The sequence below is a fragment of the Diabrotica virgifera genome, chromosome 4 (assembly GCF_917563875.1).
Source record: "Diabrotica virgifera virgifera chromosome 4, PGI_DIABVI_V3a".
NCBI lineage: Eukaryota > Metazoa > Arthropoda > Insecta > Coleoptera > Chrysomelidae > Diabrotica > Diabrotica virgifera.
The window spans coordinates 51,832,361-51,976,539 of record NC_065446.1 but is presented as its reverse complement, the minus strand read 5'-3'; the positions used below and the strand labels follow the sequence as shown (position 1 = coordinate 51,976,539).

Genomic DNA, 144,179 nt, shown 5'->3' with positions numbered 1-144,179 from the left:
TAAAAATCGATGGGAAAATTTTTCTTTTTGCTGATGATACCAGTATCACTTGGAGCAACTCAACTATTGCATCTCTTCATGAAACTATAACTTCGGTTCTACTGAAGATAAAGACCTGGACTGACTCTAATTTACTCTCTTTTAATATAGACAAAACAGTAGTATTATCCTATAAAGGAGCTCTTCAACCTTTGCCTCTTAATAACAGCCAGATTAGTACCGTTGATTCTGTAAAATTTCTTGGTATTTTTTTAGACAGCAACCTCAAACGGTCCCTTCATATCGATTCGTTAAGTAAGAAACTCGCTATGCAATAAGACCTGTCTCAAGGGAACCCAATTTAGCATCTTCTAAAATAACATATTTCTCGTTGTTCGAGTCTCATCTTCGATATGGTCTTCCTTGTTGGAATTCTAGTACAGCTGCTCAATTTGATGTTTTTTTAAATTGTAAAAAAGAGCAATAAGATATCTGTTTGGCCTCAGAAGATCTACACATTGCAGAAGTTACTTCAGAAATCACGAAATTTTAACAATTCCATCTTTATATATTCTAGAAACGGTTTGTTTAATTCGTAAACACCTTCATGTCTTTCCAGCAAGGCCCAGTCATATTTACTCCACCAAAAATTCAATCATTGATATTTATTTACCGATCCCATCCACTGAGTTAGTAAAGAATTCTATATTATATTCCGCAAAAAAGCTTTACAACCATCTCCCTTTACAACTTAAATCTGCAACATCTTTCCCAAAGTTCCGTAAAATGACCAAAGCCTATCTATCTAAAAGACCATATTATTCAATAGAAGAATTTCTTAATAATTAACTAAGAAAATTGGGTTTCATACGCAGTAGCTTAACTGTCAATTCCAAATGTTGTATTTTATTTGTTGTAAGTATTAGTCCAAGTAATGAAGCTTAAAATAGGACAAAACCTCGCAATTTTTACAGAATGGATCGATTTGCTTGAAAATTTGAGAATAAGTAGTGGATAGTCCAAGGATCAAAATCTATATGATGCCAAAAGGCGCTTTTACCATGGGGGTGGTTGCCACCCCATGTCAGGGGTGAAAATTTTTTATTATATTTTGACCGCAAAAGTTGGTAAAAACATTCATTCTAAGCAAAAAATGTTCTATACATTTTTTTGATAAAATTAATAGTTTTCTATTTATTCGCTATCGAAAGTGTTAGTTTTATATTAAAAAACATTAATGTTTTTAATCAGTTTTCTGCAAATAACTCAAAAAGTTTTTGTTTTATCAAAACCACTTTGCTTAAAAAAATGTACCTTTTGAAAAAATCAACAAAACCGTGTTTTTAAATTTTCTTTAAGACCAATAGTAATCGAGCTATACTTTATTATATGTTATGTCTTCTTGGGCAAATGCTAAATACTGTAGTTTCAAAGTCAAAAGACGGGAAAACTATGCATTTTTCGAGGATCACTTGTTTAAACTAATTTGAATTATTTAAAAATATCCATCTTCAAAAATAAAAAAAAGTCTTTAGCTCAAAAATTAGGTGGCTTATAATGAAAAGAATGTCAGACCCTATATTTTTCAGCGAAAAAGTGATCGAAAGCAAACCCATAATCACCACCCTGATTAAAATTAGTCATTGACCTTATTTCGTCTTCTTTATTTATGTATTATTAATATGTTCTAGAAGTTTAACTGGTTTAGAATGATTAGTTTTAAAAAAATGGAGTCAAAAGCAAATATCGAATTTTTGAAGTTTGGTAAAAAATTCCCTTTTCTTCAGAATAGAAAGATTATCATCAGAGATACAAAAAAATATTTAATACAAAAATTGTAGCTTATTTAATTCCTAAGAATTTGGTTTGCAAAAATTTTCCCTACGGTAAAAATTGAGTGAGCTATTGACAATTAAAACTTGTAATTACATGCAAAAATCACCTTTACCAACCCTTTCAAAGTCACCACTTTTTGCGACTGTGGATTTTAAAAGGATTTGGTATTAACAGTCTTATAGACCTTGTAAAAACCTACCAAATTATTTTTTAACAAACATTCTAAGATAAAAATTAAAAAGGCTACGGTTAAAAAATCAATATATTTTTTTCAAAACAAAAAAAAGAAATGTAATTGGAAGCATAATAATATAAGTTAGCTTTGCTTTTAGTCATTGCCCTTATTAATTCTTCTTTATTTATGTATTATTAATAGATTTTCAAAGTTTGACTGGCTTAGAATGATCAGTTTTTAAAAAACTAGAGTTAAAAGCGAATAACGACTTTTTGTAGTTTGGTAAAAAATGCCATTTTCTTCAAAATAGAAAGATTAGCATCAGATATACGAAAAAATATTTTAATATGAAATTGTAGGTTATTTAATTCCCAAGAACTCGGTTTGAAAAAATTTTTTCTACGGCAAAAATTGAGTGATTGGTAAATGAGTATATATCGAAAAACATTGATTTTTTCTATATAAAACTAACACTTTCGATAGCGAATAAATCGAAAAGTATTAATTTTATCAAAAAAATGTATAGAACATTTTTTGCTTAGAATGAATGTTTTTATCAACTTTTGTTGTCAAAATATAATAAAAAATTTCCACCTTTAAGATGGGGTGGCAACCGACCCCATGGTAAAAGCGCCTTTCGGCATCATATAGATTTTGATCCTTGAACTATCCACTACTTATTCTCAAATTTTCAAGCAAATCGATCCATTCTGTAAAAATTGCGAGGTGAAATGCTTCGGTTCCTGGACTATATGTTCAATTTGCAATTTATATAAATTTTGCAATTAATTGTTTTTGTCTTTGGTTTTATATCATATTTACTGTATATTGACGATTTATCTAATTTTAGTAAATTGTAGTTGTTATTTGTTATTTGTTCTTGATATTATTTTTCTTTTGACTGTATGTAAGCTTTGTCCAAAAAATTGTAAAAATTTTCAGTGACAATAAACCATATTTCTATTCTATTCTATTCTAATTCTGCATGAAAAATAATGACCGTTTGCTTGATAAATATATGTCCGCAAATGCTTCGTTTCCGAGATACGGGATGCTGAATTTTTTCTTACAAACTGACGATTTATTGGTTGCTCTAAAACCGGTTGAGATATGCAAATGAAATTTGGTAGGTTTTAAAAGGTAGTTATTGCGCATTTTTTGACAAACAATTCGGAATTTTATATTCACCATTGGCGTGCATACGGGAATTATCTAAAAAGTTTATACCCATATATCTATTTATATACTTTAAATATTTAAACAGTTTATTTGTATTTTATTTAAATATTAAACTAATTTTAATACTTAGGTACTACTTTCTAAAATTTTTTAAAACAATACCAAAAATTAAGAAACGTAAAGCAAGGCAACAACATGAGGTGTTCCTAAAGTGGTCACCCATCTATAACATAACCCTAGTAAACAATGCTTGACTACGGTTATCGGGCGACAAACGTGTACGTCAGTATGCTATGGCCGTAAAATTGATATCAATATATGAACTGTTTTGACAGATTGTACAAATAATGTTAAGATCGTTTTTTAATCTCCTTTTCATCATATTTTAATACTTATCGGAAGACAAGTTCAAAGACATACAACTTATAATGAATATATTTACTAAAATCACCAATATATTTTTTTCACACTTTATTTGCACTGATACATACATAACTTGAAATATTTAACATCTAATTTCATACAGTCTCTGTGCGCGTAGTTTATACTGTCGTGTTCATAAAAATTCACTCTCAACATTTTCCCCAATCGTGCCTAGAGAAGTGTAACTTGAATAATTATTATTAAATCTGTTGGTTTACCAACTACTTTCTAAAAGTAATTTCATCCATCTTACAATAACGATCTGTTCTATTCATTGCCCCTGTCCAGTTCCATCCGACGTTTATGCTATCTGCCCTGGGGAAATTCACCGGGTTCAAAAAATCGTATTAAAATGCTTTACCATCACCTTCGCGAAAAGGTTACACACCCCAACTTTTCCCTAAATATCTTTTTCTATTCTAGAAAGGAGGATACGGATATTTTCCGGTGCGGTGGTATTTGCTTTTTAAATTTTCTCTGCCTTGCTCTGATTACTGCGTCCCGGCTTCGGTAAATGGCTCTTCTATACTTTCGGATAAACTGGAAGGTCGGGAAAACAATACCTTTACTTTACTCACATGCCGGTTACGGTTCAGAAACGGAAAGCAATCGCTATTAGAAAATTTCCTAACAGAAAGGTCACAGTTTATCGCACCGAGTCTCGTCTTTTATACTTCAGTTATATAAAAGTTTGAAGTTTGCGGCACATACACGAAAACGTTTTTGAACTAAAAACAATAGACACCTGTTATATTTGTCATTTTATTAAATGTATTGTCACCATACACTTTAAAGCCTGCGTTACTTTTTTACAAGTAAATTTAATGAAACGTTTTTTCTTGATAAAAGGTATTTTTATTTAAAAACCCTTAAAAGGGCCACAAATATCACAACAAAACGTTTTCGCTCTCTAAAAAGGGCATCATCAGTGTTACAAGCCTAACATGCTGAGCCACCTAAAAATACAAAAGTAAAAACCTTTGAAAAGTTGACAAAATATCTTACCTGATTAAATAAATTGTGGAGTCCAAAGGATGGATATAATTAAAGACTGGATTATATGCAAAATGCATATGCATATATATGCTGCATATTTCTCATGTTTTTCATAAATGCATATGCCTTGCATATTTGGAGATTTAAGAGCATATAAATGCATATTTTGATGGGAATTTACTCTACCCCATTTAAAAATAAGGTATATATTAGTAACATCAACATCCATTAAAATAAAATGTGAAAGTAAATATTTTGCTGTTAAGCTCCTTTGTTGTTGTACCCATAAACATAATGGGCGTTATTTATAGCTGCAGGTATCATTATCCGGATATTTAAGATTTATAGACTTCTCAGAATTTACAAATTACCTAAGTAAATACCGATTATATTTTGAATAACATTACAAATATTACCTGTACTTTCTGCTGGTGTCGGCCAACTATGAATTATTCTGGGAAAACCAACCAAAACGAAATTTTAAGCATTTTAAGGGTAGGATAGATTATTTTATTTTATGAATGGTTAGTCTTAAATCAATCGCCGATTATTCAACTTTTGTGATTGCAAGTTATTGACTATACTGTGTAAAAAAATCATTTTATTATTATTGTGAAAATGCCTAAAGTAGCAAGGGAAAAATCAAGTCTTCTCAGAAGTTGGATTGGAAGTAACAATCATCTAAAAGTTATCGACAGTGAAAGTATGTTTTGCACCATTTGTGATAAAAAGGTAAGTTCTCCACTTCAATAGATTTTTAAACTTATCAAACTTCTTTGCACATCTATGTGTCTGTCTATTCTAAAATGACAAACCGTCCCATTTCTTCAAAAACTGTTTTTTAAAGTTCGCAACGGTTTGGCTTATACAGAGCGAGGTGTTGAGAGTGGCCCACCCTGTATACTACGGTACACTGACTGTACTTTATTGTTTGACGATTTCAATTTCACTTTGAGAAATAAAAAAAAATTGGGGGAGGTTTAAAAAGTTTGATCATTTTAATGTAGGTATCTATTTACGAAAACATCTAAAACATCATTATCATTATATTCCAGATTCCATGTCAAAAGAAATTCCAAGTAGTTCAACACATAAAAACTTCACTTCACCAAACTAAGCTATCAAAAAATGATAATAAACCTCGCCAGCAGATTCTACAGAACAGTTTGCAGATTCAGAATACGTCAGTTGGGCAAGAAACCTTTGCAAAGGATTTATGCCATTTTTTTTTTAACTGCAATATCCCTCTGCACAAGTTAGAACATAAATCGTGTCAAAACTTTTTAAAAACTTATTGCAAGATTAAAGATAAACCAGCTCAAATACCAAGTTCTTCAACTCTTCGGAAAAAATATGTCAGTGCATGTTACAAAGATGTGATGACGAGTATTAAAAATCAGTTAAAAGCCGATTATCTTTGGATTTCCGTCGACGAAACAACGGATACAAAGGGTCGACAAATTGCGAATCTAATTGTTGGAGTTCTTAACGACTCTGGCGATTTTAAAAACTCATACTTAATTAGTGTAAAATGTTTGGAAAAAACAAACTATGCTACAATAGCTAGATTTGTTAACGAATCCCTAACAAATTTTTTTTTACCTGATCAAGTACCATTTGAAAAAATATTATTAATGCTTAGTGATGCCGCCTCATATATGATGAAAGCTGCATCCAATCTTAAAATCTTTTTCCCTAATTTAATTCACTGTACATGTTTGGCGCACGGCCTAAACAGAGTTGCAGAGAAAGTTAGAATTGAATTTCCCAATGTAAACACCTTAATAAATAATGTAAAAAAAGTATTTCTGAAAGCACCACTACGTGTACAGGTATATAGGGAGATGCTTCCCGATATTCCTTTACCACCAGAACCAGTATTAACCAGATGGGGAACTTGGCTTAAAAGTGCTATATTTTTATCTGAACACTACGACGACATCAAAAGCGTTATTTCAAGTTTTGATCCGACTTGTACCGCTATTGATAACTGTCAAAATATTTTTAAAGAAAAGTCTATTAAAAATCAATTGTTGTATATAAAATCGAATTTCGATATCATTGAAAGTTCAATTACAAAATTAGAGGCTCAAAATTTATGTCTTCACAATAGTATGTCTATTGTTGATTCGGTTAAACAGAAAATAACAAATCTGAATGGGGAAATTGGAGTAAAAATTAAAGATAAACTTGATGACGTTTTAAACAAAAATGAGGGTTTCACTTTATTGCGTTCAATAAATAATATAATCAATTTTGGAAACTTCGATGAAAATATTAATATGGATCCGTCTCTAATAGCAAAGTTTTAATATGCCCCAATTACATCTTGTGACGTTGAGAGATCTTTTTCTGCCTATAAACAAATATTAACAGATAGAAGACATAATATTAGTTTAGAAAATATGAATCAATATATGATTATTTATTGTAACAATAAAAATATGTAAATTTGTTTTATTGTACTCTTTTTATAATATTAGTTTAGAAAATATGAATCAATATTGTAACAATAAAAATATGTACATTTATTTTATTGTACTCTTATTTATCTTGTGGTCAAAATAAAATATTTTGCCGTTTTATTTGTCACAAAACCTGAAGTTAAAAAAATATATTAAGAAATAATAATACAATTTGGTTTAAATTCAAACCTATTTATTTATTTTTATTATTTTTTATTTATTTATGTATTTAACGTAAACCATAAAATTATTCATATAAAAATAAGTGCATATATAAATGCATATTTGCATGTTAATTGTGCATATTCAGCTTGTTTTAAAATGCATATTGCATGCATATTTTAGACATTTTTTAGTGCATATTTTCCAGTCTCTAGATATAATCCATATGGATATGGCCCTAGGGCAAAATATGACTCACACGTGGTATGTGGGTTGCTAGGTAATAATTGGGTCACCAGATTGAGAGAGGTGAAAGGCAACTATCAGGTCTCAACCTGGGTTATATTACCGTGGGTTGCTAGGTAATAATTAGGTCATCACATTGAGAGCATTAGCATTAGCAACCCACGTACCACATGGGAGTCATATGTTGCCCTAGGGCCTTATCCATATGGATTATATCCATCCTTTGGATTCCACATTTTATTTAATCATATAAGACATTTTGTCAACTTTTAAAAGGTTTTTACCTTTGTATTTTTGGGTGGCTCAGCATGTTAGGCTTGTAACACTGTCGATGCTCTTTTTAGAGAACGGGAACGTTTTGTTGTGATATTTGTGGCCCTTTTAAGGGTTCTTAAATAAATATACCTCTTACCAAGAAAAATTTTTCATTAAATTTACTTGTAATTAATGGTATACAGCCAGCTAGAGGAAATTCCTTCCTTCTGGATTCTTTTTTACACTTTCTGGTCCGCATTCAGGCGTAAAGACACAAAAAAACTATTTTTAATTTATGATAAATTTCTTTTTAGTCCTTTTACTACAGTACTCCCAGGATAGAAATAAACTTGAGCTGCGCGCAAACCAGTGAAGGGATTCAGATCTCAACTGTAACTCTTTGTGCGTTCTGATATGATATTTACATGAATCATTGTTTTGAAAAATACTGATTTTATAACAGTACTCATGTGGTCGTTCCATTCTACTCTTCTGGTTTTTACCCAGTTATTAATGTTGTCCACCTTGCATCTCCGTCATATATCTGCACTTCTATCTCTGACCCATAGTGTCTTACCATCAGTTTTTGAAGGGTTTTATAGCACTCTTTTTGCCCTCTTTTCATTTTTTCCGATATTTTTCTTTGTCCATATTGTTTCATTCAGGCAACCTGCTGATCTGTTTGCTTTATTCGATTGATCTTCCACTTTTGTTTCGAGCTTTCCGTAGCTACAGTTGAGTCCCCGAGTCTTTACCCGTGCGTCATCATTTAAAGCATACGAAATAAGTCGGAAATTTACTAAACGCATCAGTAAGTGACAGAAAGTGGGTATTATTCTTATCACGGTTTATATTATGAAATTTGACGTTATCAAATAAAAATATAATGTCAAATGTAAGTTTTGCTTTAAAATTTTGGTGCATAATTACAACTACATTTGAAGTAGCTTAATAAATTCTTTTATTATCATTGATTAATAAATAAATAAAGAATTGATAAAAAAATTCGATAACATATTTTCTTTTTGTTATTTTATTCACTTTGGCGGAACATTAAACACAAGCATTCCTTAAATGTGTCAACAATGAGGTTATTTGTACGTTGTCAAAATTTATCGTAAAATAACATAAACTTATCATAAAATTTCAATAAAACTCCAATACAAAATTAGTTGTGAAAACGACTGTTTGTCTACTAGAAAAAACTTCAAAATGCAAAAATTCGACAAAATAACAGCAAAAAATTCAACAAACTGACAGTCACAAAAGTAAACAAACCAAAACGTCAGGAATTGTACTTAAAATATGTGAAAACATCCCCAATCGTATTTCTTTGTACCTATCTCTTTTCAATGCACTGAGTCTAAATCGTTCATAAAAATAACATGTATTTTTACTTAATAACAGACGGCAGCTGGTTTGTGTTTAGTTTCATGCGTGGAAGAGAATGATGCTAGATAAAAAGTATGCGTTTTATCTCGCCAGGTATTACTGACGCAAGGGTAAAGACTCGCGGACTCAACTGTAGATAGTGTAATTCCTAGATATTTAAATTCCATGACTTATTCTATTATCTGATCCTCCAGTTCAAATTTACATCGTAGTAGATTTGCTGTTATAACCAAGCATTTGGTATTTTTTGGCTAAAATAACACGATACATTTTCTGGCGGTTATATTAAAACATACGTTTTAAATCATCTTCACTTTGAGAAATTAATATTGCATTGTCTGCATAGCAGATTATTTTAAGTTGTTTTTCTCCCATTTGGTATCCTTTTTTAGTTTTTATTTTTTTATTATTTCATTCATGATTGCGGAAACAGCAGAAAAACTGAAATACAACTTAGAGAAATGGAATCTAGAAGCAAGCAAATACAACTTAAACGTAAACAAAGAAAAGACTCAGATAATGAAAATATCAAGGAAACAAGGGACGGAAGATCAAATAGAAGTAATGATAGACCAACAGCAAATAATACAGACAAATTCATACAAATACTTAGGAACAGTAATCAACAACAAAGGAGACATAGAGGACGATCTTAACAACAGAATGGAAAACACAGGAAAACAATTCCAAGCATTAAATAGACTATTCCTTAATAACAAAGAAATATCAACAAAGACCAAGATGACAATATAGAAAACAATATACAGTGAGCACGTAAAGGTTGGAATAAATTCATTTTCTCGAGAATGGACGATTTTGGAAAAAAATCCCAAAATAGGTCTATTTTTATTTTAAAATTACGACTTACTGGCATATATATCATACTAGTGACGTCACCCATCTGGGCTTGATGGCGTCATCGATGATTTTTTTAAATAAGAATAGGGGTCGTGGGAGAGCTCATTTGAAAGGTAATTCAATTCTCTATTCAGTAATATAAACATTAACTTAATTATTTATACAGGGTGTCCAAAATTTTTTTTTGAATTTAGTTTATTTACATAAAAAGGAGGGACCGTTCAAGTATTACGTAACGCAGGTGGGGGGGGGGGTCAAAAATTGCGTTACGCAATGGTTAAACTCCCATAAGAGTGCGTTACGTAGGGGGAGGGGGGGTTAAAAATCTTCAAAAAATCGCGTTACGTAATACTTGAACGCTCCAAAAGAAGAATGTGTGTAATTTATTTAAGTCAAAATACATTTTACTGCTATCAGAAAACAGGAAAAAATGTTCATTTGGCAAATAAATAGGTATTGTTTTTTGCTTAAATTCAATATTAAAGCCGCCATCCACCAGCCTCGTGACAGTTTGAACATTTAATTTAAGCGAAAAGCAATGATTATTTTTCAAAATAAACATTTTTTTCAGTTTGCTGAGAGCAGTAAAATGTATTTTGAACTGAATAAATTACATACATTCTTCTTTTTATGTCAATAAATTTAATCCAAAAAATTTTTTTGGACTCGCTGTATAAATAATTATGCTTATGTTTTACTGAATAGAGAATTGAATTACCTTTCAAATGAGCTATCACACGACCCCTATTCTCATTTGAAAAAATCACTGATGACATCATCGCGCCCAGATGGATAACGTCACTATATATGCCAAAAAGTCGTAATTTAAAAATAAAAATTGACTTGTTTCGGAATTTTTTTCCAAAATCATCCATTCTCGAGAAAACGAATTTATTCCAACCTTTACGTGCTCACTGTATCGACCTACGGTGACATATGGAGCAGAAAATTGGATATTAAACAAAAGACATCAGAGCAGAATACAGGCAGCAGAGATGAAATACCTCAGAAGAACGATCGGAGTAAAAAGAACTGATAGAATCAGAAATGAAGAAATAAGAGAAATACTCAAAATCAAACCGATACTCGACTTAATCAAGGAGAAAAAATTGGCATGGTTCGGACATCTAACCCGGATGGACAATAATAGACAAGTGAAAAGAGTGTGGGACACCAAACCAGTAGGTAAGAATAGAAGAGGAAGACCCATTAAAGAATGGAACAGTGACATTTCGCAGATACTGCAGAGTAAGGGTAAGACTTGGCAGGAAGCAACACAGATAGCATCCAATAGGAAGGAATGGAAAAAGTTCGTTAAGAGCTAGGACAATTCAGAAGAATGTAAAATATTGTAATTTAATGAATTGTATTATAAATGGCCCAACACCGAAAGGTACAAATGGGTCTACTGATTAAGTAAAGTAAAGTAAAGTCATCCATGATCAGGTTGAACCTTAGACAAGGAAAGAGAGAGGACGAGTAATCCTTGACCAAAAGTGAAGCCAAACTGACACCAGAGATTTTGATCATCGACGTATCTTTGGGGTATTGTTATGCATTGAGTATTTAAAATAAAAAAATGAAATGTATTTAAAATGAAGAATTTGTGTACGGTAAATGTTTTATTAAGTTGCTCATATTACGTACATATGTTTCAATACATACATATGTTTTTATTACGAATTTTAGATGATGATTTAATTTATTTTTTATGAAATTTTAACCTTCAACGAACACCCACCACTGGCAACCCATTGTTATTTTTGACGTGACCGCCATGTTTCTGGTGACAAACAAACCAAAAACTGGCTTCACTTTTGGAACGTGTGTTTTAAATGAGTGTTACCCGTCCTCTTTTTTTTCCTTGTCTAAGGGTTGAACGCAGTAGAGCACTCAGGGATAATTCTTCTTCTACTTTTACTTTTATTGGGTTGTTCTGGTATAAAGTTTTATTTAATGTGTTTATCCAATTAAAAATGACTTACCTTGACCGATCTGTTGTTGTGTTCTAAAAAACCTTTCTATTTATTGTTGTACACGACAGGGGTGAAATTTTTAGGTCTCCTTCATTAATAGTGTAGGAAACAAAGGTTGAACCTTGCAAAATGGACACAAGTCCGGTTTTATTTTTTTTCTGGTATATCAAGGGGTGCTTATTATAAGACTAACTTTTTCTGAAAAAATTTCGCCCCGGAACCTCCCTTTTCACCCCTTTAAAGGGGGTAATTTGTGGTTTTTGCGGAACGTAGCCCTTCCTGTAACTTTTACAAAAAATTTCTTTTATAGAAATATGAAGAGGACTATATTTTCTACGATCTATTTCCAACACCATCTCTCTATCATCCACCGTTTAGCGGGGGTGGCGCCCTAAAGTTGACAAGTTTTTAAAAAAGATGTTTTAAAAAAATATATATTTTTCCCTAACTGTAACGGAAATTAAGAAGAAATCCTGCGGCAATTATTCACAAATAATTGACTGATTTTTTGGTATAGGCTTTACTTAAGGGTAATTGCTCTTTTTTTAATTACAGGGTGTTACATTTTAAAAAACCTCTTTTTATACCATCTGAACCGTTTATGCTAGAGTAAAAAGACTTTCAGTGATTACCCATGTACTGGTACTATTTACAAATTTGCATAATGCACCCCCATTTTTTCCCCGGAACCACCCCAAAAAAAAGAAGAATTAATAAATAAATTGATTTTCTTGGAATCCTCCACACACAATGCCCTTTACTAATATGCTTCATGCATTATTTTGTGGACGTTATTATTACCCATGCATGGACACCAAAAGCATTTTCCTAGTGCAACCCCTGAAGCAAAAAAAAATAAATAAAATGGGGGGTTGAAAATTTTTTTTCGTTTTTTTCTTTTTGATCCATATGGGCATATGCTTCATCAATAGTGCTTTTCAAAAATATATATGGTTATTGCAACATCTCTGCGAAAACCGCCCCTATCCTTGAAAATATACTGCAGAAACTACCCCTATCCCTTGGCGAGCATGTTTTTACGATTTTCTCATTACCTATGTATTCTTTTTAAACAAAACTTATACAAAGTTAAAGACCACTATTTACTCTAAAAATTATGTCCTATTCATTTTTTCGTATAAGCAACCGTTACGGCACAGTGGCGCCGTAAACCTCATATATGCTTTGGCGGGCTCCAGGTTTTGTTTTTTTTTTCGTCATCTGTTCGTTTTATTGATAAAGTACTTATGCAAAATAAAACAACCTACAAATTATGACTTATGCACATTTTACATTCTTTGCTCCCCAAAGCCACAGTGGTGGCCCAAAATAAATTTTTGCATATTTTCGCCACCTACATGCATTTTATTGCATTAATGCTACCTTAACAGCACAATATTTACCCTTAGGTGGTCGCTACGCAGTGGCGGATCCAGGGAGGGGTGATGGGGGTAATCACCTCCCCCCTCTTAAACCAAGTAATATTATATTCAAAGATTATTATAGAAATTTAACCAATTGGCACCCCCCTCTTAACGATGCTGGATCCGCCACTGTCGCTAAAGCATAAAAAGTCATTCTTATAAAAATAATATTAATATAATATAAGTATTTCTATAAAAATAAATAAATATTTTTATAATCTTCAAATATAATATCACTTGGTTTGAGAGGGGTGGGGGGTGATCGCCCCCATCACCCCTCCCTGGATCCGCCACTGCTTAGCGACCACTTAGGGGTGAATATTGTGCTATTAAGGTAGCATTAACGCAATAAAATGCGTGTAGGTGGCGAAAATATGAAAAAAATTATTTTGGGCCACCACTGTAGCTTTGGGGAGCAAAGAATGTAAAATGTGCATAGGTCATGATTTGTAGGTTACACTGTGTTCTTTTATTTTACATAAGTACTTTATCAATAAAACAGATGACGAAAAAATAAACAAAAACTGGAGTTCGTTAAAGCATATATGAGGTTTACGGCGCCACTGTGCCGTAACGGTTGCTTAAACGAAAAAAATGAATAGGACCTAATTTTTAGAGTAAATAGTGGTATTTAACCTTGTATAAGTTTTGTTTAAAAAAAATGAATAGGTAATGAGAAAATCGTAAAAACATGCTGGATAAGGTATAGGGGTAGTTTCTGCAGTATATTTTCAAGGATAGGGGTGGTTTGCGCAGGGACGTTGCAATAACCATATATATTTTTGAAAAGCACTATTGATGAAGCATATGCCCATATGGATCAAAAAGCAAAAAACAAAAAAAAAATTTCAACCCCCCATTTTATTTATTGTTTTTGGCTACAGGGGTTGCACTAGAAAATCGCTTTTAGTGTCCATGTATGGGTAATAATAACTTGCACAAAATGATATATGAAGCATATTAATGAAGGGCATTGTGTGTGAAGGATTCCAAGAAAATCACTTTATTTATTAATTCTTCTTTTTTTTGGGTGGTTCCGGGGAAAAAATGGGGGTGCATTATACAAATTTGTAAATAACATCAATACATGGGTAATCGCTGAAAGTCTTTTTACTCTAGCATAAATGGTTCAGATGGCATAAAAAGGGGTTTTTTAAAATGTAACACCCTGTAATTAAAAAAAGGGCAATTACCCTTAAGTGAAACCTATACCAAAAAATCAATCATCTATTTGTGAATAATCTTCGCAGCATTTATTTTTAATTTCCGTCACAGTTAGGGAAAAATATATTTTTTTTAAAAACATCTTTTTTAAAAACTTGTCAATTTTGGGGCGCCACCCTTGCTAAACGGTGGATGATAGAGAGATGCTGTCAGAAATAAATTGTAGAAAATATAGTCCTCTTCATATTTCTATAAAAGAAATTTTTTGTGAAAGGTACAGGAAGGGCTACGTTCTGCAAAAACCATAAATTACCCCCTTTAAAGGGGTGAAAAGGGGGGTTCCGGGGCGAAATTTTTTCAGAAAAAGTTAGTATTATAATAAGCACCCCTTGATATGCCAGAAAAAAAATAAAACCGGACTTGTGTCCATTTTGCAAGGTTCAACCTCTGTTTCCTATACTATAAGATTACAATACAAAGTGATCATACTTTTACTTTACAAGTGAGTTTAAATCTTACTTTTAAATTTATAAAAAACAGAGGGGACACTCACGGGATTTTTTTCTAAGCAGTCTCTTAATACATAGTTATTTATGATATAAGTGTTAAAAGTACAATTTTAAGGCACGCATGTGAAAGTTTGCAGAATGAGCGAAACGAATTCTGCAATTCACGGGAGTGTCTTAAAAATGTACTTTTTAACACGTATATCATACAATATTTTTTCTACAAACGTTATAAATTTATAAAATACAATATTTTTGTTAATTGCTGAAACCATGAAACCTATGACTAGGGTTACCATAATTTATTAAGGCCAAATTCGGACAGGGGTAGTCCAAGGGGTTATAGAAAATGTGAATTTGACTGTGTTGCTACCTCTATATTGTACATGTATGCGAAATGCTTATGGCACAATTAAAAGTACAGCTGTTTCGCTACAATATGCAACTAACATCGAAAATCTCTGACAGTTTAAAATACATATACACCTACGTTTTAACATACTTTAGACTTAAGTTGCTGCGCAGAATGAAATTTCCCACCGTTGGGCCTAGTATTTTCCATTTTTTTTTTAGTAAAGAAAAAAATCCGGACATTTCTCATATCCGGACCCCAATCCGGACATGTCTTTCAAATCCGGACTGTCCGGACGAAATCCGGACAAATGGTAACCCTACCTATGACCAATGAACTGTCAATACGGATGGAATAGGCACGAAGACAATTAATGCAGCCACGATACAAGAGAGAGGTCCTAGAGAGAGACAGACAAGGTGCTGGAAACTTTGACAGGCCGTGTAATTTGAGTTGCCTATATCAACTTAAATCGGGGAAATATAAAAGTAAAATTCGAAATATAAAAAAAAGTAACATAAAAACATAATCAAGGACTTCTTCACTTTATATAAAACAGTCACTAATTTAGTATTTAAATAGTTTTAAAATTATTTAACTCCCAAATACTTTAGGAAAGTAGGTATTTGTTTTGATAAATACAAATAACAATTCTGAAAAGTATTTAAACTGATTTAAACACCAAGTATGGTACTCTGTACTCTATTTACTCTGTAAATCCAAAAAAGTATTTAAATTTTGAAATTTGTACTGCCAATCAGCCCTGAAAGTTAAAATATGAGGATGAGGTACATTCAACGAACTGTCAATACTGATTCAATCGGGTCCATTTATATAGGCAACTCAAATTACACGGCCTGTCAAATTCTCCAGCACCTTGTCTGTCTCTCTCTAGAACCTCTTTCTTGTATGTTGGTGGCAATCTCGCTTCACTATTTGAATGGGACAGGGCCATTCCATCCGTATTGACAGTTCATTGCCTATGACCCGTAAAAGGTAGAACTGGTTGTCTACACTCGAGGGGAATGTCTAAAAATTTTTAGCGAAAATATTATACCGTTACATAAAATTGTTTTTTTTTTCTACAAACGTTTTAAAAATGCAATAATACAGTTTAAATTAAATTTTAAAAAACCTTTTAAACCACCTTTTTCAAATTGCGCAAGTTGTACTATTAATATTAATATTAATAAATGAAATATAAATATTTTGACGTTTCACAATTTGACAATTCACTTTTGGGAGTAAACAGTAGCGATCAACAGGTAGCAACAAAATATAACTTCGGGAGATAGTATCATAAACTTTGGCAACAGTGGTAATCTTTGACATTATCTAAGATTAATATTTTGACAATATCATAGTCGCGCTAAATGGAAGTAATAGAAAACGATTTTATTATTAATAAATAGATATTTATAAAAATAAACCAATAAGGGTGAAAATTTTATGTTAAGATAAGTATTCTGATAGGTAGGATATTCTGAGCATTTTACGGTAACACCAGTGTTACAATGCTTGGATTCATTTTTGTGTTGCTTCTGCCATTGTCCAGGTCTCAATACTATAGAGCAAGGTGGAGAAAACGTAGCACTTATGTATTCTAGTTCGCAATGAGATACCCAGCTGGCGGTTGCATAGAACTTTTTGCATTTTGTAAAACACTGTACATGCCTTTTCCAGACGTGTTGTTATCTCTAGTGAGTGGTCCCAAGTTTCGTCAAGATTACTTCCAAGGTACGTTATTCTTGTTACCTTCACCCTTCTGTTTTGGTGCTTGCTGATGACCATCGTTTTTGTCTTCTTTGTATTCAATTTCATTCCAAATTCTCTACAGTCTTTCGTTACTTGGTCCATAAAGCGTTGCAGTGCTTCAGCATTATCTGCCAGAATGACCGTGTCATAAGCGTATCGTAGGTTATTTACACATTGCCGTAAATAATTATACCATCCGAGGAGCCTGCCAAAGCTTTCTTAAATATTTTCTCATAGTAAACGTTGGACATCAAAGGTGACAGGACAAATTCCTGTCTTACTCCCTTCTCGATATTGATTTTTCCAGATGTTTCGCTTTTTATTCTGATTTTAGCTTTTTGTCCTTGGTACAGGTACAGGTTTGAAATGATCCTTAAGTCTTTATCGTCAATATTACGTGACCTTAAAATATCTATTAGTTAATCTGACACTAAAAACCAAAAATTCGTACATGATATTTTGTTATTTTCTATTATCTATCGATTGGGTTAAGGGTGCGCCTATGACGGATATCGGCTTTCGGTGTACGGCCAAGGTGAGTACGTCGGGGGTTTCTACTCCCCGGGCAACAACGAAAACTGCAAAAAGAAACGAAGAATCGTTCTCTAATGAAAACGAATGGAAGCCTCGGCGTTAGTTTCAAAGACAATATTGCCACCGAGAAGTTAATATCCACGTAGCTTCAACGTTTCCGAGGGTTGAGAACGGAAGAGTGGAGGGGAGACTTCAACTAGAAGCATTAATTGAGGAGGCTTTTGCTGATTATATTTATCGATGCTTTTTGATAAGGATCCGCAGCTTTTTTTTAACGGTCAAGCAACAAGTTATAAAATAAACATGATTCGTAATATGCTGAAGAAAGAAAAATACAGAGCCACTTTGACCATTAATTTTAAATGGGACCTTATGGCAAGTGATGTATCATTTGAAAAGTCTTGAAAATACCTATTCAATCATACTAATTTTGTTTGAGTCTAAGTTGATCTTGGAGAATAAATTAAATAAATATAAAATTGTAGTTTCGAATTTAATTACTAAAAATTCAAACGTCCCCATATGGTTGCTTGTCAAAGAAGTTTACATTACCGTAAAAGCAACTAGAGAATTGAAAAAGTCAAGTTTTTTGACAAGTAACCATAGCCGAACGTTTGAAGTTCTATTAATTAAATGCGAAACCACAATTTTATATTTATTTAATTTATTCATCAAGATCAACCAAACCCAAACAACAATAGTATGATTGAATTGAAAAGGTATTTTCAATACCTTTCAAACGAGATATCACTTGCCATAAGGTTCCATTAAAATTATCGGTTAACCGGGCTTTGTAACGTCATCTGTCACTACTATGTCACCTTTTATGACTATTAATTTGAGAAGCCTACGTCCGTTTATTTTCTGCCTCCAAATTTCACTATATTAAGAAGTATATAACGGATAAAGATATCGAGAAGAAAATAGAGAAGAAAAAACAACTTCACCTACAACGTCTACAAAATCAGGAAAACGTTGAGATTCAACAACAATACAGGGACCTAAATAAAGAAGTAAAAAGAGAAGTGATTAAACGAAAAAACGCAACCTGGATAAAAAAATGTGAATACATAGATCAACAATTAGGAGGAACTAGGAGTTCAGAAGCATCGAAGATGATAAAGAATGTCAGAACATCACATAAAGGTGGGCACACAATTAAGAGTATATCTGATGCCGAGTGGAAACAATATTTTAAGGAATTATTGGTAGAAAAACGACCACAATACATAACAAGAATACAAGAAAAAGAGAATGATATACAGAGTGAACACGAAATAGAACTGGATAAAACCAAAGTGGAAGAAGCTATTAAAACTATGAAATCCCGGAAAGCACCCGGAGCTGGAGGAATTAATCCTGAATTAATAAAATATGGACCACCCAAACTATGGGATATGCTTAAAAATATTTTCGAAAGATGCCTGAATGGAGAAAAAGTACCAGATGAATGGCTAACATCACATATTACTCCCATACATAAGAAGGGACCTAAAAATAACCGCAAAAACTATAGGGGAATCGCAGTCATCAGCACCATTGGAAGAATCTATACTCCAGGCTATTAAGAAATGAAATTGAACAAGAAATTCAAGGAAAGCAAGCTGAAGAACAAGCTGGTTTTCGTGCGGGACGTTCAACGGTAGACAATCTCTTCACTTTAAAAATAGCACTAGAAAAAAGAATACAAAGAAATCAGGAAACCCACATCGCTCTTATCGACCTAGAAAAAGCCTCTGATAGTGTCCCCATAATAGAACTATGGAATTCAATGAAAGGCATAGGTATCGATGGAAAACTCATACAAGCAACTAGAATGTTGTATGAGACCACTAACACCAGAATCAAAAACGGCAAAAATTTCACTGAGGCATTTAATACTTTAAAAGGCCTTCGACAAGGATGTTGTCTATCTCCCACTCTCTTTAAAATATACCTTGACCAATCCTTACAGAGGTGGACAAAAGCAGTAAAACCGATGGGACTGAAAGTGGAAGACGACTCCCTATTTACATTATACTTTGCGGACGACCAAGTTGTTATAGCCCAAGATCAAGAGGACTTAAGCTACATGATACGGAAGCTAAATGAGCATTACCAACAGGCAGGATTAGTAATAAATATGGATAAGTCAGAATACTTCATAGTGGGAAACGAAGACATTGAAAGCCTACCATTGGAACAAGGACATATTGTTGGTGTGAAACAATGCAAATATTTGGGAACTATATTTAACCAACGAGGAAATAGTGAAGATGAAATACAACACAGGATCAATAAAGGTAGAAGCATCACTAGATCCCTCACTTCAATTTCATGGGACAAAGATATCAGGAAGGAAACAAAGAGAAGAATATATGAAAGTATAATGAAGAGCGCTACAATCTACGGTGACGTAAGTTTGGGACGTAAGTGCAAGAAATAGAAAGAAGCTACTTAGTACAGAAATGGACTTTTTGAGGAGAAGTTGTCAGGTTTCGAGATTAGAACATGTAAGAAATGAAACAATTAGAGAACGTATGAAGGTGGAAAAAACTATAATAGACGATATTGAAAAGAGACAGCTGACATGGTTCGGTCACGTTAAAAGAATGAATGAGACTCGCTGGCCGAGAAAAATATTAGAATGGGTCCCACCGGAGAGAATAAGAAGAGGACGACCACGGAGAAGCTGGAGGGACAATATTCAGGAGGCAGTGGATTCGAGGCAATTAGATGAAGATATGTGTTACGATAGAAAAAATTGGAAGCTGGGTATGGAGAGGCGGCGACAGCCGTAGAAATCCATTATATATATAAATAAGAAGTATAACCGTTCAAAAGATACGAGGGGTGTATGAGACTTTTGACTAGCACTGTATATGCCGCATCATCTAAAAGCGTTACAAGTAGTTTATTCACTGGTATAAGATTTGTGGAACAAAAAAAAAAGAGAAATCTAAATTGTGAAGACACTCCTATGGACACAACTGAAGAACCGTCTACTAAGACTGCTAAGATATACGCCACTACCTTGTAAGGATAAAAGATTTGATAGATTTGATTACTGGCGAGTAGATGTAGATCGGAAAAATCCTGACACTTGAACACTTGAATATAATTCTGCCATAACGGATCAAGGATGATTAATAATTAATTAATAATTAATAATCCAATGCATTAAGTACAACAAATACTTATTTTTGCAGAAAAATCAAAATTTTAATTACCGAGTATTAATTCAATTGATTGAAATATACATGTATTTTATACAAGTAAATTCAAATTCCTGGCCTATATGATCGCTGGAGTCTAATGCTCCGTCAAGACTCAATTTGTATTTGAAGGATTCTGCACTAACAGGTATATTAATAGAGCAATCCGAACTATTTGAGTAAATATTTGTTTTTCAGCTTTGAATAACTTTCGGGATTAAGATCCTCTCAATTCCTAATTGGCTCGAAAGCAATATAGGTCTGGATCCCGCGTATGAAAAAAAAGTTGATTAATAGCAAGCTGAAAATTTGTTATTAGCTTAAGGGTGTCTAGTTGGACAAACATTAATATATGGGAACACTGGAACAGGGGAAGTTTTAACTGTGGAACAGGTTAAAAATTTGGAACGGTCAGACCACGAAAACGGCACATGTATTTTGTCCGACAGAACAGACTTAAACTCTCCGAACAGAGATTAAACTCTCATGCAAAAATCAGAATGCTATTTATCACCAAATTGGCGTTTTAATGAGTGGAACATGTAGAATATGTCAAATGACAGGAATTTTGACAGGTGATAAATAAGAGTCTGATTTATGCATGAGAGTTTAATCTCTGTTCGGAGAGTTTATGTCTGTTCTGTCGGACAAAATAAATGTGCCATTTTCGTGTTCTGACCGTTCCAAATTTTTAACCTGTTCCACAATTAAAACTGCCTCTGTTACAGTGTTCCCATATATCAAAGTTTATCCGACTAGACACCCTTAAGCTATTAACAAATTTTCAGCTTGCTATTAATCAACTTTTTTTTCATACGCGGGATCCAGACCTAATAAGTCGACTGTTAGCGAAAAGAGGAGGCAAATGAAGCTTATCAACTAAGAACGTAATGTTTGCTCCAAGTATTACCAAATTTATTTTTATCAGTACTCTAAATATATATACATACAGTGAGGACGTTTGAGTTGGAATAAATTCATTATCTTGAGAAGGGACGAATTTGGAGAGAAATCCTGAGACAGGTCGATTTTTATTTTTAAATTATGTCTTTGTGGCATTTATGTCATACTAGTGACATCATCCATCTGGGCGTGATGACGTAATCGATGATTTTTTTAAATGAGAGCAGGGGTCGTATGACAGCTCATTTGAAAGATTATTTAATTGTCTATTCAGTAATATACACTCTAACATAATTATTTATACAGGGAGTCCAAAAGAATTTTTTTAATTAAATTAATTGAGATAAACAGAAGAATGTTTGTAATTCATTTATTTCAAAATACATTTGAGTGCTGTCAGAAAACAGAATGAAATGTTTGTTTGACAAATAAACATTGTATTTTGCTTAAATTCAATGTTAAAACTCCACCCACCTGTCTCTTAGCGGCTTGAACATTGAATTTAAGCGAAAAGCAATGTTTATTTGTGAAATAAACAATATTACCTGTTTTTATGACAGCAGTAAAATGTATTTTGAATTAAATAAATTGCTTACATTCTTCTTTTTGTGTAAATTAATTTAATAAAATAAATTTTTTTGTACATCCTGTATAAATAATTATTTCAGTGTTTATATTAGTGAATAGAGAACTGAATAACCTTTCAAATGAGCTATCACACAAACCCAACTCTCATTTAAAAAAATCATCGATTACGTCATCACGCCCAGATGGATGACGTCACTAGTACCTATGATATACAGGGTGTTAGTAAATAAGTATGAAAAATTTTAAGGGCTAATTCTACATGAAAAATTAATACCAGTTTGTTCTATAAACATATGTCCGCAAATGCTTAGTTTCGGAGATACGGGGTGTTGAAACTTTTATTTCAAACTGCCAATTTATTTATTGCTCTAAGACCAGTTGAGCTATGAAAATGAAATTTGGTGAGTTTTAGGAGGTAGTTCTTACGAATTTTTGACATACAATTTAGAATTTTGTATTCATTATTGGCGCGCCTACGGGCAATGGTCTGAATTTTTTTAAAGAAAAAAATAGTACGCCACTGAGATATTTCGAACTAAAAATTATTTTTAAATTTTACGTTTAATTTATGATAAAAAACCTTTCTTGCCTTTTTTTCATATGATGCACCGTTTTTATGCAGAAAAATAAAACATCTTGGCGCGTATTTTTCATTTCTTAATACATCATCAAGAACTATCCAATATAATAATACTAAACTAGAACAATAACAGAAAATATTAGTAATATGATTTCAACTAGGTGCAAAGCTGCAAAAAATGTTTAAAATGATCTCCTTTACAGATAACAGAAGAATTTTATATTCATCATTGGCGCGCGTACGGGTAATGGTCTGAATTTTTTGAAGATAAAAATAGTATTCCACTGAGATATGTCAAACTAAAAATAATTTTTGAATTCCACGTTCAATTTACGACAAAAAATCTTTCTTTCCTTTTTTTCATACGAGGCGCCGTTTTTATACAAAAAAAAAAATAAAACATCTTAACGCTTACCAAGTATTTGAGGTAGTTTCCATATGCATAGAAACTTAGTTCAAATACTTTGTAAACGTTAAGATGTTTAATTTTTTTGCATAAAAACGGCGCCGCATATGAAAAAAAGGCAAGCAAGATTTTTTGTCATAAATTGAACGAGGAATTCAAAAATGATTTTTAGTTTGACATATCTCAGTGGCGTACTATTTTTTTCTTAAAAAAATTCAGACCATTACCCGTACGCGCGCCAATGATGAATATAAAATTCTTCTGTTACCTGTAAAGGAGATCATTTTAAATATTTCTTGCAGCTTTGCACCTAGTTGAAATGGTATTAGTAATATTTTCTGTTATTGTTCTAGTTTAGTATTATTATATTGGATAGTTCTTGATGATGTATTAAGAAATGAAAAATATCCGCCAAGATGTTTTATTTTTCTGCATAAAAACGGTGCATCATATGAAAAAGAGGCAAGAAAGGTTTTTTATCATCAATTAGACGTGGAATTTAAAAATAATTTCTAATTCGACATATCTCAGTGGCGTAATATTTTTTTCTTTAAAATAATTCAGACCATTGCATGTAGGCGCGCCAATGAAGAATACAAAATTCTTATTTGTATGTCATAAAATTCGTAATAACTACCTCTAGACCAGGAGATGGACGTTGAGGGGTGACTCAAATTTTTTTGCAGAAATTGCTTGAAAATAACTCAAATAATAATATTTGAGTTATCCTCCCACGCAAAATGGTCCGGAACATTGTTTAAATAATCAAAATGTCAAAATATGAAGGAAAAATTCGATTTTTTTATTGGTTTTTTGATTATAACTTTAAAACTGTTCATTTCTGAGAAAAGTTGTACCGACATAAAAGTTGCGTAATTCAATTTCCTACAATAAAGAATTGGTTAAAAATTTAAAAAATAATCACCCTTGTTGCAAAATAGCAATAATTGCGAAAAAAAAACATACACAAACAAGTATTTGCATTTTACGTTTTTTAACCATTTATGCTAGACTTAGGACCTTCATATTTTACTCAGAAAAACGTTATGATATAGTAAAACAACATTGTAAATTTTATTAATATCGGTTTAATAGATTTTGCAAAATAAATTTTGAAATCCAGCTCTCGCAAAAAAAATAATTTTTAAAAATGTTGCAGGACTAAAAATAAAGCAGATAGCAAGTTGAATTTTTTTTGTTTACAGAAATGTACTGTACCTTTCATTTCCAATTTGCAAAATTAAAATCGATTAATTACCACGGCGTCAGGAAATTTTTTAAATAAACATTAATTTTTGGTGCTACGCGCAGGACAGCGGTGTTCGATTCACACAAGTTGATTTCCACTAAAATTTCTTCCAATCCTTATCTAATATATTATTTTCTTACTCTATATTTTGTTGTATTTTAATATTTTAATTCCACAAAAATCAAACTAATTTTATTATTGTTTGTGAAATATTGTTTAAACAATTGCATATGTTTAAAAATAATAACCTTTTATTCTCTAAGTTAAAATGTATGAACAAAGATTTTGCTAAAAAAAAGTGTTATTTCAAAGGATAGAGTATGTGTTTTTATTTTGCAAGAAACAAATTTATTTATTTATGTCGAAATGTAATAAAAATTAAAATGTATCAATCATTATCAAAGGTCATTGTAATGCCCAATCAGAGCAAACTATCCGCTGTCTTGCGCGTGGCACCAATAATTAATGTTTATTTAAAAAAATTCCTGACGCCGTGGTAGTCAATAGATTTTAATGTTGCAAATTGCAAATGAAAGGTACAGTACACTTATATAAGCAAAAAAAATTCAACTTACTATCTGCTTTATTTTGAGTCCTGTAACATTTTGAAAAAATGAATTTTTTTTGCGAAAGCTGGATTGCAAAATTTATTTTGCACAATCTATTGAACCTATCGTAGTGAAATTTACAGTATTGTTTAAGTGTATCATAAAATTTCTCTGGGTAAAATATGAAGGTCCTAAGTGTAGCATAAATGGTTGAAAAACGTAAAATGCGAATACTTGTTTTTGTATGTTTTTTTTGCAATTATTGCTATTTTGCAACAGGGTTGATTAGTTTTTAAATTTTTAACCAATTCTATATTGTAGGAAATTTAATTACGCAACTTTTATGTCAGTACAACTTTTCTCAAAAGTGAATAGTTTTAAAGTTATAATCAAAAAACCAAGAAAAAAATCGAATTTTTCCTTCATTTTTTGACATTTTGATTATTTAAACAATGTTCCGGACCTTTTTGAGAGGGAGGATAGCTCAAATATTATTATTTGAGTTATTTTCAAGCAATTTCTGTAAAAAAATTTGAGTCACCTCTCAACGTCCAAATGTATTAATTTTTACCAATGCGCCTAAAACTCACCAAATTTCATTTTCATAGCTCAACTGGTCTTAGAGCAATAAATAAATTGGCAGTTTGAAATAAAAATTTCAACACCCCGTATCTTCGAAACTAAGCATTTGCGGATATATGTTTATAGAGCAAACTAGCATTAATTTTTCATGTAGAATTAGCCATTACAATTTTTCATACTTATTTACTAACACCCTGTATATGTCAAAAAGTCATAATTTAAAAATAAAAATCGACGTGTCTCAGGATTTCCCTTCAAATTCGTCCATTCTCGAGATAATGAATTTATTCCAACTCAAACGTCCTCACTGTATAAGTACATGCACAGTTACATCCAGAAGGAATAACTTCTTGAACTTAGTTTTTTGGCAACAGTATTTATATCAATGTCAGTGTTTTACCTTTTATAGTTTTTGTAAAAATAAAGTTTTATCTTTAAATTTTTTTCTGAAGAGACCAATTTATGAAGACCGGTTGGTACAGAAATTTTTAGTTATTATTCCTCAGTCTAATTGTATTCAGTGCAAGAAAATGCCTCGAGTTAGAAGACACCAAAATTACCACCATATTAGCGATTTTGACAAGGGTAGAATTGTTGCCTATAGAGCTATGAGTTTGTCGTATCGCGAAATTGACCGTCGTGTTTATTGTACGACAATGACGATTATGCGTGTGTCGTGTGTGGACAAACGGAGGTAAAGGAACACGACGAAGACCAACTGGTCAACCCAGGCATACCACAGGGCGTCAAGATAGGTGCATTAGTCTACTGATTCTGCGAAACCGTTTTGCTACTACGCGCCAAATCTCTAACCATTGGTTTGGAGTAAAAGGTAGAGCCATTACTATACCGTCACATTTGAGCCTTTGTACTGGTTTCATTCCACTCACGACTAGTGTTTCCTTTGTCTTGTGTGTTGTCTAGTGTTTCCTACAGTCATCAACATTTGAATTGGTGCAGATAACGGCAGAATTGGGTGGCATAATGGCGCATTCATTGTAATGCAATGTAGCATTCAGCGATAAATCGCGATTTTGTTTAGGAATGCATGATGGTCGTAGGATAATAAGATGCCGCCATGGAGAGCGACGAAATATCGGGTTTGCCGTTGAGAAGCATGTACACAGAACAGTTGGAGTAATGGTTTGGGCGGCTATTGTTTATGATAGCCTCTCACCAATTGTGTTTATTCTAGCCAGTATGACAGTTGCGCGTTATGTTGATGACATCTTACAAACCACTTTACTGCCTTATCTAGACGGTCCTCGACATGTCCTTTTTCAACAAGACAACGCGAGTCCCCATATTTCTCGTTGTACTATGGACTTTCTTCAAGAAGCTGCAATTAATGGTGGGCTTGCTGGTGGGATATGATGGGAAGGAGACTCTCCAGTTTGCACCATACTCCACAGACTCTGGCACAGTTTGTAATGCACGAGTCATTCTGAATGTAAACAATGTATCGGATGTAAGCGTGTATTATTGTCAGTAGATAAATGCATTATGTAAATTATGTTTTAGTGTAAAGATAAAAACTAAATAAAAACGTGTTAAAATTTATTAATAAATTAAAAGACCATTAAAAGCAATATACCACTCTAAAATTTTCTGTTTTTTTTTCGTTACCTTTTGGGTTTTTCTGGTAAGTATCTTACTATAGAGATAATGTCATTATGGTTATAGAAAACTGACATATATCAAACAGCAAAAAACCAAAAATGCATATTATGATATTCATAGTTCCATAGCGTCATCATTAAAGCTCGGTTTCCAAAATGTGATTTCCATACGACTCTAAATCCATTCGAAAATTTTGTATTTTTGACAAACGTTGCGAAAGCTTTTGTTTTAAACATTTTAAGCTTACTTAAACGAAATATACGCAACATGATTGATGTAAACTACACAAAAAATTCGTAAAACAGGAAAACACACTTTTCATCGCATCGATATTTCCGACAAATAATGATGAACAAATGAACAGAGTAAAACACCGATTTAAAATTATAACATCATATTTATCGTATGAATGGAATGATCACGATAAATCTGCCATAACTATTCAAAACATTCGTACTGCTGATGTAAAGCTAAAAGTTTTCAATAAAGGGAATATTTTTGCATAATTTAGCTTGTATTTGCTAATAAAATATCTATGTATGCAGCTATCGCATTTTTGCTCTATACAAATCAGACGCTTTTGCATTTTGTTACTACATGTGTTACTGGGAAATCAGTCATCACCGGATTAAATGGATAGAACGAGTTTATTTGTTGGTTTGACCTTACTAATACCCAGCCAATTTTAAAACACCTATACTAAATTTACAATCAAGATGCAGTAGAAATAAACAAACCAAGACACGTTAAATGCTCCCGAATCATAATTTACAATGTATGTATATGTTACAGTTCAAGTTGATTCTCAGTTAGAGTTGACTCCAACTAGTTGGAGTCAACTCCAACTGAAACGAGCAGTAAAAGTTGATTTTAAAAATTTAAATCAACTTTTACTAGTTGGAGTTGACTCTTCGTGGATCGATTCAGTAAATGTTGATTATACGAGAATCTCAAGTGCATTTTTGATGAGTGTGCGTTTCTTTGTTTTGACCGTTTCAACTACTTATTAGTAGAGTGTGTAACGTCACCCCCGGTAGGTAAATTATTCTGATTCGATTTTTTGCACAAACTTACTCAAGGAAATACATCCGTATAACAACGTGGAATGAAGTAAACACTTCTCTTGTACGTAGGCATATATGAATTTATTAAAAAATCCTTAAAATTGATTCACGAAGGAGTGGAAGTACAAAACGTTTTCGATCAAACGACCATCATCAGTGTAAACCTGGAAATAAGTAAACCACTAAGATTAAAAATGAAAAGGGTGAAATTTTGACAGTTAAAAATTTTTTAAAGAAAATGTGGTTACTTACGTCCAGTGTACAAGTAATTGAAACTAGCCACTTCAATAGGTATAAAAACCTCAAAAATATATTATTGTTACATTCTATAATGAAAAGTGGTCGACATTAAGTCGATGTCTTAAGATTTAAAGACCACCTGTGAATGTATTTCATCCTTGCTCGAAAATTGCAGGTGAAAATTACCTGTGTTCAGGTGAGAGGTTACGAACCAACTGATTAGACAGTTTGGTGCCAGAAATGAATGACAAGATGTCAAAGGCAGTTAGGTGGATTTTTCATCTGTCAACCAAAAAAAATTTTTAACAAAGAGATTAATATTTAGTTTTAATTAGTATAATGAAAAATGCAGATATTACAAAGTTTAATGTGAGTTCTAATTTAAAATTGAGGTAATACATTCCTTAGTACTAACTGAACTTAAAAAAAAAACAAAAATCTGCTCCGTATAACAATTCTTATAACAAATACACAGGGTTTAACGCGGTACCATCTCTTTAGCACTCACCATTGACGGCCGCCTAATACACACTTAGCGCTCATTGTTAATAATTAAAGATAAAGCTTAGTAATAAAATAGTGACAAAAATTTCTGCTGGATCTTGTAGAGGGGGTTATAAACTTTGATTTTGTCACTTTCTGACTTTCAAAATAATGGATTTTAACCGAGTTATTAAGCCTTGAAAATGGCTATTTTCGCATTTTTCAAATTTTAAATCGCGTATAACTCGACAACAACCAATTTTAGAAAAAAATCACAAAATACCTTTTTTTGTTCAGAATAACGCACAGGATCTAAAAAAAAATTGTTCGAAGTGAAAAAATTATTTTTGTGAATTTATCTAAAAAAAAATTGTTTAAACAATTTATCGATCAAGGTACTGCCTGGCACCCAGTAGATTTATTATGAGGACCTCTTTTTGAGTAAGTTTGTGCAAACAATTCGAATCGGAGTAATTTACCTAACGGGGGCGACGATACAGCCTAGACTAATTTGAACATATTCAGTAACATTTAATTTCTAGAATCGGCTGTTTGTGTGAATCAGAATCAACTTTTACTAAATGGCATTGGGAAGAGTATACTTTTCCTAGTTGGAGTCTACTTTTACTAGTAAATGTTGAATATAAATCTTCATTTTATATTTATAATCAACTTGTACTGAAACCAGCCGTTAGAGTTGACTCCAACTAGTTGGTGTCAACTCCAACTGGATAATCAACTTGAACTGTAACATATATACATACATTGTAAATCCCAAATCATGATTTCCAAAGTTTATACATTGTAAATTATGATTCTGTAGTGCTCCTAGTAGCATTGAACGTGTCTTGGTTTGTTTATTTCTACCGCATCTTGATTTTAAATTTAGTGTTTTTCTTCTTAGGCCAGGAAATGAAGCATTTTAGCTCGCAATAGAGAATAGACCAAGGATACATTATTAGGATGAAATATTATGATATTTTATCCTAAAGCATAAAACAATCATTATTTAACCAATCAAAACCAAAGTTACCCATATTAAAGTTTAATATGTTGTTATATAATTTTTTACAATAAGGGGTAGTTTACACCCCCAAAAATAATCAACGCCCTTGAGCATGATATAGAATATGAAGTACATGGTAAGATGATCCTAATCCCTTTTTATGTAAATCGATGCAAGACGAAATCATTATTTTAGGATAGATAAATTTTTTATATACAGCTCCAACAAGGGTGGTTTTAAGGGTTGAAATATTATAATATTATATCCTAAAGCAGTAGTACTTTTATGTCTAGCGACCTATCTTTTGATGCTTTTTCATATTCGCGACCCATCGCTCACCCATGATAATAGGAAAAAATAAGCAACACGGTCACTGTACGCTAAATAGCTACTGTAAGAGTCACGCAGCGACCCACCTTAAATCCGCCTGCGACCCACTAGTTGGTCGCGACCCACCCGTTGGGAAACGCTGTCCTAAAGCCTAAAACAATAATTATTTAACTAATAAAAACCAAATGTTGATCATATTATAGTTTAAAATGCAATTTTATAATTTTTTTACAATTAGGGGTAGTTGTCACCCCTAAAAAACCAAAAGCGTACAACGGCTCAATTTAGAAAATAAACTAGAGGGTGAAATGAGCCTAGTCCCAATTTTTTGTACAAATCGATGCTGGACGAAGAAATTGCAGGTTTTGCCATTTTGTCAGCTTCATTTCCTGGCCTATTTGTATATTTTTGCACAATAATTGTTGGATGAACAAGCACATTATAGGACAGAAAATTTCTATCTATATCCAGTCTTCTCCTATCACCACTTCCTTAACTTGAAATAACTTGATTTAAATCGGCTGACAATATATGTATATAAGGAAAAGTACCTACTTACAACTTACAATAACTTTGAGCTGTAGACATATAAAGCTGGTTGTTGAACTTCTGTGTAGCCAGCTCTTGAATATACAGAGGGCTCCATACTAAGCTGAGGCGAAACGTGATTGCCATTATTGCCAATATGGACAAAACGTGAGACATACTGGCAACGTTTGGAGCTAACTTAAGATTAACGTTAAAATTAACTCTGGATTAAGCTAGGACTAACTTAGGAATTAACTCTGGACCACGATTAGATTATACTTGGACCATAATTAAATGGAGATGAAAAAAAAGTAAACATAGACGAAGGGAACAAAAAATAAAAATATAAAGAAATAGGAGAGGTACCAAAAATAACTTTCCCTTTGACAGGGATCTTGAAGACACAAGTGAAATGTTCACTATATAAACTCCTGGACAAAATTAAAGCACCACTTTAATTAATCTAAATATTTATACTATGAACACAAAATAAAACTAAGTTACATTGAAATAATAATAAACACCTACAAATAAGTCCAACATGACTTTATTATGACCCTAATTTGCCATATTGTTTCTTTAAAAATTTATTATTGCCGGAAATGCGTAAATAAACTAGCATAACTCCAAATTGCAAAAAGAAAAAAAATCAGTAAAGTAACACAATAGAATGCATCTGGGTCAACAATAATACCGTGTAGGTCCTCCTTTACTTCTTATGACTGCATTTATACGTCGAGGCATGCTTGATATCAAATGTTCAACAAAAACTTGCGGAATATTCTCCCATTCTTCAATAACGGCCTCAATGAATTGGTTGTGATTGGCAATAGGGGGTCTACGACTTCGAGTCTTTTTTTTTAGATAATCCCATAGACGCTCTATAGGATTCATGTCCGGACTGTTAGGTGGCCACTCTAATAATGGAATATCAACATCATTTAGGTAGCCAATAACCTGCCGAGCCACATGAGGACGAACGTTGTCATGCATGAATAAAAAATTAGGTCCAAGAAACGGAGCAAAAGGCATTACATGTTCGACAATAATGTTGTCTAAGTAATAATGGGCATTCATAGACCTCGTACGTATAGGGACCAACTCCGTACGAGCTTCAAAACAAATTCCCCCCCAAAACATTTTAGAGCCACCATCAAAAGGTACTTTAGGAGAGATATTGCAGCTGGCAAACCTTTCTCCTCGCCTTCGCCAGACACGCTCACGACCATCTGGAGCTTTTAGGCTTACTCTAGTCTCATCGGAGAAAAGAACTCGTTTCCAATCATCGATTGTCCAATTTTGATGCAATCTTGCAAAATTTAATCTCTGAACCCTGTGTTCTCTGGTAAGCAAGGGTTTTTTGGCCGGTTTCCTGTTGCTTAATTCTGCTTCATGTAAACGTCTTCTAACTGTTCGAGACGATATCGCGACATTTCGAACATCTGCTAGTTCATTTTTTAGCAAATTGCTCTTGACTCTCCTATCTCTGAGAGCACGTTGTCTCAAAAAACGATTATCAATTTGATTAGTGCAACGTTTTCGCCCTTGCCCTGGTCTTCGATGGTACGACCCTGTTTCATTATATCGTCTCACCTTGCGTCTAATATTGGAATGATGTCTTCCTAACAAACCTGCAATGTATCGCATTGAATATCCTTTATGTAGGAGAGTCGATGCTCGCACTGCCTCATCCATTGACAAATTTCTTTGGTGGTTCATTTTTTTATTTGATTTTTATGCAAATGAACTTCCAAACATGCATGTGATGAAAAATATCACAATAAAAAGCTAGTTTCTCACAAGCACTTTGCTTTAATCGGCACTTTTTATGAAAAGTTTAACTCACTTGTAGTCTAAAACGAAGTTTAGTAGAAATAATTGTTAAAACAAGACTATTATTAGTTTACATAATAACTGTCACTGTCAAAAAAGGTCCATAGGCAACTTGTCGTACAGTAAATTATTAATAAATAAAGATTATTGAGAAAAATATTAGTGGTGCGTTAATTTTGTCCAGGAGTTTATATACCTACTGCTCAGCTGAAAATAAATTTAAATTAAGAAGATATTTCTTTTTATCGAAAAATATTTACAGGGGGAAATACCGTTAACTATCCTGGATGTCAAAAGTACACTTCACCTAACGGGATAATAATATTCAGTGGCGGCTCGTGGTAATTTAAGGAGGGTGTTCAATTAAAGAATGTAATTATACAAACGGTGAATAAGCGCCGCAGGCGAAAAATTTTTGGGGCCTCGCCAAAAGATGTTCTGTAAAATGAAACCTATCTTTGACCCGATTAGTCAGGATGTCACACACTTTTTTTGTTTTGTGCAGAATATGATACCTACTGAATGATGGCGCTTCTTCGGTGGTGAAGGTGGAGGCAGAAGTTACGAATAATGAAATGGCTTTGTCAAAACTGGTTAAAAATCCATTTATTTTAACGGCATCCAAAGACCGAGATTGAAATTATAGTTTTATTCTTTGAAAATACTAAACATGGAAAACAAAATAAAGAATGTAGTTTATCACACCCACATAATCACTAAGTTTTTCTATATTGTTCAACTTTAAAACAATGTTTAAACTTTTTGTTTCTCATTGCACATTCTTGTAGCAAGTTTATCTCCGGCCAAGTTAGTCCATTCTTTTTATAAGAAGTCGATTTTCAAAACTATTTGCATTTTCTTTTATAAACTTCACGGAATAAGGCTCCACCATCCTAAAAAAACTACCTACCAATATTGTATTTAATAAAATCCCACAACAGAAAATGCCAAACTGTGAATCGAAACGCTTCGCCCCGGTCTCTGTGTGCAGTGCACAAATGGTCAATGTTTTAAGATATGAGAATACCTGGTTCACGGATTTAAGAACTCTCGTTCTTCTATAGGGTTACTGTATAGTGGCTGGGTTCAATTTGAATTCTGCACTTACCGCGTGCATCTAGCGTAGCGGTGTTGTGCAAACAAATTATGTGATTAATAAATACAGTTATATTTTAATGATACTATGATATTTATGAGATTTAAGAAAAAATATTTTAATGATATTTATGAGATTTTTAAAAATATGTATTTTAATGAAATTTGATTGGGTGTTCACTGCACAAGTGAACCAATGGAGAAACCGCCCCTGATAATATTATAGATTCAATATTATAGATTCAAACGTACCGTTCGGCATAATGAAGTATTACAGCGGTAAATTCATAAAAAGGTTTATTACGGATATTAAAGTAAGTACTGATGAACTTAACTGTAAGACAAATAGACAAATGGGTGGTCTATAGCAAAATTATTTAGTGGAAAAATATTTATAGGAATTAAAATGTAAAGTCAGGGATCCGAGGCCTATTTTCACCATTTACTACTAACAGGCTAATTTTTCGTGAGTAGCTTCATTTTGACGAGACGTCCAACTCTTTTCCTTACAACAATTTCCGTATGTGGTAGAAAACAAAGATAGCAGGGATAGTCCAGTCGGGTTAGATGAATAACAGGCCTAACCTTGCATGCCCCAAAATTTATTTTTCTAATCTTTAGGGAGGGTTAATAGTAGTGTAAATTTAAAATCTCGACTGAATTCGCCGTCGCATTAGCCGTCATTTTGATTTTAAACGGGAACCGTTTTTGCTCAATATCTCCGCCATTTTCAACTTCCCGGACAAAAAGTATAACAACTAAAATTGTTGAAAATGTGATTATCTATCATTTCTTTCATTACAATTTTTTTCGTGCGGTCGATATTTTCAGAGTTATGGGGAAATAGGTGTGGATCCCGCGTATGAAAAAAAAGTTGATTAATAGCAAGCTGAAAATTTGTTAATAGCTTAAGGGTGTCTAGTCGGATAAACTTTGATATATGGGAAAACTGGAACAGGGGCAGTTTTAATTGTGGAACAGGTTAAAAATTTGGAACGGTCAAATTACGAAAACGGCACATTTATTTTGCCCGACAGAATAGACTTAAACTCTCCGAACATAGATTAAACTCTCATGCAAAAATCAGACTGCTATTTATCACCAAATGGGCGTTTTAATGAGTAGAACATGTAGAATATGTCAAATGACAGGAACTATGACAGGCGATAAATAGCAGTCTGATTTTTGCATCAGAGTTTAATCTCTGTTCGGAGAGTTTAAGTCTGTTCTGTCTGTCTAACCATTCCAGATTTTTAACCTGTTCCACAATTAAAACTTCCCCTGTTCCAGTGTTCCCATATATCAAAGTTTGTCCGACTAGATACCCTTAAGCTATTAACAAATTTTCAGCTTGCTATTAATCAACTTTTTTTTCATACGCGGGATCCAGACCTAAAAATAATGACAGTTATTATTAAAATTAAATAAAATGTGAGTCCATCAATCTCTTCAATAAAATAAAAAAGATTAAACACTTCAATAAAATAACTTTATAGAATACGTCCACGGGATAATAGCCATTTCCTGATTATTACCACTGACAGTACGTATCAATGATACTACACATCGACGTACGTTGCTCTCTATGTTTTGATTTAACTTGTTTGAAAATTAATCATGACGCATGGGCAAAGATAAAATGTAACAACTATATTACACTACTACATGGAATCACGTTCAGAAATATTTATCAAAAAACTCGCTATATTAATAATTAAAACATTCAATGATACATTTTTTCAAATTGCCAGTATATAGAAGACTAGACAGTTCCTGAGCAAGAATAAAAATCTCAAATTAAAAACTTAAAAAATATCTAAAATCTCGAGACTTGGCGGAGGTATTGCAGAGGAACGAGTGGTAAGCGTTAGAAACGCTTAGCTAAATTTTTCACAAATGGAACATACTTGCCAAAGAAACGGAATACTATATACTTACCTCTTGTAACATATCAGGGACCATTTCTGTTGCACTACTGGATATAGAGACATCAAACAAAGTGGCGTGAACGATAATACCCGAGGATAGCGCATAAACCTTTGCAGACATGGAATCGCAAAATAAAACGTTTGTAGCTGACATACTAGTAGCATAATTCTAACGTTCTCAACTTCCATCTTCGCATTTTTACCTTTGCACAAATCCACAAACAAAATATGTAAATGAAAAAGTCCTCAGTTCAAAATCGAAAAAAGAAAGCCGCTCCCTGATACATAGCCGGCCCCGCGGTAGCTTTTATGTGTGTTTAATGAATCGCGACCGAGTAGTGAAGTAGACTCAGAAAAAAATAAATTCAGACGGTGAATCAGCTATCCAGGCTCTGATGACAGAATAATGGACTCCAATATCTATTCAAATTAGACGAAAAACTAACGTATACAGGGTGTCCCGAAAAGATTGGTCATAAATTATACTACAGATTCTGGGGTCAAAAATAGGTTGATTGAACCTCACTTACCTATATACAATAGTGCACACAAAAAAAGTTACAGCCCTTTGAAGTTACAAAATGAAAATCGATTTTTTTTTATATATCGAAAACTCTCAGAGATTTTTTATTGAAAATTGATATGTGGCATTTTTACGACAGCAATATCTTAAAAAAAAAATTAAGTAAAATTTGTGCATCCCATACAAATTTTATGGGGGTTTTGTTCCCTTAAACCCCCCCAAACTTTTGTGTACGTTCCAATTAAATTATTATTGTGGCACTATTAGTTAAACACATCATTTTTAAAACTTTTTTGCCTCTTAGTACTTTTGCGATAAGCCAGTGTTTATCGAGATATTTTGAATATTTGTCGAATCCACCACATATTTGTATATGGTTAATTACGGTTATAGAGACCTGTTAATAATCTGAAAATTTATTTATAATTTACATTTTTAGGTATATTTTGAAAAAGAAGCTACATCTCGATAAAAGGTGACTTATGAACAAAAGACTAAGAGATAAAAGTTTTGAAAACACTGTGTTTAACTAATGGTACCACAATAATAGTTTAATTGGAACATACACAAACATGAGGGGGGTTTAAAGGAACAAAACCCCCATAAAATTTTTACGTAAATATATTGAAAAAGAAGCCGCATCTCAATAAAAACTTGCTTATCGAAAAAATACTAAGAGGCAAAAAAGTTTTAAAAACGTTGTGTTTAACTAATGGTACCACAATAATTAATTAATTGGAACGTACACAAAAGTTTGGGGGGGTTTAAGGGAACAAAATCCCCATAAATTTTTTATGAGGTTGACAAATTTCACTATAATTTTGTTTTAAGATGTTCCTGACATAAGAATTATACATGTCCATTTTCAATAAAAAATCTCTAATAGTTTTCGATATATTGAAAAAAATCGATTTTCATTTTGTAATTCAAAGGGCTGTAACTTTTTTTGTGAGCACATTTGTACTAAGGTAAGTTAGGTTCAATCGAACTATTTTTGACCCCAGAATGTGTGGTATAATTTATGACCATTCTTTTCGGGACACCCTGTATATTAAAGCAAAAACCTTTATCTTCCTCCCTGTTTCTGTCTCTATAAAACTCATATTCATTTTACGGCCGCAGATTATTTATCGAAAACATTTATGTGACGTAGATCCTTGTTCTCTTTATTGCGTAGGGGAAAGTGTTGTATTCTGGGATATTTTTTTAAATACGTACAAAACTATTACTTTTTATCTGATAAAATTATGGTCTAATTTTTTATTGTAAACTTTTTCTTAACGTGCCCTATCAAGTCCCCTTGACGTTGGCGATTAACATGGCGAAACTGTCTCTGTCTCGAGCTATTCTAAATGGTTGCTCTGCTTTCTCTATTCCTGTCCACTCCCTGATATTCTTTAACTACGAGGCCTGTTTTCTACCAATTCCTCTGCGTCCTTCGATTTTACCCATCATGATAAGTTGAAGAATATTATATCGGTCTCCTCTTACTACGTGTCCAAAATAGGCCAAGTGTGGCTTATAAGTCTTATCATACTATAATCGCTACAGGTTTTAAGACGCTGTTTTTTTGGTAGGGTTATGAATTCGGACTTAAACCAATCTTCAGGGCTATCACCAGTCGAATAAACATCATTGAAAAGTTTGACCAGTATTCCAATGCTTTCCTTATTTATGGGCTTTAACATTTCTGTAGGTATGTTGTCAGGGCCAACAGGCCAGGGTTATTGTATACACTAATCGTAAAAAGTAACTAAAAAGTAAGAAAACCCCATAATGAAACACCATACATCACCATGTTTCATAGTGGGATTAGTGAACCTATGTTTATCGAGTCATTTTAACATAATGAACGACAAAATTCAGCAGAAAAAGAGTGCACACTACGTAAAACCCAAAAGAACAAACAGTGGATGTCAGGGGAAACCCTATAATTAGAGGGAAAAAAGTTATGCAAAAACATACCATACAGACAGAAAACGACACTTAATACATAGCAGAGCTAAACAAAAATTAGTGTTGCCCAAATGCAAGACCAAGACGAGACTTGGACAGTCTTGGTCTTGGTCTTGCACCAGTACACCTGGTCTTGGTCTTGGTCTTGGTATTGCACTCCCAGTCTTGGTCTTGGTCTTGGTCTTGCAGCAAGAGTCTTGCAAGTCTCGCAGTTACCCAGTAGCATATTGCTATTTATTAATAAACAACTCACATTAGGTGGGTTTGAACCCACGATCTAAACTATCCCTGCCTATACTCTAACTAACTGGGCTATATACCATGTCCCACGGGAGTTAGTCTGTTTTTTAATAAACGTTTGCATTTAATAACCTGACATGTGCTAAAACATGGTGAAAACACAAAAAAAAACCAATAAATGACATAAAATTGACTGTATTTTAAAGAACATCATCTGTCTAGAAAGGGATTGATGGACTCTCACATTAGGTATATGAAATGAAATGGAATAAAAGAGTTCTACAATTTGCCATTTATTCAAATAAAAAATAAAAAAAAATACAAATTAAATTATTGCACAGTACGCAATAGCTTTGACACTATTATTAGTTGATAATTTTTGTTTGCTATTAGTTGAAAATTTTAAGATTGACTTTTTTTTAATAAGAATTAATACAAAGTAATACACGAAGTTTAATTAAATAACATTTATACAGAGTGAGTTTTATGTATGGAACGCCTCAAATATCTCGGAAACGACTTGAACGATTTTTATAGAATTTGGTGGGTAAAGGTCTTCTAATGCGGCCGAAATTATAGTGGTAATTACACATTGTTGTCAGATCTTTCGTTTTTTTGAAAATATAATGAACTTTCGTATTTCGAATAGAACACCCTGTATATTTTTGCATTTTCAACCATAATAACTACTAACTAATTTTCATGTAATATTTCCTATACCGAAATGCCGTAATTTCTGAGTTATTTCTATATTTATTTAAAAAATAATTTAAACAAATTATAAAAATCAATTGTTTCAGCCCTGACAGACTTATTTTAGGTTCTTTGAATCATATGGAACAAAAAAGGTTTTATGTTGATTTTGTCTAAAGTTATTTGTTTCCGAGTTATAAACAATTTAAAACTGAAAAAAATCGAAAAATGACGATTTTCAAGGCTAAAAAACACAAGTAAAAAATATTATTTTCGAAATCTCGAAGTGCCTAAACTGAAGTTTAAACTTTATTTATCAGTTGTCGATAAGTAATTTGTTTGTTTCATTTTAAAAAAACATTGTTTTTTAGTTTTTAATGCAGCCCGATCGCCCATCCTCTCATAAGTTCTTCATTAACAATAAAAAAAAATGGCAAAATCACACATCGGCCAATATCTGTTTTTATATAATAATATCTCTTTTTTTGAAATTTGAAGGTTTTGTATTTAACATTTTACCGTGCGTGAATGGACTATACAGGGTAGCCAGGCATTATCTTATCTAGTGCTTTTTCAGCAAAAAATTTTGTTTGGCCGATTGATCTAATATCTAATTGCACACCCTGCAAACAGTAGGACGTTTAGTCTTTACGATATGGATAAGGAAAAACAATTGAGTGGCTGTCCGTAGTAACACTGGATATGCTATTCGTATTATATTTCTATCACTTTAGGCGACATACTTCTTTAAAAGTTTCAATGCGTTATTATTATACTGTCGTGTCGGTATCACACAACACAAGACGATTATTTTATGAAAGGTTGCTATTCTCAAAATCTAGACAATTGCTCAATTGTAATTAATTTCGGAGCGAAGGCGTCGTCTGATATTAGGAAAGAATGAAATATTTTATTTCTACATTGTATAATAATTTATTATGACCTCTGAGTACGTATCCAATAAATAAGTATTTATATTTTTAATTCGGTATGTATGTTCATCGTATTGTTCATAATGCGGATAAATCCAATTTTCCAAATTTTTGTTACATATTTTTTTGTATCTCATAGTCTCTAAGCATACCTATATCCGAACTAATATACAGGGTGTAACAAAAATACAGGTCATAAAGTAAATCACCTATTCTAGGACCAAAAATAGTTCGAATGAACCTAACTTACCTTGGTACAAATATGCACATAAAAAGAGTTACAGCCCTTTGAAGTTACAAAATGAAAATCGATTTTTTCCAATACATATATCGAAAACTATTAGAGATTTTTTATTGAAAATGGACATGTGGCATTTTTACGGCAGGAATATCTTAAAGAAAAATTATAGTGAAATTTGTGCACCCCATAAAAATGTTATAGGGGTTTTGTTCCCTTTTGTGCCAAACTTTTGTGTACGTTCCAATTAAATTATTATTGTGATACTATTAGTTAAATTCAATATTTTAAAAACTTTTTTGGTTCTTAGTATTTTTTCGACAAGGCAGTTTTTATCGAGTTGCGGCTTCTTTTCTAATATATTTACGTAGCGATTTTATGGGGGTTTTGTTCCTTTAAACCTCCCAAATGGTTGTGTACGTTCCAATTAAAGGTACAGTACATTAGGATCTAATCTGGAATAATATGGGAGTACCTAACCACTTAGTTAACCTAAATTATTAAATACGAAATCTGTATGATAAAAACTCTCTATTTACTACATACTATCAAAATGCTGTATGTAACAGTGTTTCCTCAATATCCCTAATCGTTTCCTCCTAATCATGCTATTCCTCAATATGGAAACAAAATATTAATAACTACACACTCATTGCAATTTAAAACACAATGAAATTGTAGATAAACTAGCAAAGAGTGCACTAGAACATTTTATAAATCAAATTCATATTAAACAACACATAAGAAAACCTTTTAATTTACAAACATTGATTGCTACAAAAGATAAAAGTATCTATGAGATCCTAATTAAACACATTAATAAAATCAAACTAAAATTGTGAAATTATATATATAAGTTACCTTTGTTTACCCCATTTGTTGACCCTCCTTTCCGTGGTCTGGTCTTGTTTGATTTTGCTCTGAAAGACCCCTGAGCACTTATGTATCCCAGTTAATAATCCTTAGAGTTAAGGAAAAAAACATAATAAATAAATAAAAATAAAAAAAATAAATAAATTAAAAAAAAAAAAATTTAAAAAAAAATTGAAAGAAGTTATCATTAAAATAGATAAGTACTTATATTTGTAAATCATTATTATCAAATAGGTCATTCATATTCAAAAATATAATGAGAGTATAACAGATATCTCATAAGATTTTAGTTAGTAAGCAAATTTAGTTCGGCTAATGGATTAAGTCCACAGTCAAGAAATCCGATAGCACACATACACACAATAACTACACACAGACTCGCAATCACGATATTCCTCAATACGGAATCAAAATATTAATAACTATGCACATACTCAGAATCACGCTATTCCTGAATACGGAATCAAAATATTGATAACTACACATAGTAGATCACCAACGAAGCAATCCTTCAATGCAGAATCGCTCCGTGGCAATCGCGTCTGACTCAATACGTCGCAGCCCAATTGGCTCACTAACTCAATGCGTTAGTTAGCCAGGGAGTCTAGAAGCTCAATGCGCTGCAAGACTCCGGTTGTTCCTAACTCAATTCATTGAGAACCGGGTGGTCACCGGCTGGTGGCCCAACGAGTTCGTTTCAGCTCAGTGCGCTGGGTAGAACTGATTTTATGTTGATTCGATCTCTATTAAATACAATTTCAGCGGCCCATCACCTGGCATTCATCGGTAGTGGTGGAAGCTTACTGGGACTGCGTGTGTTTCTATGTACGCTCGGTTCCTGCCGGCAAGATGAATGCGTAGCTAGGGAGACCAATCGTTACAGTAGGAAGAAGACTAAAATTTCGGGTTACGAAATCTTAGGGCCGGTATTTCAATAGCTACTTAAGCTTTTGCTTAGCTAAGCCTGTGTCAAAAGTTAAGGAGAAGCTTAAGCTGAGTGCCGTATTTCCATCATTCTCTTAACTAAACTGATGCTCAGCTGTAAAGTTAATTGGTTTGGTACCTCTGAATACGTCAAAGTGCCAGAGCTAACTGTTCTGAGGTAAAAACCACTACTGTTGACATTTAATTTTATCTTGTCATCTGTATCAATGTTATTTTTACTTCACTTAATTTTGTGTACATAGTACATGTGTTTTTAGTTTATTGTCTATATTTTCTCTGGTTATATTTTTATTGTTATTTTGCATAAGCAATAGATCCGTTGTTGTAATTTTGTTTATTGGATATACTCCTTAAAATGTCAAATTGGAATGTAAGTTTATTTTTGTAAAATAAATATACCTACCAAGCATTGTAGAAATAAACAATTTTCATGTGCCTACACCTTCCAAAAGTAGTAAGAATTTTAATAATCGTTATTACGATTAATAAATTAATAGATTATTATTTAATAATCCAATAATAACATAACGTTATTACTTAAAAGTTGTTTTTCAAAACAACTATATAATTAATAATCTATAGAAATAATCTCAAAAAACAGAAAACAAATTTTAAGCAAAGGCTTAAACCAACTCCCGCGCGAGCTTAAAATTATTTGGTTTAAGCCTAGGCTTAAGCCTCAAATTGAAGTGGAAATACAGGCATCTAAGCTTAAGCAAAGGCTTAAAGTAATCTTTGGCTTAAGTGAGGTTGGAAATACCGGCCCTAAGGGAGTGGTTTAGTCTGAGCTCTAACCAACTATTTAGACCTGCTGTAAGTAAAATAATAATTTAATTTGCGTCTCAAAAGGTGGAAACATTGCATCACGATGTTTTCCCTTAAATAGGCAGGATTGTTGATATTCGTTTCAGAGTTGTGACTGCATAGATTCACTGAGGGTGCATAGATGCTGAAATAGCTATATGGAGATGGTGGTCCAACTCTGAATTAAATGAAAACAAAAACTGCCTTTATTTTTTTAATAATTGCCATGTTGATATCCAACCTTCGATAAAAGATGGTAGCTTAAGAAAAATAAGACAGATTTGTACACTTGGGCTCCCTGATAACCAACAATGATGATTTCTCCTCTGAAGCATAGACTAGCAATGGCTCAAACCGCAGAAAAAAATGGAAACATCCAATAGTAATAAAAATTATTAATCTCAGGTTGGTCAATACCCTTATATTTCCCATTGCTACACACGCAGCTGAAAAAGCGATAGAAGTCAGATCGAAGCCTTCGAAATCTGGGTCTGCAGAAGAATTCTACACGTATCCTGTACAGAACACAAGTAACCAAAAGAACCAACCTGTCATTTCTGGAAGAACTTCATATAAAAGACAGGCTATTAAAAAAAGTAAACCGAGCATGCCTATATTACTTCGGCCACATAGCCAGAAGAACGGGGATCACGGAACTATTCGTAGTAGAAGGAAAGTAGAAAGCCGCACACCAAGGGAAAATCCCTACATGAAGACGTTGATCTGGCACATAATCGCAACCAATCGCAGTCACTGAAGGTTTTCACCTCCGATTTTTTTAACCTCAATCGATTTTAATAAAAATTGGTGACTAGTTAGAAAATACCTCAAGGAACAAAGGTGACATGATGAAAACTTTTGCTTTTACCCTGGGGGTGGATGCTACCCTTTCTCGGGGATGAAAATTATTTTATTAAAAATAATACTATAAATCGACAGAGGGACAAATTCTAAGCAAAATTTGTTATATCAAGTTATTAACATAAATAGTATGATAAGATTGATCCAAAAAATGGCATAACCCAGACATCCAAAGTGAAAGTTCTCCTCCAACACCAAATTGTTCTGTATGGTTCACATAATGTTCAGAAAAAAGTCACACCATTTTGAGCGTCAGGTTTGGGGGGGAGAGGGGGAGAAATTGGTAAATTCGTAGTTTTTTGCGTTTTTCGTCAGTATTTCTAAAACTATGCGGTTTAGCATGAACAACCTTCTATACAAAAATGTTCTACATTAAATTTGAAATAAAAAAGGTCCAATGCATAATCCTTCTAAAATGAACGGTTCCAAAGTTACAGAGGTAGTATAGTATAATTGGTCCAAAAAAAGGCCCAACCCAGACATCAAAAATAAAAGTTTTCCTCCAACACCAAATTGTTCTATATGGTCCACATATGGTTCAGTAAAAAGTTACACGATTTTGAGCGTCCGGTTTGGGGGGAAGATGGGGGAGAAGTCGGTAAATTAGTAGTTTTTTTAAGTTTTTCGTCAATATTTCTAAAACTATGCTTTAGCGTAAACAATATTCTATACAAAAATGTTCTGCATAAAATTTAAAACAAAAAAGGTCCTATACATAATTGTTATAAAATCAACGGTTCCAGAGTTACGGAGGGTAAAAACTGGAAGTTTTCGATACTTTTTATATTTTTTGGGCAATTGATGAGGATTTTGGGTGGTGAAGTTGACGTTTCTTCAGGGGCTTATCACTAACATACCATCGGCCACTGAAATAGCAAATTTGATTTATAAATCCCAATCCTGTTAAAGAAAATCAGTAGGAAATTTCCCAACAAATATAAAAAGTATCGAAAACTTCCACTTTTCACCCTCCGTAACTCTGGAACCGTTAATTTTATAACAATTATGTATAGGACTTTTTTGATATAAATTTTATGTAGAACATTTTTGTATAGAAAATTGTTTACGCTAAAGCATAGTTTTAGAAATATTGACGTAAAACGTAAAAAAACTACTAATTTACCGACTTCTCCCCCATTTCCCCCCCAAACCGGAAGCTCAAAATGGTGTAACTTTTTATTGAACAATATGTGGATCGTATACAACAATTTGGTGTTGGAGGAAAACTTTTACTTTGGATGTTTAGGTTAGGCCTTTTTTTGGACCAATTATACTATTTATACTACCTCCGTAACTTTGAAACCGTTCATTTTAGAAGGATTATGCATAGGAACTTTTTTATTTCAAATTAAATGTAGAACATTTTTGTATAGGAGCTTGTTTATGCTAAATCGTATAGTTTTAGAAATATTTACGAAAAACTTAAAAATCTACGAATTTACCGATTTCTCCCCCCTCTCCCCCCAAACCCGACGCTCAAAATGGTGTGACTTTTTTCTGAACATTATGTGGACCATATAGAACAATTTGGTGTTGGAGGATAACTTTCACTTTGGACGTCTGGGTTTGTGTCTAGTTATACCATACTAAAATCAGTACTTTTTGAGTCATTAAAGTATCAAATCTTTTACTTGTTTTACGATTTCTGTAGGGCAAAAAATAACCGAGATAGAAACGTTTAAAGCTTAAATTTTGCTGCGAGAACCATGTAACCGGGGCCATTTAACCTTTTATTTTTAAAAAAGTAAGGGGTTTAAAAGATTAAATTCAACGTATTTAATAGCCCTTCGAATCAAATTTCTGATAGTTTTTAGGCGAACCTGATATCGTAAAAATTAACGGAGTTATTTAAAAGAAAACAATAACACTTTTTGGAAAAAATTTTAAAAGATAAATTTTGAAAAATCTTTGGAGCATAAATTTTAATGCTATCAACTTGTTCAGGGGATCATTTGATAGATAATTTTGAGTGCTTTGACAAATGTTTTATAAGTTTATGTTATAAAATTCATCATTTTCCGTTTTTTACCCTTGGATACTTAGATTTGGGTCCTCGCCGAAAAAAAATATACATTAAATTAACTTTAACTCACCTTTTGTTAATACTAAAAGGTTTTTCTAGTAAGAAGTTTATTTCATTTTTTATTAGCTTCAATTTTGGTAATAATAACTTTTTTGTAAAAACTTATAGTTTTTGAGTTATTTTGCATAAAATAATTTTCACCCTCGAGAGGGGGTGGCATCCGCCCCCAGGGTAAAAGCGCAAGTTGGTACCATGTCACTTTTGCTCCTTGAGATATCTTCGAATCACTCACCAATTTTCACGCAAATCGATGGAGGTTCAACGAAATCGGAGGTAATATCTCATATCCACCTTCAGTTACTGCACTAGAAGGAAGATTTAACTAATTGGATATCCAGACCGTTAGTATATACAAAAGAAATACTACATAACATTGTAATACTTTTGTACATTATCTGTATCTGTACTAGCATATTTATTAAAATGAGTCCATCCCTGTGTGAAGCAATTTAATTATCAGTAGTAATTACACAAGAGCTCTAAAATTATCGATTTGTTTCCCGAGTGACACTTTGGCAGTTTTAATTTCACTGCCCGAAGGGGGCGAAATTATGTCAAAGTGTCACGAGAGCAACAAGTCGATAATAACTTTGGAGATAGAGTGTAGTTTTAGAGGTCGAGTCTTTCTAAATCATTTTAACCAGTGTTTTATTGATATCTTCACCTGAATATTTGCTAAACCTGTTTCTTTGTGTTCTCTGTGACAAGTTGTAAAGCATTAATTATCATTAATGTCACTGAATGTTCATTTTTGCGTAGTAACGAAGGACATCTGACGTAATGCTTGACGACGGGATATTATCAAAAATTATCAGTAGTAATTGCACAAGAGCTCTAAAATTATTGAATTTTTCCCGAGTGACACTTTGACAGTTTTAATTTCACGACCCGAAGGGGAGTGAAATTATGTCAAAGTGTCACGAGGGCAACAATTCGATAATAATTTTAGCGATCGAGTGCAATTTGCTGCGATTATTTCATGAATAAAACCGTTCAAAACCACAATTTTATTGTAATTTATTTATGTAAGTACAAATTATTACAATAATAATTAAATACACAGTTGTTATAAATATTTGACGGTTGAAAGTCATCACTTTTATAACTTTTAAAAACATTAATTGTCATTAATGTCACTGAATGTATTTTTTCGTAGCAACGAAGGGCATCTGACGTAGTATACTTGACGACGGGATATTATCAGTAGTAATTGCACAAGAGCTCTGAAATTATTGAATTTTTCCCGAGTGACACTTTGACAGTTTTAATTTCACGAGCAGAAGGCGAGTGAAATTATGTCAAAGTGTCACGAAAGCAAAAATTCTATATTAATTTCAGAGGTCGAGTGCAATTTGTTGCGATTATTTCATGAATAAAACTGTTCAAAACCAAAATTTATTGTAATTTATTTATGTAAGTACCATTAAACACACTGTTTTCATAAATATTTGATGATTGAAAGTCATCACTTTTATAATTTTTAAAACATTAATTGTGATTAATGTCACTGAATGTATTATTTCGTAGCAACGAAGGATATCTGACGTAATATACTTGACGACGGGAAATTATCAAAAATTATCGATTTAATTTAGATTTCTGTACCTTTCTATTGGTCAGAATCTCCTATGAATGAAATAATCAGCAGTAATTGCACAAGAGCTCTAAAATTCTATATTAATTTTAGAGATCGAGTGCAATTTGTTGCGATTAGTTCATGAATAAAACTGTTCAAAACCAAAACTTTATTGTAATTTATTTATCTAAGTACAAATTAGTACTGTTAAACACACAGTTGATATAAAATATTTTACGGTTGAAAGTCATCACTTTTATAACTTTTAAAACATTAATTGTCATTAATGTCACTGAATGTATTTTTTCGTAGCAACGAAGGGCACCTGACATAGTATACTTGACGACAGGATATTATCAAAAATTATCACCTTAATTTGCATTTCTGTAGCTTTGTATTGGTCAGAATCTCCTATGAATGCAATAATCACTTTAATTTTTATTTCTGTAGCTTTCTATTGGCCAAAAACTCCTATCAATGAAATAATCAAATAAACTTTTTATCTCGTTATTTAATTTTTTATGCAGAAAAAATATACGCATATTTTCATGTGTATGAATTTTATTCACGATTAATTTGATTTATAATGAAATAATAAATATGTAATGATTAAATGTGTACATGTACAGGGTTATTCCCTATATTTTGACCCCCCTGTAAACTGCTTTATTTACAGAATTAGAAAAAAATGTAAAATACAAAAGTTATTCGATTTTTAAATTATGATTTTTTGACATATATATCGTACTAGTGACGTTATCCATTTGGACGTGATGACGGAATCGACTATTTTTTTAAATGGCAGTAGGGGTCGAGTGCTAGCTCATTAGAAAAGTAATTCAATTCTCTATTCAGTAATATAAACATTAAGATAATTATTCATACAGGGTGTCCAATAAAAATTTTTTAATTAAATTAATTGACACAAAAAGAAGAATGTATGTAATTTATTTAATTCAAAATACATTCTACTGGTGTCAGAAAACAGAAATAAATGTTTATTAAACAAATATACATTACTTTTCACTTAAATTCAATGTTCAAGCTGCCACCCATCTGCCTCTTGGCAGTTTGAACATTGAATTTAAGCAAAAATCAATGTTTATTTGTGCAATAAACTTTTATTTCTGTTTTCTAACAGCAGTAAAATGTATTTTAAATTAAATAAATTACATGCATTTTTCTTTTTGTGTCAATTAATTTAATTAAAAAAATTTTTTTGGACATCCTGTATAAATAATTATCTTAATGTTTATATTACTGAATAGAGAATTAAATTACTTTTCAAATGAGCTAGCACACGACCCCTATTCTCATTTAAAAAAATAGTCGATTGCGTCATCTCGCCCAGATAGATGACGTCACTAGTATGTTATACAGGGTGTCCAGAAACTCTACCGACAAACGAAGACAGGAGATTCCTCAGATAATTTTAAGACAATTTAACTCAATTCACCTAGTCCGAAAATGCTTCTTAAGGGAGCTAGAGCTATTTGAAGATGGCGTCATGAAATTAGTTTTTCTTAAATACCTCCAGAACGCTTCTATTTAGAAAAACAAAAATTGCTATGCATATTTACTTTTCAGAGATGAATCGATTCCATCCATTGCAAAATTTCTAGTACCGGTCATAGGCGTGCGTTTTGGGTAGAGCAACGGGTATTTTATCGCATAACTTTTTTGTCCTTAACTTTTATGCATTTTTGACATCGGATTATTAAATTGTGAGGTATTCTAGTACTAAAAGGTATCCTTGATTTAAGTCGGTAGGACACACTGTTTTCTAGAAAAATCGATTTGAAAGTTTTTCGTTTTTGGAATTTGAAAAAAAAAAAATTGAAAGAACTTTTCAACAAAAAATGAAGTATTTTACCAACATAAAGTAAGAGTAACTTTTAGTACTAGAATACCTCATAATCATAATTTAATAATCTAGTGTCAAAAATGCTCAAAAATTCAAGACAAAAAAGTTATGATATAAAATAATTGTTGACCTAACCAAAACGGACGCCTATGACCAGTACTAGAAATTAGCAATTAATGAAATCGATTTATCTCTGGAATATAAATAAATGTACCAGTTTTCGTCTTTCTAAACAGTTTTTTTTTGAAATTTTTTTTTAATTCAAAAAGCGAAAAGTTTTCAAATCGATTTTTCTAGAAAACGGTGTGTCCAACCGATTTAAAACAAGAGTAGCTTTTAGTACTAAAATACTTCCCAATTTAATAATCCAGTATCAGAAATGCATAAAAGTTAAAGATAAAAAAGTTATGCGATAAAATAACCGTTGCCCTTCCCAAAACGGACGCCTATGATCGGTACTAGAAATTTGCAATGGATGGATTAGATTTATATCTTGAAGATAAATACGAGTAACAATTTTTGTTTTTCTAAATAGAAGCGTTCTGGAGGTATTTAAGAAAAACTAGTTACAAGACGCCATCTTCAAAGAGCTCTGGCTCCCTTAGGAAGGAAGCATTTTCGGACTAAGTGAATTGGGTTAAATTATCTTAAAATCATCTGAAGAATCTCCTGTCTTCGTTTGTCGGTAGAGTTTCTGGACACCCTGTATATGTCAAAAAACATATTTTAAAAATCGAATAACTTTTGGTAGGGGAGCAAAGTATGCTAAATGTGCAGTCACTCGAGCGCTTTGGGGACCTATTGGGTTGTGATTATTAGGTCCTAAAACCAAAAAAAGTTAAGTAAAATTTTCCATTTTAGCGGGCGCTTGCCATTTTTTAATTTAATTTTCCATTTCCATTAATCGTTTTTTCCGAATATAGCGCCATCTATCCATAATTCGAAAAAATGTTTCGAATAAAAGTTGCTTATTTTTATGCAGAGAATTCAAATCTGCAATAAAAAATGGGGGCTCCCATTTAAGATTTTAAAGTAACCCCCCACCCCACCTCCGTGGGGGGTCGCGTTTGGTACCATTCGATATATTTTTAAAAAATATTAAATAAGTGTATTTTGCAGTTTTTCGATCTGATGTTTATTTTACTAAATATCGCGGGATTTGTATTTAAAATTTAAAATTTACCCCCCACCCCTCTCTGCGAGGGGTCGTGTTTGGTATCTATAGATAGATTTTTGAAAAATATTGAACGTGTAGTTTTTAGTTTTTCGATCTGACTTTCATTTCGCGAAATATTCGCCTTTTTCTTGTGAAACTTTGTGACTCACCAATTCCCTTACGCCCCGCTCAAATCGTCAGAGTTTTTAAATATACACTGTTTTGCATGTACTTAACTTACCTTATCTTAATCTGACAATTTCGAGTATTTTTAAGGATAGATTTTTTTTTTTTCGGGCCCCCCTAAACGAACTCCCCTGTGTTAAGAGCCAATATATGGCAGAGGTACATCTGCAGGGTACCACGTTTCTCCCCATATGATAATCTGACGCGCTCGAGTAACTGCAAAAATCCCCGCTTGGGCTCCCCTACCATTTTGTATTTTACATTTTTTTCTAATTCTGTAAATAAAGCAGTTAACAGGGGGGTCAAAATATAGTGAATAACCCTGTAAGTACAATAAATTATTTTATGATCATGAATAACAAAACTCATTATAACTACAAAAATAAAGCGAAAACTAAAAGCTACTCAAACATGTATTAAATCTCTTTATATAATATATCAAAAGGGTACCGAACATCGGAAATTCTAGAAAACAACAAATGAATAATACACTTGCTGCGAAAACAATCGCATACCGAGAGCAGGGAAGATTTATAGTCTTTATTATTTGTTCAGGATGAAGTAATATAATACTCCAGCGAAAAGGACATTTTTTACAGCCATTGTAACGTTACTAGACGTTTTGTGTTACGGAATTTTTCTTCATTATCAGAATGAAGTTGGATACGAACAAGGGCATTTTGTAACTTGACGTTATGGGAACGATATGACGGTTTCCTTTTTGAAGGTAATCCGCCGATAAAAAATTACCCTTGTTTGCGGAATTAAAGACCGGTGATAAAAGTATGAGCCGAGCAATGTAATGTACTTATGATTGCTACATTATTTAGCATAATTTTAATATCAATCAAATTCAATTTAGACCACGACATTTAGAAATAAAAACACCGGAATAAATCGATTTTTAAATATAGTCCAGAGCGCATCTGTTTTGAGATGGACGTTGAGAGGTGACTCAAATTTTTTTGCAGAAATTGCTTGAAAATATATCAAATAATAATATTTGAGTTATCCTCCCTCTCAAAATGGTCCGGAACATTGTTTAAATAATCATAATGTCGAAATATGAAGGAAAAATTCGATTTTTTTATTGGTTTTTTGATTATAGCTTTAAAACTATTCATTTCTGAGAAAAGTTGTACTGACATAAAAGTTGTATAATTAACTTTTGTACAGTAAAGAATTAGTTAAATATTTAAAAAATAGTCACCCTTGTTGCAAAATAGCAATAATTGCGAAAAAAACCATACAAAAACAAGTATTCGCATTTTACGTTTTTCAACCATTTATGCTACACTTAGGGCCTTCATATTTTACCCAGAAAAACTCTATGACATAGTAAAACAACACTGTAAATTTCATTAAGATCGGTTTAATAGATTTTGCAAAATAAATTTTGCAATCCAGCTTTCGCAAAAAAAAAATTCAATTTTTTAAAATGTTGCTGGACTAAAAATACAGCAGATAGCAAGTTGAATTTTTTTTTTCCTATAGAAGTGTACTGTACCTTTCATTTGCAATTTGCAAAATTAAAATCGATTAATTACCACGGGGTCAGAAATTTTTTTAAGTAAACATTAATTTTTGGTGCTACGCGCAGGACAGCGGTGTTCGATTCACACAAGTTGATTTCCACCAAAATTTCTTCGAATCTTTATCTAATATATTATTTTCTTACTCTATATTTTGTTGTATTTTAATATTTTAATTCTACAAAAATCAAACTAATTTTATTATTGTTTGTGAAATATTGTTTAAACAATTGTATATGTTTAAAAATAATAAACTTTTATTCTCTAAGTTAAAATATATGAACAAAGAAAGTTTTTGCTAAAAAAAGTGTTATTTCAAAGGATAGAGTATGTGTTTTTATTTTGCAATAAACAAACTTATTTATTTATATCGAAATGTAATAAAAATTAAAATGTATCAATCATTATCAAACGTCATTGGAATGCCCAATCAGAGCAAACTATCCGCTGTCTTGCGCGTAGCACCAATAATTAATGTTTATTTAAAAAAATTCCTGACGCCGTGGTGGTTAATCGATTTTAGTTATACAAATTGCAAATGAAAGGTACAGTACACTTCTATAAATAAAAAAAAATTCAACTTGCTATCTGCTTTATTTTTAGTCCTGTAACATTTTGAAAAAATGAATTTTCTTTGCGAAAGCTGGATTGCAAAATTAATTTTGCAAAATCTATTGAACCGATCTTAATAAAATTTACAGTATTGTTTTACTGTATCATATAGTTTTTCTGAGTGAAATATGAACGTCCTAGGTTTAGCATAAATGGTTGAGAAACGTGAAATGCGAATACTTGTTTTTGTATGGGTTTTTCGCAATTATTGCTATTTTGCAACAAGGGTGACTATTTTTTAAATTTTGGACTAATTCTGTATTGTAGGAAATTTAATTACGCAACTTTTATGTTGGTACAACTTTTCTCGGAAATGAATATTTTTAAAGTTATAATCAAAAAACGAAGAAAAAAATTGAATTTGTCCTTCATTTTTTGACATTTTGATTATTTAAACAATGCTCCGGACCTTTTTGAGAGGGAGGATAACTCAAATATTACTATTTGAGTTATTTTATGCTCTATCATATGCTTTTGCATTATGTTCGAGATGACGCAGGGAAAAAGTCTACAATAGAAAAATGGATCGAAATGCAAAAGTGTATATCAAAATCAGTAAATACACTGCGCGTCAGAGAAAACGGGCACCCAAAAAATGGGTCATTTTTGATGTCTCTTATCTCCTAAACCTGTTTTCCGATTTAAGTAATTATTTTAATATGTTATAGTCTTATTATTTAGCAATATCGCTGTAATAATATTGTTGCTAAACAGGTATTTTTTTTTATTATATACCGCGTGTACGAATCAAACTGTGTTTTTTTTTCAAAGTTCGCAACACCCTGTGGAATATTCTAGCATTTTTATAAAATACTGAAATTAAAACCCAACTATAGCCTCAGGTTTTCTTAATATTCTGTTGATTCAGTCACTTGTGTTTGATAATACAAAAGTTAGATACTTTAACAACTAGCCATGTTCTTCATCAATACCATGTTTCTAAATAAGTGCGACAAACTTTAAAGGGCTACTTTTGCATGAAAAAATAATGACAGTTTGCTTTACTAACATGTCCGCAAACGCTTTGTTTTCGAAATACGGAATATTAAATTTTTTCTTACATTTATTTATTGCTCTAAAACCGGTTGAGCTATGCACATGAAATGTAGGTTTTAAGAAATAATTATTGCGCATAGTCGCACTTATTTAGAAACATCCTGTACTCATTAAGAACATGGCTAGATGTTAAAGTACCTATCTTTTGTATTATCCAGCAGAAGCGAATGAATCGAAAAACAGAATGTAAAGAAAACCTGAGGCTATAGTTGGGTTTTAATTTCAGTATTTAATAAATGCTGGAATATTCCACAGGATGTTGACAACTTTGAGAAAAAACAGAGTTTGATTGGTCCACCCGGTATACAATGAAAGTTTACCTGTTTATCGATAATATTATTATAGCGATATTGCTAAAGAATAAGGCTATAACACATTAAAAAAAAGGACTTAAATCGGACAACAGGTTTAGGAGATATGAGACATCAAAAAGAACCCATTTTTTGGGGTGCCCGCTTGCTCTGACGCGCAGTGTATATTAAGGACCAGATTTTGTTACTCTAGGGTTTTTGAAGTCGCTAAATATAACCACGCCATCAGAGCCGATCCCCGGACAACCTTGTGCCCAGGAACGGACAAGTTTACAGTTTCCAAAGTTAAAATACATCTTTTGGAAACAGCGAGTATTCTAGTGCACTTTATTTATAGTGCAATATTTCCCAAGAATAAGGCAAAAGAATGCACGTACTATACATACATGTGCGAAAAGGGCAAACACATCAAATTTAAATTGTCCGCATCGTTATTCCTCTCACACACGTGATCAGAAACTAGAAGGCCAGGAGAGACGGAGATAAAACAAGACGGTAAATACAATTTACAGTCTCCAATTATTATTAATGGCATCACATTAGACTATTTCAAAGAAGTAAAATATCTTGGAGTAACCCTAGATCAAAAACTCACCTGGAATAGTCATATTGAAAAATTTTTATCCAGAGCCTTGGTGGCAAGTTGGACCTGTTGCCATTTGATATTTGGAAAGACTTAAGGCCTAAAACCGAAAATGACCCTCTGGTATTATAAAACGATTATTACTCCCATGGTCACATACGCATCACTTGCATGGTGCCCAAAAACACAACAAACAACGCCAAGCTGCAAAAAGTGCAGAGGCTAGCTTGTCTGGGAATCACAGGGGCAATGCCAACATGCCTCAGGAGGGAGACAAGTAATGAAACGTGGAGATCTAGTGACCCACCTAAAAATGTTTGAAGAAATTCCATTGGATTTTAAGGCTGACAGATGTTATGCTAGTCAAATTCGACTTCGAAACACCCTTTGAAGTGGTCATTAAAATCACAAAATGGGCGAAGAAGTTGAATCTAAACTGGAAGAAGGTTCACTCATATGGTATACGGATGGATCTACGTTAGATGAAAGGACAGGAGCGGGAGTTACTGGGATTAATTTCAGGCTATCCAAATCTCTTGGAAATGTCCCAACTATCTTTCAGGCAGAAATACATGCTATAGACATTAAAGCTAAAGAATGTCTCAACCGAGATAATCGTAGGGCAAATATCTTTATTTTATCATACAGCCAAGGTGCCTTAAAGGCTCTAAAGTCATTTACTTGTGAGTCAAAGTTGTTTTGGGACTGAAAACAATCTCTGTGGGTGCCAGGTCACAAGGGTATTGCAGGAAATGAGGAATCTGATAGCCTCGCAAAAGAAGGGGCTAATATCCCTTTCCAAGGTCCATAACCCTTCTGCGTACTATCGAAAATCCACATCAGAAAGGATTCCGTACCTGGGAACTCAATCAACTAAAACTATATTGGTCTAAAACACCAGGACAAAGGCAAGCAAACCGCTCATAAAAGTGTCGCCTATAAACTACCTTCTCAAAATGAGTACAGCAAATATAAAAATGGTCACTGTCTTTCTCACTGGTCACTGCCCTCTGAGATATCATCTCAAAAAATTGGGCAAATCAGATAGTGCAAACTATCGTTTCTATGACAGCGAAAAAGAAACGGCAGAACAGATACTATGCAACTGCGTAGCAATGTTCCGTAAACGATTAAAATTACTAGAAGAGGCCAGTCTAGTGCCCTTTGACAGAGAAAACAAGTCATCTAAAAGGCTGATTAACTTCAGCAGAAGTATTGGCATCATAGAGTTTAACTAGATTAAGAACTTAATATAGATTAAGGTATATACAAAAGATATGTATAGAACAAAGTGCGGAGAGGCTTCATGGCCTTAACGACCTTAAATACTCTAAATTGATTTTCAGATTTTCGTATCGCGTGTTCATCTCAAACTTAGCCTCTCGCTCAGTTTTACATAATGAATGTGTGTATATAACCGCAAAATTAAAACAAAACTAAATTAAAACCAAAACAAATTAAATTTCACTATTATAAAATTAAACTGGCACAAATATAAACAACTCGAATAAATCTTTGGAATACGATCGGTACATTTCTGTCGGAATTTTGTAATTTATTGATAAATGAATTTAAAATTCCGAAATTTCGTTTATTCATCTCCTGGTAGGTCGGACACGTTTACAGTTTCCAAAGTTAAAATACATCTTTTGGAAACAGCGAGTATTCCGTGCACTTTATTTATAGTGCAATATTTCCCAAGAATGAGGCAAAAGAATGCACGTACTATGCATACATGTGCGAAAAGAGCGAACACATCAAATTCAAATTGTCCGCATCGTTATTCCTCTCACACACTTGATCAGAAACTAGAAGGCCAGGAGAGAGCAGAGATAGAACGAGACGGTGAGATGGAAAGAGGGAGAAACTCTTAAGAGTTATTCAAATGGTGAAAATACAATTTTTCACATGTAAATTCTTGATGGTATCTCGACACGCATCGATATATCAAAAGGCGCTAGCTGCTGCGTGCCCTATTATATAAGTCGAGGGATGAAAAGTCGTCCAATGTTGTGTTAGTTATATGTATGGAAGAAGTCTAATGCAAAGATTTACTGAAAAATGTGCGATTGAAATTGCTGTAATCCGAAAGTGAAATTGAATGAAAAAATGCCATTAAGTCAAACCATTTTAAATATATTTAAATTTTACAGGACAGTTAAAATATATAACTTAAATAGTCGAGGAAATGAAGCATTTTGGCTCGCAATTTTTTCGTCCAGCATGGATTTACTTGAAATTTTCACAGAGGGTAGGGAATAGTCCAAGGATCATTTTCTATATCATGCCGCTGTACGCTAAAACCTTGGGTGTGGTTGCCACCCCATCTGGGGGGTGGGAATTTTTTATTACATTGTAACCATGTAAATCGATGTAAAAAGTAATTCTAAGAAACAAATGTTTTTTACATTTTCTTCGTAAAACTAATATTTTTTGAGTTATTCGCGCTTGAAAGTAACGGTTTTTCGTCGAAAAAATCGACTTCTTAGAGGGTTTTTTGAGAATACCGCGAAAAATATGAATTTAATCAAAAAAACTGCAGATAACAAAATTGTGTCTTTTAGTAGCACAAACTAAATTCCTTTTTTATAATATCTTTAAGATCAACACAAACCGAGATACGGCATGTTAAAGGTTAGCTTTTCTCGTCAAATGCATAATTTGAAATATTCAAAGCCAAATAACGGGAAAACTTTGCATTTCCGAGGAAAACTTAAAGTATCTATTTTCAAGTATATAATTAATCCTTTCAAAGAATAATAATAAAAAATTTCTAACATGAAAATAGAGCGATTTACGATAAAAAATAAGTCGGAACATGCTTTTCTCTACGAAAAAATCAGTGAAAATAACCCCCTAACTACCCTCCTAATTAAAAATTGGTCTTCACCTTTCTGTAATTCCTTGTATATTTGTATTGTAAATACACCCAAGAAGTTTGATCTATTTAAAAGGCCATATTTTATAGATAAATTGGAGTTTAAAGAAAAATGAATTTTTTGCACTTTCGTATTTTTCACGATTTACTTCCAACTATCTCCGAAAATACTGGAGATACGAAAAAAATGATAGACTACTAAATTATATCTTTTTTAATATCTAAAACTATATTGTGCATAGCTTTTCATTGCAGTAAATAGTTAGCGAGATATAGCTGTTTAAAACCTCTATTTACGAGCAAACACCTCCTTATTCGAGCCCTTTAAACCCAACCCAATTAAAAAGTAAGGGGTCTAACGGAATTTAATTTACACGGTCTTATAGCTCTACAAAAATCCTACAAAACCGTTTTTGAAAAAACTTTTTATCGCCAAAAATGAAAGAGCTATGTTTATAGAACGCGTTTTTCTTTCGAAATATTCAAATAGTCCGCTTGTGAAACATTTTCAATGCATGTATATAGTATTTTTACTACAAAAACGTTATTACGTAGGTCAAAATTTTTGACGTAAGAGAACTGTCAAAACATTAGAATGTGACTTTTCATTATTGCCGTGTTTATAATAAACATAGCAATAATGAAAAGTCACATTCTAATGTTTTGACAGTTCTCTTACGTCAAAAATGTTGACCTACGTAATAACGTTTTTGTAGTAAAAATACTATAATACCACAGAACTGGTTCGTATACTGGAAGATGACTTAAAAACAATGTGTGTTTGTACTTCTACATACTTGTAAATTCGTATTTTTGTGTAAATAAATGTTTTTGTAATTCTTTAATTCTACTTTTTTTCTGTATAGATCTATTAAATTATCTACTTATAAAAATTATAATGTTCTTAAGGGTGGATTTTAAGGGTTGAAATATTATGATAATATATCCTAAAGCATAAAACAATCATTACTTTTAGCCAATCAAAAACAAATTTTACCCATATTAAAGTTTACAATGTTTTATATAATTTTTGAAAATAAGGGGTAGTTTACACCCCTAAAAAAAATCGACGCCCTTGAGCATGTTATAGAATATGAAGTACAGGGTGAGATGATCCTAATCCCAAATTTTAATGTAAATCGATGGAAGCCAAAATTATTCTTTTAGGATAAGTAATTTTTTATATGTAGCTCCAACAAGGGTGGTTTTAAGGGTTCAAATACTATGATAGTATATCTTAAAGCATAAAACAATCATTATGTAACTAATAAGAACAAAATGTTGACAATATTAAAGTTTAAAATTTTGTTTTATAATTTTTTACAAGTAGTTTTTTTAGGGGTTGTTTTCACCCTTAAAAAGCCAAAAGCGTACAACGGCTCAATATAGAAAATGAACTAGAGGATGAATTGAGCCTAATCCCAAATTTTTGTACGAATCGATGCTGGACGAAAAAATTGCGAGGTTTTGCCATTTTTCCAGCTTCATTTCCTCGACTAAAAGCCTTTCTCCATGTTCCGTTTGTGTTTATAAATTTAGATATATTTTGAACTTACTGTTTTGAGAGGTGAAAAGGGCTCAATTAATGATGAGGAGGAGGAATCATATTAATTCTTCTTCTTTTGAGCAAACGGGTCTGTCTCCTCTATTCTTCTTATGTGGTTATTCCATTTTTTTTCTAGTTAGTGTCCATTTGTTTATACATTGTACGTTACATTTTCTACTAATATCTTCACTCCTCTTTCGATCTCCACGCGTTTTTTCTGTAATTCTTCTCAGTACTCTCATCTCTGCTGTGCCCAATAGTATTTATGTTATGGCTGTGTAGATTCTTGTTTCTGATGCTTATGTCATTATTATGGCAGGAAGTTTATTCTGCCATAACACAGCTAAAGGATGGCAAAGCAGCAGGTACCGATAATGTACAAGCAGATCTACTTAAACTGATGGACAACGAATCAATAGAAATAATCACAAAGATATTCAACAACATATACGACTCTGGAGAAATACCAACAGAATGGCTGAAGTCTGAGTTTATTGCACTTCCAAAAAAACCAGGAGCAAAAAAATGCGAAGAATACCGTACGATAAGCCTGATGAGTCCTCTCCTAAAATTGTTCCTAAAGGTAATCTATACGAGAATTTACAAGCTATGTGAAAGTCAAATTTCGCCCAACCAGTTCGGGTTCATAAATGCTGTTGGTACGAGAGAGGCTTTGTCTTCAATACAAGTCTTACTCCAGAGATGCAGAGACGTCAATTGCGACGTACACGCATGTCTGGTTGATTACGAGAAGGCGTTTGATCGAGTACAATACGCCAAAATGATGAAAATACTAAAAGAAGCAGGAATTAACAACCAAGATCTGGAAATAATTAGAAACCTTTACTGGAATCAGACAGTAAACTTCAGAGTTGACGGTGAACACACCGAATATGTGAAAATCATGCATGGAGTGAGGCAGGGCTGCATTTTGTCACCCCCTAATTTTCAATCTTTACTCTGAAAGAATATTTATCGAAGCTTTGCACGAACTGAAAAAGGTATTCAACTAAACGGGTACCGGCTAAATAATATCAGGATGCAGATGGCACCATAGTATTTGCGGACAGCCTAGAAGACCTACAAGTTGTCATGAACAAAATCACGTATAATAGTCAACAATATGGACTCAATATAAACGTAAAGAAAACAAAGCTTATGATCGTCAGCAAGAAAAAGATAATAGAAGGTCAAATCTATATCACCCAAACCCCCGTAGAAAGAGTGAGGCACTACAACTACCTCGGCACCATAATAAATGAAGAATGGACCAACAACCAAGAGATAAGAGCGCGCATCGGAAAAGTTAGATCAATCTTCAACCGTATGGGCCCGTTTCTGAAGAGCCACAACCTTTCTCTTCGTATAAAGGTAAGAATGTTGAGATGCTACGCCTTTTCTGTCCTTTTTTATGGTGTTGAATCATGTACCTTGAACGAGGATATGTGCGGAAAGTTGGAAACATTTGAGATGTGCTAATATCAGAGAATTCTTAAAATCCCATGGACTGATCGGGTCACAAATGAGGAGGTCCTTAGAAGAATGGGGAAGAACCGAGAGGTACTGACCACCATCAAATCTCGAAAGTTGGAATACTTTGGACACATTATGCGAAATGAATCCAGATATGCCCTCCTATAAGCCATCCTACAAGGAAAATATTTGGAAAGCGAGGTCCAGGAAGTAGAAGAACATCCTGGTTAAAGAACCTCAGAACCTGGTTCAACACATCTGTGCAGCTTTTCCGCGTTGCTGCAGATAAGGTGAAGATTGCCATGATGAATGGTAAACATTCGTCACGGGTAAGCACATCAAGGAGATGTCATTATTGGTATTATACTAGCTTTATCAATTCTTTACTTCATCTCAGAGTTAATATATCGGTTTCGCCACGCAGTGTTATTGAGGAACACTGCCAGTATATTTGCTTTTTGAAATTGATCTCTCACTATGTCCAGGTCTCCATAAGTCTAGTTCCACGGAATTTTATTTCCATACTTGTTCAGTACTGATACCGTCAAGTTCTATTTTACATCTGATTGGATATTTGCTAATTATAGGCCTGGATCCTGCGTACCAAAAAAAGTTTATTAATAGCAAGCTGCAAATTTGTTAATAGCTTAACGGTGTCTAGTCGGACAAACTTTGATGCACTGGAACAGGGGAAGTTTTAATTGTGGAACGTGATTTTAATTGCGGAACGTGTCATCCTGACAAGTTTATGATTATGAAATCTAGCAGGCTGTTTTTAAGTTTATTCAATAGCAAACTTTATATAATACAGAAGAACCCCGCAAATCCGAACGTTCGGCAAATCCAAACCAACGAAAAGTGAAAAAAATTAAAAAATTTAAGACAAAAACTTAAAAACATGTTTATTATACAGAGTAAAACCAGAAAATTGAACAACGTTGGATTAATAGAACTTTGACATTTAAAATGTCTTAAAAATGAAGACGTACTTTAATATGTAGTGCTTATAAAGGTTTTTTTTTATTTATAATTGGCTTTGGCATAAACCAATTAGCCAGACTTACTTATAAAGGTTAAACATAAACTTACTTCGATTCTCTCGTAGTCAACATGAGTCCAAAAATATTGTCCAGTCTTACGAGAACGTTTTGCGACTCAAAATCAAAGACAATGAAAGCTTTGAATTACTAGTTAGGCTAACTTTCGGATTATCCGAACTTTTCGGAATCCGAACAGGCTGTCCCCCCAATTAGTTCGGATTTTCGGGGTTCTACTGTATATAAAAAAATGTTTGTTCGACAAATATGTTGGGTATTTTAATACCCACACCAGTCCGACAAGTAGAACATGTCAAATGACAGGAATTATGTTGGTAGTAAAAAGTCTGATTTTTACGTGAGAGTTTAACGAAAGGGTAACAAATCAATTGGAAGTTCTGTCCGACAAAATACATAGTACGTTTTCGTAGTCTGACGTTCGAAACCTGCAACTTCTTTCACAATTAAAACTTCCCCTGTTCCAGTGTTCCCGTACATCAAAATTTGTCCGACTAGACAACGTTAAGCTATTAATAAATTTTCAGCTTGCCATTAATAACCTTTTTTGGTACGCAGGATCCAGGCCTATTACTATTGTTTTAGTTTTTTGAGTTGAGTTTTCAAATTAAATTATTTTGCTCTTATGTTAAGTTTGTAGACTAGTCTTTGCAGAATAACTTCATCTTCGATTTTCAAAATTGTGTCGTCTGCGTAACAAAGTATTTTTACTTCTTTTTTTTTTCCATTTTGTCTTCTTCCTTTGTTGACATTTTTGATGATTTCATCCGTGATTAAATTGATCCATGCTACATGAGTCCTCCATTTTATTTCGCTGGTTATGTCTATAGGTTCTGTAAGTTGTCCATCTAATCTGACTTCCATTTTGTTGTTTTGGTAGATATTTTTCTTTAAGTTAATCAGCTACAGAAATGCAGATCTATTGTACTCTAGTGATTTCTCAGTAATTTGATTTACATATTACGAATATTGCACCTGTACACGATCTTTCAGTACGAAAACCCTATTGTTCATCTGGTAAATTCTGTGATACTCTGATTCATTAGTTCTTGTAACCAGTGACGGCTCGTGGTAATTTAAGGAGGGTGTTCAATTAAAGAATGTAATTATACAAACGTTGAATAAGCGCCGCAGGCGAAAAATTTTTGGGGCCTCGCCAAAAGATGTTCTGTAAAATGAAACCTATCTTTGACCCGATTAGTCAGGATGTCACACACTTTTTTTGTTTTGTGCAGAATATGATACCTACTGAATGATGGCTCTTCTTCGGTGGTGAAGGTGGAGGCAGAAGTTACGAATAATGAAATGGCTTTGTCAAAATTGTTTAAAAATCCGTTTATTTTAACGGCATCCAAAGACCGAGATTGAAATTATAGTTTTATTCTTTGAAAATACTAAACATGGAAAACAAAATAAAGAATGTAGTTTATCACACCCACATAATCACTAAGTTTTTCTCTATTGTTCAACTTTAAAACAATGTTTAAACTTTTTGTTTCTTATTGCACATTCTTGTACCAAGTTTATCTCCGGCCAAGTTAGTCCATTCTTTTTATAAGAAGTCGATTTTCAAAACTATTTGCATTTTCTTTTATAAACTTCACGAAATAAGGCTCCACCATCCTAAAAAAACTACCTACCAATATTGTATTTAATAAAATCCCACAACAGAAAATGCCAAACTGTGAATCGAAACGCTTCGCCCCGGTCTCTGTGTGCAGTGCACAAATGGTCAATGTTTTAAGATATGAGAATCCCTGGTTCACGGATTTAAGAACTCTCGTTCTTCTATAGGGTTACTGTATAGTGGCTGGGTTCAATTTGAATTCTGCACTTACCACGTGCATCTAGCGTAGCGGTGTTATGCAAACAAATTATGTGATTAATAAATACAGTTATATTGTAATGATACTATGATATTTATGAGATTTAAGAAAAAATATTTTAATGATATTTATGAGATTTTTAAAAATATGTATTTTAATGAAATTTGATTGGGTGTTCACTGCACAAGTGAACCAATGGAGAAACCGCCCCTGCTTGTAACCTTTTAGTTGTATGTTATAAAGTAGTGTTTAATGAATTTATACCTCTGTAGTTTTCTGGCTGTTTTTATCTCTTTTTTGAATAGTAGAATTATTTCGCTTGTTCTCCATTCTTCCGGTATTTTATTGTGTTTTTTAATTTTATTAATTAATGTTGTTAAATTATTCTATCATTGCTTTTCCACAATACTTCAATAATTCGTTTGTTATTCCGTCTTTACCTGCACAAATTCATCATTTTTTGGTAATTTTGTGGTGTTTCCTGTGCTAGCGTCATTTGTTCTTCCTCTACATAGAACTTTTTTAGATAGTCAATCCATGTATCCTCTTCTATGTGTTTTGGTTCTATTAGTTTAGCACTCTACTGATCAACTTTAAAAGCCTGCAGCTCACAGAAACAGGAATATGCCTGGTAACAGAAATTATTTCATTACGACAACCAACGGGAAAAAAAGTACAACGAACTTATGGAACGCGAGAAATATTTTTCGCATCGGCACTTGGAACGTGAAGTCTATAAAACACAAGACAGCAGGAAATTAAAAAATATATTGTAGAAAAAAATATAGACATACGTGCCCCACAAAAGACTAAGAAAAAAGGAAAGGGTAAAATTATACGAGATGACTATCTGATGATATATGTATAGTGGTGTTGCTAAAGAAACCAGAGCCAAAAAATGACTAAGCTAAACCAATATAGACATACGTGCCCCACAAAAGACTAAGAAAAAAGGAAAGGGTAAAATTATACTAGATGACTATCTGATGATATATGTATAGTGGTATTGCTAAAGAAACCAGAGCCAAAAAATGAGTTGCCCTGTTGCTACACTATTACACTGTTAGTGGTAAAGTCAAACTATATATGTCCAAAATATTTACAATAATGTCATAGCAATCTATTCACTTGAAAACAACAAAGATACCACCACAACAGAAAACGTCTATGAACATCTTCAGACTCTAATAAACGAGACCCCAAATGACGAATAATCTAATCATTATGGCTGATTTTATCGCCCGTGTTGGCAATGATATAGTTTCAGGAATAAAACAGCGATAATGAAAGTAATAATAACTCTTCTTCTTCTGCTTCTTCTTTTTATATAGACATGACTCAGTCTGTTTTTTCAATGTGCCTCCCGTAAGTTGTGGTTCCATCGTTTTCGTGGTCGTTCCACTCTCGCTCTTCTTACGACTCTATTTGTTGTTATTCGACTTATGTGGTCATTACATTCTACTCTTCTGTTTCTTACCCAGTCATTAATGTTCTCCACCTTGCATCTCCGTCGTATATCTGTACTTCTAGCTCTGTCCCATAGTGTCTTACCATCGATTTTTCGAAGGGTTTTCATCTCCGCTGTTTCGAGAAGTTTTTTGTCCTCTCTGTGTCAGGTCATGCTTCTGCCGTCTATGTCATTATTGGTCTGATGACTGTTTTGTAAGTTCTACATTTCATATCTTTCCCGATATTTTTATTTCTCCATATTTTGTCGTTCAGGCAACCTGCGGTCCTGTTTGCTCTATTAACTTGATCTTCGACTTTTGTGTGGAGCTTTCTGTAGCTGGATAGTGTGATGCCTAGATATTTACACTCCATCACTTGTTCTATTATCTCACCATCCAGCTCCAATTTACACCTTATTGGATTTGCTGTTATAACTATGCATTTTGTCTTTTTTGGTGAAATTAGCATGTTAAATTTTCTGGCGGTTATATTAAATTGGTGCAGCATACGTTGTAAATCATCTTCACTTTGAGAGATTAGTATTGCATCGTCTGCATAGCAGATTACTTAAGTTGATTTTCCCATTTGGTACCCTTTTTAATTCTTATTTTTTTATTATCCATGATCATGTCATCCATGATCATGTTGAACAATAAAAGATTCAAGGAATCCCCTTGTCTTATCCCATTGCCAGCTTCAATTGGGTCAGTTAGTTAATCTTCTACTTTTACATTTATTTTGTTGTTCTAGTAGATGTTTTTGATCGTTTTAATTATTCCTAGAGGTACCTCTCTTGAGTATAACAAATGAATAACGTCCTTTAATTTGACCCTATCAAATGCTTTCTTAAGGTCCACGAAAAATAAATATACCGGTTTGTTGTGTTCAAACGATTTCTCTTGAGCTTGCCTCATTATAAATATAGCGTCGGTGTATGATCTTCCCGACCTAAAACATTGTTGATCTTCCGCTAATGTTATAATTTCGTTCAGTTTGTTTGAACTTTATCACTTTAGTTGTTAATTTTAATGTTGTTTTTAATAAGTTAATTCCTCTGTAATCCTCGTAATGTAATTTTTTAATTATCTGGCGACCGCAACGGCGTAACCAGGATGGCCCTAAGGGGGGGTTACAAGGACCTAGTTAAGGGGGGGTTACAACTACTGGAAGGTCTCTAACGGGTATGGTGTTAAGCGTATAGAGCTCAAAGTACATCCCAATGGGGGGGGGGAGTTATAACCCCCAAAACCTCCCCTGGTTACGCCTATGGGCGACCGCACCGATTGTATACTTCAAATTTTGCTGGTAGTACGTTCTTTAAAGGTAAAATATTGCAAAACCTCTAAATTTTAAAGAACCATTTGGATTGACATGAAATTTGGCATACACATAGCTAACAAGTCAAAGAAAAAAAGTGATATTGTGCCGATGTGTGCTTTTGCCCCAGGGGTGAGTTTCACCCGCTTTTGGGGGTGAAAAATATATGTTCGAAGTAAGTCTGGAAATGGATATAATGCCTAATTCTAAGCAGTGTTTGTTCTATAAAGTTTTTTCACCAAGTTAATACTATTCGAGTTATTTGCGAGTGAATATGTTAATTTTTCTATAGAATAACCACGTTTTCAGACGGTTTTTCGCAAATAACTCAAAATGTAAGTATTTGGTCGAAAAAAAAAATTCTTATTAAAAATATCGCATGTAAAAAAGTAAAAAACATCATGTATATATTAGGTCACTATAAATAGTAGAAGCAGAGTTATAGCTAATGAAAAATAGGGTCATATTCGTCAAATTTCAAATCGAATATTTTAACGTACCATAACCAAAAAACGAAGCACTTTTTTGGGGAAAACTCATTTTAACTTTATTAAAAGTGTTTAAAGAATGCTTATTTTTGTCTTTAAAAAAAATTTAGCATCAAAAGTAAACAAGTTACACTCAAAATAAAGTTGGTCCCTTTTTTTGGTAAGAAATCGGGAAAATCACCCCCTAATTAGTATTTCAAATGAACTTAATTGTTACCACTTCATAAGGTTTTTACTCGCGTATGTATTGATCATATGATCTGTAAGTTTCATCGACTCAAAGTCCTTATTTTTGAAAGAACTGTAGTTAAATATGCTTGAACTAGTCACTCATCACCAGTGTATGCAAATTTAGAAACACCGAATCTTAACCAATTGTTGTCTTACAGAAAAACAAAAAAATACAAAATATTCAGAAAAGTAAAGCCGACTTTTTTTATTGTTTAAGATTTTTGGTATCTCTAACAATATTTAAGTTATTTTGAAAAAAGCATTTTTTTCAAAATTAAAATTTTTAAAATTTTTACTTTAAAACCAATTTTTTTCAAAAATAAGAACTTTGAATCGGTGAAACTTACAGATCATATAAACACAACATAAGGAAAGTAACTTTTGAAGCGGTAACGATTAATTTTCATTTAAGTTGCTAATTGGGGTAATTTTCCTGATTTTTTTTTGCCAAAACAAAAGGGACCAACTTTATTTTGAGCGTAACTTGCTTACGTTTGATACTAGAATTTTTTTTATAGAAACAGAATTAAAGCTTTTTTAAAACACTTTAAAAAAGTGGTAATGTGTTTTCTCCAAGAATGCTTCATTATTTGAATATTTCACATTGAATTATTCTATTTGGAATTTTTCGAATATGAACCTATTTTTCCTTAGCTATAACTCTGCTTTTGCTAAGTATAGAGACCTAATATATACACCGTTTTTTTCACTTTTTTATAGGCTATAGTTTTTCTAAGAATATTTTTTCTAAAAAATACTTACGTTTTGAGTTATTTGCGAAAAACCGTCTAAAAACGTGGTTATTTTGTTGACAAATGAAACACATTCCCTTGCAAATAACTAGAAAAGTATTGATTTGGTGAAAAACTCTATAGAACAAAAGTTGCTTAAAATTAGTCAGTTTATCCATTTCGGGACTTATCTTGGACATATATTTTTTCACCCCCGAGATGGGGTGAAACTCACCCCCAGGGCAAAAGCACACATCGGCACCATATCACTTTTTTTCTTTGACATGTTAGCTATGCGTGTGCCCATGTCAATCCAAGCGGTTCTTTAAAATTTACAGCAAAAACCGTGAAAGAATGTACTATGGGGCGATATTACGGACTTGTAATAATATTTATCTGATAATAGAAAGCACACACTTTGTTAAACCCGTGAGGGATTTATTTATCTACAATAAATTATTATCGTACTGTTTCGCAGTTTAGTTAGCAAGCTACGATCGTTCACAATGGTTCGACGTCACAGACGATGTCCACTCCGGCTCATACTAATTTATTTTACCAACGTATTGTTGTAAACATGTTAACCCACAAAATTATTAAACAGTTTCACTGTCCTTTATTTCTCAATTTGTGTAGATTGACACGATGTAACTACACGGTCACTAACTGGTGAAACTATTCTAATATTAATTAAAGCCCATTCGAAATGTATGTATTCCAGGCGTATAGAATTTAGTTTAACTCTTAGGGCTAGTTATGACAAGCTCGGCCATTAGGATTCGAATTAGCGGATTTTATTCACTATGAAGATCCGTATCAACGTATCTGTTGAACTATAGTCCAGGGTAATAAGGTTTTTTCCATGACACTCGAGCAGCCAGGGTACTGAAGCGTTTTTTCGACAGGTAATACCTATAAGAGCAAATTGTAACTATTTCCTGCGTAGGATCTGGCGGCCATTTTTATTAATAAACAATTAAGTGTCAAAAAATGGCATTTTTCCCTTTTTTTCAAATCAATGGAAAACAGTGAAACTTACGGTTTTCTTAGTACAATTATCTTTGAGATTATGGAAAAAGCTTTAAAATGACGTATTACAAAGTTTGATATACACATTTATTGTTAATATAATTGCGAAAAAAAGGTCGGAATTGCAAAAAAAATTAATTTCGCAATATCTATTGTAAAAATTAGTGTAGGGGAGCCTGGGTACGGTTGTAACAGGGTACGGTTGTAACAACTCGAATATTATCGAAACTGTGTATGGTAGGCGAGGGGCACAAGGGAAGGAATACGCAGACAACGTGTCCCGACACGATTGTCAGTGTTGCATCACCTTTCGCGCGGTAATTACACTTACAGTGAGACCTATTGTGTTTTGTCAACGAAAAGTAAGTATTTTTGACGAATTTCTTTCTGTTATAACTTAAATATTAATATTGTCACGTATTTCAAAATATGCTTATATAATCGTCGCAGTTTAGAGATTATAATAAGCATATATGTTTTTGTATAGAGTATGCTACTTCGTGCTTGCGACAGTATTATTATCAAAATGGGGGGGTGGGGACGGTTGTAACGATTTTCATGGGGACGGTTGTAACAGTAATTTTAATTGTAAACCGGCGTTACTACAGTACATAAGCCTGACAGGGTTGTTGCAAGACGTGGCACAAGGCAGGTGGGCGCAATTACTTCTGCTGAACGAGGCTCTTTGGTCACACTAGCATTTGCAGCTAACGCATTAGGCAACGCCATTCCACCTATGTTCGTGTTTCGTCGAATTAGATATCAAGAGCATTTCATTAGAGACGGACCAGTGGGATCAATCGGTGCCGGTAATCCATCAGGGTGGATGCAAGAAAAGTCATTCATTATATTTCTTAAACATTTTCAAAAACATACGAATGCCTCTTTGTCGCATAAGATATTATTAGTGCTAGACAATCATTCGCCCCATATACATATCAACTCCTTAGATTTTTGCAAAGATAATGGGATAGTATTACTGTCATTTCCGCCCCACTGCTCTCACAAGCTACAGCCCTTAGATAGATCCGTTTATGGGCCTTTCAAAAAAGCCATTAATACTGCCTGTGATGCGTGGATGCGAAATCACCCAGGAAAAGTCATGACTATTTACGACATACCGGGTATTGTAACTATCGCAATGCCACTTGTTTTCACTCAGGTGAATATCCAGGCCGGATTTCGAAAGAGAGGGATCTTCCATTCAACCGCGATTTGTTTCAAGTAATTGATTCTGCGCCATCGTTCGCGACAGACAGGCCTAATCCAAATGCTACTGAAGAGGTGGGCATTTCTAATCAACATAGCATTAGACTTGCACCTGATGACGAACCACTATCACCTTTGTTACTGAAGGAGGATTCACCTTCATCCAGCGCAGTAAGCCCCACTGAGCCCGAAACTAGAGCTTCAACTAAAGAATTTACTAACAGTGATCCTAAAAAGGAAACATCCATTGACCATCAAATGCTCACACTAATTGAAATATCCGAGCTCGAAGCAACAATAACACCGCCTAGACAAACATCTCTAGAACCTAGCCAAGAATGGCAAGCTGGTACAGTGAATCTGGAATCAGACATCTCTCCTCGTGATGCTGTTTTGTGTCAGCCATCAGAACCGTCTACAAGCAAGCAGTCTGTCTTCTCGCCTGAGACTTTACGGCCTTACCCTAAAGCTCCACCTAGAAAACTAGGAAACAGAGGTCGAAAAACCAAAAAGTCTGCTATCTACACAGATACTCCAGAAAGGGAAGCTGCTAGAAAGGAGTATGAAGAGCGACAAAAACGGTTGAAAAATAGACGAACAAAGAAAAAAGTACTCGAATCATCTACTGGAAAGGTAATCAAAAACAAAGGGAAAGGAAAAGCGAAGAAAATGAAGATTAATACACCATCAGAAGAAGAATATTATTGTCTTATTTGCTTTAGAGACATATTCAGAGAGTCGATCTGGAGACAGTTGGATTCAGTGCCAAGGTAGCTGCAAACAATGGTCTCACGTGGCCTGTATACTGATGGAAGTAGATATTATATATGCCACAACTGTGATGAGTCTGATTAAATATAGGAAATTATAATTTGTTTAAACTCAGATTTTGTTTGATATTTTTTATTAATAAATTTGATTTTGATCTTGTTTGGTATTTTTGATTAATAAATATGATTAAAAATAATAAAACGGATTTTATATGTGTGATTTATGTATTATTTTTGATTGTTACAACTGTCCCCTATTCGTGTTACAACCGCCCCTGGTATGGGGTCGGTTGTAACAATTGCACACACTTATTTAAATGACATATTCCCTCCGTACTATTTTACTTGAGCTATAGGTTTTGACATTAATTTAAAGACAAATGAATATTACTTCACATCAAAGACTTTGATCGTTGCTTACAGCTATAATAGCTGTGCTATGAAGCACTAAAGAAAAATTGCTACAACCGTACCCAGTCTACCCTACAGCTTTGAAATTTTTGTCATATAAGGGTTCTTTGGTGCTTAATATGTGATAAAAATTTCAAAGCGATTCATTCAATTGTTTAAATTTTATTCAAATTGTTTATCCCAGAGAGCATTTTTTTTACAATAACATAAGTCAGAAAAAAATGACGTTAAAACCATTTCACAGGTGTCAAATGAAAGAGCATGAGCTATATTTTCAACTTGGTTTAAAAAAAGCGAATAAAAAATGCATTTATTAGTAATAAATAATTATGCAAAAGTATCGTAAACCTTTCCTTATAAACTTTTTACTTTGTTATATAAGTAATTATATATATTTATTACAATTTTTTATCAATTATGATATAAATAACATTACTTGGTAGTTGTGCACTTAAAACAGGGTAAAAAAGTTAATTTTTTTGGAAAAAGTTATTCAAAAAGTTTATAAGGAAAGATTTACGATACTTTTGCACAATTATTTGTTACTAATAAATGCATTTTTTATTCGCTTTTTTTAAACCAAGTTGAAAACATAGTTCATGCTCTTCCATTTGACACCTGTGGAATGGTTCTAACGTCATTTTTTTCTGACTTATGTTATTGTAAAAAAAATGCTCACTGAGATAAACAATTCGAATAAAATTTAAACAATTGAATGAATCGCTTTGAAATTTTTATCACATATTAAGCACCAAAGAACCCTCATTTGACAAAAATTTCAAACCTGTATACTAATTTTTACAGCAGTTATTGCGAAAATAATTTTGTTTGCAATTCCGACCTTTTTTCGCAATTATATTAACAATAAATGAGTATACCAAACTTTGTAATATGTCATTTTAAAGCTTTTCCATAATCTCAAAAATATTTGTACTAAAAAAATCATAAGTTTTACTGTTTTCCATTGATTTGAAAAAAAAAGGGAAAAATGCCATTTTTTGACAGTTAAGTGTTTATAAATAAAAATGGCCGCCAGATTCTACGCAGGTAATAGTTACAATTTGTTCCTATAGGTATTACTTGTCGAAAAAACGCTTCAGTACCCTGGCTGCTCGAGTGTCACGAACAGGGTATATTTTTGTCTTATTACCCTGGCCTACTAATGATGAGAGCCGAAATACTCGGGAAGTGTAAGTTATTAATAATGTAATATTATTTTATTTTAATTATATTTTTTAACATTTATATTTAAATAAAAACACTTTTTTTTTTTTTTTTGTAAGCATTTATTAGCAATCATAATTACATATTATATAAGCTAATTTGATAACAAGTACAATAACATATATCAATGTATTATTGTACACTAAAATGGCGTTATGAGGTACATCACCCAGCGGTTTCACCTCAGTTTCAGCGAAGATCTATGGGCCATAATCTTCGCAATCTTCTGTTGTTTAGTGGCTGCAGTAATGGTAATATTAATTGGTTGGGGTGGTCTTCCAATTTCTCGTGATGTCTGTTGGCTCTTTCTTGAATTACTGTGCTGACTAACGGGATGTTTAGGTCTGTATGAAGGGTTTGGTTGGAAATGTACCACGGGGCATTTGCGATGGTGCGTAGAATTTTTGATTGAGTTCTTTGGATAATTTTTGTGTTTGATTTGCTGGCACAACTCCATAGTTCTATACCGTACGTCCATATAGGTTTGATGACTGTTTTATAAATCAGCAGTTTGTTCTCAATTGAGAGTCGAGATTTTCTACCTATAAGCCAATTTATTTCTTTCACTCTCAACTCAATTTGTTTCTTCTTCTTTAAAATGTGTTGTTTCCAGTTTAATTTAGAATCAAGATGAAGCCCCAGGTATTTGACGATGTTCTGTTGTGGTATGTTGACTTGATTAAGGCTAATATTTGGGCATTGGTCTTTCCTTAGTGTGAAAGTTGTATGTGTTGACTTAGTTTCGTTAGCTTTTATCTTCCATTTCTTTAACCACTGTCCAATTTGGTCTAGGTGTTCTTGAAGTTTTAATACTGCAGCTCTTGGATCCTCTTCAGTTGCAAATATTGCTGTGTCATCAGCGAAAGTTCCAATGGTGGTTTGTGGAGAGGTTGGTAAATCGGATGTGTACAGTACATAAAGAAGTGGACCCAATATACTACCTTGTGGGACTCCTGATTGAATTTTGTTACGGTTTGATAGTTCATCCTCCACTTTAGTTTCAAATTCTCTGTGATTTAGATATGATTTTAATAAGTCAAAGTATTTGTTGGGTAGGGATTTTTTGATTTTATAAAGTAATCCTGGGTGCCATACCTTATCAAATGCTTGGCTAATGTCCAGAAAGGCTGCTGTGCAATACTGTTTATTGTCCAAAGCTCTATTAATTACATTTGATATGCGATGGCATTGTTGCACTGTAGAATGACCTTGCCGGAATCCAAATTGGTGTTCTGGGATCCAGTTTTGGAATTCTAGGTCGCTCATAATTCTTTTAAGTAACAGCTTTTCAAGAAGTTTTGACATTATTGGCAGTAGACTTATTGGGCGGTATGATGAAACATCCGTTAAAGCTTTACCAGGTTTCGGTATCATAATTACTTGGGCAATTTTTAGTGATATAGGCCAATAATTAAGTCTTAAGATTGCATTTAATATGTACAATAACTTCATGATACCTTTTTTAGGAAGTTGTTTTAGCATTGTTGCTGTTATGAGATCAGTGCCTGGTGCCTTCTTTTCATTCAAATGATTAATTTCATCTTTGATCTCCTTCGGTGTAATTAAAGTTAGTCGCTCTCGTTGATTAATTGGTAAGGCTAGTTCCTGCTCTACTTCTTGTACTTGGTCATTGTCGTGTGGCTTGAAGACTTCAGTTAGATGTTCAGCAAATAAATCAGCTTTTTCTTTGTTGCTTTTTGCCCATGGTCCTGGTGGTAATGAGTTTTTCCGAATTGGAGGTGAAGTATTTATTGGTTTATTTTTGTTTTTGATTGGTTTCCAGATAGAGTTATCTTGACGCGAAAGGTTTGATACATAGTTTTCAAATGAGTTGTTTCTCATCTGTTCTAGAGCTGTTTTTAAGTTTCTTGTTTTGTTATTATAAACTGTCCTGTCGTCTGGTCTGTGAGTTCTTTGCCAAATTGATCTGGCTTTTCGTTTTTCTGCTACTAGTCTTTTTATTTCAAGAGGAATGTTGGTTGAAAATTTTTTTTGTCCAGGTTGAGGGGTAGACTGTTTGGCAGCATTTTGAAGTAAGTTGATTAGATTATTAGTTTCTGTTTCTATTTGTTCGGGAGTTTGCAATCTCACTAGTAGATTTACTTCCTGTTCTATGATTAGCCGGTATGTGTCCCAGTTTGTTTTGAAGTTATGCAGTCGAGGTGTTGGTTTTTTGATTATCACCGTTGTGCTAATTGTGGCAATTATGGGACTATGATCTGATGATAAATCAAAACTTGGTACTACATCTGTATATGATTGAGATATTCCGTTTGTAATAAAGAAATCCAATAGGTCTGGTGTTTTATTTGGATCGGTTGGCCAATATGTCGGTGATCCCGTCGATAGGAATGAGTAGCTTTTATCCTGGATAACTTTTGCTAGCTCTCTGCCTTTGGTGGTTGTTAGGCGTGAACCCCATAGCGTATGTTTACAGTTGTAATCTCCACCTGCTATAAATTTTGGCCCTAGAGTTTCGAAAAAGGGTAGAAGATCTTCTTTTGTAAGTCTATGCCTGGGCGGACAATAAATTGCTGTGACAGTTATATCATATGGAAGAGTTTGTATTTTTATCGATGTTGCTTGAATGTGATTTGTTTCGTATTTTAGCATTTCATAATGTTTTATAGTTTCTCTTATCAATATGGCTGAACCTCCGTGGGCTGTACCATCTGGGTGATTTGTGTAATATAATTTATACTTAGGTATCTTGAAGTAGGTTCTGTCTGTAAAATGGGTTTCACTTACTAGTAGTATGTCAATGAAATTTTGTTCCAGAAATAGTTTTATATCTTCTTTATGATTAGGAAGACCATTGGCATTCCATTGGGCAATTCTTATGAACTTTGACATTGTTAGTTTACTTTATTTACTAGCATGGAAATCATGTTGAGCACCATACTGTTTTGTTGCATTAGCTGGTTAAATAAATTTTTAAACTCTTCTAGAAATTTGGTAAGTATACTCGCTGTATCTTCGTTATTGTTCTGATTATTTGCTGCAGCTTGAGCGTAACTTTCATACTGATTCTGAATCCTGGGTTGTGTATATATTCTGGGTTGTGTATGTATTTGATTTATTGCTGGATTTAATACGTTTCCTCTGTTATGATACCTGTTATTAATATTATAAATTTTTTGGTAATGTTCACATCCTTTATAATTTGCGGGGTGATCCCCACCACATAATGCACATTTTGCTGGAGTTTCTCTAGTCTTCTTACAAGTTGTGGTATTGTGGGCTCCTCCGCATTTGACGCATACAAATGGTTTATTGCAATATGACTTGGAGTGACCGTACGATTGGCATCTCATGCATTGTATTATGCGATTTTTGGTTGTTCGGGGAGGTTCAATTTCAATAACTCTATTCTGTAGCCCCCTTAAGTTATAAATATCTTTGTTATTTGCTGCCGGTTCGAGATCCACGAAGAACAAATTAAGTGGCTCTTTAGTAATTCTGTGTTGTGCATTTATTATATTTCGAACTTTATGACCCAGTTTTAGGAGTTCGTTTTTTATATCCTCGGTGTTTGTAGAGTGGTGAAGGTATTTTATTACAACTCTATAGGCTCGATCCTGTTTTAACTGATATGTATGGTGATAAATGTTATGTTCATTAAAATATCTAACCATTTTTCTATATGTATCTGGCGTGCCACAACTTAATTTTACGACATTGTTAGTTAAACTTTTTGTATGATATTCTTCCCTTTCTGCTACATCCTTAATTTTTTGTACCATTTTTTGATAGTCTTGTACACCGTGTATGAAAATTGGTGGAGGGTTTGCTGTGTTGTTCTCCTTGGGAGGGATTACTTCATTTTCTAGCGCTTCAAATCTATTTTCTGTTACAATAATATTTGTACTGTTTGAATTGTCTGTTGTTTTTCTGATTTTTCTTCTTTTTGAGCTTCTAATTTCTTGCCAATCGTTGCTGCTAGCTGGTTCGTTGTTTTCTTCCTCTTCTTCACTGGTGGATGGCAATCGTTGTAATTGATAATTTGAAGCAGAACTATGATATGTGATCGGCACTAATGGAATTTGTGTCTGTGGTAGTGGAGGGTACAAGTTAGGTGGCATTGGTTTAGTTGGTGCTGGTTGCGACATCGATATTAGATATGGCGTGGTTTGTACATTCATGGCTAGTTGCCCTTGTGTGTTGACTTGTTGATACATTTGTGGGTTGGTTATTGAATTATTACTAAACTCTGTATTTATCCCGGATGGAAACATATTTTGAAAAATATATTTATCATCATTTGCGTACCTGTGTATTAGTTTTCCTGGACTGGGCTTGTCACAGTCCCGAACAGGGTGTTTTTTTTTGCTGTACTAAATTACTTCGATATGTCGATACAAGAATGGACTGAACAAATTTTATCTACGTTAAATAATCTGTGGTTAAATCACAAAATTCGAAGAGAAACTTTGAATTATGTATTTAAACTTTGACAGTTATTTTGACAATTCCAGAAAAGTAAAGCCGACAAAAACACTTAATTTAGATTCTTTTAATTACACACACTGGGGACACCCTGTATATTTATGGAAGCCTGTATATTAAATGGGACACCCTGTATATTTTTGCAGATTTTAAAAGAACTTGTTATTTTTAATTCATATATACCAAGTTTGGAAGAAAAAACTATTAAAATAAGAAATAAATCTCTTTACAGTTAAACAATAGGTTAATTTATTTACGTTAGACCAATGATATTAAAAATAAAAAAATAATTTCAAATGTTGAAGTTGTTTGCTGTTCACCTCCTGGCAACGTGCCAGCCTATAAATAAATTCGTGAGTCACTTTTTGCAAGATTTCTCCACGTATTAGTTCACATTCATCAATTATTATTCTTTGTCTCAAATCCTGCAAGCATTTTGGTCGCCTAACGTAAACACGTAATTTTAGATAACCCAAAGAAAAAAATCTAACGGGTTGAGGTCCGGAGAACGAACGGGCCACTCTATGAATCCTCTACGTCCAATCCATGGATTTGGAAAATTCACTTTCAAAAAATGAAAATTCACCATACCCTATTATCATTAATATTTCAATACGATCTTTTCCACTTAAATGAACCATTTTTAATACAACTTATTTCTGTCAATTAGTTCAGCAACAGTTTTACCTACCATACTAAATTCAAATAAGTCATGCAGTGCATGTAAACAACAATTTTAGTCTACAGTATAGATGGTACTCGTTTATTTCCTATTACGGTGTATTAATAAAAAAAAATTATCTATCAGCCTTTTTAACAAATTTTCTTTACCAAATATGGTATGTATGAATTAAAAATAACAATGTTGTTCTGAAGCTATTTTCTTGTGGCATTTTTATAATCAAGTATATTCAAATGGGAAATAAGCCACAATTTTACCTAAAAATGATTTTATTAACGTTTCGACGCCCAAGTCGGGTGTCGTTGTCAAAATACAAAATACATTTTTATTTTGTATTTTGACAACGACACCCGACTTGGGCGTCGAAACGTTAATAAAGTCATTTTTAGGTAAAATTGTGGCTTATTTCTCATTTGAATATACTTGATTATAAAAATAACAAGTTCTTTTAAAATTCGCAAAAATATATAGGGTGTCCCATTTAAATTAAATAAGTTAGGGGTATTTCCGGTGAAACCGGAAGTGAAGTAGTAACAAAAAATATGGCATCAGATGCCTTTTTCGTCACTGTACTTGCATGCAAAGTTTCATAAATATTGTTCTTTTCGTTTCAAAGATATTTGCTTGGTTCCATACTTCATCCCAACCCAGTATATGTATAAGAATTAATCAACCATTTTTAAAAATCCGATTCACCAAATCCGATCAGATTCGATCTCCCATCTCTACTTACGGCTCAAAATCCGTAACGGTGTCAAATAAAATTGCATTACGAATGTCTAATTTGACACGGTGCAAAAGTGGAAATTAATGCACTGAAACATTTGTGTTGCTAATGGAAGAGCTCAGACGTGCGTTTGTTTTGCTTCCAATTCAGCGGATTTCTGGTTGAGTAATGTCACATTTTGATTTAATAAGATGAGTAAACAATAAACGTACACTTAATGCGGTTTATGAAAGTTTGTATGTGTTGCAGAAAACGCCGTCGCTGAGATGTCATCGTACGGCAGTGTTTCATTATTAGGAATTATGACTGTTTAACGGATTAGACAACTGCAGTATATACGATACACGCTACTTACGTTCTGAGTTCTCTAGTTATGAGAAATGTACAGTCATAAAATATGAGGTTGCCACGATGTGCGGAAACTCATGGCTACAGGTTGTAGGTCAATTTTAGAATTAATGATGTCAGTCATTGAAAGATAATGTCCAATAAACGTTTTATACTATTTCACAATTCACATTTTATTTGTACTGTTTATTACATAAAGTATGACAATGTATCACTTTCGATATTTTTTGACTATTGAGCAGTTTTCTGGGCAGAAATTCCTACAGCGCAGTCACTGAAAGTGAAATTGAGCTATTACCTCCGATTTCGTTGAACCTCCATCGATTTTTATGAACATTGGTGAGTGGTTAGAGGATAGCTTAAGACGATACAGGGTGAGTCAGATAAACGGCCGATTAGAAATATCTCAGGAACTAAAGGTAACTGAATCATTAAAATTACAAGTTTTGAACAGTGAACTATTTAATGAAAATATTTTCATCTATTTGCTACTTCCGGTTATATTGGAAGTTGCTTATAAGTTCGTTTTTTTATATAATTTTTTATATAATCGAATAAAAATAATTTTTTTAACAATTTTATAATATTTAGAATGAACATTTCACTACCAAAAATTTTAACAATAATTATTTGAAATTTCAAAAGTCAATTTGAAATTATTTTTTAAATTTTTGGTAGTGAAATGTTCATTCTAAATGTTTGTACCTATGTAATAAAATTGTTAAAAAAACTATTTTTTTTTAATCCAGTTTTCTTGCTTTTATATTTATTTTTCTCATAAACTAATCACTTTAAGCTTCATGTGTTTTTGAAACATTACATTTTTGAAATTAGTACAAAGAGGAGAATCCAAATATCTTCTTCTTCTTTCTCATAATCCTAAGATGGAGGGAATTTAAAAAATATTAAGGGATACGCTTTCTGCTTTCCCGGCAAGCTTTAATATGGCATAATGTCTCCCCCTTGAAGTATTATTTGACGTGATTTTGAGATTTTTTCTAAAAATCAGTGGTTTAAAGGTTATTTAAGGTGGATAGTTTTATCTAAAAATCACTGTATATTATTAATATGGTAACATTTTTAATTTTAGTATACAGGGTTGGTTGAAACTCGGAATGTTTTGACTTTAAAGTCGGATGCCAAATATATCTACAGAATTACATCTTATCATAATTGAATCTAAACTGTTTTGAATATATCCTATTAATTCGAACGTTTCATTATCGAATTACCTACTAACCCCATACACTTTATCAAATCCAACAATAACCGCATAACCCTTACGTTAATAATTCCATTGTAAATAATGGTGCTATATTGACATAATAAGTATTTAATTTAAATCATTGCCGTTAGTTTAATTTGACTTCAACTCATATACCATCGGATTTCAATTTTTAATACCCAAATAATTCAATACGAAGCTCAACCACGATATTATCCCTTATGCCTTTTTGTGTACTGAAAATGGCATACTTTTATGAGAGAAGAAAAAAAAAACAGAAAATTTAGAGTTGAACTAGGTCCGCAGACTTAGACAGAGATTCTCTTAAGGGGAAAGGCGCAAAATGTCGCCTGTCAAAATTTTCAATGTGTTTTAAATGTATTAATTTTTTTTCGAATCCTGAGAAAACTAATAAGTATTTTTGAAAAATTTAAACGCGGACTGAAAGATTACGATATTTCCGAGGGCTAAAAGTCCCTTAGAATAAATAAAATTAGGGAAAAGGCGCAAGTCGGAAAGACAGCGATTATGGGGAAAGGCGCAAAATATCGCCTGTCATTTTTTTTAATGCTGAGAAAACTAATAAATATTTTTGAAAAATTTAAACCCATAATGAAAGATTACATTATTACTAAGGATAGAAAGTCCCAAAAAACTTCTATAATGTTTATTTGAATAAGTTGGGGTTAAAATAAAAGAGAAAATTTAGTGTGATTTTTAATTGCAAATACATATTTCATTTAAAAGACTTTCAATGGACTTTCAAAGGACATTCAAAATGGCCTTGTCTTAATTGGCAGACTTAACGTGGTTCAAAGCAGACGTAATAAAAAACTATGTAAAGGTAGAGCATTCACATGTTGCTGGAGGCAATCCATTGCGATCAACTATAAATCACACTATTTTATTGTATTTATTATCTCGTTCGAACATTCAACCCAGTAAGTGTTTGGCATTGTCGCTATTTTGCAAGGACACGGAGTTCACTGATGATGGACTGATAAGTCCGAAAACGTTCTTAACAATGCATGTAATCATTTTGGATTTTTTAGAATTTTAATCCCTTATTAAAAATTTTATACCAACTACACCAGGGAGTTTTTTACACCAAGTTATTTAACTAGATGGTATAGGTACAGCTAACTTTCGGGAACTATCCCGTTTTATTTATTTAATAAAAAATGGCTTATTTCCCATTATAAATAGTTAAAATTGTAAAAATGCCACAAGAAAATAGCTTCAGAACAACAATAAAATATTAGTTAAAATTATTTACAAATACAGTTTTATTCATGAAATAATCTTACCGAAGTAAACTCGAGCACTTAAATTTGCCGATTTGTTTTCTCCTCGTGACAATATTTTCTTAAATGTGACAGTTGTCAAAACTAGGAAACTGGTTGAAATTAAACAGAAACAATCTACTTAAAAAAATTCCCACTGTAATTTTGTACAGCAGGAAAATTACCGCTGTAATAATAATGTGATTGGACAGAATTAAACACGTGATGGAAAATCTTACTACACAATTATTGGAAGTTAAAATCATTAAAAAAATAACCGCTGTAATTTTTATTTTTGTAGCTTTCTATTGGTCAGAATCTCTATGAATGAAATAATCTGGCTAATAAGCCACCAAACTAAAATAAAAAAATTAAACCCATTTTTATTAAAATTTAATTTTCCTTATTTTTTGCAACTTTTATAAGGTAAAATTTTTGGTTTTCACGAAAATATGCCTTTTAGAGATACTTTAGCGTGCGAACTACTAAACTTTCAAGTGACATGAAGGAGAACAGCACTGACACTAATAGGCCAGGGTAATAAGAAAAAAATATACCCTGTTCGTGACACTTCAGCAGCCAGGGTACTGAAGCGTTTCTTCGACAGCTAATACCTATAGGAACAAATTGTAACTATTTCCTGCGTAGGATCTGGCGGCCATTTTTATTTATCAACAATTAACTGTCAAAAAATGGCATTTCCCCCTTTTTTTTTCAAATCAACGGAAAACAGTGAAACTTGTGATTTTTTTAGTACAAGTATCTTCGATATTATGGAAAAAGCTTTAAAATGACGTATTACAAAGTTTGATATACTCATTTATTGTTAATATAATTGCGAAAAAAGGTCGGGATTGCAAAAAAATGGTTTTCGCAGTAACTGTTGTAAAAATTAGTGTACAGCTTTGAAATTTTTGTCAAATGAGGGTTCTTTGGTGCTCAATCTGTGATAAAAATTTCAAAGTGATTCATTCAATTGTTAAAATTTTATTCAAATTGTTTATCCCAGAGAGCATTTTTTTGCAATAACATAAGTCAGAAAAAAATGACGTTAGAACCATCCCACATGTGTCAAATTAAAGAGCATGAGGTACATTTTCAACATGGTTTGAAAAAGTGAATAAAAAATGCATTTATTAGTAATAAATAATTATGCAAAGGTATCGTCAATTTTTCTTTATAAACTTTTTGAATAACTTTTTTCAAAAAAAATTAACTTTTTTACCCTCTTTTAAGTGTACAACTACCAAGTAATGTTTTTTATATCATAATTGATAGAAAATTGTAATAAATATATATAATTTCTTATATAACAAAATAAAAAGTTTATAAGGAAAGATTTACGATACTTTTGCATAATTATAAATAAATGCATTTTTTATTCACTTTCTTTAAACCAAGTTGAAAATATAGCTCATGCTCTTTCATTTGACACCTGTGGAATGGTTCTAACGTCATTTTCTTCTGACTTATGTTATTGCAAAAAAATGCTCTCTGGGATAAACAATTTGAATAAAATTTAAACCATTGAATGAATCGCTTTAAAAATTTTATCACATTTTAAGCACCAAAGAACCCTTATTTGACAAAAATTTCAAAGCTTTACACTAATTTTTACAACAGTAATTGCAAAAATATTTTTTTTTGCAATTCAGTCCTTTTTTCGCAATTATATTAACAATAAATGAGTATATCAAACTTTGTAATAGGTCATTTTAAAGCTTTTTCCATAATCTCGAAAATATTTGCACTAAAAAAACCATAAGTTTCCCGGTTTTCCATTGATTTGAAAAAAGTGAAAAATGTCATTTTTTGACACTTAATTGTTTATAAATAAAAATGGCTGCCAGATCCTAAGCAGGAAATAGTTACAATTTGCTCTTATAGGTATTACCTTTCTAAAAAACGCTTCAGTACCTTAGCTGTGCAAGTGTCATGGAAAAAACCTTATTAACCTGGACTATAACCTATTAACATTGCATGCTTAAGTCATAATAATTAACATCCTTAAGGTACCAGTAGCCATTATGTCAAAATTTTTAAAGATGGAATCAATACTCCGCTATCGATTCGTAAAATGGCATGATGGAGAGAATCGCCGCAGCACATGCGATTTTATTTACAGAAGAAAATTCAATTTCAATTTTCACGCAGACTTCTCTAGGAAACTCAACAGTATGCTTTGTTTTATTTGTGTAGCATCTTTCTCAAGAAAGTTAAAGATCCTCAAAAAAATCTTTCCGGAAACCGCCTGTTATAAAGCGGTCATCCAACATAGTCCAGGGCGCATCTGTTTTGAGATGGACGTTGAGAGGTGACTCATATTTTTTTGCAGAAATTGCTTGCAATTAACTCATATAATAATAATTAAGTTATCCTCCCACTCAAAAAGCTCCGGATCATTGTTTAATAATCAAAATGTCAAAAAATGAAGGAAAAATTCGATTATTTTCTTCGTTTTTTGATTATGACTTTAAAAGTATTCATTTCTGAGAAAAGCTGTACTAACATAAAAGTTGCGTAATTAAATTTCCCACAATACAAGATTGGTTAAATATTTAAAAAATTGTCACCTTTGTTGCAAAATAGCAAAAATTGCGAAAAAACCGTAAAAAACAAGTATTTGCATTTTACGTTTTTCAATCATTTATGCTGCACATAGGACCTTTATATTTTACCCAAAAGAACTATATGATACAATAAAACAACATTGCAAATTTCATTAAGATAGGTTTAATAGATTTTGCAAAATAAATTTTGCAATCCAGCTTTCGCAAAACAATTCATTTTTTCAAAATGTTGCAGGACTGAAAATAAAGCAGATAGCAAGTTTAAATTTTTATTATATATAGGAGAACACTGTACCTTTCATATACAATTCGCAAAATTAAAATCGGTTAACTACCACGGCGTCAGGAATTTTTTTAAATAAACATTAATTTTTGGTGCTACGTGCAGGACAGCGGTTTTCGATTCGAACAAGTTGATTTCCACCAAAATTTCTTCCAATCTTTATGAAATATATTACTTCCCTACTCTATATTTTGTTGAATTTTAATATTTTAATTCCACAAAAATTAAACTAATTTGATTATTGTTTGTGAAATATTGTATAAACAATTGCATATGTTTAAAAATAATAAGCTTTTATTCTCTAAGTTAAAGTATATAAACAAAGAAAGTTTTTGCTAAAACGATTGTAACTTCAAAGGACAGAGTATGTGTTTTTATTTTGCAATACACAAATTTATTTCTTTATACCTTAATGTACTAAAAATTTAAATTTATCAATAATTATCAAAGGTCATTGGAATGCCCAATCAGAGCAAACGTATCCGCTGTCCTGCGCGTAGCACCAAAAATTAATGTGTATTTAAAAAAATTCCTGACGCCGTAGTGGTTAGCCGATTTTAATTTTGCAAACTGCAAATGAAAAGTACAGTATTCTTCTACATCGAACCCGCTTATTAGAATACCTCTTAAAGGAATATCCCGGTTTAAGGAATAGAAGTTTAAGGTCCCGAAACATTTATATTAGCAAACCAATGATCGGTTATTAGAATATCCCGGTTATAGGAATACTTTTGCTTGGCACAAAGGCTATTCCAATAAGCGGGTTCGACTGTATATGTAAAAAAAATTCAACTTGCTGTCTCATTTATTTTCAGTCCTGCAACATTTTGAAAAAATTAATTTTTTTTGCGAAAGCTGGATTGCAAAATTTATTTTGCAAAATTAATTAAACCGATCTTAATGAAATTTACAGTATTGTTTTATTGTATCATAAAGTATTTCTGTGTAAAACATGAATGTCCTAAGTGTAGCATAAATGGTTGAAAAACGTAAAATGTGAATACTTGTTTTTTTATGGTTTTTTCGCAATTATTGCTGTTTTGCAACAAGGGTGACGATTTTTAAAATATTTAGCCAATCATTTATTGTAGGAAATTTAATTACGCAACTTTTATGTCAGTACAACTTTTCTCGGAAGTGAATTATTCTAAAGTATATATTATTATAATCAAAAAACGAAGAAAAAAATCGAATTTTTCCTTCAGTTTTTGACATTTTGATTATTTAAACAATGTTCCGGACCTATTTGAGTGGGAGGAAAACTCAATTATTATTATATGAGTTAATTCCAAGCAATTTCTGCAAAAAAATATGAGTCACCTCTCAACATCCAAAAATGTACTAATATTTTTACAGATGCGCCCTGGTCTAACAGCCCATTAAACATTTTCTGAAGCACTGCATTTATTTACTTTGAAAATCTTTAATGTTATTTGACATTGTATAAGAAGAATTTGCCAGTTGCTATTACAGTCACATTGCGAGTTGAAAATTCTTGAAACATGAAGTTTTAAATCAGCTTTTTTAATTAATTAGAAAAACTATTTTTAAGCTTTCTAAAACTAGAGCTTCATTCTTTTGAGTAATTACGAAAGTAAATACCACAGAAAAAGCTTTTAGACGAAATAATTCTTTTATCTACTTCTTCTATGTTTCATTTAGTTTTTTGACGGTAAATTTTATTTCCGATCAAAAATTTAACAGAATTAAGATTTAAAAAATAAAAGGTAACATTAGATGATAAAGACGTCGAAATCCATTTTAGCGCCATATCGAATTACAGCATTGTCAGTAATTTTCATTGGTGGAAGGTTGGCATTATTGACGCTCTGTAAACAGTTTTCACTCAGTGTGATATTCGATTTCAATTAAAAACTAGGAAATAGCCGGGAAAGAACTGAGAAACTGTCATTTTAAAGTTGATTGGAGCGGAAGAATGTACTTGCTCTACTTTTTTGTTTGTTTAAAAAATATATTATTGGATTTGTGAACTTTTACAGAAGTGTATTTAAAGAGCATTTGGCTTGAATTTCGTTTTAAATTGAGCAATTAAACTGTCTAAAACTATATAGGCCTGGATCCCGCATACAAAAAAAAGTTGATTAATAGCAAGCTGAAAATTTGTTAATAGCTTAACGGTATCTAGTCGGACAAACTTTGATGTATGGGAACACTGGAACAGGGGAAGTTTTAATTGTGCAACGTGATTTTAATTGTGGAATGTGCCATCCTGACAAGTTAATGATTGTGAAAACTAGCAGGTTGTTTTTAAGTTTATTCAATAGCAAACTTTGTTTAATATATGAAAAAATGTTTGTCCGACAAATATGTTGGGCATCTTACAAAGTCCGACACGTAGAACATGTCAAATGACAGGAGTTATATTGGTGGTAAATACCAGTCTGATTTTTGCATGAGAGTTTAATGAAATGGTAACAAATCAATTGTTCAAAGTTCTGTCCGGACGTCAAAATTGTCAAAATACATGGGACGTTTTCGTAGTCTGACGTTAGAAACCTGTAACCTTTTCTATAATTAAAGCTTCCCTGTTCCAGTGTTCCAGTACATCAAAGTTTGTCCGACTAGACACCGTTAAGCTATACATTGTTTTAAAAGTTATGCATCACCCCGCGTATTCACGATATTCACCTTTTTTAAAAAATATACCATTTTTGGTTTTTTATTTTATTGGATTACCCATTTAACTGACCTGGTTTTGCCAAAGTGTAAACATTTGAAAAATTTATTCTGGTGAAATTTTTGAAAACGTGATTAAAAATGAATCGTACTTTAATTTCTGAGTTGGACCGTATAAGAATTTTCGATTTAGTTGAAGAAGGCCATTCACAGAGGTTCGTGGCGGAAAGAGTGGGTGTTTCTCAGAGTGATGTCTCACAGATATGAAATAGGTTCCTGGAGACAAACTCGATACGGAATAGAGGTCGGTCTGGTAGACCCCGAGTTACCAATGATCCACAGAATAGGTATATCAGAATTTCCATCCGTAGAAATTCTTCGATGTCTGTACCAGCCCTCCAAAGGGAATTCAGGCATGCTACAGGAGTCAGAGTAGCGTTGGCTACAATAAGAAGAAGAATTTTAGACTCAGGTTTGAGGAGTCGTCGACCAATAAGGGTTCCTCAGCTACAACCTAGACATGCTTTGGACTGACTCCAGTGGGGTCAAGAACACATAGAGCCCCCCAACTGTTTTGAAATTTTGTCCTTTTTGCCGCCAAAATAGAGCCGACATAGAGCCAAAAAGAGCTGCACAATGTACAACTAGCCACACACGAATTCGCCGGTTATCACTATTTAAACAGATTCTAGTCTCGTCTAAAAAAAAAGCTCAAAATTCCAAAATTGTTGGGAGAACTGCACGTGTTCATAAACCCACTGGAGGCGGACCAAAACATGTCTAGGTTGTAGCTGAGGAACTCTTATTGGTCGACGACTTCTCAAACCTGAGTCTAAAATTCTTCTTCTTATTGTAGCCAATGATACTCTGACTCCTGTAGCATGCCTGAATTCTCTTTGGAGGGCTGGTACAGACACAGAAGAATTTCTACAGATGGAAATTCTGATATATCTATTCTGTCGATCACTGGTAACTCGAAGTCTACCAGACCGAGCTCTATTCCGTATCGAGTTTGTTTCCAGGAACCTATTCCATATCCGTGAGACATCACTCTGAGAAACACCCACTCTTTCCGCCACGAACCGCTGTGAATGGCCTTCTTCAACTAAATCGATAATTCTTATACGGTCCAACTCAGAAATTAAAGTACGATTCATTTTTAATCACGTTTTCGAAAATTTCACCAGAATAAATTTTCCAAATGTTTACACCTTGGCAAAACCAGGTCAATTAAATGGGTAATCAAATAAAATAAAAAACCAAAAATGGTCTATTTTTTATAAAAAAGGTCCAATAAAAATGTGATAAAGATACGGATTTATAAAAGCGTAAATATCGTGAATGCGAGGGGTGATGCATAACTTTTGAAACTATGTGTATTAACAAATTTTCAGCTTGCTATTAATCAAATTTTTTTTTGGTACGCGGGATCCAGGCCTAACAGTTTTCGATAATTTTTCAGACAATCTATTTGAAAACTTGAATATTTTATTTTGATTAGATAGCTATATTCATAGATAATAGCAGGTCACTACATTAATGACATAAATGATATTGTATTAATAGCAGATAATAATATCCAAGAACTAAATGAAATAATGTTACAACAATTAAATGACGTTTCCGGGGCGCGGCGGTAGACTTAAAAATGAACTACTGTAAAACAAAAATAATGAACCGTAAATATGTAAGAATAATGTAGAAAAATATGTAACAGTACAAATCAGTACACCAACAATACCATAGAAAATATTGAATATTATGGATATCTGGGTATTTCATCGAACTGGGAAAACCAAATCAGATACTGAAATTAAAAGAAGAACACAACTGGCATAATATGTTGCTTTCGGTAAACTAGCATATATCTTGAAAAACACCTCCATTTTTATAAACTTAAAGTTAAAGAAAAGGGTGTATGTATATTAAGGCAACACATGCATATTAGCGTTTTGTATCTACGTCTTGGAGACCGTAGCCCTTACCATAAAATCTGCTAAAAAGGTATAAATAAGGCAAAGGACAATGAAACGCAACATGCTTGGAATATCACTAATAAATAAGATTAGAAACACTAAGATAATAGGCTAGGATCCCGCGTACCAAAAAAAGTTTATTAATAGCAAGCTGAAAATTTATTAATAGCTTAACGGTATCTAGTCGGACAAACTTTGATGTACGGGAACACTGGAACAGGGGAAGTTTTAATTATGGAACAAGTTACAGTTTAATGACCAACCTCTCACTTGAACACGAGTACCTTGTGCAATTTTCGAGCAAGGATGAAGTACATCCACAGGTGATCTTTAAAATCCTATAGTATGGTATAGGTATAACTAGACCCAAACCCAGACATCCAAAGTGAAAGTTATCCTCCAACACCAAATTGTTCTATATGGTTCACATAATGTTCAGAAAAAAGTCACACCATTTTGAGCGTCGGGTTTGGGGAGAAATCGGTAAATTCGTAGTTTCTTACGTTTTTCGTAAATATTCTAAAACTATACGATTTAGCATTAACAAAATTCTATACAAAAATGTTCTACATTAAATTTGAAATAAAAAAGGCCCGATGCATAATCCTTCTAAAATAAATGGTTTCAAAGTTACTGAGGTAGTATAGTATAATAATTGGTCCAAAAAAGGCCTAACCTAAAAATCCAAAGTAAAAGTTTTTCTCCAACACCAAGGTTTGGAGGGGAGATGGGGGAGAAATCGGTAAATTAGTAGATTTTTTAAGTTTTTCGTCAATATTTCTAAAACTATGCTTTAGCGTGTACAATGTTCTATACAATAATGTTCTACATAAAATTTAAAATAAAAAAGGTCTTACAAATAATTGTTATAAAATCGACAGTTCCAGAGTTATGGAGGGTGAAAAGTGGAGGTTTTCGATATTTTTATATTTTTGGGCAATTCGCTACTGATTTTCTTTAACAGGATTGTGCTTTATGAATTAAATTTGCTATTTCAGTGACCGATGGTATGTTAGTGATAAGGCCTTGAAGAAACGTCAACCTCACTACCCAAAATTATCATCAATTGATCAAAAAAAACTATAAAAATATCGAAAACCTCCACTTTTCACCCTTCGTAACTCTGGAACCATTGATTTTATAACAATTATGTGTAGGACCTTTTTTGTTTTGAATTTTATGTAGAACATTTTTTTATAGAACATTGTTTACGATAAAGTATAGTTTTAGAAATATTGAAGAAAAACCTAAAACAAAACTACTAATTTACCGACTCTCCCCCATCTCCCCCCAAACCGGACGCTCAAAATGGTGTAACTTTTTACTGAACCATATGTGGACCATATAGAACAATTTGGTGGAGGAGAAAAACTTTTATTTTGGATGTCTGGGTTAGGCCTTTTTTGGACCAATTATATTATACTACCTCCGTAACTTTGGAACCGTTCATTTTAGAAGGATTATGCATAGGACCTTTTTTATTTCAAATTCAATGTAGAACATTGTTGTACAGAGGGTTATTCATGCTAAACCGCACAGTTTTAGAGATCTTGACGAAAAACGTAAAAAACTACGAATTTACCGATTTCTCCCCCCCAAACCCGACGCTCAAATGGTGTGACTTTTTTCTGAACATTATGTGGACCATATAGAACAATTTGGTGTAGGAGGATAACTTTCACTTTGGATGTCTGGGTTATGCCATCTTTTGGATAAATTCTATCATACTACTCTAGTAAGACATCGACTTAATGTCGAATACTTTTTAATATATAATGTAACAATAATGTAATTTAGAGGTTTTTACACCTATTGAAGTGGCTAGTTACAATTACTTGTACAGTGGACGTTTACGCTGATGATGGTCAGTTTGACCGAAAACCTTTTGTACATTTTTCACTCCCTCGTGGATAAATTTTAAGAATTTTAATAAATTCATATACCTACATGCAACAGAAGTGTTTACTTCATTCCACGTTGTGATATATTACAGTACGAGAATAGAAAAAGATAATTATAAGCATCACACTATCTAGCTACGACAAGCTAGAAACAGAAGATCAAGTGAATATAACAAACAGAACCGCAGGATGCCTGTATGAAGAAAAATATGGAGAAATATATTATATGTATCATCATCATCATCATCAACCCGTACTCGTCCACTTCTGGACATAGGTCTCCCTCAGCTCTTTCCATCTTTCTCTGTTTTGTGCGGCTTGCATCCAGTTGCTGACAATACGCTTCAGATCGTCAGCCCATCTGGTTGCTGGACGTCCTCTGCTCCGTAATGCTTCTTCTCGTGGCCTCCACTCGACAATACGTTTTGTCCATCGGTTGTCTGACAATCGGGCGACGTGTCCTGCCCAATTCCACTTGAGCGATGCGATTCTTTCGACGGCGTCCGTTGATTTTGTTCTACGACGTATTTCTTCGTTTGGGATTTGGTTTCTCAGGGAGACACCCAACATCTGGCGCTCCATAGCCCTCTAAGTTATGCGAATCTTGTTCACTATCTTTTTTGTGAGTGTTAATGTTTCCGCTCCATAAGTGAGTACTACAGGCAATACACACTGGTTAAAGATTTTCCTTTTCAGGGCATTTGGATAAGCCCGATTTAAATACATAGCTCAGTTTACCAAGCACTGCCCAGGCTAATCCTATGAGACGTGGGAACTCGCACATCTGGTTATCTCTTTCCAACCGAATTTCAGATCCCAAGTACGTAGTATATGAATATTTAGTAATATTTCATAACTTACCACTAATTCGATCAATTGGGGACGTACCTGCAACAAACATAATTTTATAATATTTATTAAATATGCGATAAAAAAATTTGGTTTATTAACGTTGATGATGTTAAATGAGATAAAATGTTGATAATACTAATCATTGGATATTGAGTTATATACATAATAGTGATGCAAATTCTGGTAAAAGAAAAAATAACTTTCCGCCATCTCAGGGTTTCAAGAGTCCCCCTAATTCAAGATAAATGTGTACGGTGAGACTTAGTACAATGTTAAATACCTGTAATAAAAATGCTAATTTTTCTAGTAAACAAAGATGTGATATTAACAGTTATAAATAGACAACAGATGTGACCATTTTTAAAAACTAATATTCAGACACCAATCTTCACCATTCTTAAATTCATAGATTAGGAGAGAGAAATCAACTTGGAGAAACAATGAGTATCTTTGCAGCTGAGCATCACCTAATCGTGCTAAACATATTTTACAAACAACCACCTAGACGCCTGTATACGTGGAAATTACCTAGAGACAAGGGAGAAGACGGTATTATAATAAACCAAATAGACTATAAACTTGTTAAAAAAAGATATCGAAATAGTTTCAACAGTATTAAAACCTACCCAGGCGCTGATATTCAATCTGATCACAATCCTTTAGTGGGCGTGTATAGAACCAGGTTAAAGCAAATACGCGGAAAAACTGTAAAAAACATGACATGAGAAAACTGAAATGTGGCGAAGTAAAAGAAATAGTCAGCAAAACATTAAATAGAGAATTCAAAGAAATCGATAATATAACGAAAACCACAGAAGAGAAAAAAGAACCCCTTAATAAAACGATAGACGACATTAAAGACAATTTTACGAAGAACGAAGAAGGTAAGAATAAGATATGGATGACGACAGAGATTCTGCAACTAATGGAAGAAATAAGGAAAAACAAGAACGATAACTCCATGTATAAAACATTACAACGAGAGATACAGAGAAAGATCAGAGAAGCCAAATAGCCAGAACTGGAGAAAAAATACCAAGAAATCGAAATTTACAAAGTAAATACGACGACTTCAACGTGCATAAGAAGGTAAGAGAAATTACAGGCAAATGTAAAAACAGAAGAATAAGTAAACTTGTTAATGACAATGGAGAGATGATTGTGGACAAAGAGAGTATCAATAATACCTGGAAATATTACATACGAAATTTATTTTTTGATGAGGGATAACCAGTCCTGAATACCTACGGAAACAAGACCACCTATTATACTAGTTGCAGAAACAAGAGCACCCAAAATATCACTAAAAGAAGGGAAAGCTTCAGGACCACACGGAGTTCAGTCTGAATTTCTTAAACTTTTTGATGAGGAATCTTTAAGAATACTATATAAAATCTTCAATTATATGACACAGGCAATATCCCAAAAGATTGGCTAGTCTAAGAATTGATTACGTTACCAAAGAAACAGGGAGCAAAAAATGCGGAGCATATGGGCTAATAAGTCTAATGAGCCATGCATTAAAACCTTTTCTTAAAATTGTATATCGCAGAATATACAAGCTAAGCGAGGAGATAATACAAGACTCACAGTTTTGATTCATGAAAGGCGTAGGTACAAAAGATGCACTGTTTAGTCTACAGGTAATATTTCAAATATGCAGAGGTATGACTTAGGATATTTATACCTGCTTTGTGGACTACCAAAAAGTATTTGATACAGTTCAACACCGAAAAATGATGCATGTTCTAACAAAAGCCCAAATGGATTATAAAGACCGAATATAATAGAAAATTTATACTGGAATCAATCAGCCACAATAAGAACAAATCTTGGAGATGAACCAACAGAGGCTATCTATATTCTACGAGGCGTTAGACAAGGATGTATACTTTCAGCTATATTATTTAACCTACATATATTCAGAGGAAATATTTGGCGAAGCCTTGGAAAATTGCGAACATGGAATACTCCTAAATGGAGAACGCCTAAATAACATCCGCTATGCATACGGCATTGTAATTTTTGCAGACGACACCGTTATTTTTGCTGACAGTTTGAATAGTTTACAGCAACTAATAAACGAAGTAAATGAAGTGTAAAGTGTAAGATTTGGACTACAAGTAAACATATCAAAAAAAACTTAGAGACGCCCAACTGCTTATCAAGAATACACCAATGGACCGAGTAAAACAGTATACCTATCTGGGAACAATAGTAAACGAACAAAGGGATCACTCACAAGAAGTAAAATGTAGAATATAGAAGGCTCGGAGTGCATTCAATAACATAGCCAAATTCCTTTAAAGCCACAACCTTAATCTGAAGATAAAAGTAAGTCTCCTACGATGTTATATCTTCTCAATATTATACTACGGAGTTGAATCCTGGACACTCACTGAAGCGATGTAGAAAAAACTTGAAGCCTTCGAGATGTGGCTATAGATGTGGCTATACAGGCGAATCCTAAGGATTCCCCTAATGGGGAAAGAAAGAGAGCTATACCATTAAAAGGAGAAAGTTAGAAGATCTCGGACACATAATGAGAAACGGCACTAAATACAGATTACTGAAGGTAGTCCTTCAAGGAAAAGCATTCGGAAATCGAGGAATTGGGAGAAGAAGAATACCATGGTTAAAGAACCTGAGGAAATGGTTCTCCACAACAACAACTAATCTATTTAAAGCATCAGTTAATAAAATAATTATAGACAGAATGATCGCCAATATTCGAAACGAATAGGCACCAAAAGAAGAAGAAGAATTCTTAAAAATAAAGCGTCACTACAATTTTTTTAAATCCATGAAACATTATACCAAGAGGCAGCGCTGAAAAATCTCTTTTTACCAGAGCTAGATTTTTCACAGTTGATTACTGTGAGTGTGTAGAGAAACATACTGCGGTCGGTCAAGCGAAACGTAGAACAGGGGTTACTAAGAGGGTATCAAAGTTGCTTTCCCACGAAGGTAATTAAATCTATTTACTAAGGCTGAAAATCAGTATACACATTCTAAATTAAATATAAATAAAAGGTATTGTAGTCGGTCAGCTGTATGACGGGACAGAGCCGGTCGGTCGGCCCCAATAATAGTCGATTCAGGAAATGAAGCATTTTGGCTCGCAATTTTTTCGTCCGGCATGGATTTACTTGAAATTTTCACAGAAGATAGGGAATAGTCCAAGGATCATTTTCTATATCATGCCGCTATCATACGCTAAAACCTTGGGGGTGGCCAAGGTTTTTCACGCTAAAACCATCTCGGGGGTGGGAATTTTTTATTACATTTTAACCATGTAATTCGATGGAAAAAGTGATTCTAAGAAAAAAATGTTTTTACATCTTTGTAAATTTAATATTTTTCGAGTTTTTCGCTCTTGAAAATAACAGTCTCTCAACGAAAAAATCGACTTTTTAGAGTGTTTTTGAGAATACCTCGAAAAATATGCATTGAATAAAAAAACTGTAGATATCAAAATTGTATCTTTTAGTCACACAAACCAAACTATTTTCCAATAATATATTTAAGGCCAATACAAATCGAGATACGGCATGTTAAATGTTAGCTTTTTTCGTCAAATGCAGAATTTGAAATATTCAAAGCCAAATAATGGGAAAAATTTGCATTTTTCGAGGAAAACTTAAATAATATTTTTTCAAGCATTCAATTAGACCTTTCAAAAAAAATAATAAAAAGTTTCTAGCATGAAAATTAAGCCACTTGTAATCAAAAAAATGTCGGTACCTGCTTTTCTCTACGAAAAAATATATGAAAACAGCCCCCTAACTACCTTCCTAATTCAAAATTGGTCTTCACCTTTCTGTAGTTCGTTTTATATTTATATTATCAATACACTCAAGAAGTTTGAGCTATTTAAAATGGCTAATTTTGAAAAAATTGGAGTTTAAAGAAAAATTGATTTTTTGTAATTTGGTATTTTTCACCTTTTACTTCAAAATATCTCCGAAAATACTGAAGATACGAAAAAAATTATAAACTACTAAATTGTAGCTTCTTTAATGACTAAAATTACCCTGTACATAGATTTTCATTACAGTGAATAGTTAGCCAGATATAGCTGTTTAAAACCTCCATTTACCAGCAAACACCCCCTTATTCGAGCCCTTTAAACCCGCCCCAATTAAAAACTAAGGAATCTTACGGAATTTAATTTACACAGTCTTATAGCTCTTTAAAAATCCTACAAAATCATTTTTGAAGAAACCAAATCGCCAAAAATATATAGAATATTTTTCGACGTATTCTCCAAAAAACGCTCTGAAAAAGTCGATTTTTTCGTCGAAAAACTGTTATTTTCAAGCGCGAAAAACTCGAAAAATATTAGTTTTACGAAGAAAATGTGAAAAACATTTTTTCTTAGAATCACTTTTTCCATCGAATTACATGGATAAATTGTAATAAAAAATTCCCACCCCGAGATGGGGTGGCAACCATCCCCAAGGTTTTAGCGTATGATAGCGGCGTGATATATGAAATGATCCTTGGACTATTCCCTACCTTCTGTGAAAATTTCAAGTAAATCCATGCTGGACGAAAAAATTGCGAGCCAAAATGCTTCATTTCCTCAATCGACTATTGGGGGCCGACCGACCGGCTCTGCCCGTCATACAGCTGACCGTCTATAATAACTTTTATTTATATTTAATTACAATGTGTTTACTGATTTTCAGCCTTAGTAAATGGATTTAATTACCTTCGTAGGAAAGCAACTTTGATACCCTCTCAGTAACCCCTGTTCTACGTTTCGCTTGACCGACCGCAGTATGTTTCTCTGCACACTCACAGTAATCAAACGTGAAAAATCTAGCTTTAGTAAATTCAAAGAGATTTTCAGTGCTGCCTCTCCGTCTACATCTATAAATCAAACAATCCATGACCGAATCGATCAAGACCCCGATTTTTGACCTTTCGCTTCGTTATCGAACGTATTCGCTTCGTATCTGTTTAGTGTACAGATAGCGAATGATCGATAACGAAGAAAAGGGTCAAAAATCGAGGTCCTGATCTTTTAAAATATCGTACTTGTTCGATTCACTGGTCACTATTGTTAATGGCCCAACTCGGAAATCCAAACTATATTAGAAATGTAATTTAGCAAATTGTACGCAGAACTAGGCCAAGGGTGGAAGGGAAGCATTCGCCTCGACTCTCTGCCTGGATATGAATATTTGAGTGTATTGTCAACTTTGTATGGAATACACAATAGTTTATGAGCATAATAGAGCAATTCACAAAGAAGAGTGGTTTATATAAAGGCTGTTAGTTTATTGCGGAGCTTTTCTTATTTGAGAATTTTTAATTGGCTGGAACAATTGGCTCGATGCTACTGTGACCAATTATTCGATGAATCTCGTACTGCACTATGAGTCTGGAACTGCAGGATAATACATAAATATCAAGGATACGAGTATTAGCTAATTGGATATTCGCTTTGACAATATTCCATTAAACTTAAATGAGTGCTTTGAAAAAGGACTCCTATAAAGTCCGACATCAATTTATTGGTTTCAGTTCTTGCTTTTTTTAAATGTTTGTCATGAAATCGATAAATTCGGAATAATCAAAGCGTTGAGTCTGAAATTTATTGAACAAAGCTTGAATATTATTTGTTAGTTGCTTTTACTTTTTCGTGTCTAATGGGAATAGTAGTGTAACGTTATAAACGTCACACCTTTATTAATTTATATGACGTATATGCTATGATACTAACGAAAAAATCCAAAAAATATAAAAATTTCTAAAAGTCGTATTATTATGACGTGGCCCTAATTTTATGTTCAGCAGTATATAGTCCTATTTCGAATAATATTAAACTAATATTAGGTCAAAAAACGAAGCATTTTGGCTCGCAATTTTTTCGTCCAGCATGAATTTACTTGAAATTCTCACAGAAGTTAGGGAACAGCCCAAGGATCATTTTCTATATCATTCCGCCGTACGATAAAACATTGGGGTGGTTGCCACCCCATCTCGGGAGTGAGAATTTTTCATTGCATGAAATTGATCGAAAAAGTAGTTCTAAGAAAAAAATATTCTTTACGTTTTCTTCGTAAAACTAAAATTTTTCGAGTTATTCGCGGTTGAAAGTAATAGTTTTTCGACGAAAAAATCGACTTTTTTAGATGGTTTTTTGAGAATAACATAACTCAAAAAATATGCATTTAGTCAAAAAAACTGTAGATATCAAAATTGTAGATTTTAGAAAAGCAAATAAAATCCTTTTTTATAGTTCTTCTACGACCAATACAAACCGAGATACGGCTTAGCTTTTTTCGTCAAATGCATAATTTGAAATATTCAAAGCCAAATAACGCGAAAATTTTGCATTTTTCGAAAAAAAGATTACAGAATATTTTTTAAATATACAATTAGACCTTTCAAAAAAGAAAGAAAAAAGTTTTTAGCATAAAAATTGAGCGACTTATGATCAAAATAAGGTCGGTACCTACTTTTTTCTACGAAAAATCAATGTAAACAACCCCCTGACTACCCTCCTAATTAAAATTGATCTTCTCCCTTTTGCAGTTCTTTTTATAAATGTATTATCAATACACCTAAGAAGTTTGAACTATTTAAAAGGCCTAATTTCAGAAAAATTATAGTTTAAAAATAAATTGATTTTTTGCAATTTGGTATTTTTCACCATTTTCTTCAAAAAATCTTCAAAAATACTGGAGCTACGAAAAAATAATCCCGAACGAAATTGTAAATTTTTTAATAACTAAAATTTCCCTGTCTATAGATTTTCATTACAGTGAATATTTAGCGAGGTATAGCTGTTTAAAACCTCTATTTACGAGCAAACACCCCCTTACTCGAGCCTTTTAAACTCACCCCACTGAAAAACTAATAGTCGGAGATATAGAAGCGGATTTTGTGCGTGATAAGTAATATGGAAAAACTATACGGGGATATGTTGAATTAGTTGTTTACATAACTTTCACCAACGGCCGGAAACCAGAGTTGGGGCCGAGGGTAGTTATAAGGGGTCAGTCGCGGATTTTATTATTTTTTTTATGACGCTCATGATCGAGATAGTGCACCAAAATTTGGGAATAAGTAGGTCATGACGTAACTAAGTAAAATCTTTAAAGGCGCAATGCTGCGTAGCCGACAAAGGGGTGAGGGTAGGGGTGAATATAAAAAATATAAAGGGGATTTTTGCGACGTTCGTGATTGAGATAGGGGACCAAAATTTGGGAATAAGTAGATCATGACATTACTAAGTAAACTACCCAGAGCCGGAAACGAAAGTTGGGGATGAGGGTGGTTATAAGGGGTCAAAGTCGCCGTTTTTATTATTTTTTTTGTGACGTTCATGATCGAGAGAGTGCACCAAAATTTGGGAATAAGTAGGTCATGACGTAACTAAGTAAAATCTCCAGGGGTGGCACTCTGCGTGGCCGACAAAGGGGTGGGACAGGGGTAAATACAAAAAATATAAGGGGTTTTTTGCGACGTTCGTGATTGACAGAGTGCACCAAAATTTGGGAATAAGTAGACCATGACATAACTAAGTAAAATCCTCAGAGCCGGAAACCAGAGTTGGGCATGAGGGTAGTTATAAGGAGTGAAAATCGCCGTTTTTATTATTTTTTTTGTGACGCTCATGATCGAGATAGTGCACCAAAATTTGGGAATAAGTAGGTTATGAGGTAACTAAATACAATATCCAAGGGTGGAACGCTGCGTGGCCGATAAAGGGGTGGGGATAGGTGTGATTATAAAAAATATAAGGGGTTTTTTGCGACGTGCTAGATTGAGATAGTGCACCCAAAATTTGGGAATAAGTAGACCATGACTCAGCTAAGTAAAATCCGGAAACCAGAGTTGGGTAGTTTTAAGGGGTCAAAGTCGCAGTGTGTATTATTTTTTTTGTGACCCGTCACAACATTTGTCCCCCACGCAGTGTTCCGCCCCTGGAGATTTTACTTAGTAATATCATGATCTACTTATTCATAAATTTTGGTGAACTATCTCGATCACGAACGGCAAAAAAACCCCCATATATTTTTATATTCACCCGTGCCTACCACCCCTTTGTACCGCAAGCAGCGTTCCGCCCCTGAAGATTTTACTTAGTTACGTCATAACCTACTTACTCCCAAATTTTGGTGCACTATCTCCATCATGAGCGCCACAAAAAAAAATAATAAAAAAACCGCGACTTTTACCCCTTATAACTACCCTCGTCCGCCACTCTGGTTTCCGCCTCTGGGGATATTACTTAGTTATGTCATGGTCTACTTATTTCCAAATTTTGGTGCACTATCCCAATCACGAACGTCGCAAAAAACCCCTTACATTTTTTTATATTCACCCCTGCCCCACCCCTTTGTCGACCACGCAGCGTTCCACTCCTGGATATTTTACTTAGTGACGTCATGACCTACTTATTCCCAAATTTTGGCGTGCTATCTCGATCATGAGCGTCACAAAAAAAATAAAAAAAACGGAACTTTGACCCCTTTGACCTTCCTTCCCCACTCTGGTTTCCGGCTCTGGGGATTTTAATTATTGATGTCATGGTCTACTTATTCCCAAATTTTGGTGCATTATCTCAATCACGAACGTCGCAAAAATCCGTTATATTTTTTATATTCACCCCTACCCCCACCCCTTTGTCGGCCACGCAGCGTTGAGGCCCTAGAGATTTTACTTAGGTACGTCATGACCTACTTATTCCCAAATTTTGGTGCACTATCTCGATCATGAGCGTCATAAAAAAAATAATAAAATCCGCGATTTTGACCCCTTACAACTACCCTCGGCCCCAACTCTGGTTTCCGGCCGTTGGTGAAAGTCATGTACACAACTAATTCAACATATCCCCGTATAGTTTTTCCATATTACTTATCACGCACAAAATCCGCTCCCAGCTCTTAGACCATAAGGGATCTTTCGGAATTTAATTTACACAGTCTTATAGCTCTTTAAAAACCCTACAAGAGTATTTTTGAAAAAACTTTTTATCGACAACAAAAATGAAGGAGCTATGTTTATAAAACGAATTTATTTTGTAGTGTAATAGAGCATTTTCAATGTATATGTTACCGTAAAAAGGCGATTTCAGTTGAAACCCGAATTTACTAGGAAAAACTAGTTTTAACTATGGGTTTTAGACAATTCTAGTTTTAACTTGTGAAAACTAGAACTATCAAATATTTTCAGTTAATTCTAGTTGAGACTAAACATATTTCAGTCAAAACTATTTTTACTAAACTTTTCAGTAATTTCTAGATTCAACTAAAACTCGATAATTTGCTGTTCTGGTTGTTTGTAAATAATTTCTCTAAATCGTAAACGTCAAAACGCAAGTCCTTTGACCACGATGTTGTTATTGTCTTGCATCCATTTTCTCGATGTCTTGGTTAGCTCGCTCTACTGAACCTTGACTCTGGCTGTGCCTTGGTTTTCCATGAACTAATTTTGCCTGAGGCCAGTATGACACTACCGCATTTATAACTGCATTACCGAACTCTCGGTCATTATCGGAAAGTAAAATGCATGAATGTAAAAAGTCAAGGATATATCCGTTAATTATTGATAAGCAACTTTGTCCGCCCTCTTATTTTGTAAAGGTCTCAACAAAACAAATTTTGTTAAATGATCTTGATAAACCATAATAAACTTGTAGCCGTGATCTTCTTGTGATTGCATATCGATCAATGTACCTAACAGCAACTATTCATTTCTTAATGCAATATAGGTTTCGACCACGATATAAAGACACTGAAGATAAGATAATGCGCATAGTGGGCGGAGTCAATGACGACAGCAACAGAGTTATCTCGAATTCTTTATGTAACTTTTAAGTAACAACGCATTTTTTCGTGTCTTCAACGTCTACCGTGGTTTGCTTTAAATATTTTGAATTTATTGTATATTGTATAAGGTTGTGATATTTATTTATAACGTTGTGAATATTTTCGTTAAACATGCGTTGTGCCGTTTTTGGATGTGGATCTGACCAGAGCCGTCGCTAACGTTTGGCCGCCCGCGTGCAATTCCAATTAAGCTGCCCCCCTCTTTAACTATAACTATTTAGATTTACCTTTCAGAAAGTCCCTTAGTTTTGTTACATACATAAGGGTGTGAAAAAAGAAAAAGAATACTTCAGAAATAATAACCATTTATTAATGTTAATTTGCAATACAATATTTTAAAACTATACATTAATATTCTTAAGAAACATTTACTACAAAACAAAAATGTAATTATTATATTCTTAAATAATACAAATTGTTACAAAATTATTTAAATGATTGCTCGTTTTAAAAATACATTACAAAAAGTACAAATTTTTATAATTATTAGAATTTAAAGAATAAAATAACTCATTATGTAATTATTTTATAATTAAAAATGGTTTAAAGCAAAATGATTTAAAGGATAAAAAGAAACACAGCTTTAAAATTTAATAATTTAATTTAAAATTTAAAGCTCCAATAAACGAACGTGAAATACGGCGATACCGTATAATTTTCAGGGTCAACTGCTAATTGCACGAAAATTTCGATTTAGGTGCTACTCATCCTCCACTTAAAAGTTGAACTTGTGCCGTTGGTTACTTTTACTTGGGGAGTGAAAGTCACTCCTTCTCGGGGGGTGAAAAAAATATACGTTTAAAATAAGTCCGGAAACAGATAAACTGACTAACTTTATGCAACTTTTGTTCTATAGAGTTTTTTAACTTAGGTGCTAGATTAATTCAGTAGTACTAGAGTCACTTGCGACTAAAAATGTTTACTTTTAACAAAAAAAAAACACGTTTTCAGGCGGTTCTTCACAAATACTGAAAAAGTAGTTTATCGAAAAATTATTCTTAGAAAAAATTTAGCATATAAAAAAACGAAAAAATGGTACATTCTTTAGTCTATAGAACCAGTAAAAGCAAATTTGTAGCTCATGAAGAAGACTCTCTTATCCTTCAGATTTCAAATCAAATATTTCAACGTGATATTACCAAAAAATTAAGCTCTTTCGGGGGAAAACCGATTAAAATATTTTTAAAGTGTTTACAAACAGCTTTATTTTTATGTTTTATAAAAGTTATATACGGGTAGGAAAGATAAAGGAGCGAATTTTCGAAAGTGGAAACAGACGACACTCCAGATTTACCAATTTCTGGACAATTGATCCAAAGGCTGGATTCTAAGAACGAAGCAGTTGTGGATGTTCAAGTTTTCAATGAGTCAAAATGAAAAAAACGTTAGTGACGTCGACTATGATGGTTTGGGGAATTTGGCTGGCTATATCTGCCATAAATTGAAGGACTCCAGTATTCAATCCGAACATTTTTCAACGTACACATAAGTTGATCATTTGAGTGAGGGTAGTTTATGTAAACCATCAGACACTTTTTTGTCATATATTGAGCAACAGGAGACAATTTTTCGTTCCACAATAAATGGTGATTCCATTTCGGTAACTAAAAATTATTTAGAAAACCTTATGTCCAAAAGTGTAACTGTAGACTGTTCTAATACAGCGAAGAAGTTATTTTTTAGGTCTCGGATTTACTTCCGAATTAAAGAATTAAACAAATCTCTTAACAACCTGACATTGCGTAAAAGAAAAATTATAAAAACTACTATATAGTTGCTGTATGTACGTCTATTTCACAATCACAAAATTTGAATAAAGTCCATGGCATGACAACTGTAAAACTTATTTTTGTCTTTTCCGAGCCTGTCACTTAAATCTGATGAAATACTTTATTTAAAAAGTAAAAATTTTGTTATTTTAACAATCCATTAAATTTATGGTTTTAATTTTTGGGGTTTCTCTTTCCCTTGGTATAGATTATAATTTGTAATGTGTAGGCCAATAATCAATCTTTGCCAACTAACGAAATATAATAATTTTATTAGATATCGATTAGATTAATATTTTTATTTTCCGGATCCCAATATAATCGAGACTGGGAACTTTACAAATAACTGAAAATATATTTAAATGAAAGGAAATAGTTTTATAATTTTCCTCTAAACTATAAAAATCACTTAGTTTCTTCTAATCATAATTCATTAATTTTTACTATTCTCAAATTTCATTCGCGTTCGTATTACGAACGCATAGACGGGATTATGCTTTACTTTGTTGCTGACGTCATGCGCCAGTCGGACGAGTTTCCGTAACTAGAATATCAGGGCCTGGGTTTCGACATATGACCCCTCTTCGCTTTACTCTTCTCCCGTTGGCAGGTCTCACAAATTGATATAAAATTATTGAACATACCAATTGTTACATTTATTTGCGTATTTTCTGGCGGTTTCAGTCTTAAACCTATCCCAACTTCCATGACCAATAGCAACGTGGGCTGCTTCAATCAGGTCAAAAATGTCTTCAGCAAGTACATAATATTTGATGGGTTCAATTCTAGAAGCCAACTTTTTTATTTCGCCAACTTCAACAATTCTAAATCGTTTTATTGTTTTCTGGGCAGACAGTTCCGCATCTTGTACTTCGGGCATTAATTTATTATACATGCTTGGGTCACAACATTGTAGTGACTTTCTTTCTTCTCGCTCTGTTCCTTTTGAAAGATCTTTTCCAAAAAAACGTTCTTTCCACGTTCTTATATCTCTGCCCTCAACTTGATCTTCGACGTTATCACTCATGGTGAATAATAAACAGTGGTGTAATAAAACCAATAAAAACGATGCAGAAAAAACACACTAGTTTGTTACCGACCGACCGCCTTCGTCACTAACCCTACCCCGAAAAAGCCAAATCGTATTTGTCTCTTCTCGCAACGATTGTAACTGGTATTCGCTAGTAATTCCAGTAAAAACTAGTTTAAACTGGTATATACTACTCTAAATGAAATTTGTTCGGGATTTCTAGTTTTAGCTGAATTTAGCAGTCAAATCTATTTTTCACTAGTTAAAACTAGAATTGTTTAAAGCGCTTAGTTAAACTAGTTTTTCCTAGTAAATTCGGGTTTTAACTGAAATCGGGTTTTAACGGTAACATATATAATATTACAGAACGGGCTTTTTTGGCAGTAATACGTTATAATATCCACTTTCCAATTTCCACTTTCTCCGTTCAAATCGAAAGACAGAAAAGAAGAAACATCTGCTCATGTGTCTGCGTGTGTAAGTATATAGATCTATTAAATTACTTTAAAAAATTGCAATGTTATTAAGGGTGGTTTTTAATGGTTTAAATATTATAATATTATATCCTAAAGCATAAAACAATCATTATTTAACCAGTTAAATACAAATTTTACCCATATTAAGGTTTATTATTATTGTTTTATATTATTAATGTTTTTATATACTTTTTGACAATAAGGATTAGTTTATACCCCTAAAAATAATCTAGGTCCTAGGCTCTAGAGCATGACATAGAATATGAAGTACAGGGTGAGATGATCCTAATCCCAAATTTTTATGCAAATGAATGCAAGCCGAAATATTTTTTTAGGATAAATATATTTTTAATGTATAACTCTAACAAGGGTGGTTTTACGGGTTGAGATATTATGATATTATATCCTAAATCATAAAACAATCAGTATTTAACTAATAAAAACCAAATGGTTAGCATATTAGAGTTTAAAATGTTATTTTATAATTGTTTACAATTAGGAATAGTTTTCACCCTTAAAAGACCAAAAGAGTACAACGGCTCAATATATAAAATAAACTAGAAGGTGAAGTGAGCCTAATCCCAAATTTTTGTACAAATCGATGCTGGATGAAAAAATTGCGAAGTTCTGCCATTGTTTCAGCTTCATTTTCTGGCCTATATGGTGAATTTGGAGAACTTTACAAATTGCATGTTTATTTTTTTTTCTAAATGTTAGGAGCGCGACTTACGAACTCTATCGGTATTACTTTAAAAATAAGATAAAGTATAATTGGACAGTAAATGCTTTAGAAGAATACTTCTTCGGTGTATTACCACTTAACAAAATTGTAACGCTCCGTCTAAAATCAATATTTCAGTTTTTCTATTACCTCCAGCCACAAAAATATTCATTGCGCTTACGAATCGGACCCAAAGGGCGAATGAATGTTTACTCCAAACGATAGTCATTATCTTTTATGTGTGTGCCATCGTCGAAAAGAGAGTTTTATTTTACGAGTAAAACTTGGGTATGCATGAGTCATATCTGCGCCTCTATAAATATTGAATTGTCAACTGACATAAATAAGTCCTTAAAATTTTAATCCATGGAGATGGTGTCTTAAAATAATAAAAGAAAATTGGCACTTGAAGCTTAATTGGGGCAATTATTGGAAGAAGAAAATACGGAAACTAAATTATATAGATATATAGTCCCAACAACTAAATCATATAGAACTGGAAATTATGACTCTTTATAATAAAATTGCAAATTTAGGAAAAATCATCATTATAGCATGGATAAAGGGACACGCGGGTATTAGGGGTAACGAAATAGTAGACAGGCTAGCCAAATCCGCACTACAAATAGGCGAAGAACCTCCCTTGAACTTATTACCATTTCAGATATTGATATTATTAGTAAACGACATCAAAAGAAAACTGGCCAACGTATTATCGAAACACAAGAACTGGAAATAATTTCAAACAAATGCATTCTGAAATTCCCATAAAAAGGTGGTTTCATTCTGTATCAAATCGCCATTTCATAAGAGTTATAAATAGATTGAGAAGTAATCACGCTTTTACCCCCCTCCATATGTTCAGTTTGGGTATCACAGAGTCACCTAACTGTGAGTGTGGAAAAGAAGGTGATCTACTACATATTCTCCTCGAATGTTCCCATCAATCAGTAAATATAAACAAATTTTATGATAATCTTAATATTTTAAAAATTCCCTTTCCCGTCTACCTGAACAATTTGATTTTTTCTGAAGATATTAATACATTAAAAACAATTTACGAACATATCAAAAACTGTAAATATAAATTGTATCAATATAATTAACCCTGTATTTAAGTAATTATGTTAAAACAAAACAGGCATGTTTGTTAAAAAAAAACAATCATGTTTGTTTTGTTGTTAATTTTTTAACCCTGTAGATTTAAGTAATTATTGTATATTATAATTGAAAAAAAGAACAAGAAAAAAAAATAAGAAAAAAAAAATGGGAAAAAAAACAAAAAACAAGAGAAAAAAACAAAAAACAAGAGAAAAAAAACAAAAAAAAACCAAAAAAAAAGAGAAAAAAACTAAGAATATGTGAACCTCCGAGATGTTGAATCGGGTTTATGTCTTAGCGTGTAAAAAAAAACAATTAAAAAAAAAGAATAAAAAAAAATACCAAAAAAAAAATAAATATATGTGTGTATACACCGTTCTTAGGCGTCAACGCCCTTCGGTAGGGATCTATGGAGGAGTATCACCAAGCCGGAAGCCCTTATCCCTTCCCGTACCGCTCCTCCATAGGCCGATCAGACGCCAGTTTATTACAGACCAAGCCGTAGACTCTATTGAGTTTTATACTACGGCGTTGGCCTTTTATAAATTTCATGACCTAGCTGAGGCTCGAACCAGCGACCGCAAATCGCAAATCCACTAAACTTGTTGATCGACTGAGCCCCAGCTAAATGGACCGTCAAGACCGACAAAAAATAAATATATACAAAACAAAATATTTAGATCCAAAACAGTGTATTTTTTTAGATAGTAGTATATTAGTTTGTTATGTACATATATTTAGAGTTAGAAATACAGAAAAATTCCTATGATTGAAAAAAAAATTTGTTTTTAAAATAAATTGTCTGGCCAATTGGCTCAGCTAAGGCCATCAAATTCACACACAAAAAAAAAGAAAAAAATTTCAATCATGGAACTAATAATTTGTATTCTTAGTAATCGATGAAATGTTATTATTATACAGGGTGTAACAAAAATTCAGGTTATAAATTAAATCACATATTCTGGGACCAAAACTAGTTCGATTGAACCTAATTTACCTTATAGTCCACAGTACATCGTCATTTTTGGAAGATGATTACAAAAGTCTTAAAAATGGTCTTAACTGCTTCGTTTGGGCGAGTCTACCACTTTCTGAAAAATTCCAGAGTGCAGGTTGGACGCGTTTCCGCGTCCCGCGTCACTAACATATTTACGTTGTCGGACTAACGAAACGAGGCTGTAAATTTGTCGGAAAAGAGATGGACAATCTTTACTAATTAAATATAAGTACTTTCAATTGAAAATTAAGAAGATAAAAAAGATCAAGGCAGGTTTTGTCTATATTTGATTCAGAGTTGGACCACCATCTCCATATAGCTATTTCAGCATCCTTATACCTCATCAGTGAAGCTCAGAAGTCTCAACTCTGAAGGAAATACAAACAATTCTGCCAATTTAAGGCAAACCATCGCAATGCAATGAACCCACCTCTGAGACGCAATTTAGCGACATCTCTCGTATTACGAGGAAAACAACGAAAAGCCCCAGATACCAAGTTTACTACCTTTTAAACAATTAGAATAATTGAAATAAAAATATAATAAACAATATTTTAAATCTAAGACTTTTCGTTAATAAACTGCTTTCTGGCTGCATCCCGTATCTCCGGATTTTACAATATATTATAATCACAAGAGACGACGAAAGTAGGAGAAAGCAAATAGAGGACGCTTAGGCCACGCATTTACCTTCCCTTCGTCAAGGAAAAGGACCGAAAGACAGTTTCTAAATACTCAAACTGAGTAAAAATGAAAAAGATAAAAAAGATCAAGGCAGGTTTTGTCTATATTTGAGTCAGAGTTGGACCACCATCTCCATATAGCTATTTCAGCATCCTTATGCCTCATCAGTGAAGCTCAGAAGTCTCAACTCTGAAGGAAATACAAACAATTCTGCCAATTTAAGGCAAACCATCGCAATGCAATGAACCCACCTCTGAGACGCAATTTAACGACATCTCTCGTATTACGAGGAAAACAACGAACAGTCCCAGATACAAAGTTTACTACCTTTTAAACAATTAGAATAATTGAAATAAAAATATAATAAACAATATTTTAAATCTAAGACTTTTCGTTAATAAACTGCTTTCTGGCTGCATCCCGTATCTCCGGATTTTACAATATATTATAATCACAAGAGACGACGAAAGTAGGAGAAAGCAAATAGAGGACGCTTAGGCCACGCATTTACCTTCCCTTCGTCAAGGAAAAGGACCGAAAGACAGTTTCTAAATACTCAAACTGAGTAAAAATGAAAAAGATAAAAAAGATCAAGGCAGGTTTTGTCTATATTTGATTCAGAGTTGGACCACCATCTCCATATAGCTATTTCAGCATCCTTATGCCTCATCAGTGAAGCTCAGAAGTCTCAACTCTGAAGGAAATACAAACAATTCTGCCAATTTAAGGCAAACCATCGCAATGCAATGAACCCACCTCTGAGACGAAATTTAGCGACATCTCTCGTATTACGAGGAAAACAACGAAAAGCCCTAGATACAAAGTTTACTACCTTTTAAACAATTAGAATAATTGAAATAAAAATATAATAAACAATATGTTAAATCAATATATTAAAATGATGAGGCATAAGGGTGCTGAAATAGCTATATGGAGATGGTGGTCCAACTCTGAATCAAATATAGACAAAACCTGCCTTGACCTTTTTTATCTTTCTCATTTTTACTCAGTTTGAGTATTTAGAAACTGTCTTTCGGTCCTTTTCCTTGACGAAGGGAAGGTAAATGCGTGGCCTAAGCGTCCTCTATTTGCTTTCTCCTACTTTCGTCGTCTCTTGTGATTATATATTGTAAAATCCGGAGATACGGGATGCAGCTAGAAAGCAGTTTATTAACGAAAAGTCTTAGATTTAAAATATTGTTTATTATATTTTTATTTCAATTATTCTAATTGTTTAAAAGGTAGTAAACTTTGTATCTGAAAATTAAGAGTTTTGTAATAACAAAACTACAGCGCTAGAGTGACATCTTACGGGTGTCACATGCGGGTGTGACATCTTTAGGCGTGAGGCGTGCGGAAACGCGTCCAACCTGCACTCTGAAATTTTTCAGAAAGTGGTAGACTCGTTCAAACCATTTCTAACACTTTTGTTATCATCTTCCAAAAAGGACGATGTACTGTGGACCATTAGTACAAACGTGCACATAAAAAAAGTTACAGCCCTTTGAAAATCGATTTTTCCAATATATCGAAAAATATTATAGATTTTTTATTGAAAATGAACATGTGGCATTTTTATGACGGGAACATCGTAATAATTATTTATGAGTGTCAAAAGTACTATTTTAAGGCACGCATGTGAAAATTAACATGAGTGCCTTAAAAATGTACTTTTTAACACGTATATCATACAATATTTTTCTACAGACGTTATAAATTTATAAAATACAATATTTTTGTTAATTGCCGAAACCATTAAACCTATGACCCGTAAATGGTAGAACTATTTGTCTACACTCGAGGGAAATCTCTAAAAATTCTTAGCGAAAATATTATACCGTTACATAAACTTGTTTTTCCTACAAACGTGTTAAAAATGCAATAATACAGTTTAAATTAAATTTTAAAAAACCTTTTAAACCACCTTTTTCAAATTGCGCAAATTGTACTATTAATATTAATGTTAATAAATACCCCAGGCTGTGGGTAAAAAATAGGTCGATTTCAGGATATAATTCAGGAATTTTTGAAACCTATCAGGTGTTGTAAAGGACGATGCCAGGAATAACTTCTACTAAAATGTAACCAAAAATATTGTGCGCTTTTTTTTATTGCGATTTTCATCTGTTAAATTTGCAATTTTTAATGATTTTTAATTTTGCAGCTTAGGATATTGATTTTAGAGAAAAACCTTTTAATAGAAAGTTGTAGTAAATCAAAAAACCTACAATTTGAGGTACGGTAAGTTTAATTTGGTTAATTGATTATTGCAAAACAGCCTGCGAAAGGTCCAAAATGGCCGTTTTTTACAACTGCATTTTTTATTGTACAAATAATGTTTTTTATTTTTTAAAGCTTTAAAATGAAGATCTTTCAACTTCAAACATAAAAAAAAATGTAAAGCCAGATTAACGAATTTGTTGCTTAGATATAAATTGTTATAGCGAAGGCTATAACTTTTTGAAAAAAATCGAAGAGAGTTGGTGGAACATCTAATCTCCTTCTAAAGAGTTGTATTTTCATATTCTGATGTAAATAAATGCGTAAAACATTTTTAAACCTCTAATTTTTGGGTTTGAAAATAAGGGGGCAAATTTCGTTATAAACATTTAGAGCTGAAGCGGCCCTGCACATCCTATGAGTTTCTAACTTACAGATTATTGTTGCTGAAGAGAAAACGAAGATTTATAAAAAAATAAACATTTTTACAACCAACTGAAGCCGAGATAATTGTTTTTTTTTTCTTAAGTCGTAGTGCCTTTATTTATAACAATTAAGAAATTATTTTACAGTCATTGACTAAAGAAAGACTTATATTATCTTAAAAATAAAAATTATTATAAAATATAATTACATTTAATTATTAAAAATTATTTTTATAATCGGTGCTTTTGCGAGCGGCCGAATTTTGCAAATCGCCCGGCTCGCTTAAAATCCGCGCAGTCGGAAAATTTTTACGAACTTGTATTAAATTTTGACAAACTTTTATAGAAATAATATTACAAAAATGATACATATATATGAAATATATAAACATATTTTTAATTTTTTCATTGTTATATAAATATAATAATAATAATAATAATGTTACTTCTTACTATAATATACAATATAAAACTTTTTTTCTTGTAGTGACTATTCTTTTTGGATTTCACATATAAAAGTTTATCAAGAAAAACAAATACAGTGGTAAATATACTGTATATTATAATGGTAATATTATTAAATTGTTTTCTGTCAAAAGTTATGTAAAAATTTTCCGAGTGCGCGGATTTGAAGCGAGCCGGGCGATTTGCAAAATTCGGCCGCTTGCAAAAGCACCGATTTAAAAATTAATTTTTAATAATTAAATGTAATTATATTTTATAATAATTTTTATTTTAAGATAATAGTCTTTCTTTAGTCAATGACTGTAAAATCATTTCTTAATTGTTATAAATAAAGGCACTATGATTTAAGAAAAAAAAAAAACAATTATCTCGGCTTCAGTTGGTTGTAGAAAATTTTAATGTTTTTATAAATCTTCGTTTCGTCTTTAGCAACAATAATCTGTAAGTTAGAAACTCATAGGATATACAGGGTCGCTTCAGCTCTAAATGTTTATAACGAATTTTGCCCCCTTATTTTCAAACCCAAAAATTATCTCGGCTTCAGTTGGTCGTAGAAATTTTTTATTTTTTTATAAATCTTCGTTTTAGCTTCGGCAACAATAATATGTAAGTTAAAAACTCATAGGAGGTACAGGGCCGCTTCAGCTCTAAATGTTTATTACGAAATTTGCCCCCTTATTTTCAAATCCAAAAATTAGAGGTTTAAAAATGTTTTACGCATTTATTTACATCAGAATTTGAAAATATAACTCTTTCGAAGGATATTGGATGTTTCACCAACTTTCTACGATTTTTTTTCAAAAAGTTATAGTCTTCGACATTTGACCTCTTGGGATAAACAATTTATAATATCTAAGCAACAAATTCGTTAATCTGGCTCTACAAGTTTTTTTATGTTTGGAATCGAAAGATCTTCATTTTAAAGCTTTAAAAAATAAAAAAAATTATTTGTACAATAAATAATGCAATTGTAAAAAACGGCCATTTTGGACCTTTCGCAGGCTGTTTTGCAATAACAAATTAACCAAATTAAACTTACCGTACCTCAAATTGTAGGTTTTTTAATTTACTACAACTTTCTATTAAAAAGTTTTTCTCTAAAATCAATATCCTAACCTACAAAATTAAAAATCAATAAAAATTGCAAATTTATCAATTGAAAATCGCAATTAAAAAAAAAAGCGCACAATATTTTTGGTTACATTTTAGTAGAAGTTATTCCTGGCATCGTCCTTTACAACACCTGATAGGTTTCAAAAATTCCTGAATTATATCACGTTTTTTCACCCACAGCCTGTGGTGAAATGAAATATAAATATTTTGACGTTTCGCAATCTGCCAATTCACTTTTAACTGCAGTGCTTTAAAAATTTTAACGCTCCTATGGATTGCTAAAATAGTTATTTATGAAACAGTTCGTGAAGTATGCTTTTTGCGAACGCACGCGATTTTTAGAGCACGAGCGACAACGGAGCGAGTGCTATACATCGCATAAGTTCTCAAAAAGTACTTCACGCACAGTTTCATACAATATTTTATCTACGATAAACAAATAAAAAAACTGTAACTCTTCGTCACTGGAATTCATTTCTATTCTACAATTTTTAGAACTTTTACATTTAAAAATCCTAACTACTTTCAAACCTCAAAACTGTCAAAAATGTTGTTGTAAGTCATTGCTCATATTGTCATCACCATGACAACGCGAAAATTAAGGATATTTGATTATATGAAAGTGTGCCAAAAAACCCATTGAAAGTGTGCGAAAAAGTAAATCCCATTTAAAATACATTGTTTCTTCACGCACACTTTAAACCCTTCACGCACTAGTCACGCAATATGACATATAGTAGATAAATTGCATTTTTAACACGGTTGTAGAAAAAAAAAATATAGTGAAATTTGTGCACCCCATAAAAATTTTATGGGGGTTTTGTTCCCTTAAACCCCGCAAACTTTTTTATACGTTCCAATTAAATTAAAACACAATTTTTTTAAAACTTTTTGATAAGTCTGTGTTTATCGAGATATTTTGAATATTTGTCGAATCCACCACATATTTTTGTACTATATAATTATGTATTCGCGGTGTGCAAGTACTTGGAAGGGAATTGAGAAACGATCGTGCGCGAATAGCGGAGAAATATTGCAACTTTCTTAAATAATTCATTATTGTCAACTTGACGTACATTTCATATCTACTGTCATTGAAGAATAAAAATTATATCTTACTCCACAATATTGATATGATATGCAATTATTATATAAAGGTAAATTTAATTAATTGTATTTTGCTTGCAGTACTGCATTTTAATAACTAATTTGATTTAATACATACAATTGTTTATGTTTGAATAACATAACCTGAATCTTATTTTTTCTTCTATTATCTTTTTGGGCTATGGCCTTGACAATTATCCAGTAACCAGGACTAATATAATTGGCCAATATAATTAAAAGTGCGAATAATATTGCAGAGCGTAGAAATAGATGTCGCTTTGCCGAACTTGCACGGTCCCAATAAGTATCTTTACAGAGACATCATAAACATTATTAAAAAAGAAGCCACATCTCGATAAAAGGTGACTTATGTAAAAAATAAAAAAAGGCAAAAACATTTTAAAAACATTGTGTTTAACTAATGGTACCACAATAATAATTAATTCGAACGTGCATAAAAGTTTGGGTGGGTTTAAAGGAACAAAACCCCATAAAATTTTTATGGGGTGTACAAATGGCACTGTTATTATTTTTTTAAATGTTCCTGCCATAAGAATGCCACACGTCCAATCTCTATTAGAGTTTTAGATATACATATTGAAATTTCGATTTTCATTTTGTAACTTCAAAGGGCTGTAACTATTTTGATGTGCACATTTGTACCAAGGTAAGTTAGATTCAATGGAACTATTTTTGGTCCCAGAGATGACCTGAATTTTTGTTACACCCTGTATATTATTTTTACGTACGGTCTTCACAAAAAAAATTAGAAATACGTAAAATTTTAGTAGCTACTAAGCCAGATGATTTTAACCCAAATGATGACAAGCTTTGAATCATATAATATATCAATAAAATAGTGCACAGACGGTTCCACCGTGCGAGAGGTCATATAAATAATTTAATGATACGCCAAGTAAATGTACGTTCAAAACTACAAAGAGGTCAAAAATACAGTATGTCGGCTTACTTCCGATACATTTAACGAAAATACGATGCCAAATAAAACTCTATTAAATACTAGCGTTTCGTTTTCACAACATGCGAAGCAAACTGAGAGAAGAGGCAGACGAGTTAATGCTTACTTTATCCTACGTTTCTCTTTTATGCGTTTTGATACAGAGCCGGGTCCCATTATAATTTTGCTAAAAAAAGAAGATTGAAAAATGCAGCATAATATGCAAAAAAATTATTTTTATTTAGGCAAAGTCGAAACACAAAAGCTTCACTGCTTTTAGAACTGTTTGTAAGTTTCCTTGTAAATTATTCCCTGTAAAAAAGTATATCTTTGTATGAGTTAATTTATTTAAAATTTATGGATTCCTTATTTATAAGGCTTATTATATTACACATTATCATTAGAAATAAAAATTACTTGCAATATTTCGGGATATAGTCGATGTAATATCAAATCTGAACTTTTTGAGATTCTTCCAACTGATATCATACATGAATATGAAAAGCGTCTTAAAAGAAAATTTATCAAAGATGTAGTACGAGCTAGAGCAATCAATATCATAACCAATTATTTGAACCACATTAGAGTGAACAAACCAAACCACTGCAACATTTTTGAAAAAACACGCAAGTTTTTGAAATTAATAAATGAATATAGTTTCTGTCCTTGTGGGATCGGTACTCACCGGAGGGACCGCAGACGTTCGGATACAATTAGCGTCTCTTTGCAAAGACAATGACGTCGACTTTGCAAAGTAACAAGACACTTACTCAACACACACACTACACATGACACTAGGTACCTAACTGTTCAAAATTACCGTACCTACCATGCCAATGGCCATTAGGAAACCATCAAGACACGAAAGCTGCAGTACCTGGGGCATGTTATGCGTAATGAGAGATACAACATACTTCAGTTGATTATACAGGGGAAAATCCAGGGCAAGAGAAATGTAGGAAGGAGACGAATCTCGTGGTTACGTAACTTGAGGGAATGGTACGGATGCACATCAACCGAACTATTCAGAGCAGCAGCATCTAAGATCAGAATAGCCATGATGATTGCCAACCTCCGTCGCGGAGATGGCACGTGAAGAAGAAGAAGAATAAATTCAAAAACAAATACATTTCATCTTCTCTTTTTTTAATCATTCCAATTCTCAATTTCCACTAAATATCTCTAATAATATATCTTCTATCAATCTCCCATCTACTTCTAAAAACACATCATCTACACTTTCTTTCCCTAATTTTTCAGATAAGAAACGCTTAGATCATCTTAACACCCCTAAATCTATTAAGAACAAAACAAAATCCAACAATTTGATCACAAGCAAAGCAGATAAAGGAAACTACCTAGTGATTCTGGACCACACTCTCTACAATGACAAAGTCATTACCTTCCTCTCCAACAATAACTTCACATTACTCTCCACAGATACTACTTAAAAGTTCACCGTTGAACAGCAATCAGCAATTCACCGAGCAATCCGTTGATACCCAGACTGTATAAAACAGTTGCCTTTCACCTCTCTCAATGTGATGACCTAATTATTACCTAGTAACCCACGTACCACGTGGGAGTCATATGTTGCCATAGGGCCTTATCCATAGGGATTGTATCCATCCTTTGGATTCCAAAATTTATTTAATTATGTAAGACATTTTGTCAACTTTTAAAAGGGTTTTACCTTTGTATTTTTGGGTGGCTCAGCATGTTAGGCTTGTACACTGATGATGCTCTTTTTAGAGAGCTAATACGTTTTGTTGTGATATTTGTGGCCCTTTTAAGGGTTTTTAAATAAATATACCTTTTACCAAGAAAAATGTTTCATTAAATTTACTTGTAATTAATGGTATACAGCCAGGATATATTCCTTGTGGATATAAAAAAAAACTATTTCTCGAAATGTACCTAATAAACAAAAACAAAAAATGAATTAATTATAAGACAGATACCTGCAGGTCAAACGACATGTGTTGTAATATTTTAAAATTCTGAAAAACGAAAAATATTTGACAGCTGATTTGATAATAAATCCTGTTGGCCATAATGGCACATGCGAAATAATTATAATGTTGTGAATGTTATCTTTGTATCTAATTGTTAGTTAATTTTGTAGTATGCACATGTATAAATATACGTTTACTTTTTCATCATCATCCAGCCTCAAAAGTCCACTGCTGAACATAGGCCTCCTCCCCTCGTTTCCAACCCCATCTATCCTGTGCCGCCCTCATCCAGTTTTTATCCACCTTTCTTAAGTCGTCAGTCCATCTTGTAGGCGGTCGACCGACGCTTCTCTTGTCTTCTCTTGGCCTCCATTCCAATAACCTCTTCGTCCATCGCCCATCCGTCACTCTGGCTACGTGTCCTGCCCATCTCCACTTCAACCTGGCTATCCTCTCGATGACGTCAGTCACCTTTGTTCTTCTCCTGATTTCTTCGTTTCTGATTTTGTCTCGCAGAGATATTCCTAACATTGACCGCTCCATTCTTCTCTGCGTGACTCTTAGTTTGGTAGCCGAGGCTTTAGTTAAGGTAAGTGTTTCTGATCCGTACGTCAAGACTGGGAGGACGCACTGATCGAATACCTTTCTCTTTAGACATGTGGGTAACTCACTTTTAAAAGTTTCTCTCAGTTTTCCAAATGCTGCCCACCCAAGACCGATTCTTCTCTTCAGCTCATGAGTCTGGTTATCTCTGCCAATCGTAATTTCATGTCCCAGGTATTTATATCTATCTACGAGTTCTATTTCCTTCCTACCAATACTGATGTTCTGGTTGGGTACCAAATTTGTCATTATTTTTGTTTTTGAGATGTTTATATTTAAACCTACATTTTCTGTAGCTACAACGAGTTCTTGTACCATCTCTCTTGCCATACCTAGATCCTCAGCTACTATGACTATATCATCGGCGAAACGTAAGTTGTTTAGGTATTCTCCATCTATTTTTATTCCCTTTGTCATCCAATCCAAACTCTTGAAAGCATGTTCTAAGACCGTATTAAAAAGTTTAGGTGACATTGGGTCTCCTTGTCTAACCCCCCGTTCCATTTTTATGCGATTATTGTTAGTATGTAATTTGACAGTGGTTGGTGCCTGTAAGTATATTTTGTGTAATAATTTTGTATACCTATAATCTAGCCTGCATTCTTTAAGCGCCTGTAATATTTTGCTAAGTTCAACTGTGTCAAAGGCTTTATGAAAATCGATAAAAACTAGAACTAGGGGTTTATTGTATTCCACTACTTTCTCTATCAGGGTTTTTATACTTTGTAGATGGTCATTTGTTCCGTAATTTTTTCGGAATCCTGCCTGTTCTCTTGGTTGATAAGTTTCTTTCCATTCTCTTAACTATTATTCGCGTAAATAACTTATATAAATGGCCGAGGAGGCTAATCGGTCTGTAATTCTCTAAATTGGCTTTGTCTCCTGCTTTGTGTAATAGAATCATAGTAGCGTTGTTCCAGTCTGTTGGAATATTGGCGTTGTGAAGGCAGATATTGAAAAGTTGTTTAATTTTTTCAAGTAGTATATTTCCTCCAATTTTTAGTGCTTCTGATACTATTCCATCTTCACCTGGGGTTCGATTATTTTTCATTTTCTTCAGAGCCTCTTTGATTTCTGATTTTGTTATACTTTTTACTTAAATATTTTAACGTTGTTTAAAAAAATGTTAAAATTTTCTAAATTGAAAGTCCATCTCTGTTATTAAGCACATATCAAAGGCTCCAGCTCTGGCTAATATAAGAGCGCGCTGTTCACGCGAGCAGCCCAATTTTAGGAATACATTTTGCAATTAAGGTGAAGTCGGAAATTTATATCGCACAATTGGGGCAGTAGTCGGTAAGATAGAGCCCGTATCCAGCTTCGGAGATACACTCCTATCTCGATCCTCCAGGGTATAGCGCCAATTCCTACGAATACTTTACCTCTAGGAATAGTCTGTCTTGATTCTGGGGGAGGCCTATCCAAAATGTAAGAGATGTTTCGTCGGCGGCCGCTATTTTATCGTGCAGAAATAAAATTACTCGAGAAAAACCGGGAAGGCAACGGTGGCAGTAGCTGCAATGATAAATATTTCACCTGGAAAATTAAGTTTTAAGTTTTCACTGAAGCATCCCTTTGAAAGATATTAAAACATATAAATAAAGATCAAAGTGCACTATAATTTACAACCTAAAAAGGAGAAAAACATATTTTATTTGTGAAGGTTAATTAAATGTGAAAAGAAAATATTCTCGAAGTAGTTAATCTACGAGGTACTGGCTCTAAGATTGATTTATTGTTTAACAAGCATATGCATATCTTCTTCTTCAAGTGCCATCTCCGCGACGGAGGTCGACAATCATCATAGCTATTCGGACTTTGGAGACGGCTGCTCTGAAAAGTTCGTTTGATGTACATCCGTACCGTTCTCTCAGGTTGCTCAGCCACGATATTCTGCGTTTCCTATGCTTCTCTTTCCTTGTTTTGATCGTATTTAACCTCTTTGTTTGTGACGTATTCTGTGCATGATATATTCAGATATTATGCATATACTAGATCTATTTTTGATTAATCTACGTACGTGGTTCAAGACAGCAACCACAAATATTTTCAGAGCAGCAGTGTGCAAAGTACAGGTTGCCATGATGGTCGCCAATATCCGAAACGGATAGGCACTACAAGAAGAAGAATATTTCTGATTATGGTAGCTTTGGATCTTTGGATGTTTGAATTGATACATAATGATAATGCAAGTACATGCTAACTGTGGCGAAAGAACCAATACCTTCCCCTCAAACTAAAACTCAAAATCAAGAATTTGTGGACGAAATTATAAAATAAATCAAATCTTTTGCATCAATTTAATGCCGAAAACCCTCGAAACTCCAGAAGATGACGTCCTTGCAGTGACCTTGGACATCAGGTGATCCGTGGGTCGATTCTGATAGCATACTCATGTTCAGCGACCCCAAAAACCACCGAATAATAAAATTTTGTCCTTAGTATATTGATTTTGACATGTTTATGCAATTTTGGATGCATTTTATGCACTTTAAATAGCAATTATAGGTTTCCACCCATTTTCGAATAGTAGACTTTTTTCCTGACGTCATCCTGAACAGCACTTTGACTAAATTTTTAAATACAGCACCTAGAGTCCTAGAGACTTACTGTATGTAAAAGTCGATTTATTTTGTGCTAAATGCCCTTGTCTATATGTAACTAAAATACTACTTCGCAGTAGTACTTGTATGGGAAGATGTAAAGACAAAGAGTATAGACTTGATATAGGACTGGAGATGGAAAATTATGAATAGATAGATGTAACTTGAATAGCTAGCTCAATATGCAAGAGAATGGCCACTTGACACTCAAGGAAGGATTCGGCCAATTTGCACGGCTATTTCTGGCTGGACAATAAATTAAAGGAAATGACAATGATGGCTAGAAAAGAAGATATTAAGACACTGTTCACAAAGTAGATAAGGTAAATATAATAATATAATGAAAATAGAATAAATTTTTGGGCGCCAGAAGAAGGATAACTGGGTTAACCCTCTTCCAGGTATTCTACGCTGCTATAGAGTATATTAAATTTGTAGTACAAGTAGGTTAAATGTTATTAAAGATTATTAAGTTATAAAATATATTATCAAGATAAAGGAGTAATAAGAAAAAAAAATCACAATAAATGTATATTTATTGAATGTAACTACCAGATTTTCACAATCTCCGAGTTAAGACAAGTAACTAGTATGTAACTCTAACATGACAAAAAAAAATACTAGTGAAAGTCATTTACAGAATTACCTTACAAATATAATCTAAGAATAATCTTAATAAGGTTAGAAAATCTGAATAAGGGTACCTCTAATACAGAAAGTACAACTTACACTTGGTTAGCAGTAACTACCCTCACCCAATAACAATGGTACGAATATCATACGTACACTTAATTCAATACTACCTGATAATATGAACAAGATATTTAATATATGTATGTACAACTCAATGAGTTGACGGGTACCAAGTCCCTAAGTGAACCAACGGAGTTCTGGATACCAAAGATCCTTTTACCGACTCGTGGTTCTTAATAATAATGGCAAGTAAAACTAGTACCTTCCTGAGGGGATGGGTACTAGGGATTTATTCGAATTTAATATAAAAATTAATAGTTAAAGTTAAATAATTTGAATAATAGAAATTTTTAATGATATTTGAAGTTAATTTGAAAAATTTAATTTAAAATATACTAAAATAATTAAAGGAGTTTAAATAGTTATATAAAAGGGAAACAAGCCAAAGAATAATAAAAAAAATATAAGAGTACCAACACTATTGTATGGGAAAGTATCTGAGCTCAGAGATTCTCACCATGGAGGTTACGCAGCTTTGGGGAACGCTATCAATTATTATACTGTTCTGTAATACTATAAAAATCTTGAAAAGGGAAAGGTTATGTGCAATAAATTTATAAAGTACCTATATGAATAAACTAAGTATCCTGAAAATCACAAAAACAGTCTAAATTTTTACTTAGAGCAAACCGAATGTTCATCAACACAAACCCCTTTTCACAATCTTCCAATGTTCCTTGCGGTGCGTTCCTTGCTGTGTATTCCCCAAATTGACCGGGATGCAATGAGCACAAGGGGGTGCTAACTCCCTCTTGCAACTGTCCTGCTGGAGGTACAAGAAAACAGGTGGAAAAAAAAACCAGTTGAAGGTACAGGCGAAAAAGATAGATATGGAGATCTTCCAGGCTGGTCTCCTAGTGACCGTCTCTCTAGAAGTGGTCTACCTTGGTGGTCTTAGGTTTTCTTTTTTTTTTTATGATTTCATAGTGGTGGCTAAAAAAAACACATATGGTATTACTACCAATCCACCAATGTGTCAAAAAGAAGCAAGAGAAACGAGGAGGTGTTTTTATTCCTATGGGAATAAGAAGAAATAGGTCATTAAGTCCAAAAACTTGAATGACTAGACAGCTCGACTCTTTATTAAGTTGTTATCAGATGACCTTGTTCAAATAACACATGTGATTTTCAATTTGGCTACAAGATATAATTACTGTGAAAAAATATTTCATTATAATATATACACAGGTATATAGATATATTATACAAGGATGAAATATAGTATGATTAGGCAATGGATACTTGTTTGATCATGGTTCAAAAGATAGGAGATCTGTAGACTTGAAAGGAATATAAAAAAAATTGAGTTTAAATTAGCTCTATTTTCCAACAGAAAGCACAAATTAGCAAAGAATATTCAATTATCTCTCGATGAGTTTGATCCATGAAAATAAACCATAGAAACCATGAACATAGACGACATGAAACTTAATTAGCAAGTTAGTCAAGAAAATTTCAATATGGCGGAAAATAAATTAATAAAATTTTTTATTTACCAGGCCGGAACTCATTTTAAATCTGCATTCAAATTCTTCAACTTCGTATTCACTAATAACTTTATATTCCCTAATGCTGGATGGATTCAATCTTTAATTATAATTTGGATCTTGAAATTGTGGGTAAAATATCAAGCTACCGACCTGCCACTCCGACACACTTCTAGAAAGCCAATGCCCTCTCGTTAGCTGGCTGACGATCTCCGTGGGCAATTCAATTCCCCTCTCCCATCGATACGCTGTCAAACGCAAGCAAACCAATGTTGCCACACTTAAAATGTGACGTCACAAGCATTTAAAATTCTGTGATGGTGTTATGTTATATTTTAATAACCATTGAAAGAAAATAATTCTAAAAATAATGAAATAATATCTTCCCATCAATAATGGATTCTATAAGGGGCGGAACGTCACATTCCCTTTTGACCACGAGAAAAAAAAATTTTAATTAAAAAATTTTTTTTTTCACATATTAAACTAAAGTAGTAGTACTTAGTGTATCATTCCCCGTTGATTCGCAAGATTACAAATAATCACAACTAATAATCAAGGGAAAGCAGGATGGTCACTGCAGCAACTAACAGGAATTGCAAAAGATGACCCGAAGTCCTAGTAAACGTGACTGGTTTTTTTTTTTTTTTTTTTTAAAAAGCCAAACAACCTACAGATGAGATTTAATTTATAATGACAAATAAGTGTCGAATTGGCAGCAAATCCAAAGTTGTACTATCCCTGGACATCAGATTTATAAAGGGTATATCCAAGGACGAACAACCAGGCAAAGGTGTGAGCCAATTCATACCCTAACGCAAGTAGATATACTAAAGTCACCAAATAAATCAATAACTAAAATTAGTGAAGAATAATCGAACACTCGATCCAAAATTGGAATAACAATGGACACCAGATTTGTAATGGCATATCCAGAGAAGAACAATCAGGAAGATTTATGGAACAATTCTCACCAATACCGAATAATACAAATAGTAAACATACCAAACGAATCCAAACACATTAACCAAAATAAATGTGGAATTGGACACTCAATCCAAAATCGGACTATCAATGGACACCAGATTTATAAGAGCATATCCAAAGAAGAACGATCAGGAAAATTTATGGACCAATTCACATCAATACTAAATCATATAAATAAATAAGTGAAGAATCGGACACTTCATCCAAAATCGGACTATCAAAGGACACCAGATTCACAAAAGCATATCCAAAGAAGAACGATCAGGAAGGTTTATGGACCAATTCTCACTAATACTAAGTAAATAAACTAAATTAGCTCTACATCTACCCTCATCCGGTAATGTGAGCCTATCTGAACTAAATAATAGAAATAAAGGATGAACTTATAAGTTCTATGACTCTATGGCAACTACAAAATATGACGGGAACAAACTCCCAATTTTTTTATAAGACTGTATATTCATTTGAACATACATAGGATTATCCAGGAGATATTCCTGAATCTAAGCAACAACTAATGCCTAAGGAAAGAAGGGGAATCTACTAAAAAGAAAATCAATAATTCGTCCCGATGGGTTAATCACTAACATTACGACTCTACGTATATGGATAATCAAAGCATCAATATACTATGAACTAAGAGACATAAAATAAGCAAACTAAACTTCCCTATTATCGTGTGAAAACGTGCCTGGAATATCTGGACTAATTACACAAGAATGGTTAGGAAATGTTGCGCACCGTTTCCCGACCGGAAATATTATCATGCATAAACATCCGCATACTCAACCATGAAAGACATGGATTACGAAATCGGATAGCAGTGATCAGTTGCTGAATTTCGAACCCACGTATTCACCAACTTTGAGCATTAACAGACTAGTTCATAAGAAGAAATATGAAAGACTCAAGAATTCATCTATAAACCAAAATTCCAAACTCATTCCAGAATTATACTGTGGAGAAAATAAGGATCTGAATTATTGTAAAGTATCTAACATGTCCGTGACAAATGTCAATAGCGTAACCCAATAACAAATTAAAAACCCCATCTTTCCAATATGGCAAATCCAATACTTACATGATATAAAAATAATATAAAAAAATAATAATAAGTAGGTAATCAAATATCCAAAATATAACACATAATCTAAGATATGGTAGTGTAACATAGTTCCATTTCTATTCAGCAAGAATACTTGTATGAGCCGACATATCCAAATATCTAATAATCAACAGCCCTTTTATTATAAGAGGTTGAGTACACAAACTAAAAGTACAAGTGGGGATTATCAACTTGGTAATACTATTGGCTGGATTAGTACTTGAGAATATTTGTCCATGAATTAAAATGCAATTCATAATACAGAAAAAATGATAAACTCATACAAGCGGTATTACACAAGAATTCGGTACCTAATAAGTAACTAATAAGTGAGAAGTCATCAAACCATGCCGAAGGTTAAAAATTATGCTATGGTCCTGCACTCTCTGGTGATTAAAAATTTAGACTAAAATACTATACCATAATAAAACGAGCTAAAGGCAAACACAGGAAGATATTAGCTTAAACAACCCTAAGTTAATCTTCTTCCGATGAAGTTGAAGAATCAACATCGTCCATGGTATTGTCAGGCAGTAAATCCTTTACATGAAATTGACCAATTCGCTTATTAGTCAAATTGTCCTTTAATTCATAAATCAAAGGAGATATTACCCTTAAGACAGTACATGGGACATACTTCTGGCAAAACTTTGCAGAAATGGCATCACCCTTACTGGATTTGACAAAATTGCGCTTTAATACTCGATCACCAACAAAGAATCGCAGATCTCGTTTCCTCAAATTATAGTGCTGCTGGTTCCTTAGGTAAGAAGTTTTTAACTTCTTCCTAATGTCTGCGAAAATATGAGGTAACGTCTGGAGATCATCTAAGCGATGAAGTTTCTCAGATATTTGAGGAAGATTTTCGGAATTGTCTGAAATTACACCAAAATAATCACCTGATAAAGCAACATTCCTACCAAAATTCAGATATGCTGGAGAGCACTGGGTAACTTCATGGACAGAAGTCCTTATGGCTTGAGCTATGGAATGAATATATTGATCCCAAGCTCTGTGATCTGGGTATGTATAGGACCTTAGAGCTGTGACAATACTGCGATTTACTCTCTCAGTATGGTTTGCTTGTGGATGGTAGGCAGCATTATAAAAGGTCTTCTGAACCTTATATTTAGCTAAAAGATCTTTAAAGGCCTTTGATACAAACTGAGGACCATTGTCACATGACACAATTTGGGGAACACCGTACACCAAAAAGACTTGTTCCTCCAAATATTTCAAAATTGCTGTAGTTGTGGCCTGACGAAGAGGACAAACTAAAGGAAATTTAGTGAAATAATCCACAACTACCAGGCAATAGGTATTACCCTTGTAGCTCCGAGGATACGGTCCAATGAGATCCATTGAGATCATCTGCCAAGGAAAATTGATGTTTCTGAAGGAACCCATAAGTCCAGCTTGTGGTAGGTTACTTGGTTTGCAAGTAGCACAAACCATGCATTTAGAAATGTACCTTTTAATAGACTTCCGCATGCCAGGCCAATAATATAATTCAGCAATGCGGTGATATGTCTTATAAAACCCAAAATGACCAGCTGTAACTTCATCATGAAACATATGCAGAATATTTTCCCTATTTGGCGTAGGCACAACTATTTTCCACTCCGACATGTTGGATAAGGACTCTATCGGACTAAAGGTGTGTTTGTACAGAACATTATTCTCTACCTTAAAATCAGGATATTTTTGTGGGTCTTGAGTAACCCTATCAATCATATTCTGATACCACACATCAGGGGTTAAAGAAGACAGATCTAGGACATTAATATCGTGGACACGTGAAAGAGCATCTGCAACCACGACCCCGTTTGCCTTTCTATGGACAATCTTATATGAATAGGCAGCCAGTTTACATATCCATCGAGAAAGTCTCTGAGAAGGGTTTTTCATACTATGAAGCCATACCAAGGAACTATGGTCCGTAATTATAGTGAAATTACGACCTTCCAAATAATAACGAAACGCTTCTAACCCATGGATGATAGCTAAGAGTTCTTTCTCTGTGGTTGAATAGTTTTTCTGGGCCTTATTCAACTTCTTACTAGTGTAAGCTATTGGGTGTTCAGAGCCATCCTTCAACTGAAATAATACGCCACCAGAAGCAGTATTAGAGCAATCTGTCATTAGATAAAAATGCTCATCAAAATTAGGTGACATCATGACCGGAGCGCTCGTTAAAGCATCTTTAACGCGCCGAAAAGCTTCATCGGCCTCAGGAGTCCAAGTAATGGTCTGTCCCTTTTTCCTGTTCTTCAAAAGATCAGTAAGAGGAGACAACAAGGTAGAGTATGACGGTACAAACCGACGATAATAGCCACACATTCCCAATATCCTACGGACTTGGGTGGTGGTCTTAGGTATGGGAAAATTTTTAATAGCTACTATTTTCTCAGGATCAGTCCTTAGCCCCTGGTTATCAACAACATAACCCAAGAACTTAAGACTAGGACGACAAAACTGACATTTATCCAAATTGATCGTCAGATTAGCTTCCTTAAGACGTAAAAATAACTTATCTAAAATTTCCATATGAAGGGAAAAATCGGGAGTGACAACCAAAATATCGTCCAAATAATAGAAAACATAGGGCTCTAACTGTGGACCAATGACTAAATCCATCAGACGACACATTGTCTGAGGAGCAGAAACAAGACCGAAAGGCATGGTGACAAACTGGAATAATCCTTTACCACTGACAGCAAAAGCAGTATACTTCTTGCTCTCTTCACTCAGTGGGATCTGTAAGAAGGCCTTAGACAAATCAATAGAAGAGATGTATTTGGCATTCTGAAGTTTGCTCAAAATCACATCTATTCTGGGGATAGGATAAGCATCCCTGTTCGTTGTGATACTGTTTAGTTTTCGACCGTCAAAGCAGATCCTGAAGGATCCATCCTTCTTCTTCGTTAACCAGAGTGGGGAACAATAGGACGACGTTGAATGTTCTATGATATTTAAAGCAAGCATCGAATCTACTTCTTTTTCTAAATCTGCCTGCCAGGCTTGAGGTATGGGATACTGATACAACCTAAAAGGAGTGGGATTTCCCACTTCGATAGTGTGAGATATTAACGACGTACGACCTAGTTTGTCTTTTGAAGAAAGAGTAGTGAATTTAGAGATCATACTCTCTAATTGCCTTTGTTCGGAGCTTGATAAACTAGCAAAATCATGAATAGCACTAAGGGTAGATAAATTAAATTCAGATATGGAAAAAGAAAAATCAGAACAACTTAAGGTGCTATTGAAAGCATTGAAAAAGTCCATACCTAGAATTATAGAATTCTGCACGGAAGGAATAACATAGAATGTAATTTCTCTACATAAATCGGCCACTGTGATTTCAATTTGGAGTTTGCCTGTAATGGACTGAACTGTACCATCTGCAGTAGATACTTGCAACGATGAAATGGGCATAATGGGAATACTAGCATTTTTCAATAAATTTAATGAATGTGCCCCTATCAAGGAAATATTAGAGCCACTATCTAACAAAGCTAAACACGATTGTCCTAGAATTTGAATAGGGAGATATGGCCTATTATCATTTTGTTTCCTAACTAATAAAGAATTAATATCTAGATATAAAGTATTTGGTTGTCTAGAACCGTTATAGGGAACTAACTTAGACGTATCATCATCATTAACAAAACTAGAATCTAATATAGATAATGGAACTACATCACTATCACAATTATTATTGTTACGTTGAACACTACCAATCAAAGAAGAATTTGTAAATGAACATCTGTGATCATTTGAATCAAGCGAATCTAACGTATCATCTATAGAAATTAATTTCTGGTTTAATTTTGTTTTGTGGTGTGTGCTGTTTTCTTGAACGACACCCCTTTCCCTTTTCGTGAAGATGGGTTTGGGTTGCTGGATGTGCTTGGTCCAGCAGTTTCGTTTGACGATGGGGTTGGATTCCCTGATTGGGTGTTGGACGGAGAAACGTTCAGGGGACGGACCTCCGACGTCTCGTTTCCCGAACACTTAGAACAATTCCTTTTAAGGGTGTTCTCTCGGCCACAACCATGGCAGAAAATACGACTTTGAGGAATTGCACAATTGTAAAACGGATGACCTGGCTGATCACAATTCCAACAGACAAGAGAACTAACAACCGAAACATTATGATCATGGCCCTTATTTGGCCAAGAACGTTGCCTAAAGGAAGTTGGCTGAGAAGAAGAGTTAGAATAGGATCGAGATGTGGATGGAGGTTGCGAAGACCAGGATAAAGTTTCCTCCAAACGTTTGCACTTTATAGTAAGGTCATCAATGTTCTGAATGTCCATAAGAGCTAATTGTTGATGATAAAAGGGTAATAGACATTTAAGGATGATTTTAATTTTAGCTAAATCTGACAAAGGAGTGTCTAAACGACTACACATACCTAATATAGTATTAATAAACATAGTAACAGATTCCCCAGGTTTCTGCTTATGATTCTTAATTTGATCTAGTAGGTCGTCCTGGAACGAGTACGGAAGAAAATCTGACTTCAACTTTTTAATCAGATCAGACCAACAAGAAAAATTACCCCTATTATTCCTAAACCAGGTAAAAGCTGTCCCGGTGAACAGTTCAGCAGATGCAGCAAACAAATCCTCTTCAGAAACACCTCTAGATACTCGAAGACATTCAACCCTTTCCAAAAATGACATCACATCAGTGTGCTGTTTTTCACCTGAAAATGAAATACCCCATTTGTGTACTTGCACAGGTTTGGAGTAAGTGAAACTAGATACATTGACTGGAGCATTAGGAGTAGAGGTAGCTATGGGGTTAACTCTAGAATCAAGTTCACCCTCTAGTGTTAATATTCTAAGAGAAACAGATTTCTTGAAAGGTTCCTGTTCTTCGGTAGGACAGTGTAACAAGTGTACACGGGCAGAAATATGGCCTAGACGAGATGTTAATCGCGCATACTCTGTATCCTTTACAGTTCCCCTAAATTTTTCGATTTTTTTAGACAAGCTGTCCAATGTTTCAGAGATTCCTTTCTGTTGTTCCTCAAAAGGGATGGATACAGCTGATATTTGGAGAAAACTCCTATTGCCAGCTTCTTGTTTCAAAGCACCTCTCAGAAGATTGCGTTTTTTATCGACAGTTGTCGACTCCTCTGGCATTATGTCCCTAATCTTTAATTCATAATCTAGTTCATCCACCAGAAGATGTTCAGCTTTAAAAGCACACATGATGAGAGCAAAATTATTGACAAGTAGTCCAAAGAACAGAAGTATGAAAGATACCTAAGTTTGCACGCAAAATATATATACCGAGAAAATATTCGCAACACACCAACAAAATCAAAATGGCCAGCAAAAAATATATATATATATAATGAAGTATATAATCAAATAAATAAGATCAAATAAATATATAAGATCAAATAAATGGATAAATAATCCAATAAATAATGTATACTCAAGTAAACCTACTACCTAAATACTGGAAGTAAATTTTTATTTATATGTAACTTACCACCACTTTGGAAAAAATATATATAATAATAATCAATGCTTAGTTGTACCTCCAACTATACCACTATTGGCTGAAGGAATAAAAATTACCTTATATGAATTATATTATTAATAGCAATATTAAATATAAGTTCCCAATAAAAAATTCAAATTTAACCCAGAATGTAAGTTGCACAAACCTATACTATAATGAGGTCCCAAAATATAAACAAAAATCAAAACAGCGTATAAGAATACCTGATATGTATCAGAAATTAAAAATAAAATAAATAAGTAACAAGATGTGTATAGAGATACCAAACGGAAATAACAAAGAAACTTGAGATAAAAAGAGAAGAATTGACCTAAATAAATACTGTCTCAGACCAAAAATAAGGCCACCACGTTGGGAAGCCGATGTAACTAAAATACTACTTCGCAGTAGTACTTGTATGGGAAGATGTAAAGACAAAGAGTATAGACTTGATATAGGACTGGAGATGGAAAATTATGAATAGATAGATGTAACTTGAATAGCTAGCTCAATATGCAAGAGAATGGCCACTTGACACTCAAGGAAGGATTCGGCCAATTTGCACGGCTATTTCTGGCTGGACAATAAATTAAAGGAAATGACAATGATGGCTAGAAAAGAAGATATTAAGACACTGTTCACAAAGTAGATAAGGTAAATATAATAATATAATGAAAATAGAATAAATTTTTGGGCGCCAGAAGAAGGATAACTGGGTTAACCCTCTTCCAGGTATTCTACGCTGCTATAGAGTATATTAAATTTGTAGTACAAGTAGGTTAAATGTTATTAAAGATTATTAAGTTATAAAATATATTATCAAGATAAAGGAGTAATAAGAAAAAAAAATCACAATAAATGTATATTTATTGAATGTAACTACCAGATTTTCACAATCTCCGAGTTAAGACAAGTAACTAGTATGTAACTCTAACATGACAAAAAAAAATACTAGTGAAAGTCATTTACAGAATTACCTTACAAATATAATCTAAGAATAATCTTAATAAGGTTAGAAAATCTGAATAAGGGTACCTCTAATACAGAAAGTACAACTTACACTTGGTTAGCAGTAACTACCCTCACCCAATAACAATGGTACGAATATCATACGTACACTTAATTCAATACTACCTGATAATATGAACAAGATATTTAATATATGTATGTACAACTCAATGAGTTGACGGGTACCAAGTCCCTAAGTGAACCAACGGAGTTCTGGATACCAAAGATCCTTTTACCGACTCGTGGTTCTTAATAATAATGGCAAGTAAAACTAGTACCTTCCTGAGGGGATGGGTACTAGGGATTTATTCGAATTTAATATAAAAATTAATAGTTAAAGTTAAATAATTTGAATAATAGAAATTTTTAATGATATTTGAAGTTAATTTGAAAAATTTAATTTAAAATATACTAAAATAATTAAAGGAGTTTAAATAGTTATATAAAAGGGAAACAAGCCAAAGAATAATAAAAAAAATATAAGAGTACCAACACTATTGTATGGGAAAGTATCTGAGCTCAGAGATTCTCACCATGGAGGTTACGCAGCTTTGGGGAACGCTATCAATTATTATACTGTTCTGTAATACTATAAAAATCTTGAAAAGGGAAAGGTTATGTGCAATAAATTTATAAAGTACCTATATGAATAAACTAAGTATCCTGAAAATCACAAAAACAGTCTAAATTTTTACTTAGAGCAAACCGAATGTTCATCAACACAAACCCCTTTTCACAATCTTCCAATGTTCCTTGCGGTGCGTTCCTTGCTGTGTATTCCCCAAATTGACCGGGATGCAATGAGCACAAGGGGGTGCTAACTCCCTCTTGCAACTGTCCTGCTGGAGGTACAAGAAAACAGGTGGAAAAAAAAACCAGTTGAAGGTACAGGCGAAAAAGATAGATATGGAGATCTTCCAGGCTGGTCTCCTAGTGACCGTCTCTCTAGAAGTGGTCTACCTTGGTGGTCTTAGGTTTTCTTTTTTTTTTTTATGATTTCATAGTGGTGGCTAAAAAAAACACATATGGTATTACTACCAATCCACCAATGTGTCAAAAAGAAGCAAGAGAAACGAGGAGGTGTTTTTATTCCTATGGGAATAAGAAGAAATAGGTCATTAAGTCCAAAAACTTGAATGACTAGACAGCTCGACTCTTTATTAAGTTGTTATCAGATGACCTTGTTCAAATAACACATGTGATTTTCAATTTGGCTACAAGATATAATTACTGTGAAAAAATATTTCATTATAATATATACACAGGTATATAGATATATTATACAAGGATGAAATATAGTATGATTAGGCAATGGATACTTGTTTGATCATGGTTCAAAAGATAGGAGATCTGTAGACTTGAAAGGAATATAAAAAAAATTGAGTTTAAATTAGCTCTATTTTCCAACAGAAAGCACAAATTAGCAAAGAATATTCAATTATCTCTCGATGAGTTTGATCCATGAAAATAAACCATAGAAACCATGAACATAGACGACATGAAACTTAATTAGCAAGTTAGTCAAGAAAATTTCAATATGGCGGAAAATAAATTAATAAAATTTTTTATTTACCAGGCCGGAACTCATTTTAAATCTGCATTCAAATTCTTCAACTTCGTATTCACTAATAACTTTATATTCCCTAATGCTGGATGGATTCAATCTTTAATTATAATTTGGATCTTGAAATTGTGGGTAAAATATCAAGCTACCGACCTGCCACTCCGACACACTTCTAGAAAGCCAATGCCCTCTCGTTAGCTGGCTGACGATCTCCGTGGGCAATTCAATTCCCCTCTCCCATCGATACGCTGTCAAACGCAAGCAAACCAATGTTGCCACACTTAAAATGTGACGTCACAAGCATTTAAAATTCTGTGATGGTGTTATGTTATATTTTAATAACCATTGAAAGAAAATAATTCTAAAAATAATGAAATAATATCTTCCCATCAATAATGGATTCTATAAGGGGCGGAACGTCACATATATTAGAAGCGTTGCTGTGTGTAACGAGTAACATAACGAAATAGACATACTGTGGTAAGGAAATATGTACCGGGTGTCCCAATAAGAATGGCTCTCGGCCATATCTCAGTAACCGTTTATAGTAGAGCTTTGAAATAAAAAATTTTATAACAAAAGTTGCCTCAGGAAAAGCCTGGAAATTATTTTCATAATTGTGGGACCACCGCTAGAGGGCGTAATTGAATATCAAAAATTAAAAAATCTAAATTTTACAAAATTTTCCTAATGAAGGGGCACTGGAAATCCGATCGTCGTATTCTTCATAAAATTCTACGCATATTTGATTTGACAAGTTTAGGTCTACCTTTGGAAATAAGAGGTGGGGGTGAGTGGGAACCTTGTTATGAAAAACTGGCTGTAAGTCCGGTTCTGCTTAATCAAATTTTGCAAACTTGGTCTTGTTGAAGACAGATCTTTTTCGTCAATGTAAAAGTTATGATTTTGAACCAACTTACTGAGTAATATGCCAGCTAGAAGGCGTTATTTAATTTTTTCCAGAAATCTAGTGTTACTTGGAAAATATTAAATACAAACATGCATTTTTAATACCATATTACAAAATTAGATAAAATTAGCAACAGAATAGCGAAAACCGCATGTTAATACCTTTTTTCTATCTCGAGATATCTTATAAAACGTGTAAATTTAAAAACATAACTGTTACTGTCACCGGTAAACGAAATAATTCATTAAAAGTAGTGTGCTATGGAAACAACAAAGTAACATTTTCCAGCTGTCAACGTATATTAGGTCTTTTCAACGCTTCTCATTTGTTTCGAGCCTCGTTCATATCTCGTATATTAATATTATACACGGATTATACGGCATATGACAGAGGCTCGAAGTGGATGAGTTGGCCAAAGAAGCAATAAAAAATGGTGAGATTCTAACTCAGATCTTATCGATAGATGTAATAAATGACGTCAAAGATAGAATAAATAAAATATGGAAAAAACAATGGAAAAATATTTCAAGCATATCAAAAAATTTATATATTTCTTTACATCAAGAACTTCCTCCGCCACCTGAATACATATTTAAGTATAACCTGCCAAAGCAAGATATTTCTACTATCGTCAGATTAAAAACTCGACACGGAAAATATGAGGCACATCTGCACAAATTAGGAATAGTTAATTCATCAGTCTGTTTTTGTGATAATGTTTCGATTAGAGATTTGAACCATATTTTCTTTGAATGCAAAATTAACGAGAGATATATAAATCAATTGTATTACAATTTACGACAAACACAAGTTCATTTTCCAATTAGTATAGAATATCTACTAAGTTGTCATAAAATGGAAATATTTAAATTACTCATAAACTACTTGAAAGAAACAAATATAGTCATTTGAGTCAGATAGGTGGGAATATAACAAAACTAATAAATTGAGGTAAAAATAAAATAAAAATCTGTGGCTAACGGACCCGCATCCAAGCCATTTTTTCACACACACACACACACACACACACACAAACACACACACACACACACACACACACACACACACACACACACACACACACACACACACACACACACACACACACACACACACACACACACACACACACACACACACACACACACACACACACACACACACACACACACACACACACACACACACACACACACACACACACACACACACACACACACACACACACACACACACACACACACACACACACACACACACACACACACACACACACACACACACACACACACACACACACACACACACACACACACACACACACACACACACACACACACACACACACACACACACACACACACACACACACACACACACACACACACACACACACACACACACACACACACACACACACACACACACACACACACACACACACACACACACACACACACACACACACACACACACACACACACACACACACACACACACACACACACACACACACACACACACACACACACACACACACACACACACACACACACACACACACACACACACACACACACACACACACACACACACACACACACACACACACACACACACACACACACACACACACACACACACACACACACACACACACACACACACACACACACACACACACACACACACACACACACACACACACACACACACACACACACACACACACACACACACACACACACACACACACACACACACACACACACACACACACACACACACACACACACACACACACACACACACACACACACACACACACACACACACACACACACACACACACACACACACACACACACACACACACACACACACACACACACACACACACACACACACACACACACACACACACACACACACACACACACACACACACACACACACACACACACACACACACACACACACACACACACACACACACACACACACACACACACACACACACACACACACACACACACACACACACACACACACACACACACACACACACACACACACACACACACACACACACACACACACACACACACACACACACACACACACACACACACACACACACACACACACACACACACACACACACACACACACACACACACACACACACACACACACACACACACACACACACACACACACACACACACACACACACACACACACACACACACACACACACACACACACACACACACACACACACACACACAGAGGCTCGAAACAAATGAGAAGCGTTGAAAAGCCCTATTACAAAGAAATAAAAACAACTATTTAGTGATGACATAAACGTTCAAATTTTTGCCCATCATTTTCGTTGCAAACATTTACTCTTTCAAGAGTAGATTGAACAGCAGTCTCAATTTCTGCTCTCGATATGCTTTGAATGGCGTTTAGTATTCTCTGGATAATGTATTCTAGAGTAGTATATGATGGGCAACAATTTGAATATTTAGGTCGTCACTAAGTAGTTCTTTTTGTTCTGTGTTATATTTAATTTTAATAGTATTGTTTCTCTTTATATTGTTGTTTTAATTAATTATATTTTTATACGTTGACATCTGGAAAATGTTATTTTGTTTTTTCCACAGCACACTACTTTTCATTAACTTAGTTAACCGGTGATAGTAACAGTTATGTATAAAATTTACACGTTTCTCGAGATATCTTGAGATAGACAAAAGGTATCGACATGCGGTTTTCGCTATTCTATTGCTAATTTAATCTAATTTTATAAAGTATAATTAAAAATGCATACTTGTATTTAATATTTTCCAAAGAAAACTAGATTTCTGAAAAAAATTAAATAACGCCTCCCAGCTGGCTTATTACTTATTAGGATGGTTCAAAATTATCACGCTTACATTGAAGAAAAAGATCTGTCTTCAACAAGACCCAGTTTTCAAAATTTGATTTAGCAGAACCGGACTTACAGCCATTTTTTCATAACAAGGTTCCCACTCACCCCCACCTCTTATTTGCAAAGGTAGAGTTAAACTTGTTTAATCAAATATGCGCAGAATTTGATGAAGAATACAATAATCGGATTTCCAGTGCCCCTTCATTAGGAAAATTTTGTAAAATTTAGATTTTTTTATTTTTGATATTCAATTACGCCCTCTAGCGGTGGACCCACAATTATGAAAATAATTTCCAAGCTTTTCCTGAGGCAACTTTTGTTATAAAATTTTTTATTTCAAAGCTCTACTATTAACCGTTCCTGAGATATGGCCGAGAGCCATTCTTATTGGGACACCCGGTACATATTGTTATGCTCTGTATCTTCTCTCTGTGTTATGAGATTGATCAGCATATTCTTATTTTGATTAATTAATTAATTATTTTATTTACTCATGGAAAACAAAACCAAAGTTAAATAAAACTTTCCAATAAAATTTATTCTCAGGGCTAATTTATTTCAATGTATTACCTTTGGTTTGTGGCTTCTAGTATCTCTAGTTGCTTACTTCATCCAGGACAAAACAGGAAAAATAAATAAAATGAATGTCATATAAATTCTACAACTGTTCTTACTATTATATATAAAAAAAATTTACTTTTCACCTTTTGAATAGATTACTTATTTCTTCTTTGAATTTATGAATGACTAAATTATGCTATAGAACTGTTCAATAAAAAATAAACAAATATGGTATGTGATATAAAACAACTCTCTCCGTTTCACAAATAATCTGACTAACCTTTTTTTCTCTTCTTTACTTCTTCTCATGGCATGTGTAGTCCTCGATTCTCCCGCACGTGCTCCTAGGATGCTGCGAACGATCCTTCTCGTCCAAACTGTTTCACAAACAAACAAGAGCACTCGCTTGAAATCTCTCCTCAGTTTTCTCTCTGCTCGATATCTTGTGCAAATTGATACCAACCGGCTACTCGTTCCAGACAGAAACAGGAATGTCTTCGGACACAAGGAGATTTAACTTCTCAACTCGATCAACGATTTCGTTTCAACACGATTCTGCTTACACGGTCGCCAATTGCACCACTTTACACCGACTTCTTACTTTTCAAAAACTGGACTGCTCTCTCCAGATGTTTATTACACAGTGAACTTTTTTTCTCCTCAAAACCTACTCAAACACTCTATTCTCCCTCCAACCGTCGCTCTCGCCAATCACAAAACATCCTCTCTACATTACATCCACTTTCATTGCTTAAGAACAAATTAATTTTGTATACAACTTTTCCATTTTGTCAAATTCCAGGAGATACCAAAATTACTTTGTTGTTTCTACATGCTAAAAAAACCGATATTCTAAAACTCAACAATTGTGTTTACCGTCTTTCCTTCTAAGAAGCATGTATAAACGTCCTATTGTTCACTTGAAAGCAAATACATGTACTTTCTAATCCGACCGTATTAATTGTATAAGTCCGTTCATAGAATCATTAATACTGAACGATTTTCACTTTCAACGAAACACTGCTTATGACTAACTAATATTATTTACAATTTTTGGCCATATACAGGGCGATGAAAATCTATGATCTCGTGGTCTTTGACATAAATTAATTTTCTAAATTTTTTTCATAAAAATTATATAACAATATATAACTATTATAATGGAAAATAATATATTTTAGACTTGTTTCTATATGGTATCAATAAAAGAAGACGTAATGAACATTCCCTTACAAATAATTTCAAATACGAAATTTTGGAGTTATGTTTCCTATGGAACGGAGGTACGGATAATGTACGGATAATGGAGGGTATACTAGCTCGGGTCCGCAGAAGAATTCTGCACGTGCCCTCTGGTTAACACTAAATGAGCTAGAACGAACAGGCGGCCAAACTATCTAACGATCTCCTGGCCAATACACAACTGCAAACATGAACGCCCAACCAAGAAATGGTTCTTATGAGAACCAAGCGACTAGAACTCTGGGACCCATTGTCCGGATTTGTCAGATAAATATTGAAGGCATTAGTCGATCCAAAAGCGAAATGCTGTCAAACATACTACTTTCTAACGACATCGACCTGGTAGTCATACAGGAAACCCATGCTGCGAACAACAACTCGCAAGTAGAGGCAAAATTCCAGGCTATGATCTTCTGGGAGCAACCTATCACCATGCTTATGGTACCGCCAACTACGTAAAAAACTCCGTAGAAAACGCTCACCTAATATCTTCCACCATGCAAGATAATATACATTTGACCGTTACCAAAATAGGTGAAATGGAAGTGACAAATGTTTATAAACCCCCAAGTATTACATGGCCAAGCCACGTCATAGACATAAGGCCCCATCCCGCCATCTATTTAGGTGATTTTAACAGCCATCAATAAGAATGGAAATACAGAAATAACGATGAAAACGGGGAGACACTGCTAGACTGGGCAGAGAGTAACCACCTGCATCACGTCTTCGATGCCAAAGACCGGGGCACTTTTAAATCGGCGGCATGGAAACAAGAGTACAATCCAGATTTATGTTTTGTGAGCAAAAACCAGAAAAGCTACCCCTTACCAACCAAGAGAAGAGTACTTCATGACTTCCCGCATAGCCAGCACAGGCCGATAATTATTGAGATTGGTATCCAAATCCCACTAGTCACAACCATTCCACGACCACGCTGGAACTTTAACAAAGGTAACTGGCCCGCCTTTACCAACGAACTCGATAAAATCCTACGATGGATTCCACCAACATACAAAAATTATGAAAGGTTTAGAGGGGCAATAATTGCTACAGCAAAGAAACACATTCCCAGGGGCCATCGTAAGCAATACATACCAGGATGGAGTGAGGAAAGCCAAAACCTCTACGAAGAATATCTTGAAACCGGTGAAAGTGACATTGCGGACGAACTTCTCCTGAGCCTTGATGTAGCAAGAAGGAAGAAATGGACAAATGAAGTCGAATCGTTAGATTTCAAAAAGTCTAGCCGTAAAGCGTGGTCGCTCCTAAGAAAACTCGGAAGTGACAAACTGGCAACACGACAAATCCACGACTTCAACCCTAATAAAATTGCATCACATATAGTTGCCACCTCCAGAGGAGCATGTGATAAAAAGTTTACCACTACTATAAAAAGGGAGCTTAAACATCTAAAAGCTGCCTGTCCATCAGATACAGAGTACTCCGCACCGTTCACTCCAGAAGAAGTCTCAAACGCCATCAAAGACATTAAACCTAACAAAGCTCCTGGTACAGATGGTATACCTCCCGAATTCCTGATCCATTGTGGGAAATTTGCAAAAACCTGGTTGTCTAAATTCTATACAGATATACTCAAAACAGGTAACCTACCAAACATCTTTAAACAAACAAAAATCATAGCCATTCTAAAACCTGGAAAACCAACAGACAACCCAGCGAGTTACCGCCCCATCGCTTTACTCAGTTCAGCTTACAAGCTCCTCGAAAGACTGGTCCTGAACAGAATCGGCCCAAAGCTACTTCAAAAAATACCAATTGAACAAGCAGGATTCAGACCTCAACGAAGCACCACTGACCAAGTGCTCTCTATAACTACCTACATAGAGGCAGGTTACCAAAGAAAACTGAAGACGTCTGTGGCATTCATCGATTTATCGGCTGCATATGACACGGTTTGGAAAGATGGCCTCATCTATAAGCTCCTGAAAATAATCCCCTGCAAAGCAACCGCCCGACTCATAAATACTATGCTGAGCAGTAGAAACTTTCGTGTAACCATGGGAACTACAGTGAGCAAACAGAGAACGCTTAACAACGGCCTCCCCCAGGGCTCCGTACTTGCACCGCTGCTATTTAGTATGTATATAGCTGATATGCCCCCTACCAGATCTAAAAAATTTGGATATGCAGACGACTGGGCACTTGCAACTCAAAACTCCTTAATACAAAACTCCGAGGCAATCCTAACGGAAGATCTGGAACGCCTGGTTAAGTACTTTAAACAATGGAGACTTAAACCTAACCCCAAAAAAACCGAGGTTAGCTGTTTTCACCTGAACAACAATATGGCCCACACAAAACTTAAGTGTACATTGATAACCAACTGCTCACGCACAACTATAATCCCAAGTACCTCGGCGTCACCCTGGACAGAACACTCTCCTTTAAGAAACATCTTGAGAACACCGCAGCAAAGCTGAGAACCCGTAACAACATCATACAGAAGCTTTGCGGGACTACATGGGGCTCAACAGCAAGTACACTTCGATGTTCAGCCCTTGGACTCGTATACTCCGCAGCTGAATACTACTCCCCTGTTTGGCTGAACAGCGTTCACACAAAAATTATAGATACTCAGCTCAATGTCGCCATGCGTCTCATATCTGGAACGATCAAGTCTACACCTGTGGAGTGGCTTCCACTACTGAGCCACATACCTCCACCTAACCTTCGTCGTCAGCATGCTCTGCTTAGAGAATTCCAAAAGCTGCTTAACAACCCGCTGTTACCTATACACACATATGTCGCCGACGCTAACTCACATCGATTGCGCTCCAGAAAACCTCCGACTAGAGATGCAATAAACTTGAGTTCCAACAATTTCCAAATGAACTCCCAGTGGAAGAACATGCAGAGCGACAGACCGAACCTAATAATGAGAAACACACCATGCATCACAGAAACTCCAGCAGGTTTTGACCTCCCCCGAAAATCATGGTCAACTCTTAACAGGATAAGAACGGGTCATGGAGTCTGCGCAGATTCCCTTTATAAATGGAAAATGAGAACCTCTGCTGAGTGCGACTGCGGCGCCGAGAAACAGACCATCCAGCATATGATTGCCGAATGCCCTCGGAGAAAGTATGATGGAGATCCTCTGGACTTCGCCTCTGCAACACCAGCGTCGATTGAATATATTAATACATTAGATGTTAGACTATAACATATGTGTGATAATGTTGTGTATCAAATTGCCATACGCTAAATAAAAAAATACGGATAATGTATCTACATAAGGAAATAAAATATAATAGCATAAATGAAAAAACAGTTGATCTATTGAAATGCATCATACAAATATAAATCTGCGGCGAAGCCGCAAAATAGTTTCAAATTTTACTTTATTAACACCTTCCGTGTGAAGAACAATGTAATAACGTCCATTTCGAGATATAATACTGCTTCCATGAAAGTGAGAAACCACACACATCCACACACGAATGATTTTTCAAATGGCTCTCTACTCACTTTTTACTTGGTTGCGAAATTGTGGTCAATCTTTTATTACCTCCATTTGGACGTTTATGGCGTCGTCCGAGGGACATTCATTTTCGCATTAATTTCCGGCATTGACGCACTAAGTCCATTCAAAGTCACACTTCTAGGTTGTTTACGTATTTCGAAATGTTTAAGCCGTTAAATACTTATTTGCTTTTTTAAAAATACTTTGTGTTAAAATGTTTCAGATGTAGTCTGGGCTGATTATCGGAGAATAGGCCATTTTTGGGAAAAGTTATTTACCAGCAATTTTATTGCTGGAATGGAATTATAAGATCCTATATATTAATAATATAGGTATGCAAAGTCCTCAGATAGTGTGCTACTTTTTTTATAAACAAAATGGCGCCCGAAAATCGTGTTTTTTTCAATTATTGCTCTATAACTCCGAAGATTTTAATTTTACAACAAAAACACTCAAATAAAAATTCACCGTGATTAAATTCTGCATAGAGGCGTGTTTTTCCCGATCTGCTCCGATGAAAATTTTCCTCGGAAAATGCGAGTTTTCTTTACAAAATCTTTAATTTTCAAATAAAGTTTTAAATAAGTAATTATTTACCAATAATTACATAATTTGGTGACTTAAAAGCCTTCTTGGTTTAGATCATAGTTCCAGAAGCTGATAAAAATTAAACGAATATTTTAGCAACAATTCAAATTAATAATTTACGGTCGGAATAATAACCAAAATAATTATGATAAACCGATCAAACTTTGAAATCTTATAAAGATGAGTTGCCTATTTAACATTTTGTCGACAAAATATAAATTTTTTGTTTTTTTGCATAACCTTTAAATGTTAAAAAAAATAGTTATAAACAAATTAACATTTCTCAGAAAGTTTTTATTATATTGTAATTTTAAAAAATAGCTAAAATGAGCATTTCAAATTTCTTGAAAATGAATGCTTTAAAACTTTTTTGCAACCATTTGCAAAAAAGTTATGAAACAGCAAAATAAACATACGATTACTAGGGTGTTTATAATTTTTTTTAATTCTTTTAAAGCGTAGAAGTGAGTTTAAAGTACAAGCTAATTATTTACAAAAAAATATCGATCATCAGTTTAATAGTTCTATTTTAATTAAAGATTATAAATATATTTTTTTGCAATTTACACGCGCGAAAGTAGAATAATACAGTAATGTAGCTAAAATTTTCACTCGGAGCGACGACCGGCCGCGCGAGACGTACACTTTTATAAATAATATATGCTGCGTGTCAGTCGCTTCGAGTGAACATTTTAGCTCCGACTCTGTATCAGGCCTACTTTTGCGCTAAAAATTACAAAAAAAAGTATTTTTAATTTTTGATTAAAATATACCCATTGCACTAATTTTTTACATACTTTGTGAGTAATTAGATTGTACCATAGACTCACTTTTAAGCTTTGAAACAATTAAAACAAATTATAAATAACGGAGAAATCGTATATTTACTTTGCTGTTTCATAACTTTTTTGCAAATTGTTGGAAAAATTTTTTAAAGCATTCATTTTCAAGACCTATGAAATACGCATTTTAAGTATTTTATAAAATTAGAATATAATAAACAATTTCTGAGAAATGTTAATTTTTTTATCACAATTTTTTTAAATATTTAAAGATTATGCAAAAAAAAAGGAAAATTTATATTTTGTCAACAAAATATTAAATAGGCATCACACCTTTACAATCTTTCTAAGTTTGATCAATGTCTCATGATTATTTTGGTTGTTATTGCGACTGTAAATTGTTAATTAATAAATGAAGTAAAAGTCAGACTTACTCTCAATCTTTATTATAACTTCCGACGACCGGTTTCGCTCTTTAAACTTTGTAGAGCATCTTCAGGTCAAAGGTAACAAGTTACAAAATGCTACAAATAAAAACCAGAATTAGCACATTGTCTGGTTGTAAAAGATGCTAAAGATCCATATGATCAAGCCAATGTTGAATAACATACATAAAAGTAGCGAAATAGCATACCAATGCACATGCAAGCATTCATGGGGGTGGTGGTACAAAACTTCCCTCAAACGCGACAACATGCGCAGAAGTATGCTATACATAATCATGCAATCATAACGTGTCGTACTTACATTCGGATACAAGGTGCCATCAACTCAGTTTTCATTATCATGATGAATGAATATCATTATCATTATCATGATAATGAAAACTGAGTTGATGGCACCTTGTATCCGAATGTAAGTACGACACGTTATGATTGCATGATTATGTATAGCATACTTCTGCGCATGTTGTCGCGTTTGAGGGAAGTTTTGTACCACCACCCCCATGAATGCTTGCATGTGCATTGGTATGCTATTTCGCTACTTTTATGTATGTTATTCAACATTGGCTTGATCATATGGATCTTTAGTATCTTTTACAACCAGACAATGTGCTAATTCTGGTTTTTATTTGTAGCATTTTGTAACTTGTTACCTTTGACCTGAAGATGCTCTACAAAGTTTAAAGAGCGAAACCGGTCGTCGGAAGTTATAATAAAGATTGAGAGTAAGTCTGACTTTTACTTCATTTAAAATGAACTCTCACTAGCAACCCATTCAAGATTTGTTAATTAATAATTGAATTGTTGCTAAAATATTCGTTTCATTTTCGCCGGCTTCTGAGTTTATAATCTACACCAAGAAAGCTTTTATTTCACCAAGCTATATAATTATTGATAAATAATTGCTGGCCCAAAAAATTTATTTGAAAATTCGAGATTTTGTTGGGAAAACCCACATTTTCCGAGGAAAATTTTCATCGGAGCAAATCGGAAAAAACATACTTCTATGTAGAATTAAATTGGGGTGGATTTTTATTTGAGTGTTTTTGGTGTAAAGTTAAAATCTTCGGAGTTATAGAGCAATAATTGAAAAAAATACGATTTGTCGGCGCCATTTTGTTTATAAAAAAAGTAGCACACTATCTGCGGACTTTGCATACCTATATTAATAATACATAGGATCTTATAATTCGATTCCAGCAATAAAATTGCTGGTAAATAACCTTTCTTTGTACTTTACTAATTAGACCAGCGTATTATAACTATTTTTTTTTCAAAATTTAA

The 144,179-nt window shown here is 33.4% G+C and overlaps 1 long non-coding RNA gene across 1 annotated transcript; it reads right to left on the bottom strand.

The window, feature by feature from the left end:
* Positions 1-130,221: 130,221 nt before the first annotated feature.
* LOC126883516 (uncharacterized) lies at positions 130,222-132,363 on the bottom strand. Its single transcript, XR_007697682.1, has 2 exons — positions 131,954-132,363; positions 130,222-131,390 (listed from the first exon to the last, which is right to left on the bottom strand). It is a non-coding gene; the product is annotated as an uncharacterized LOC126883516 (long non-coding RNA).
* Positions 132,364-144,179: the final 11,816 nt, after the last annotated feature.